The 144,179-nt window shown below is 41.3% G+C and overlaps 1 protein-coding gene and 1 non-coding gene across 3 annotated transcripts; one reads left to right on the forward strand and one right to left on the reverse strand.

Moving 5' to 3' along the window:
* Window positions 1-21,772: 21,772 nt before the first annotated feature.
* Window positions 21,773-21,836, forward strand: LOC113461112 (small nucleolar RNA U49). Its single transcript, XR_003383168.1, has one exon. It is a non-coding gene; the product is annotated as a small nucleolar RNA U49 (small nucleolar RNA).
* Window positions 21,837-44,430: 22,594 nt separating this feature from the next.
* On the reverse strand, window positions 44,431-114,724 carry LOC103697272 (MATE efflux family protein). 2 transcript variants are annotated; one of them, XM_039116389.3, is made up of 14 exons: window positions 113,718-114,724; window positions 113,536-113,630; window positions 108,471-108,579; window positions 97,687-97,742; window positions 96,002-96,057; window positions 91,166-91,304; window positions 63,903-64,040; window positions 63,756-63,824; window positions 63,547-63,657; window positions 62,827-62,955; window positions 61,232-61,309; window positions 54,412-54,483; window positions 44,983-45,045; window positions 44,431-44,899 (listed from the first exon to the last, which is right to left on the reverse strand). In XM_039116389.3, the coding sequence occupies exons 1-14, from the start codon at window positions 114,127-114,129 to the stop codon at window positions 44,798-44,800; spliced, it is 1,629 nt and encodes a 542-aa protein (XP_038972317.1). In that variant the 5' UTR covers window positions 114,130-114,724; the 3' UTR covers window positions 44,431-44,797. The 2 variants fall into 2 exon arrangements, with proteins under 2 accessions (XP_038972317.1, XP_038972318.1); XM_039116390.3 differs by lacking the exon at window positions 61,232-61,309.
* Between the last annotated feature and the right edge of the window lie 29,455 nt (window positions 114,725-144,179).

Genomic DNA, 144,179 nt, shown 5'->3' on the forward strand with positions numbered 1-144,179 from the left:
TCCAAGCCCTTGGCGCTTGCTTCAAACCATATAATGCTTTTTTCAACTTCAACACTTTGTCTTCATGGCTTTTGATCACATAGCCCAAAGGTTGTTCAACATAAACCTCTTCCTCAAGAATGCCATTCAAGAAAGCTGATTTGACATCTATTTGATAAATCTTCCACTTCTTTTGAGCTGCAAATGAGATTATCATTCGGATGGCCTCCAACCATGCAACAGGAGCAAACACTTCATTATAGTCAATCCCGAGACGTTAGCTATATCCCTTGGCTACCAACCTTACCTTGTATCTCTCTACTTTACCTTTAGCATTTTTCTTTCTTTGAAAATCCACTTCATACCAATGGGCTTTTGACCTTCCGGTATTGTTGCTAGCTCCCAAGAGTCATTCTTCTCAATTGACTTGATCTTTTCATCCATGGCAATTCTCCACTTCTCATCTTTGACCGTTTCTTCAAAAACTATGGGCTCACAATCGGCAAAGTGACAAAAAAGAGTTAAAACATCACTTCAATTTTCTATTATCTCATAAAGATTTTGAAGACTCCTCATTCGTTGTTGCCTTTGACTAGAGCTTCCACTAGAAGATGAAGAAGGTGTACTAGGAGTTGTTGGTGATCGAGGAGGTGTTACGGGCTCTTGAACTTCTTTTCTTTGCTCCTCATCATCAAGGAATGGAAAGAAATCATACCTCTCCTTATCTTCATTACTCCAATCCCAAGAATCTTCTTCATCGAACTCCACATCTCTACTAATAGTCGCATTGCCAACACTTGGATTGTAGAGCTTGTAGCCTTTGGAATGTTGATCATACCCGATGAAGATGTGCTTCTTGCTTTTATATCAATCTTGGACCTCTCTTGATCGGGTACATGAACATAGCCAATGCTTCTAAAAACTTTTAAATGGGAAACACTTGGCTTTCTTCCGCTCCATGCTTCTTGAGGAGTTTTGTTCCATAGGCTTTTAGTTGGACATCGGTTGGATAGGTACACTGCACAGTCAACCGCTTCCGCCCAAAATTCTTTTGGCATCTTCTTTGTCTTCAACATGCTTCGAGCCATATTGAGAATGCTCCTATTCTTCCTTTTGACGACACCATTTTGCTGTGGAGATCTTGGAACGGTCAAGAACCGCTGAATGCTATTTGCTTCACAAAACTCATTAAACTTGTTAGAAGTTAACTCTCCCCCTCTATCCGTTCTCAAGGCTTTAATACAATAGCCACTTTGTTTTTCAACAGGTGCTTTAAATTTTCTAAAAGCATCAAATACTTCGGATTTTTCTTTCAAGAAATAAACCCAAGTTTTCCTATTACAATCATCAATAAAGAGAAGAAAATACCGATTGTTACAAAATGAAGAAGGCTTGATTGGTCCACAAACATCGGCATGAACAAGTTCAAGTAGCTCCCTTGCTCTTGAAGTAGTTTCTTTTGGAAAACTCTTTCGAAATTGTTTGCCAACAAGACACCCTTCACATAGTTGATCCGGTTGGTCAATAGTCGGCAAGCCCTTCAACATCTCTTTTTGTCCCAACAACTTCAAGTCTCCAAAATTTACATGCCCAAGCCTCAAATGCCAAAGCCAAGATGAATCTTTCACACAAGTCTTGAGACATTTAGCAATATTAGTTTGGATATCAAGCAAAAATATCCTATTTTTTGTCATGGGCACCTTAGCAATCACATTCTTCCTATCATCTTGAAGTAAGATACTACGATTTTTCATATGAACCTTATAGTTCTTCTCCAAAAGTTATCACAAACTCAAAATATTACTTTTCATACTTGGAATATAATAAACATTACTCATAAATTGATGGCCACCATTTTTCATACGAATTAAAATCGTACCTTTGCCTTCAATTGGAATTTTAGAGTTATCTCCAAAAGTGACAAACCCGATCACCGATTTGTCAATCTCCACAAATTTGCTTTTATCTCCACACATGTGATTGCTTGCGGCATTATCAAGATACCACAAATCTTTCTTGCTGATGAGAGCACAAAAGTGCAATCGTCATACCATCTTAATTAGTATTATAGCTAATCATTAATAATAAAATTAACTAATTAATGTTGTATTTGTGCTTGAGTGCAAGTAATCCAAGAAACCAATTAACATTGGGTTTGAGCCCAATGCCCGACAGCCCGAGCTCAAGTCAAGCCAGCATCTTCACGTGATGGAGCTCAGCCCACGATGCAATCGGATCTCTTCCGTCATCAACGTTCTTCAGCCTTCAATCCCAACGTGCTCCCAGAATTTTCAGCGTCTGAGCCGCATCAAAATCCTAGCTTCCTTCCCTATCGCGTGAGCCCAAGCATTCATGTCCAGCCGATCCGTGCAATCACGGGAGACCCCAGCTCCATTCCAGACCAGCTCCAGCACCCGGATCCACGTTCTCCTCCTCTTCCAAAGCTTCCGGATTTCCTCTGTTTCTTGCCATCAAGGAGCCACCTCACAGCTGCCATTCCGGATTTCACGCAAGTGAATATCCCCAGCATCAATCCGCCCATCTCAGCCTCCCATCTCATCTTCTTCCGTCCGCACGTCAACCTCCCAGAATCCCAGTGGCCACCATCCGGATTCCACGCCCATCCGCCCTCTCCTTCCTCATGTCTGCCCTCTTCACGCTCCCAGCCGTGATCCAAGCCGTGATCCAGCCATTTCCTTCCGTCCGTGTTTCAGCATCCTCCACGATTGGCTGCCCGTGATTCTTCCCCCAGATCCGTGACGTATCCGGATCAATCCCAGCTTCCTGCGATCCAGCCTCCACCATGTCCGTGATCAATTTCCTCCCTGGATCCATGCCAGCCTCCTCCGCATCCAAGCACCCGCAGCGCTCTTCATCTGGATTCACCTCCTGAGATCCCGCGCCCGTTTCTCCTCCTCTCCATGCACAATCAAGGGCTTCAAGGCTCGGGCGATCTATAAGAAGGTGAGGATGAGAGGAGGAGAGGGGGGAGCTCTCGGTTGGGGCCAAGATACAGAGGAGGTGATCGGCTAGTTCAATAGAAAAAAAAATAGGGGAACCTCTGTTTTCCGAGAAGAAGGAAATAAAGAAAAAAAAGAGTATTTTATTTTATTTGTTTTGGGAGTTCCACTGAGGGGGAGCTATGCTCTGTTTTCTTTTCATATTTTTTTGTTATTTGTAGAAGAAAAGAAGAGGGAGTTTCTTATTATTTCTTGCTTTCTTTGCAAAAGAAAAGAAGCATTAGGCTTCCAATCTTCCTTTTTATTTTTGTAATTAGTTTTCTTTTTATGAAATCAAGCAATTTTCTTTCATGCAATCCATATTCTAGGTTCAGTTTAATTTTCGCTTTTTAATTTTTTTTATGCAATTTATGTTCCACGCTTCAATCTTCTTAGTTTCATCCATTTTAATTTATGCTAAAGCTCTTGTTTGATTAATTAAATATATAAATGCTTTTCGAATCTAAGTACCTGTCTTTTAGTTAATTTCAATTAGAAAACATTCTCTGGTAGACCAGAGAATAATTCAACATTCCCGACGTAATGCTTTTCTTTTGTTATTCAAAATCGATTTTGAATCCGAGTGAATGTTTTAATTTTTATGCAACTCCAATCGCCTCCATGTGGATCAACCTCTTACGACCACTATTCTTCGAGTAGAAAAGGTAAGAGTGTAATTAAATTAAACTTTGTTTGTCGGTTCTAACAACGATCTGTTTAGCGTATTTTTAGGTAAACAGGAACCCGACAACACTTGCTTCTTTCTTCTCCTTTGTAGGCTAGCAATAAAGTGGCCTCCGCTTCCTCATTTTCAACATAATGAGCCTTCTCTTCAACATTAAATGGAGAACTCTAACACTCCCGAGCATAGTGCCCGATCTTTTGGCAATTGTAACACCGAACTTTGGACTTATCATTTTGCCTTGTGTAGTTTTCTCTACCACGTCCTCTTGAAAAATGCCTCCTTTCTTCATTGTTGGAGTATTGATTGCCTTGTCCGCCTCTTCCTCTTCCTCTTCCTCCTCTCCCTCGACCTTGTCCGCATACACGTCCTCTTCCTTGTTGACTTTTCTCATACTCCCTTTCCTTCTCCTTCACCGAGAGCTTGGTGGCTAGAACTTGCTCGATCGGCTCCTCCTTCTTCTTGTTGATTCTCTCTTCTTGGGCTTGTAATGAACCCATAAGTTGATCAACCATCATAGTCTCCAAATATTTGGACTCCTCAATGGCTACGACGATGTAATCGAACTTCGAATGCAACGAACGAAGAATTTTCTCAATGACTCGGACATCCTCCAATCTTTCTCCATACCTCTTCATTTGATTTGCTATGGCCAACACCCTTGAAAAGAAATCCGCAATAGACTCGGATTCTTGCATTCGTATGCCTTCAAAATCTCCTCATAGCATTTGAAGGCGTACTTTCTTCACTTTATCAACTCCTTGGTAAGAGTTTTGTAAGATCTCCCATGTTTGCTTAGTGGTGGTCGCATTAGCCACTCTCTTGAACATGGCTTCATCCAAACATTGATGGATGAGAGTGAGAGCTTGTTGGTCCTTCTTCCGCATTCTGGGTAGAGTCTCTCTTTGAGCAGGACTCATCAAAGCTTCTTCACGAGGCTCCTCATAGCCTCTATCCACGATCTCCCACACATCTTGCGATCCAAGCAAAGCCTTCATCCAAATGCACCAATTCTCATAATTCTCTTTTGTAAGGCGAGGGAATTGAAATGGAAAGGTAGAATTGGCCATCTCCAGGATCAAGAAACTGGAGCTCTGATACCAGTTTGTTGGAAATATAGGAAGAGAGATTAGAGAGGAAAGGATGGAGAGGAAGAATACTTCAGATTTTTTCTATTCACTTTGGCTCTTGCCTTGCTTACAAAACTATAAGACTTACATGGTATTTATAGGACTTCTAGGTACATGAATAAACCTACGTACATGAACCACTTAAATGCACATAGAAAATTCAAAAGACATAAACCACTTAAATGCACATAGAAAATCCAAAAGATATGAACTACTTAAATACATATACATGAATCACCACTCTCAAAGTGACCCTTCACATATTCATGAATCCTCCCAAAAGTCATTCATTAAATTAAGTTTATTTTCTCAACATATGGTACAGTCCTTAGTGCATGACTCAATGATAAAGCTTGTTGACTTCTCCATCTTATGGTATACTCGCTTTTATGTGCACATTGCGAGTAGGGGCAAGTTAATGAAGTGGTTACCAACTACCTTACATCCTATGGTGAATACTGATATTGTGAATAACAGGCTTCGACCTTTTGATGATCAGTATCGAGCAAAAGATAAGTAGCATATCATAGGCATGTTTGCGATACACAACATAAAATATTAAAATACGCATCCAATGCATCTCTTGTACAAAAATAAGAAAACATATAGAATATTAAATATTGCATCATAGTGATGGAGCTTTCCACAGACTCTGCAAAGAGCCATCGAACACCTTTGTTGTATTTGTGCGAGCATTAGAAGGCGTTGGTTATGCTCTTCGAGATTTCATAGCGACAAGATATTTGCTTTCTGAAGGAGAGACCTCTCGCAACAGGATCAGTGCCCATTCTCTAGTGCCAATCTGTTGCCACTAAGGACTGAATTGACCTAGGTGGGGAAGATGCTAGAGGTCTCAACAATATGCTACTTGGATCGTGCAAAGCCACAGTTCATTTGAGGATGCTTTGGATTGGGTGGTTGCATCTGGGGTTTTGGTCTGAAACCTATCTCCGACTTGAAATAGCAAAGACGAAAAAGTCTTCTTGCTGAAGTGTGTTCGACGAGGGACCCTCGATGCCTAAGTTAGAACGATACTTAGAAAACAGAGCATGTTCTTAGTGGGCGACAGCATAAGCAATACAATGGAGATGGGTAAAAACACAACAAAATTCCAATGCCGTCCAGTAGGAATAAGAGGCACAGAATTTGCTAACAATATCCTTCTTTGCTGGTACGAAAGTTTGAGTGGGTGGGATGAGCCCTATACATAGCTTTACTCCCTTCCTATCACCTCCACTAGAAATAAATACTTAGTTTACATTTGGAACTTACCAGACCCATCTAACTATAACTTCACTTTAATTAAAATAAACTGCCACTAGAAGAAACTTGGATTGGGACTGAGTACGTTTTGCAGAGCTCCTGTATAAGTTGGCATCTATTAGTAGCTCATTTCCTATTAGTACAGACCACCTATAAAGTTTTTAATGTCATCTTCCCATATCATTGCATCATCACTCCAATTTGGTCACCTGTATTGCTATTGAAGCTGGCTAACCTATTCGACAGCTAGTTGCCTCAGCAAGCCTCCTAATCCTATTGCTAGACTAGCCTCATTAACCGAATTTCTACCCCAAGAATGCCATGATTTTAGATGCTGACTCAACCAAGGCTTCTTATAGTGATGTGACTCCATTTGTGGAAACATTTATCAAGTTTTCTTTTCCCCATTTGTCATTTTCAAGTTTACCACTTTTACTTTCTGTCACTTTTTCTTGGTGCCATCTGAGTATATCTATTTACCTCTTCATCAGTTTGGCACCTTCCTCAGAATTCATGTTATTAGGTACTTTAGCTTATCCTTTGGCTCATATCCCCACCTTTGAGCATCAGCTTATCTTGTAGAATATAGATATTCCACAACCAGTTGTACTAAATACACATGTAATCTTTCTTCTTAACATATCTGCTACTTGTTATAAGCTTTTGTTATCTTTCTCATGGTAAACAATACATGTATGATCCACCTTGAGTCTAAGGGCAGGATGGGTGTGTTTCTGATTGCATAGTACTCTGCTATGGTGAATACACCAAAGCCTGCTTTTACTATGTTTTCCACTAATATACTGACATGAATTTGCAGAATATTCCTAGTCCATGCATGGTCCTTGTATGGTGGCATTCTCATTGCATACAATTTAGTTAAATCCAATTGTTGACTTCGTACCCTCGAAAGAATAGCACTCACTATAACTCTTGCTCCTCACTCAGGTTTCATTTTACTTGAACATTGATATGAAAAGTTGCAAAATATCAAAAAAGAAATCAGATGGTTTATAAGACATTTCCTCATTAACAATATGAGCAAAATGTAGCTTAATAAGAAGAAATTAATTAAAAAAAGCATAAAAATTTGTAGTAATCCAACAAACTTGCACTTCTCATAATGAATTTCCAAGTTCTTTGAAGAATGACCAAATTTGATTCATGGTAGGCCAGACCAACTTATTATAAATTTAAACAAAAATATAAGCATGAAAACATTGTATATAGGCTTCTTGAGCAAATTGTAAACTTGTCAAATTTAGATGTTTCTCAAGGAAAAGGTGTAACTTTATCAAATTTAGCATACCAATAGTATAAGGTCACTGAAACAAAAGCACCCAGTCATTGACAGACTTAAAAAAAATCTATGATCCTTGCCAGCCTGCATAGAGAAAAAAAATGTACACTACTTGGATCAAATGAGGATGAAGAAAGGCCTTATATATAGCAAGCATGTCAAATTCATAGAAAACAGATAACTATGAGTTTGTTTAGCATGTCATCCATCTGGAAGCAAAATGATAGGCTGCAGGTAGCCAAACCTCTTTCAACCAAATGGATCTTGCATATTACTAATTAATTTTTAAGTTCTGATAAATCAAAGTAATGAAAACTATTTTAAAATCACTGAAACATTATAAGTAGTTGACAATTGTCATGGTTGCTATGTAATTGCTATAAAATGCCGAGTCAATAAATGATACAATAAGTCCTTTAATAAGTCAGGTGCTCATTGTATAATAACTTTTATTCATATAAGTACAAATCAGCAAGCACGGAACCAGTTAATCTTAATGGTCCCAATGGCACAAGTACCTGGCAACCCAGATGATTAATAAAATGATTTGCTTGACCTGAAATGAAATAAAGTGTCATATTAAGCCAGAAATGTGAGTAAACATATATAAACAAGCGGCAATATATTTTTATATTGTTGTTAATTGTGATAAATAATTATATATCGAAATTCAACCAAATATGTCACAAAGTGTCAAGGAAAAAATATAGAAAGAAAAACCGTTTTTCTTCTCCCCCAAACCATGTAGATAAAGTTTCCTCGAAGATGCCATTTCCACGGGAACAGACGCTTCTTGGGGTACATTTTCAGGGTTATCCACCATTCAGCTTTGTGGGAAATTTTGCCCCTCCACTCCCAATAAGTGATACTCCCAATAAGCCACCTTCCACCACCACCATTGCTGTTTTCCGCTCCTAGATCCCCTATTCGGCCTAAGATCATATAGTGCTTCAAAAGAGTATGAAGAAATTGGGGCCAATGGTTCTCCAACTCTAGATTACTAATAAATCATTAGAAAGAGACATAAGATATTGGAGCTGGGCCCTAGGGGAAGGGGCGATGGAAGCAGCATGGAAAATATCTTGGAGAACAGGGTAGTGGGTGACAAGGACGTGTGATCGAGTGTCAAAGGATACACTAGACTAGATTGGTGAAAATAGCCGTGGTCCATGGATTCGATGAAGAAAGAAATCTATTACCACTACATGACGTATGAGGTCAAACATATGTACCAAGATCCCCTCGGTCAAGAGCGGAAAAAAGAGGTGGAAGGTGGAGTCATGAAGAATCGATGAGGGTGGGGAGGTTGGTGCTAAGGTAGCATGTTAATCGAGCGCAACCATGTGGTAAGGTAGCATGTTACCACCCGGCTATCTTGATTATGATTGAATACAGCCAAAATGATGGATCCATGATAAACCAAACGACAGCAGGAGGAGGATGCAAGGCACTCAAAGCACGAAGATAGCAAGCACGGTGGTCCACCAGCCCACTTTCTTATCTTGGCCAACGGTAAGAGGATTCTATTTATGAAAGGGATTATGGTGAATGTGCTGTTAAATTAAATTCTATTTAATGTTTACTATAGTTACTTTTGTTAACTAGAGTCGAAGTATGGTTAGAATGTGTGGCTAAGATTGCAAGACTTGGAGAGCAAGTTGTTTTTGGGAAAATAATAAGACCTTGGAGATGTATGAATGTTCTGGTGAAAAGAAGTAGAAAAAAAAACACAGACGAATAGTGACTCTCCCTCTTCCTCTGTTTTTTCTCCAGTTTTTGCTGATTTTACTGCAGATTTTTCAGCAACTACTTGATCCTTTCTTGTGCTAATTTGTTTGAGTTTAATTCTATCTTTACTTTTTTATAATTGCTGGTGTGTTTAGCCAATAGATTTGGTATCAGAGCTTGGTTGAAAAAGGTGTTTAAGGCAGAAATTTGAAGAAGAAAAAGAAGATTTTGGAGGAGAAAAATGGCCAGCACAAGTAACGTAAATTGGAGCAGTGTACAGGTTCCTATTTTCTCAATTGAGAACTATGATTTCTGGAGTATAAAGATGAGAACCTTATTTGTCTCCATAGATTTGTAGGAGATAGTAGAATCTGGTTATGAAATCCCAGTATCTTTCTTAACTCTAACCGAAGCCCAGAAAAAGGAGTTAAAGGAAAACAAGAGCAAAGATGCAGGAGCTCTTGGAATGATACAAAGGGAAGTTTTAGAAGCTATTTTTCCAAGAATCATGGGAGCAAAGACAACAAAAGAAGCATGGGAGATACTGCAAGAAGAGTTCCAAGGAGATAACAAGGTAAGAGCCATCAAACTCCAATCTCTTAGAAGAGATTTTGAAAATATGAGAATAAAAGAAAATGAAAGTGTGAAAGATTACTCAACCATATTTTTGGAGTTAGGAAACCAAATGAAAGTTTTTGGTGAAGAAATGTTTGAACGTAAACTTGTGGAGAAAATACTAATTAATCTACCAAAAAAATTTGACTCTATAGTTGATGTTATTAAAGAAACTAAAACCCTTTTTAAATTGAGTGTTCAAGAGCTACTAGGTTCTTTAAAATCCCATGAGTAAAGGTTGGAATGACACTTCGAGAAGTTAATGGAGAGTGCTTTTCAATCTAAGCTGTTAGATCAAAAACTTTTGAAAAGAAATCAATGAAACATGATCAAAGTAGGGGAGACATAAATTTTAGAGGAAGAGGTAGAGGTAGAAGTAATTTTGACAAAAGATTTGATGGAGAAGGTTCCTCACAAAGATGCAATGTGTGCAACAAAACTGGCTATCTTGAGATAAATTGCTGGTTTAAAGGGAAGCCTCAATGCTATAATTGCAAGAAATTTGGTCATTTGCAAAAAGATTGTCTATTCAAGAATGAGCAGCAAGCAAACTTTACAGAAGAAAAAGAAGAAGAAGGAAAGAGAGCGAATTTATTCTATGCTTGCCAACACGTTTCTGAACAAAAGAATGATGTGTGGTTTCTTGACAGTGGCTGCAGCAATATATAATACCTAAAAAACAAAATTTTCTAGATAATGATGTTTCGTTTAATTCCAAGGTGAAGATGGAAAATGGTGCAATAGTAGAAGTGAAGGGAAAAGACAGCATTGGAGTCCAAACAAAGAAGGACAGGAAGATTATTCGTGATGTGTCATTTGTTCCGAAGTTAGACCAAAATTTGCTGAGTGTTGGATAGCTTTTGGAGCATGGTTATAGTTTGCACTTGGAAGGCAATGGCTGCAGAATTTTTGACCAAAGAAGAGAAAAATCAGTTGTGGCTAAAGTTAAAATGGGTCCTTATAGAAGTTTTCCACTCACTTTCAATTATGCTAGAGGTGTTGCTTTGAAAGCTAATGTGCTTGATGAATCATGGTTGTGGCATAGAAGATTTGGCCACTTGAATTTCCAAAACCTCAAGCTGTTGTACAAGAAAAATATGGCGCAAGGACTGCCTATGATTGAAGAGAAAAGTGAAGTTTGTGAAGGTTGTGCCATGGGGAAGCATCATTGCCAATCTTTTCCAAAAGGAGTGGCATGGAGAGCAAAAGAGGCGCTGGAATTGGTGCAAACAGATGCGTGTACGCCCATGCACACACTTTCTTACTCTCAAAATAGGTATTTCATACTCTTCATTGATGATTATAGTCGTATGACTTGCATTTACTTCATGAGAAAAAAATTTGAAGTGTTTGACATCTGTAAGAAGTTTAAATGCCTTGTTGAGAAGCAAAGTGGCCATCCTATAAAAAATTTGCGAAGTGATAAAGGGAAGGAATACACTTTGAATGAATTTTAAAAATTCTGTGAAGATGAAGGCATGGAAAGATAGCTTACAGTTGGCTACACTCCACAGCAAAATGGGGTGTCCGAGAGGAAGAACCAAACTATAATGGAAATGGCCAAGTCTATGATGCATGAAGCTAGTTTACCAAAGCATTTTTGGGCTGAAGCTGTGTATACAACTTATTTAATAAACAAGTGTCCTACAAAGGCAGTGTGGGATCAAACACCATTTGAAGCTTGGAGTGGCGGAAAACCATCAGTAAAGCACTTGAAAGTGTTTGGTTGCCTCCATTATGCTCAAATTCTAAAAGAGAAAAGATACAAGCTGGATGAGGCTAGTGAGAAATGCATTTTTGTTGGCTACAACTCAATGTCAAAATTCTGTAGGCTGTACAGTTTGAAGACCAACAACATAATCATTAGCAGAGATGTGATATTTGATGAGAAAGCTAGATAGAATTGGAAGCAAGGCAAAGTTGAAGAGCAAGACAAAGTTGAAGAGCAAAGTTGAAGTTATCGATGTGAAGTGGGTTTACTAGATAAAATTAAATACAGATGGTTCTGTCTAGAAAAACAAAGCAAGGCTGGTTGCAAAAGGCTATTCACAGCAGCCCGGTATTGACTTTCAAAAAACATTTGCTCCGGTAACTCGTCTTGACACCGTGAAAGCACTTATATTCATATTGAGCCAATACATATAGTACCTCCTCTACCTCATAGATCTAGTAGGATCTTCTATCCTTCTGAAAGGTACTTAGGTATGCTTATAGAGGAAGTGTTCCTTATGAAAAATAGGGATTAAGGTTAGGATCCCAATACCTACAATGAGGCGATGTTAGACATTGATTCCGAGAAATGGCTAAGAGCGATGAAGTCAAAGATGGGCTCCATGCATTTCAACCAAGTCTGGAACTTAGTAGATCCACCAGAAGGTATAGTACTTATTGGGTGTAAATGGATCTACGAGAGAAAATTAAGTTTGGATGGCAAGGTAGAGACCTATAAGATAAGGCTAGTGGTGAAAGGTTATAGTCACTAATTATCAGGATACCTTTTCACCTGTAGCCATGCTGAAGTCTGTTCGAACATTGCTTGTTATTGCAGCATATCATAATTATGAGATATTGTGATGATGATCACAAGGTCTGTAAGCTGCAAAGGTTCATCTATGGATTAAAGCAAGCATTTTGGAGTTGGAACACTCATTTCAACGATGTAATCAAATCATTTGATTTCATCACAAACGAAGATGAACCATATGTTTATAAGAAGATTAGTGGGAGGGCTATTGTATTCCTCATATTGTACGTGGATAATATCTTTTTAATTGGAAATGATATTCTCATACTAACTCGGTCAAAGTATGGTTGTCTAAGAAATTCTTCATAAAAGATCTTGGAGAAGCATCCTATATTTTGGGGATCAAGGTCTATAGAGATAGATCTAAAAGGATGCTTGGCCTGTCATAGAGAATGTAATATAGAGGACATGGTGAAGAGGTTCAGCATGAAAAACTCTAAAAGGGGATTACTACCCCTTAGGCATGGGATTAATCTCTCCAAGAAGATGTGCCCCAACACATCTAAAGATATTCAGCAGATGAGCAAGATCCCTTATGCTTCGGCTATAAGGAGTCTCATGTATGCCATGCTATGTACACGACCTGATATAGCACATGCTGTGAGTGTCACGAGCATATATCAGTCAAATCCAAACGAGGAGCACTGGATAGCCGTAAAGAACAGTCTTAAGTACTTGAGAAGAACTAAGGACATGTTCTTGATCTTTAAGAAAAGATTAGAGTTAAAAGTAGAAGGATACACACATATTGATGATAGAAAATCTACATCTGAATATGTGCAATGGTAGTTCAGTAAATTGAAAAAGTTTCAAACAACCGATCATTGTAGATTCTACCTTGGAAGCTGAATGTATCGCTGCCTCTAAGGATGCAGTGGAAACCTTCTAGTTCAAAAAGTTTATTGCAGAGTTAGGTGTTATGTCATCGGATGCCATAATACTCTACTATGATAACAAGAGCACCATAGCAGTAGCTAAGGAGCTAAGGTCTCACCAAAAGTTTAAGCACATAGAGCGGCGATTTAACCTGATACGCGACTACCTCGAAAAAAAATAAGTAGAGATACAAAGAGTAGACTCCATAGGCAACGTGGTAGACCCATTCACTAAGCAGCTAAGTCTATAAAAAATTCAAGCGCATCTTGAGAAGATGGGGCTTAAATTTATGGCTGATTGGCTTTAGTGCAAGTGGGAGATTGTTAGAAGTATGCCCTAGAAGCCAATTTGGCTGACACATTATTTTATTCTGGGACATAAATTTATACTTGACCTAATTATGAATTTATTAAGTTGGGCATTCTTTTTATTTATGTTCTTATGTGTTCATGAATCATCCAAGAAATTAATAAGATGATGACGCATATTCTCAAGAGTTGTGAATTTGAGGCATGTGTTATTGGTGATTATTTTCTGAATTACTCCTGATCGATGGATCATCACGAGGACGGTGATCAATCCATTGAGATTAGTGCACATATCACTTTCTTTGATGGACATGGGGACACTGGAGTGATTGTGCAAGTGCTTGTTTGAGAACAAGGGTACTGAGCGTGACCATAGCAAGTAGCCACTTGGATGTCTATCCACTCGTTAGTGACTTACTTGATGCTGCAGTTGTATAACTGATCCTTTGACCTGCGATGTCTTGGCTATTCACAGTGAGGTTGCTGTAGTTTGACAAGCACATAAACATGGGCCCTATCCATTTAGGTCCTTGTGGTGCAGATTGACTGCAGTAGGTTTATTGTACGAGTAGGGGTACATCTAGATGAAATCTATCGATCTTGATAAATTAGGAGAGATCCTTTGTAATTTATGAGACTGAGTTCGTAAATCCTTGGCCAAGGTAGTTTTTTGGAAAAAGAGTTTTCCAATCTCGAACTAGAGTCGATTAAATCTTGACATATGACAAACGATGGAGTTTGATGAGTTATCCATGACCTGAATCCTGTCGGGATCCATGATAGAGGAACTGTATCATACGCTAACTGCACCTAGAAGTTTATCTATTCCATTCTGCTGGGTAGCCACTACATACTGCTAGGTGTCACTGGTAGATTGTGAGACTCAAAGGCATTCACTTGATGATCAGTAAACCCAAATGAGAAGAGTTGGAATTGTTCCAACCTATTGAAAGGAGTTTCAATGATATTATGATAAGGACCACAATAAATCTCACTACTAGATAGAATAGAACCTATGGGGTCACACATAATAAAGGATCTGATCGATCTAATGGTTTGATTGTGATTTGGAATCGTAATAGTTTGTAATTATCAATGTGATTGATAATTGGTTTAACCCACTTAAAGTTAGTGAGTTGAAGAAGGAATTAGTTGCAATTGGATTGCAATTTGATTGAATCAATGGGACTTAATTAGTTGGGCTCGATCTTATTTGATAAGGTTCAAGAGTCCTACTTGGAGTAGGACTCCTAGAGTTCTAATTGGATTAGGACTTCAAATTATTAGAGTCCTACTTGGAGTAGGATCTCTAAAGTCCTAATTGGATAAAGACTAAAATTATATGAGTCCTAATTGGATTAGGATTTCTAGAGTCCTAATTAATTATTGGTATAATAGATGAAGATGACTCCTAATTGGATTAGGATTGAAGAGTTCAATTGAGTTATGATCCAATTGGGTCCTAATTAGATTAGGACTCCAAGAGTCATAATTGATTTAATCTTATGGATAAGGATCTTGAATCAAATAAGGAGACTAATTGGGTCCTAATTAGATTAGGATTCAATGAACCAAGGGCCACCTAAATTCTAATTTGTTTAGGATTAGAAGGGAGGGGCAAGAGCCCCTCCTTTTCTTGGATACTCCCGGGATCTGCGTCTCGGTTGGCCGGGACACGAGACCCATTTTGGGGCGTGGCTCCTCCTAATTTTAAGGAGGAGGCCACGCCTAGGGCTTCATAAAAAGGGGAAATAAAAGGGGGCCGGCCCCCCTTGGGTTTTATGGTTCTTTTCTTGGCATTGGCATCCTCCATCCCTCTCTTCCTTCATCCATCCGCAAGGAAAAAGAAAGGGCAACATGTTGGAGTCTTCTTCGTCCTTTTCATCAGCCGTATGGAAGAAAACATAGAGAGGAATGTGTTCCTCTCTTCCCTCCTTCTTCTTCCTTCCTCCTAGAAAAGGAGAAAGCGTTTCTCCTTCTCCTTCTTTCTCCTCTTGGAAGCAATCAAGAGTTGATTGCTTAGAGAAATTCCAATAATCAAAAGAGATCTCTGCAAGGAAGCTAGCACCCCGGTGAGATCACGATCTTGATCGATCCAAATCTTTGTGTGAATACCTATAGAGGCCAGACACTTGTACGGCTTCAAGTGAATCCGATTTTCACGATCATCAGATAGCGGTGAAGATCTACCCACTCAAAGATAAAGATTTGATCTTTACAATTTTAATTGTAGATCTGAAATTAATCAAGTAATTAATTTTAATCTTTTCTTATATTTCATAATTTTTTGAGTCAGAGAACTCAATTTTTTTAAAAAATCTACGTTCCTTAGGACGTTCATGTGATGAATGACCCCGCGTTTGTATTTCTGCTGCGATTGTCGCAACGCGTGCGGAGGTAACCCGATAATTATCTCTCTAATAGCTTTTGCTATTTTGTTGGTATGATAAGGAAAAAAAATTGAACATATCATGACCAGGGTTAGTTAATTATTGATCAAATATGGTCTAATTGTTAAGTATCTGAATAAATCATGCATCATTCACTCCCGCCTTATGATTTATAAGTTTATGCTAAATTTAAAGCCTTGTGAATATCGAATAACGGTATAAATATTTTGTTTTCTCGGACTTGCTCTTCTGATTTGATGCCAATCTTTTTCGAGATAGACCGATGTTGTCTAATGACCATAATTACATGTTTATTTTGTGAATCCCATTCCTAACGATATGATGAATTGACTCTAATTAAGGTTGGTCATTATCTTTTGTGGATCAACACCCTACCATAATATGTGTATCGAATCCATTTTATTTTAAGTTCTATCCCAAACACAATAAATTTTAATTGATCTTGTTGTGAATTGATCCGAATTTGATATGGGGTGAACTTACATCAAGATGATAATTCAATCATAGACTTTAGTTAGTCACTTCTTTAGTACTAATCATGCTAGTTTATAATTGATCCAAAGTTATCTACCACATTTTGATCGAGCAGAATGAGATCTCGCATTTATGATACTCAATGGGCTAAGCATCTCTAAATTTGGAAGGCCCGAATAGGGCCCGAACAGGCTAAAGTCGGCAAGCCCAGCCGACTCTAACCCTTGGCCCAAAAGAGAAGCGAAATAGGAGATTGCGATCGCGTTCCCCTGCTCCGCCTTCCTCGAGCGAGATGGGAGGGAGGCACCGTGGCGTTCCACGGCAGCCCGGCGGCTGCTAGGAATGTCCGCCGGTCTTGCTCAACTATCACGAGAGTCATGGCGGTGAACGAGCCACAACCCCATTCGATAACTACTATAAAAACTCCCCTCCCTCTCCCATTGATCCACCATCGAACCTTTATCTCCCTCCCCCTCCTATGGTGGTGGGCATCCCACCCCGATCGAGAACCGCCACCCAAAACTTCCTTTTCTCCCTCTATGCCGTCTGAGTGTCCTATTTTCTTTGATTTCTCAACATCGCAGAAGCACCGCCACTGCCGTTGCTGGACTGCCTGATCGAGCCACCCTCGGCCGAGATTCTCCCCTTCGTCAACTCGCCGATGAGCTCCCCTTCTCTTTGTTTTTCTGTTCATAGATAATCTACTCCAGACCAAACTAAGAATGCTCTCGGTCTTCTTCCACCGTCGGCCATTTGCCACTTCCACCGCCACCGCGGTCGCTGACTCCTCCATGCCAGATCTCCGGCCACCTAGGCCCAGCCACCATCGGACCTTCCGGCATCACCTCTCTCTCTCTCTTCCTTCTCTTCCCCTTCCTCCCTATTTCTTATTTCACGGGATGAAGAACATCATTTGGGCCATCATTAGGCCATGTTCATCTAATTCAGGCTTGGTTCACTCATTTTGGGCTTTGTTGGGCCGAGCCCATTGTGGGCCAAACATGTGCCCAATTTAACCATCTTATGCCTTGTTAGGCCGGCCAATTGTGGGACCAATTTATTCACTTTGGGCCCTATTGGGGTCGTGCCCATTGTGAGCCAAATTTGGGCCCAATTTAGTCATTTTGGGCCCTGCTCACCCAGTTGGGCCGTATCCATTGTGGGCCAAGTTCGTGCCATGTTCACCCTGTTGGGGCCGTGTCCATTTTGGGCCATATTCATTTTGGGCACTGTTCACCCATTGTGGGTCGTGTTTATTTTGGATCGTGATCGATCATTTTAGGCCTTGCTCATCTATTGTAGGTCGTATTCCTTTTAGACCCCTTTTTCATCCATTGTGGGCTGAGTCCGTTCATTTTGGACTAGCTACATTGATTGATTCAGGTCAATCCAGGTCGACCTAGGTCAAATATCTCTTTTTTTATTTTGGCGAAAATGGACTGAATAGGTCAAGCCTCTAATTGGACCTAACTAAGTGGATCAAGCCCAAAACCTCAACTAGCCTTAGATTGCGTATCCCTTTCTCTCTAGACCTTTTTCCTAATGGTCGACCCAAACCACTCAAACCAGGCCCAAGGCTAGGATCAAACCAAATCCATATTCGAACTAAGATTCTCTCTCCTCTTTTTTCTCCCTTAAGACAAGCTTGAAGATCCTAGTGTAAGCCCTATTCTTCTTGTAACTCAGATTCAAGTTGATCCAGTTTGGAAAACTCCAAACTGAAACTGCCCCGGTACCCGAATGGTAAACCGTTCCATTATTTTAACCCCAGCTAGATTTGACCACTTTTGATCTTTACCTGACCCATTAAATCCTTCTGGCTTGGACCGACCTGAGCGGTCGAACACTGACACCCGACCAACCAGATATGGAAACATGAGTCCGTAGTGTTTAATTTTGACTTATGAAATTATGTTAAAAATTAATAATATTTTAATGATATTAAACAAGTGCATGTGACCCATTTGTCTGAAGTGGGATTTAAAGTGAAAAGTGGCAAGTAACCTAATGCTTCAAAGTGTGTTTTCAAAGTTATTTGGTAAAATAATTATTAGTTGATTAAATTTTGACATATGTTTTGTACTTAGTTAAATGGGACAAACATGCTAATAATCATTTTAAAATTATGTTATAGGTTATAAAATCTGAAAAATGTGACTTGGCAAATTATGAAAAATTCATTTTGTATGTATGTATTCTCAACATGGCTATGATCTGTTTTAGCTCCGCCAATAAGGATTATTCGTTGGCCCTGTCGATTTGCAATATATGAGAAACTGGTTTCGACACCGTACCATCGGTAATTAGAATAGTGGTTTTGGACATCGTTGCCACCGATGGTTAATAACGGTGGATTTAGCACTTTGTGCAACCCATGTCACTAGGTTACATGGCCATAGCCTATTGATGTTGGAATTCTGGTATTAGAGTTTTTATGAAAATGATAATAAATTTCGAAAAAAAGTATATTTATTGATGTTTTATTTTTCAGTCATTATTTTATGTTTTAATTAAATATCTGTCATGGTTTAACCCCACTATAGGGTACATGTTGTTTACTGGGCCAGTGTAGCCCATTATCATATTTTCTTCGTTTTTTAGATCTAAAGGTATGATCGCACAGAACCGGGGAGTGCGCTAAATTTTCTGAAATTTCTTCAGTTATTGGCATTTTTGTTAGATTAGTTAGATTATTTGATTTATATTAGTGCATGTTACTTTGAAATTATTGTAAGAACTATTTGAATAAATTAATTTTAAAAATTTGTCATTGCTTTGATATGATCCATAGCCTTGCATGCATGTACGGTCCGCCATATAGGTGTGTGGTGTCTGTCTCGCAAGCTCGGGGTCTGATAGGGCCAAAGCTTGAAAAAAGAAATCGGACCAAGTTTAGGTAGGGGCAGGCCCGGCTCGATCCTTAAGCGACTGAGGCGGTCGTCTAAGGTCGCCGGCCCAAAGAAGGCCCCCGCTGCGTCGCTGCCCAGTGCTCACCCCACTATTGAATTGCAGTTTTCACATCCGTAAGCAGTAGCTACCGCCTGGCGCCTACAACAATGGACAGACCAACGGGCGACAACGAGGCCTAGCTACTTTGCTGCAATGCCTTCCGCACTTCCTGAGAGGCTATGGGTTACGGCCTACAAGTGAGGGAGATGGCTACGACAGCTGATAAGCAACGGACAAGTCTTCCCCCTTGTCTCGCCCTTCTCTGCCACTGCCAGTGCCTTTTTTTCTTTTTTTCCGAACCCTTCTCGGCTTCTTCTCGAGTTCTCTCCCCCCTTCGGTCCTTCCCTTCTCGGCTTGAAGGCTAACGGCTTCTCAACTGTCTCTCCGAATCCGAGACTCTGACTTCCTTCTCGGCTTCTCATGTCGAGCGGCAGCGATGGGCCATCAAATCCACCATTCCACCCTTCGCCCCTTCGCCTTCGGACTTCGGAGAGAAGCCGATTGATCAACAAATCCAGTCCTCCTCTCCTCGGCTCCTCCACTCTAATCCTTCTGGCTTCGGGTTCTGCTATTCTGCTGTTCCGATTCTGACCTTGACGGTGGCCACCTCCCGGCTCTCGCCTCCTGGTCGACCGGACCACAGCCGGTAAGCCCTAAGGCGGCGCCCCTTCTCCTTCTAGACCACAGGCCTTCTTCCCCGGTTGGGCCAGTTCCCTCAAAGCCCTAAGGCCCTGGCCCACCACTCCTTCTAGATTTTTGACTTGTGATTGGCCTTAATCCCCAGACTAATTTGTCTTCTCTGGTTTGGAGTGATAGTTGGGAACAGTTTATCGGAGATGAGTCATGGACCTCATGGTTTGGTCTCACTTTGGGTCTAGTTGGAAGGCTTAATTCTTGTCTTTGTGCATATTAGTCTACCGCAGCTGAACTTATGAATTTCTAGTCAGTAAATGTCATCTATGGTACCTGAATTATTGGCTATGTTTGGTGCAAATGTCATCTATGATAGCTTAATCTTCCAGTTGGTTTTCTCTATGAAATTCTCTTTCTTGATGAGCATATAAGGTATAAAAGATGGCCTTTTTTTTTTTTTTGGTAAACCGGCTTCTCACTACACACGACGATGAGAAAGCCCAGAATAATTACAAGACAAGACATGATCTAATGCCTGCGGCACATGATTGGAAGGACCCCAAAATATAAATCTGGAATGGTTGGCTGCATAGGAGGCGACTCAGTCCGCAGCACTGTTCGCCTCTTGAAACACATGCGAAACCCGAAGTAAATCTAACTCCTCCCCCATGCTCCAGATGTCCTGGAGTAGTGGGTGCAAGTCCGACTTAGCTTGTCGGCAACGGATCTAGCCAACCACTATGGTCGAGTCGCCCTCTAGGAATATCCATCGGGCACCCAGGTGTACTCTAGCATATACAAGACCCTTCCTTGCCGTGTGCAACTCCGCCACATGAATGGATCCATCAAATATACGTGGCCTCCGGTCATAATTAATCTGCAGTCGTGGTTTTTGATCACAAAGCCCACTCCACATCTGCTACCGCCCTCCAATACGCTGCCATCGAAATTCACCTTGAGAGAACTAGGGGGTGGGGGCTCCTAGGATACCATTGGTATCAAAAAAAAAGATGGCTTTGGTGGACAAGATTTGGAATTATTTCCTTGTGCCCACATTTTATCATACATATACATACATATATATATATATATATATATATATATATATATATATATATATATATATATATATATATGTAGATATATATATATATATATATGTAGATATATATATGTATATATACATATATGTATATGTATATATATGTATATGTATATATATATATGTATATGTATATATATATATGTATATGTATATATATATATGTATATATATGTATATATATATATATAGATATGTATATATATACACACATATATATATATATATATATATATATATATATATGTATATATATATACATATATATATATATATGTATATATATATACATATATATATATATATGTATATATATATACATATATATATATATGTATATATATATACATATATATATATATGTATATATATATACATATATATATATTTGTATATATATATACATATATATATATATGTATATATATATACATATATATATATTTGTATATATATATACATATGTATATATATATACATATGTATATATATATACATATATATATATATATGTACATATATATATACATATGTATATATATATACATATATATATATATATACATATATATATATATATATATATACATATATATATATATATATACATATATATATATATATATATATATATATATATATATATATATATATACATATATATATATATATTTGGGTTACCACTGTTTATAACACTCAAGTGATGCCATCTTAACATCTTCCTCCTAATTGATTTTTTTCTTTTTTTATGGTTGGTTCATTAGTGTTTTTTTAGGTGTATGTATGCACGGTTAATTGATCCTGATGAGGAGGAATGACCTCATGATAGGAAGTGCCGTATGACACTTAACAGCAGCTGTTTCACCCTATATCGATCTCTTCTATCTGCTGTTCTCAGACCCCTCATCTCAAATAAAAACAAACTATGGGCTTGTTCTTAAAGGGTAGCTGAAACAGAACTCCCACAGCCCTAAGGCCCACAGACCACAAACCAATTGATTTTGAATTTTGATTTACTCAAGCTAGAGTGGGTCTAGCTGATCTAAGCATTATTTTTTCAAAAGGAAAATCTCAACATTGTAGGTTTGTCTTGCATTTTGAACCAACTTTTTTTTTGTTGGTCCAATTGATTTTGATTTAGTCAAGCTAGAGACACTACAATATCACTTTCCTTAATTTAGGACCAATAGCTGATCCTTAGGCCTTTCTTCGCTTTAGATGGATTATTTTTAAATAATTTTTTAAAATATTTTGCACTTATTAAAATTTTATTATTATTATTATTATTATTTTAAAGGTCTCTCTTAGTGAATTCGTCCTAGGCTCCCAAATGCATTGGGCCGCCCCTGGGTAGGGGCATGCCCCTACTCGGCCTGACCCACTTCCATCCCTAGTAAGGTAGCTTGTAAGTGATGAGTATTCAGTATGATAGTGCACCCGCGTGTCAATGTGAGGTCTCACCTTGATGAATGAGAAATTCTATGAAACACTCTGTACACTTAGATAAATCCCTTAGAGTGCTTGTGGAATCATTTCAGGCTCTATGAACAATATGTGGCAAAAATCCTAATTATATATGATCATAGGAAAGGAAACATCCATGCGTTAATCTAAAATTGTTTATAGTTGCGTGCAAATGGCTTATAGGGCGTACGCCACACTAACATTATTTACAACCATGACAGTAAATACTCTCTGCACATAGATACCATTGACTATAACATATCCACCCTGATGTGACCAGCTACCAGCAGTCTAAGCTACAGCTGCTCTTGTTAGAAAATCACCCTAATACGGGAAATCAAGGATCAACATTAGCACATAGACTCAGGAGAAGTGGTCCAAACTTATGATGTGAATGGCAAAAACTTTCCAACTTTCCATAGGCTATGGTAACTAGATCATGACGACAGTTCAACTTCTTATGGCCAGACTTGCCACAATGGAATTATGGAAGCAACCTTTGATCTTTTTCTTGCCCTTCTCAACATTCTTCCTGTTGCTGGAAACTGGACCCGGGGGTGACCACGGACCAATGAGGAGGAGCTCTGGCAGGGGATGCGGCGGCGGGCTGCGTCCTCCGGGAGACCTGCAAGAAGCCAATGGCCGGGGGTTCCAGCGCCGGCCCTCCGATGCTTAAGTCAGAGAGGGGTTTTTTGATGGAGCCAGCAGAGAGGCTACGTAAAAGGAAAAAAGATCTCCCCCTAGAAGGAAGAAGTCCCCCCTTTTATAAGAGGGGTGTATAGGTTACTTGTGACGTGACTGTGCGAATTAATGAGTTACCGTCATGATTGGACGTGATCGTATGAATTAATGAATTGCCGTGGATGGCCCGAGATTTTGGGCTGGTTGGAGGTCCGTGGAGATCGTGCGCATTTAATTGTTGATAGTCGCTGGGGCGGAGATCGCAGGATTGGACCCCGGATGAGGAGGAGAGGGGTTTGATTTCCGGTGGAGTGGAGGGGTCTGCTTTGTCCTTTGACTGGGTCTCCTTTGGGCTTGAGGTCGATCGGTGTCACGACCCCCGCCCCATTCCGACGGGCCGCTGCGACGGTCCTAGGGTGCGGGTAGGCATAAGGCCACCAGCCACCGCGTAGAACCCTACTACCTATCAATCATCAATAAATCTTAAAAAATTTGGCATGATACATGCACAAAATGATCACTTTTCCTATAGTGACCTGTCAGGATTATCTCAATACATATAACAACACTACCTATCAGAGCAGCAATTACATAATCTGTCACATAATGAACCTGGACAATATATATCAATACATCATCTCAGGCATATAACTCATCTGTATAAAAATCTGGTTCCCATTCCATCCATGGTCAAACCCATATCCACAACAGGATCTATGACTGTAACTATACACTATATATAATAGAAGGTTTATAATACACCAAAATGTATAAACCTTTATCTATATTATACTATACTATGGAGCGGCACAGCTAGCAGGCAATCTCTAACCCTGCTCCTCTCTATACAATACTGACCTGCAATCAAAAACACCAAACTGGGGAGTGAGTATATGAATACTCAGTGAGTGGAGTAGAGAGTACTATGCACATGAGACCAGATATAATCATGGCTCGAGGTGAAATCTCAAGAGCATATGAGCAGTCATCAAGAACAGGATACACATAACTCAACATAAGAAATATGGAGTAAATCATCACAATCCCAATCAACTCATCTGGAGCATATATAGAATAATCAAATAAGTATGTATGATAACATGAATATGCTTAACAGGTTATAGTACTAAAATATATAAATCAGGTGTCAATAGGCTGAATCATCAACAAGACAGCTATCGGAAGGTGGGTTTTACGCCCCAGGCGAACCAGCAACAACTCCCTACTATCACATGCATATGTAGGATAAGACACCATATCGATAATATAAATGCTAGATAGCTATCGGGAGGTGGGTTTTACGCCCCAGACGAACCAGCAACAACTCCCCACTATCACATGCATATGCAGGATAAGACACCATACTGATAATATAAATGCTAGACAGCTGTCGGAAGGTGGGTTTTACGCCCCAGGCGAACCAGGAACAACTCCCCACTATCACACGCATATGCAGAATAAGACACCATACTGATAATATAAATGCTGGCCAGTATCCAGAACAGAAATCCATGAAAACATCTCACATCTGTCTACTAAACGGCACCTCGCGGAAATTCTACATCCGCGAAAAGCCATACTGCACCTTGCGGGGTCTTACTATGCCCGGCGGCAAGCAGAATATAAGTCGTAGGATTGGCCGATCCTACGCCTAGGGCCATGTCCCCCCTAGGAAGGGACTGGGTTCCGCCCACTCAGAAGGCTACTATGTGCACACAGGCCGATGTTCAACCCCATCGACTATAGGTATCCTGTAGATACTGCCAAGCCATGCATAAATGCTATAATGCACCCTCCCAATACTCTACTAAAAAGGAGTATGATCAAGACTACTACTCACTCGACTCCGACCCAATCATAAACTAACATCAGGGTTGGGAGTGAGGGGTCAAGGGTGTGCAATGCAACTCAATATACCATGAGAAGGGCTCTACAAGTCTTTGAAATGGAGGAAATGAAATCAATTTACAAAAGAAGTCATTTCACAACTCGGAACCAATTTAACTACTCATAAAGGAGTATAATCAAGGCTACCACTCACAAGTCTTTGAAATAGAGGAAATGAAATCAATTTACAAAAGAAGTCATTTCACAATTCAGATCCAATTTAATTACTCATAAAGGAGTATAATCAAAGCTACCACTCATAAGTCTTTGAAATAGAGGAAATGAAATCAATTTACAAAAGAAGTCATTTCACAATTCAGATCCAATTTAATTACTCATAAAGGAGTATAATCAAAGCTACCACTCACAAGTCTTTGAAATAGAGGAAATGAAATCAATTTACAAAAGAAGTCATTTCATAATTCGGATCTAATTTAACTACTCATAAAGGAGTATAATCAAGGCTACCACTCACAAGTCTTTGAAATAGAGAAAATGAAATCAATTTACAAAAGAAGTCATTTCACTATTTGGAACCAATTTAACTACTCATCTATCCCTTGTAATTCCTCTCAATGTTCCCTCATATGCATGTATAAAATAATCGAGCATGGAGAATCAAGATTATAGAGGAATCTACTATAATATCAATCAATATGCTCAAGTGGAATCAATTCACACTTGGCGACATTCATGAAAATGAATTAAGGATGCTTATGGTGCAAAGTACATGACTCCCACTCACCTGTCAATCTGGCACAGCCCTGATACGCCTCTAGAACTTTATGGTAGGCAGTAGGGGACTTCCTCCTCTTGTTCCCTAGCTTCTTGCCCAACTGATACATGCATTTACAATATATTTAGCATTGTATCAAGGGCCATAATCTACGTGCCAATCATAAATATAGGAAACTTTAATTGATTCAACTCCCTTTTTTTCTAAATCCTTTCCTTTTTCCCTTTATTCTTATTAAATTAATCCTCAATTTACATGAATCATGATGCAAGAGTATCCCACACACACCTTGGACCAATGCTATAGGGTCAAGGTGTGCGAAACGATCGAATCCCTTTTAATCCAAAATTTTACTAAATCTTGGGTTGACCCCAACTTTGAGAGTCGACCCCCGCTTGGATCGACCCCAGCTTATCCTGAGTCGACTCCGGCTTACTTTGAGTCGACCTAACACCACTTTTTCATCCTTTTTTATCTCGGATGAACAGTAACTCGGACCGACAGTGGGTCACTTCATCCCGATTTTGATTCACTTTCTGAACTCCAATTTTTATGACATTTATACCCAATGTTCTACACTCATAGGGGTTTCCAAAATAGTAACATGCATCACCATCGGAGGCCTATTGACCCCCGAAATAATTCACCGAAGTTGGGACTTCGACACGATTTTTCCGTAGTGCCGGAAAAATTTGTCGAAATCCGATTCTTCCTCTTTTAACACCCTTTACAACTATCATCTACCCTTTCTATAGTATAAATTCTTTAGAATACTAGGTAGGGAGAGGTATTTACCTTTTTTTTCTTGTGAAACTTGGGTCCTTGCGTAGAGAAAAAGGAGATCTACACTTTTCCCTTCAGCTGGCAATGCAACCAGAATTTCCTTCCCTTCCTTTTTCTTCTTCTTCTTCCTCTTCTTTTCTTCCTTTCTTTTCCTCTTCTTCTTTTTCTTCTCTCTGTCCGTCTGAGACTCCCCCCTCTATGTTTCAATCCAACGCCTCAGCCAGCTCAAACTCATGAATTAAGTCACATCAAACGGTAAAATTTTTCATTTTATCCCTAACACTTCAACATATCTACTATTATGCCATTATCTTTTGATTCCTTCCCATTTTGCCCCCAACACTTCAACGCATCTACAACTATGCCATTATCTTTTGATTCCTTCCTATTTTACCCATTATATCAATTTTAAAGGACTATTCTATCCCTTTTTATATAATTTTTTTTTTTGGTTATTACAATCGGGCTCAGCTTAACCGAGGTTAAGGCTGCAAGGCTGCGAGCTCTGAGGTTGAGTGCGCTGAGGTCGGGCGTCTCCAGGTCGGACGCCTTGAGGTTGGGCGCCTTGAGGTCGAGCGCCTTGAGGTCGGGCGCCGTTGAGGTCGGGCATCTCGATGTCGGGCGCCTTGAGCTCGGGCGTCTTGAGGTCGAGCGCCTTGAGGTCGGGCGCCGTTGCGCTCGTCATCACGTGCCGGTGATATATTCACGTATTTTGGGCAATCCATTTTTCCCCCAACACTACCCCCCGACTTCCGAGTTCGAGCCGTTTGCGAGCTCGGGCGAAGGAAGTAATTATCTTTATCACGCCAGTTGAATCCAACGATTTTAAGTCGCTCCGCCATTTCGTACGCTTCGAGGGCGTCTTTAACGAGAGCACGAGGCGGCGGCCTTTCGCTTTTCGAGGCAGTTTCGGGCCACGGGTTCATGATGAGGCTCCAGTATCCAACGAGACGCCGCTTTGATTCCGCTTTTAAAGCGTTGATCCAAGTTGATATGCTGCATCGATTTTCGAGGCTGACACGTGGCGCGATCTAGATGGAAGGCACAATTTGGCTCTGTCGATCTGAGCCGTCGGGGGGGGGGGGTCTATATAAATCCTGGCCTAGCCCTAAAAGCTCTCATTTGGCTGCCGCAGCTATTGTCTTCTTCTTTTTCTACCTTCTTCTCTCCTTTTTCTTCAATTGTTGTTTAGTTTTCCCCGATGGCGTTCCGAGGCGTTTTCTAGTGATTGCCTTGATCGCTCACTTTCGGTCGGCGGTATTTTTGGTGAAACCCACAGTAGGTCTCCTACCCATGTTTGCTTGGAGGACTATCATTTTTCTTTGCCTTCTTCCTCTTCCTCTTTCTTCGTTTTCTTCTATTTGGTGAGCACGGCAAGGTCAGGTGGTGCTTCATCTTCCAGTAGAGACCTTCCTCGCCGGAGGGAGGTCGCATCGGAGATGGGCCATGGCCTAGATAGAGTCGGGTCGAACTTGGCCGAGGATGAGTTAGATTTGATCCGCGCCCGATTTTTTCCCCAGCGCAGGTTTCGCCTTGAGCCCGTGAGGCCGGAAGACTGGGTGACGAGACCTCCTCCAGGTCGGATCGGGGTGTACGTGGAGACACTCTGGGTCGGCCTGTGATTCTCCCTATATAGGTTCGTGAACGAGCTCTTGGCAGCGTACCAGCTCGTCCCAGCGCAGCTCGCTCCAAACTCGTGGAGGACCATCATCGGCTTTTTATCTCTTTGCCTCGCGTATGGGATACCGGCCTCGATAAAACGTCTTCCGTTGGTGTTTCATGTTGAAATCCAACCCCGCGGATGGAGAATGGCTTTACCTTGCCCTTCGGGGTGGTAGGCTGTTCTTCCAAGGTGCTCCTTCCTCCATTTGTGGGTGGAAGGAGAAATTTTTCTTCCTCTCCTCCGAGCGCACGTGAAAATTTGACCCGTCGTGGGGGCAGCCTCGGCTCAAGGCCATCAACACGCCCCCTAAGCTTTCGGTGAGCGAGCAGAAGATTCTCAGTGCTCTTCGTAGCCTCGAGGGAGACATTCTTCTAAACAATCTTCGGAGCGAGGAGGCTCTGGTGAACGTTGGCCTGAGCTCGGCGCGTCCCGAGGGTAAGGGCGGTTGCACTGCTCCTCCTCTGTTTCGTCGTCCTTTGTCTTACTCGTTTTCCTTTTTATCATCATTTTTTGATGCTGATCTGACACTTGAGCTCTTTCTCCTCATCAGACGTTGCCGAGATGGTGACTAGCAATGCGACCCTCCTCGCCAGGTACAAGAAGAGGGCAGCCGAGGCCGGCAGGGCTCATCCCGTGCCCAGAAAGAAGGCTAGGCCGGCCTCGACTCCTGCTCCCGCCGAGGTGGGGGATCCTGAGGCCGGGACTTCCGAGTTCATTCGGAAGGAAGTTTTCCCCGCCGAGCGCGCGAGCTCTTCAAGGGGCGCGAGGGATCCTACGGCCCCAGCTTGCCCGACCCCCATTTCTTAGCGACCTCGCCAGATCGTCCGCTTGCGGCACTCGGGTCCCGAGCCGGGCAGCGGTCTCGAGGTCCCGAGCTCTCCTCTGCCGGGCTCAGCAAGGCCCAGCCTCCCGAGCTCTTCAAGGGCTGACGTCCTGAGCTCGTCGAGAGCCGGGGGCTGCTCTGAGAGAAGGCCCTTCTGCCCAGAATGGTCAGTCTGCGAGGGCGATTCGGCCCTCCATGATAGCAACGTCGCTCGCGAAGTAGTCCGCTGTGAGCTGCTCCCTATCGACCGAGCCGAGTTCGAGGCTGCCGAAAACGGCAGCCTTGTCGATCAGACCTACTGCTTTGCCATCCGAGTAAGTCATCTTCTTGCTTTAATTTTTATATTCTTTTGAATTCTTGACTTCTGCTCACCTCCACTTTCTTTCTTTACAGCACCTTCATGAAATCGACATGCTGGTCGCCGTGGCATCCGAGTGTCAAAACAAGGCTCAGAGGAGCCAAAGGGGGCAGGAGGATGCCGAGAGGAAACTCGGCGAAGCTGAGGCTACGCGGAGGGAGGCCACCGCAAGGATGGAAGTTGCCAAGGCCGAGCTACGATCCACGGTTGAGCGCCTCGATGAAGAGAAGGCCTCGTATGCTCTGGCCAGATCGGAGCTCCGCGCCTCTAAGGCGCATCTGGTCGATGCCCGCTCCGAGATCGCCGGCCACAAGTATGAGGCGGGTGTCCTTCGGCTGAAGATCGAGCAACTCGAAGCTCAAGAGAGAAGGACACTGGAGCAAGCCCAAAATGCGGTGCAGATCTTCTGCGAGTCGGACGAGTTCCGCGAGCTAATGGAGGAAGAGGCGGTTGATAGGCTATTTTACGGCTTCGAGGATTTTCGGAGGCAGATGCTGAGGATTTGCCCTAAGCTCGACCTCCATGGACTTCAGCCTCGTTTGGGGGTCATTGAAGATGATGACGAGCCCGAAAGTTCTGAAGACCGAGGTCAAGATCGAGGCAGCTGAGCGGATCGCTCAGGAGGCCCCGTCCGAAGGAGCTGCAGAAGACGCCCCAGGAGAGACTTCTGAAGCTGCCACCGAGACCGCTCCCGAGATGGAGGATCCCGAGGCTGCCCGCGCAGAGGCTCTCAAAGTGGTTCTCATGGATGATTCCGGGGTCCATGCCGAGCCTACCGCTGCTTTAGAAATGCTTTAGGACTTCCTTTTTTCTTCTTTCTTTTTTGTAAATGAGGTCGGCCATTGCAGCCATTGTACGGCCAGGCGGGTCGGCCTCAAGATCGAGTTTTGTACTCAGCCTTGGGGCTTCTTATCAATGAAATACATACTTTCTTACACTTCTTTGTGTCTTCAAATTCGCTCTCACTCATGCATGCAATGAACCCTTGTCTTTGGCTGCCTGAGTTAAACTTTACGCGTCATTCATTTTCACAGGCAATTTAGATATTTCTTGGCGAATTCCACTAAGTCCCTGGGCTCAGCTTTTGGGAAGAAGTATGCTAAGTCTTCGTGCTCGGCTTTTGGAGAAAATCCCGCTAAGTCTTTAGGCTTAGCTTTCGGGAAAAGATCCTGCTAAGTCTTTGGGCTTAGCTTTTGGCAAAAATCCTGCTAAGTCCTTGAGCTCAGACTTAATGGCGGTGTAGACCGAGGCCGAGCTGCCGTTCGACCGTGAGAACTTGCATTTCTCCTGATCTCGAACTCGGTCGAGGCGTTGTTAGGCGGGACCAGAGGCTGAGGGAGACCGAACTCGAAGTTGGCACAGCGGAGCATCCCGAGCTTGGTCGAGGCATTCCGAGCTTGGTCGGGGCATCCGAACTTGGCCGAGCATCTCGAACTTGGCCGAGGCATCCCGACTTGGTCGGGCCTTCATTTGGAGAGACCTGAGGTTGAGGGAGAACGAACTTGAGGTTGACGCTGCGGAGCATCCCGAACTTGGTCAAGGCATCTCGAGCTTGGTCGAGGCATCCCAAACTTGGTCGGGGCATCCGAACTTTGCCGGGGCATCCGAACTTGGCCGGACATCTTGAACTTGGCCGAGGCATCCCGACTTGGTCGGGCCTTCATTTGGAGAGACTTGAGGTTGAGGGAGAATGAGCTTGAGGTTGGCGCTGCGGAGCATCCCGAGCTTGGTCGGGGCATCCCGAGCTTGGGCGGGGCATCCGAACTTGGCCGAGGCATCCCGAGCTTGGCCGGGGCATCCGAACTTGGCCGGACATCTCGAGCTTGGCCGAGGCATCCCAAGCTTGGTCGGGGCATCCGAACTTGGTCAAGAATCCCGAACTTGGTCAGGCATCCCGAATTTGGTCGGGGCATCCGAACTTGGTCGGCCCTTCATTTGAAGAGACTTGAGCCATCTTGGGGGCATCCTGGGGTTCGCAAGTAGAGTAACATTAAAAGAAGTATTGAATAATTAAGAGAAAATCTTGAGTCTCTATTGGTTGTGTTCTCAAATACGGGAGACCCCTGGGGGGGGCTTTACTGATAATATATTCGAAGGTTCTCGAAGTGTCAGCTTCGGGGAATGGGGGTCCCTTCAAGAGACTCCAACTTGTACGCTTCGGACCGCTGGACTCGAGCGACTCGATATGGTCCTTCCCAGTTTGGGACGAGTTTCCCTTGCTCGGTAGGTTAAGAAGCTTCAGCTTTCCTTAGGACGAGATGTGGAGTGATTGATTATAACCCTATTTGATTTTGATGAGTTCAAAGCATCTGAGTATATCTTATGTTATACTAATGAATTCAATCTAGTGTTTCAATCAAATACTTGTAAATTTATGGTTAAGTGTCTCAAGATTTGGTTCAATACATTTTGGATAAGTAAAGAATTCAATTTGAACCAAAGTCTGAGTCTCGAGTCGACTCCGGAAGATTACGAGTCGACTCCAAGCGTATCAGAAGCACTGGCACAGGCTCGAGTCGACTCCTGTAAATTACGAGTCGACTCCAACTAAGAACATTTAGCCGGACAGAAAGATTCATCTCAGAACCTGTCAACGAGTCGACTCCTGAAGAGCGCGAGTCGACTCCGATGCTTGCCGAGTCAACTCCAGCATAGTCCGAGTCGACTCCAGGGAGTAACAGACAGAAACACAGAGAAGCTATTTTGGACTCTGAGAGCCGAGTCAACTCCCGAAGAACTCGAGTCGACTCCGATGGTTGGCAGGTCGACTCCTAAGAAAGCGAGAGTCAACTCCCAGAGTAATACAAGGCAAAAGTCAGAGAGCAAATTTCGGACACTGGGAGCCGAGTCGACTCCCGCAAAGTCCGAGTCGACTCCAAGACAGCGCAACCCCAAAGACAGAAGACGGTATTTTCGTCTCTGAGAGGCGAGTCGACTCCAAGACAGTTCGAGTCGACTCCAAGGCAGCGCGACCCCAAGACAGAAGACTAAATTTTCTTCTCTGAGAGCCGAGTCGACTCCGAGACAGTTCGAGTCGACTCTGAGACGGCACAAGTCAACAGACAGAAGATCGGGAGTTCGGACTCTGAGTGCCGAGTGGACTCCCAGAATATCCGAGTCGACTCGAGTGAGCAAACTTGAAAAATACATCTCTGGATTCCTTGGAACGAGTCGACTCCAAAAGTGCGAGGTCAGCTCCAGACATTGGGGAGTCGACTCCAGGTTCAGGCGAGTCGACTCCAAGTCGAGACAGCACTTTAATTCAAATCCAGAACAGTTGCCGAGCCGTCTCCTGAAAAGCATGAGTCGACTCCTGCAACAGGCGAGTCGACTCCAGATCGCGCGAGTCGACTCTGATCCCAACGGAAATATTGTCAGGAGTTGCAGAATGTGCAGAACGGCTAGAATATTGGGTCTAACGGCTAGTTTTCTTGGGGAATGGCTTAAATAGCCACAGAGAACTGTAGCAAGGCAGAGAAGTGACATTCCATTCAAAGAAAACAAGTAATCTCCACCTACCAAAGGATTTCAAGCAAATACAAGTGAAAGAAGGAAGAGGGGCATTAAACTCCAACCAACCAACTCTTCCCAGCATTCAAGAAGTCTCTATCAGTCATCAAGTCTTCGAGACATTCAAGAGGAGACCCCGAGTTTGAGAAGCCCTCCTCGACATCTTCATAAATTTGTTTGAGGGCTCTTAACTTCTTCCTTATTAATATCGCTGAATATCTGCTTGTTAAGAAGCTTCTTCCTTTTTCTGTTTGTTTTCAAACCTCTTGTTCCTTACTTGATTCAATCAGGAGATTGAATCAAGGGTGTTAAGGTTTGTTGGTGAGCCTAGGTTGAAACCAACGGTGTAAGGGTTTGATTGGGATCCCGGGAAAAACAATAGGGTGGTTCTAGTTGGTGAGCCTGGGACCGACCGAGTTCGTTGTGATCTCGTAAAACAACAAGTTGGGTTGTGAACTTGTAAAACAACCGGCTGTAATCCGTGGAGTTATAGTGAATTCCCAAGTGAGGCTTGGGGAGTGGACGTAGGAGCAAGGGTTAGCTCCGAACCACTATAAATTTGCTTGTGTTCGTGATCGCTTTATTGTCTCTTACTTTCCCTTCATCCACTGCATATAGCATCTAATTAATCTACTCGAAAAAAGATTTAATTAGTTACTCACAAAGCGTTTAATTGCAATAATTATTTAAAAACCCAATTCACCTCCCCTCTTGGGTTGTCTATCTGGGCAACACGAGATCTCCCACCTTGAAGAGCTTGACCTTTACCCCGGACTTGTAGTACTGCACCACTTTCTGTTGATATCTTGCCATGCAGACTCGAGCAATCTCCCTTGTTTCCTCGAGGAGATCCAAGTTACTTCTGAGATGGGATGAATTGGAGGCTGCATCATATTTCTCCACCCTTAATGATGGGAGCCCAATTTCCAAGGAGATGACCGCCTCTGTTCCGCAATCTAGATTGAAGGGGGTTTCGCCTGTGGGGACTCGGAATATAGTTCTATAGGCCTAAAGGACATTGTAAAGATCTTCGACCCATTGTCCTTTAGATAGGTCAAGTCTTGCTTTGAGTCCCTGAAGGATGGTGCGATTTGTCACCTCGGTTTCTCCATTCGTCCGTGGATGAGCGATTGAGATGAAACGATGGTCGATGCCAAGCTCGGAGCAGAACTCCCTGAAGCGGATGTTGTCGAACTGGCAGCCGTTGTTAGATATGAGGACACGGGGGAACCCAAACCTACAGATTATTAATTTCCAGACGAAACCTCGCATTTTTGGCTCGGAGATTTGGGCCACCAGTTCAGCTTTAACCCACTTAGTGAAGTAGTCGATGGAAACAATTAGAAACTTTCTCTATCCCGTGGCCTAGGAAAATGGACCCAAGATGTCGATCCTCCATTGGGCAAATGGTCAGGGGGTGCTGATCGAGGTCAATGGGACTGAGGGTCGGTGCTAAATGTTGGCGTTTCGCTGATATCGATCGTATTTTTGGACGAAGTCCATAGCATCTTTTTGGAGCGTGGGCCAATAATATCCTTGGCGCAAAATCTTGTGGGCTAGGGCTTGGCCCCCTAGGTGGTTTCCACAGATCCCTTCATGAACCTCTCACATGGCATAATCCGCCTCTGAAGGACGGAGGCATCTGAGAAGGGGAGAGGTGAATGACCTGCGGTAGAGCTTACCTTCGTACAAGAGGTATCGCAATGCCTGACGCTAGATCCGGTGGGCGTCGAGCTCATCATCGGGGAGGACTTCGCTTTGCAGGTAGTTGACGAATGCGTCCATCCAGCTTGGTTCAATTTCGACGCAGAGAACTGGTTCAGGCTCCTCGGTGTTGGGTGTTTGGAGATATTCGAGCATTGTGGTTTTCGGGAGCTCACTCATGCGGAAAGTTGCTAGTTTTGACAGCTGGTCAGCCCTCGCATTCTTCGCTCTAAGAATGTGCTGGATGTTGAAGGAGCTCAGTGTGGAAGTAATATCTCGCACCTTTTGGAGATACTATTGCATCGACGGTTTCCTCGCTTCGAAGTCTCCCAAGATCTGGCTCACGACTAATTGGAAGTTATTGAAGACCTTCAGGCTTCCAACCTTGAGCTCCTTTGCCAACCTCAGCCCGGCAATGAGCGCCTCGTACTCCGCTTCATTGTTTGAGGCAGGTAACTCGAAACATAGGGCCTGCTCTGCGATCACCCCATCTGGGCTAGTGAGGATGAGGCCTGTGCCACTACCCCCCGAGGTTGAGGAGCCGTCCACATGTAGAACCCATGGTTCCCCCGGGGTCTCCTCTCTTGGCGTGAGCTCGGGCTTGAGATTGTCCGGTAAGGTGCACTCCACTACAAAGTCAACGAGCACTTGGGCCTTGACTGCTGGCCTCGAGCGGTACTCGAGATCGAATTCCCCAAGCACGACCGCCCACTTTGCAATTCTTTCCGCACGATCCGACCATTGCAGGACTTGCTTTATAGGCTGGTCGTTCAGTATAGCCACAGTATGGGCATGGAAGTAAAGTCGGAGCCTTCGGGCTGAGGTGAGCTGTGCATAAATTGTCTTCTCCAGCTTGGAGTATCGGGTTTCGGCGTCCCTCAAGACTTGGCTGGTGTAGTATACCGATCTTTGAGATCTTCCTTCTTCTCGGACCAGGACCAAGCTTACTGCTACCGGGGAGACAGTCAGGTATAGATAAAGGAGCTCGCCTTGCTGAGGCTTTCTGAGCAGTGGAGGGGAGGCAAGGTAGCTTCTTAGCTCTTCAAAGGCTTGCTAACACTCTTCTATCCATAGAAAGTCCTTCGGCCTCTTGAGGATCTTGAAGAATGGAAGATACCGTTTGGCCGACTTGGAAACGAACCTTTCCAAGGCCGCAACTCGTCCGGTGAGCCGTTGTACCTCCTTGATCATTTTTGGTGGTACCATTTCTTGCAGTGCTCGGATCTTCTCGGGGTTTGCTTCGATCCCACGCTGGGTTACCACAAAACCGGGAAACTTGTCCGAGGTAACCCCAAAGGCGCATTTGGTGGGGTTAAGCTTCATCTGGTACTTTCTAAGGGTGGAGAATGCTTCATCGAGATCGGTGATGTGATGCTCTACCGTTTGGCTCTTCACTAGTATGTCGTCTACATAGACCTCCATATTTTAGCCTATCTGATCTTTAAAGATCTGGCTGACCAGCCTTTGATATGTCGCTCCAGCATTTTTTAGCCCGAATGACATTACTTTGTAGCAGTAGAGGCCCTTGTCTGTGATGAAGGCTGTCTTCTCCTCGTTCTCGGGAGCCATCCGAATTTGATTGTACCCCGAGAAGGCGTCCATGAAGGTCAGCAGCTGGTGTTTCGAGGTGGAGTCGACAAGCTAGTCGATCCTGGGAAGAAAAAAAACTGTCCTTTGGACAAGCCTTGTTCAGATCGGTGTAGTCCACGCACATGCGCCATTTTTCATTAGCTTTCTTCACGAGGACTACGTTGACGAGCCAATCTGGGTAGGAGACTTCTCGGATGAAGACGGCCTCGAGGAGCTTGTCGACCTCCTCAGCTGCTACTCACTGTCGTTCTGGTGCGGAACTCTGTTTCTTCTGCCTTACGGGCTTGTAGGTTGGTCTTACCTGGAGTCGGTGGACCATGACCTCGGGATCTATTCCCGACATATCCGTGGGTGACCAGGCGAAGACATCCATGTTGGACTGGAGGAACTCAATCAGACGATCTCGCTCGCGAGGGCTCAGGCCGGAGCTAATTTGCACGGTTAGCTCTAGACAGTCTCTTCTCAAGGGGATTTGGATGAGGAGCTCACTAGGTTCTGCCTGTTCCCTACTAGGCTCGTCCCGTACCTCTAGGGTTTTAATGGGCAGCGCCTGGTCCGAAGCTTGGGCTGACACATCAATTGATTGTTCTGCTCGGCCCGGTATTTTAGCCGGTTGCTTTGCTTTGAGGGTTGCTATGTAGCATTGTTTGGCTGTCGCCTGGTCCCTACGAACCTCGCCTACTCCTCGTTCGGTAGGGAACCGCACGAGCAGATGGCATGGAGGGCATTGAGTCCCGGTCGCCCAAGAATGACGTTGTAGAACCAAGGCAGGCAGACCACGAGGAAGTCCGTCCTCACGGTGCTCTCTTGAGGGGGGAGCCCGACCGTAATAAGTAGGCTGATTACACCTTCAACCGGGACTGAGTCTCCGGTGACCCGACCAATGGAGCATTCATTCTCCGGAGCTGGCCCTCTATCATTCCCATTCTTTGGAAAGCATTGTAATATAAAATGTTTGCCGAGCTTCCATTATCAACTAAAATAGGCTTTACATCAAATTTATTTATGACCATGGAGATGACCACAGCGTCATCATGAGGAGTTTCAACTCCTTTTAGGTCCTCGTCCGAAAACGAGATGGCTTCAGAGGTGCGTTGACGCTTTGGAGGGACTCTCCTCCCAGTCAGTTCTTCAGTTGAGCTCTCTTCAGTCAGGCCTCTCCCTATGGTGTTGATGGTAACAGCAATGGGCCTGTTGTCATTTTGATCTTCAGGCGATGCAGCATCCTCTACTGGCCTCCTTTCATCACGCCGGTTCTGCACGAACCGGTTGAACACCCCACGACGAATGAGTGCCTCGATCTCGTCTCGGAGTTGGAAGCACTCTGTGTCGTGGCCGTGGTCTTGGTGGAAGTGGCAATACTTTCTGGAGTGCCGCCGGGTTTCTGACTCCCGCATCGGGGGTGGAGGTCAGAAATAGTCTCGACCTTCGATCTCCATGAGGATCTCCGCCCGGGGTGCATTGAGAGGAGTGTAGTTTCCGTACCTTTCCGGAGGCATTCATGGCCGAGGCAGGGATCTTGGTCGAGGCTGCGCCCGCTGTCGAGGTGGACTCCTCAAACGAGGTAGATTCTTCTCTCGACGGGGAGACCGACTTCTCGGGCGGACGCGCTCCTCGCGGAGCCTTTTTTGCCTTTTTAAGGCCTACTCGGCCTCGCCCCGCCTGGAGGTGATGGCCTCCTCAGCCTTTGCATATTTCCGAGCTCGGGCAGCATCTTGGTGAAGTTGGCAGGAAATTCTTCTCGATGGAGAAGAGGAACCTGTAGGACCGAGCTCCTATCTTCAGCGCGGACATGGCGATCGACTGATCGAGCTCGTGGATCTCCCAAGTTGCAGCGGTGAAACGGTCGATGTAGTCTTTAAGGGACTCTCCTTCCTTTTGCTTGATGTCGAGGAGAGAATCTGACGTTCGCCACCGGCGTCGGCTGGCAGCGAAGTTGGCAGCGAACTGCCTGCCGAGCTGCTCGAAGGAGGATACAGTGCTTGGCTTCAGACCGGAGAACCAAAGCCGAGCTGTCCTTCGGAGAGTTGCAGGTAAGGCCTTGCAGAGCACGGCCTCCGAGGACCCTTGCAATGCCATAAGAGCTCGATAGCTCTCCAAGTGGTCAAGGGGGTCGGTAATCCCGTTGTAGGGCTCTACTTGGGGCATTTTGAACCTCGGCAGGACCGGTTCATCCTCGATCTGGCAGGAGAAAGGTGACTTGGTGGTGAACTCAAAGTCACCCTCATGCCTTGCCTTCTGGTTGTGGAGCGCATCAATCTGCCGTTCGAGTTTCTCGACCTTCTTGTCGAGTTCCCCACCTTGGGGGATTGCCACGGTGGTCTATTCCGGTACTGATTGACCCGGGGCCGACTCAGCCTCCGAAAGCTGTAGCCTTTTGTTCTGGTTCTTCCCTAGCGGCTCTCTCCGGGGAGATGCTCGGGTTGAACCCTGGTAACAACGCTGCTCTCCATTGTTGACCCTCGAGGAGTCATGGGGATCTCGGCCTTGGGGAACCGATCCATCTGGAGGGAGCACCGATTGGATCTGAGCCTGTGAAGGCGGCATAGGAGGGGTATCGACACGTTGCAGGCCTTGGACTGCTGCTGCCAGGGCTTGAACTTGCTGCACCAGTGTGTTGAATTGTTCTGGTTGGACCTGGGGGACTTGATTTGCCAGAGGCCTTAGTGGTGGGTTCTGGACTGAGTGTCCAAGACTTAGTGCACGATACCGGGAGGCGTTAGAGGCTCCTTTACTCCTTAGCCTCATGATTATGACTCGGGCCCTTTCTCTAGCGCCAACTGTTGCTGAAAACTGGACCCGGAGGTGACCGCGGACCAAGGAGGAGGAGCTCCGGCAGGGGATGCGGCGGCGGGTTGCATCCTCCGGGAGACCTGCAAGAAGCCGATGGCCGGGGGTTCCGGTGCCGGCCCTCCGATGCTTAAGTCAGAGGGCTTTTTTTTGGTGGATCTAGCAGAGAGACTACATAAAAGGAAAAAAGATCTCCCCCTAGAAGGAAGAAGTCCCCCCTTTTTATAAGAGGGGTGTATAGGTTACCTGTAAAGTGACTGTGCGAATTAATGAGTTACCGTCATGATTGGACGTGATCGTGTGAATTAATGAGTTACCGTTGACGGCCCGAGATTTTGGGCTGGCTGGAGGTCCGTTGAGATCGTGCGCATTTAATTGTTGATAGTCGCTGGGGCGGAGATCGCAGGATTGGACCTCGGATGAGGAGGAGAGGGGCTTGATTTCCGGTGGAGTGGAGGGGTCTGCTTTGTCCTTTGACTGGGTCTCCTTTGGGTTTGAGGTCGATCGGGCTCAGCTTAACCGAGATTAAGGCTGCAAAGCTGCGAGCGCTGAGGTCGAGCGCGCTGAGGTCGGGTGCCTCGAGGTCGGGCGCCTTGAGGTCGGGCGTCGTTGCGCTCGTCATCACGTGCCGGCGATATATTCACGTGTTTTGGACAATCCATTTTTCTCCCAACACTTCCTAATCTGATCCTGCTTTAGTTCTTGCTGTATTTGCAGCTGCTGCTCAGATCCTTGATTTGCTTGGCTCTTCCTTTGTTCTCATCCCTTGATCTAACTTTTCTGTTACGATGCAGTGCCTGTGCATAATGGACTTCTGGTGCTTTCTGGTGCTTTAACTTGTTTAATGAGTTCCTTAGCCACTTGGAGTAGTTAGAGCAGCCTGTGAGGGTCAAGATATTGCCATTCAGTGTGTAGTTCTATACAAAGTTGTGCAAGACTAGAAGCATTTGTATCTAGATGTCCAAATCCACTGATCTAAGAAGCTCCAACTCCTGGATGTAGCTAATTGCCTTGCCCACATGATTAGTGACTGACTTGCCCTCCGGTACCTTGGGGTTTATCAAGATCCTGAGGGTCTTAAGGCATGCAATTGTTGTCTACCATATTTTTCCTGAACATTAAATTTGATATTGGAGGAAATTGTGATCTTCCCATTTTGAGATCTGACAATATTTGATATGCTAGCCAGAATAAAACCCTTACCTTTTTATTGGCTGGTCCCAATTTTCAAGTGCTTCCTTCTACAAATTTATAAGGACGGCACTATTAGAATATGTTAGCCTGTCCTCTATCAACAACTAGTTAAATTATTGTAGCTAAGGCCAACTCTCACTTATGCCTCCAAGTGATGTAGTTAGGACCAACCAACTTATCTTCTCTCAGAATTTCCATTAGGGGTTAGAACTTCCTGAACTAATGCATATAACATATAAACATGGTTATAGAAAAAGATTTGCATTATCAATGATTTTTTTAAACCATATAGTGCCACTACACTAGAATCTAGTATAATCCCTCAATTTATTGACTCAATGATAAAACTAGTTGAGTTCTCCATCCCATGATATGTCCACTCTCTTGACCCCACTGTAAACAAGGCCAACCAGATGAAATGGATGGCTTATCCTTCAACCCTTATTATGGATAGCATCATCAACATCTACATTCCCTAGGTAGGATACTCAACTTTTATCTTGCCACCCATGGAATACTTGCTTGATACCTAAGGGTCGCCATGGTACCCATTAGTTATAACCTGGACCCATCATCTCTGTGAAGTGAGCTCTGGTGGAACATGTACCACCATTTGATATGCTCCTTTTAGATTCACATACCAATACAAGCACATTGTAACAAAATTGGTTTTGGCCTTTACTAGGGCATTGCCGTTTTCCACTATACGCTAACACCTCATAAGGCAGATAACGGAGAGCTATGATGGCTGGTAGTGTACCTGCACTTATATATGCTTAATATATAAGATCTCATTGAGGTATTAGTGAGATTCAGTGATATGATCACCAGGACACCAACATAGAATATGATAATATATATACAAATTCATGTGGCACAAAGTATGCATGCACAAATTATATTATATATGCACGTATTAGCTATTTCAAATCTGGTATGAAATGCATCAAAGCCAGTGCGAAAAATTGTAGGCAATCAAACAAGCCCTGTTAAAATTGTAAATTAAAACCCTATATGGTAATGGCAGTGCTACAGATACAACCACAAAATCATATTCTTGTTGTACTTGATCTATTCCATTATGACACGCTAATGCATCCTAATCAGATACTTGCAGATTTTTGATATAAGAAGTACAGAAAAATAGGTGGCCTATAGATGAAAAAGCAAGTACCTAATCCCTTTACAATAGCCTTCTTGAGCATCCTAACAGTTGATATGTAGGAATTGAAGCCGTCAAATAAAATTTTTTTGGCAGTGACATCACATCTTCCCTATATTACATGGGTACTTATCAGTAAAATATTCACTTACAAGCGTTAGTACATCTCATGTACAAAATCATACAATTATACTTTGATGTCAAAATTGATATATATGATTTTATCAAAAAAATATTCCAAAAGAGATCAAGACCTCCCATTGAACAGAAAAAATTCCATGTTGTGATCATTCTCGGATTATTTCCACTGATCTAGTAAAACCATTACCACTTAATGTAGACTTGTTACTTAAACATCATCTCATGATGCAAGCGAAAAATGTTCAGTTCATCATTTACTTCAGTTGATACTTGATATTAAAATAATTTGTCATCCTTTGTTATGATGCCTATTGTGTTTGTTATCGTTAAGATACTGGCTCTAATTGTTGTCGCAGCGATTCTTGCATGATGAATTACCAGTGTTGGACTCCTGGTCCCAGTCAATCTGGGTTACTAGTGCTGCATGTTCTAAGACTAGAAGTGCTTGCAATCAAGCCAAAACATCTTGCTGAGGAGCCTGAAACTACCTCATGGTTTTGGTGCTCTTGGCTACCTATGTGTCAAACCATTCAACCCTAGAGTTGGTGCTTTTATTCAGTTCCTATATTGTTTGAGCTCGATGTCGCTATTGGGTAAGGTGCTGCGGTCACCCTTCGGCCGTTCAGCCAGGCAGAGCCTAGCGTAGACACCAAAGGGGGGCCAAACTAGGCGAGAAGGAAATCAGTGGTCCAAAAGTCATTAGTAGAATGGACCTCCTAGAAAAGCTGCAGATAAAGCAACCAAGTTTGAGCCTAACTCCTTTAGAGCCGACAGTGCACTGCTTGTCATTTGAATTGTCCAAAGAGCCAGGAACCAAGTTTGGGTCAATGACCTAGACTAACGGAATTGATGGTGAATCTGTCACCAATAGATGTGGTATAATGGTAGCACAACTTCTATCCGGAGCATTCTAATTAGGGGTGGCAAAATATGACCCGACTCGCCAACCCGACCCGTGTTCGACCCGCCATAAACAGGTTTGGATTTGGCCTAAACAGGTTCGGGTCGTAAACAGGTCGACCCGTTTAACCTGTTTATTAATTGGGTCGGATACGGGTTTTAGATGTCTGACCCGTTTAAACCGTTTAATCCGTTTAACTGTTGGGCAAGTTAAACAGGTCTAAACAAGTTAAACAAGTTAAACAGGTCTAAACAGGTTAAACGGGTCTAAACATGTCTAAACAGGTCGGGTTGGGCAGGTTAAACAGGTTGGGTTGGACAAGTTAAACATGTCTAAACAGGTTAAACGAGTCAGGTTGGGCAAACAGATTAAACAGGTCGGGTCGGGTTGGGTAAACAGGTTACCTGTTTATTAAACAGGTTAAACGGATCGGGTCGAGTTACCTGTTTAATAAACAGGTCAGGTTCAGGTTGTAATTTCTGACCTGTTTAATAAATAGGTCGGGTTCAGGTTTATGATTTTCTAACCCGACCTGCATGTGACCCGACCCATTTATGATCCGACCCGATCCGATTGCCACCTCTAATTCTAATGGTAGCCATGATGACGTGAGAACACTTATTCTTTTAGGAATGTCCTTTCAACAAGAATTGCTTAGTTGTGATTAGAGCTTATCACGGGCCTTTTGACTCGCCCAGCCCAGCCCGGCCCGAAATTTTTCGGGCCTGGGTATTAAAAAAAAGGCCCATGGGTAGGGCTTGGGCAGGAAAAGCGGCCCGATCAAAAAATCGTGCCGAGCTGGGAACTTTTAAAAATGGCCCAGCCCAGCTTGTGTTTTATATATAAAACACCATGTAAAGGTAGAAAAATACATCCAGTTTTAGAGAGCCCATTAAGCTATTGGGCCAATTTTCAAATTCGAAACAAAGAAAAAATCGGGCCTGTCGGATCGGGCTTGGGACCAGATTTATAAAGTCGGGTCGGGCTTGGATAAAAATTTAAGCCCGACAATCGGGCCGGGCCGGGCCTGGGCATAACCATCGGGCCTAATTTCTGCTGTAGAGCCCGACCCGCCCCGAGTTTTGATTAGCTCTAGTTGTGATGTTGAGGACTTTTATTGAGTATTCTTGTAATCTAAGGACAATTGGTGGACCTTATCACTTGTAAAGTTGTTGGAATTTTTCCAAAGCCCCCCCTTATGGGTTCGCTGCCATATGTGGCTTATGGGAGCCACATGGTGGCATCGGTGCTTGACAGCCCAGCCTGCTGATGCGCTTATAGGGGCGCATTGCGAAGCCCCTCCTGCCCACCTGTCGCTTAGTACGGAGCTCTGCTCTGCCATTGATAGCCGTGGGAAGTGCCCTGCGGTGGTCAGCCTCGACTTAAGAAAATAAAGTTGCACCTCTACTAACAGCAATTGCTTTTAGTATAGTGGTAAGCACTTGATCCAACAAGTGGTATCAGAGCGAGATTGCAGGTTCGAACCCCTAGGATGTCGCTTGGGAGGGGGGATTGTTGGGATTTTTCCAAACCCCCCCACCTTAAGGATTTGCTACCATGTGTGGCTTATGGAAACCATATGGTGGCATCGATGCTTAACAGCCCAGCCTGCCGATACGCTTATGGAAGGACGTATTACGAAGCCCCTCCAGCCCACCTGTCACTTAGTACGGAACTCTGCTCTGCCATTGATAGCCGTAGGAGGTATCCCGCGGTGGTCAGCCTTAGCTTAAGGAAATAAAATTGTGCCTCTACTAATAGCAATTACTTTTGGTATGGTGGTAAACACTTGATCCAACAAAAGTGATCCTAGAGCCTATAAATAAATAACACCAATATAGCTCATATTTTTATCACTGAATGATTTCTTGATTTTTTTGATGTGTGGCACTTCTATTTTATTTGGTGGATTCTGTAGTAGTCTTGGCGGGTTCTAGGGACATTAGTGTGGGGATAGGGTGTTCTTGACATTCCTAGAAGAGTGTACATTCCTAGTATAGATTACCGATACGAATTTGGAAATAGGATTTTACTCTTAATGTTTGGATCAACTCAGAAGGCACCAGAAACTTTGTTCTTGACAGTAAGAAACTCTTCTGAAATCTTGATATAGTAACTCAATCTGGAAGAAGTTACAAAAATCAAGAACTCACAAGTACCAAAAATTATTACATAAAATTGGATGATTTACATAAATTGCCTCACTTGTACCTTGCTCTCAGAGCTTGTTGAAAAAATAATATTTTATGAGGAGGTCATCAGCAAGAAGCTTCTCCGTGATAACTTTTTTTGATAAATGCCAGTGGATACGTCCTATCAAATAGAGGAACGCTTCCATTGGTAGTGCCAGATATCACAAAATCTCGGGCCAGGAACAGATGTTTAAGGCTTTCAGGAGTATCTCCATCTCTAAACTATATGAATAGAGAAGAAATCACTACGTGGTTTTCACCTTCACCAATTCATGCTGATAAAAATCATCGCCGTATAGCATGCCATGAGGAGAAATAAGCCGCTGAAAAGCAAGTGAAAATCGAGCCTGGACATGCAGGTTCAATCAATATCAGATAGAATAACTTATCAGAAATATCATACTATCTTGTCACTTCAGAAATACATTACCCATTGAAACCCTGCTAGGGCCCACCAGCATCCTGGCAAACCAAAACCCCTACTGCAAACAAGCTGATTTGATGGGGGGAAAAAGAAAAGAAGTTAGTGATATATGGAAGTCATTTCATATATACATGCAAAACAAATGAAGAAAAGAAAGAGAACTGCAGTGTTGTTGAAAAGAGACACTTCAATTACTCATACTAACAAGTAATATCATAACAAAATACATAAACAATCAGAGTAGAAACTGCACCAGTAAGTATAAATCTAGATGTACATTAAATTATTGTCAGTAAACTTCTGTGGACTTGTAATAAAACCATGAAGCGACTTTAAGTAACCCAATCCTGTAGAATTCCTTGTTACATAGTAGAGAGGTGGGACACGAGAGGTTTAGGACTTCTAATGGGAGGGTTCATAACAATTACAGAGCCCCTGGTCCCTCTCCATTCAATGAAAAGAAAAGGAGGCAGATCCTATCAATCTCCTCATGACAGTTGAAAAGTGAGTAAAGAGGAGACCAGATAACCGGTCTTCAGTATATTGTGCATCTGTTCACTTATAGAGATTAGTAGAATGAGGAGTGTGATAGGAGCTACCTGTTATGGATCAATGATGCAGGTGGTGGGTTGTGACTTCGCATGATTTCATGAGCACTGATTATGCACATAAAATGGCTTTAATGGTTGCATTGTTTCAAAATTGGATACGTTTGTTGCATAAATTCACAAATTTTAGTAGAAAATTCCGAGTTCATGATTGTCTCCTCCCTATCACTTATAATTTCCTATTCAGATCTTTCTCATTTGGATAGCAAAATATAGAAAATCTCAACTTTCAAAATATGAAAAATTTCAATCAATAAAAGATAAAATTATGCTTTTAAATTTTGAAAGCTCCAGAAGCAGCATAAGACATGCATCTAATGGTTGATTATGTGCATCAAGGACATAATGCGGTGATGATAAAAGAGGTATTGACAACAATCATTATTAGATGGCCTTTTTCTTTAGTTGGCAGCATCAATATTCTTTGTAACACTATGCAATATATCTCGCTCATGTAGATAACATCAACTGAAAACAACATTAAATTTATTACACAAATAAATTGCTGAGCTTATTTTCTATTCCAATGATTCTTCAGTCCAAGGTGCCAACATACCAAGCTGGTAGTTGTACCAGACAACTGGTTTAGGTCCTGCCTTCACAGGGTCCGACGATTCATAGGGTTTGAGGAGTTGCGAGTTTTTATGGAATGGCCACACCCTATGATGTAGCCCATTGCCTATAAGATCTTTCTGACAATGATGTCGCCATTCACACTTTTTATGATTAAACAAGAACAAAGAACTAAAGAGTTGGAACTATAGTTTCATAACTTTGCACTATATAAATTGCTCAACGTTTATGAAAACAATGTCAGTATAAGATAGTTGAAAACAAGTCATAAGGGCAATTGAATATGCAATGTAGTGAGAAATTGACTTGGTTGAACTGGTCAATCTTGCATTAAAGGAATCTTCAGGGAATAGTCTGGGAGTTAATTATAAGTTGATTGAATAAGATGATTCTTTTCATTTTTAGACTTGACCTTTTTTTTTCGTAGTTCATCCTTTACAAGTTCTTCCAGTGTTGTATGTTATTGTATCATCAACACTCATATTTACTTAAAACTTATGACACCTTTATTGAGTAAAATTTATTAAAACTTTTTCATATTTCACCTCCATTATTCCAACTTGGTCTCCAAAATCGTGGAGGTACTTAATTGATTTTTACAGAAAGCCTTCTTCTGAAACTTCTTATGACCTATATTAAAGCACTCCTATCGTGTCTCATAGCTTATGATGGAAAGTTCTTCCAGAGCACACATCACTGATCATGCTAGATTTAGTTTTTTTTTTTAATTTCCACCAAGGCCATCTTAGTTTTTACATGTCGCATCATATGGGCGCCTTGCTTTTAGTAACGTTTCCTTTCGAAAAATTGTACTTCTGGGCTCGAAGCATGCACTTGGTTGTCCTTGTTTGTAATCTTTCTTAAATAATGCATCTCTATGTGCTTGTTCAAACACTTGGAAGGTTATGCTTTCAGGTATAAGATTAAAAATAGAAAATCATTACATAATTTCAAATAATTCCTATGATTGCCTTAATGAATGCTTCTTTCTTAGTTTATTTACTTCCATCCACTAACTTGCTCCTTTGTTTCTTCTCATCTCATGATAGTCATGTTCATTAACATCAAGGTTTGAATCCCAATCCCAGGCTTGGAATTGGTCAAGGATCATGTTCGTAAAATACCAGGATGGCACTTACTAACACTTCGGATGACCTAGCATCACAAAAGTTAACTGGGAATGCCAAACTTTTTTATTTTGTATTTGTCTTTTCTTTTGCTTGTTGCTTTTAGAAAGGTGCAATTCATCAAAATTTAGTGGTTATTTAATTCACACTTTTAGCGGTTGTTTAGATACTTTCTAAAATTTGCTTATGTCAAAATTTAGAAAGGTGTATTATTTTTCTATAATCCAAAATTTATTTTTTACATTAATCAATTATTGAATTAAAAACTATGAAATAAAAGGAATTATTCAGATAATCATTGAATACATGCCAATCCCCTCCAAAAGTAGCACTAAGTTATATAAATTGTCTCCAAATTTTATAGTGCTTATTTACTTTCTGTTAATTTTAAAAATTTTATTATAGAAATAGTTTAAATTGATAGAAATTCTGAAAAATTAAAATTAGTTAAGGGCTTCAGTAGACAACCCTAGGTACTGCATACATTTTCCCAAACCAAACAAAGGCATTTCATCAAGCTACTTTACTATGCCAATTTCAGGTGCAATTCGAGCATTTTGAAACGCACCAAAAATTAATGCAATTTTTGCAATAATATGATTGCATGTGCCTATCTATACTGTAAATTGCTAGCATTTTTTCATAAACATTTTGGGATTTTTAATGTTCACAAATAATATGATTCCTCCTAAAGAATAAGGATTTTCAGCAGATTAGTTCCTTGTCTTTTCTATATTCGTATTATAATCACTGATAACTTGTAACTTAACTAGATGACAATAGAACATTCTACTTATATTCTTCTAATGGTGTTAATTTCATAATTTTTGACATTTCCCCCTATCACTCGCACTTAACCAACTTGCTAACTTGCCCCCCTCCACTGTGGGTCCCATAGTGACCAAGTCTTGTGCGACAACAGGGCAAAATAAGTGAGAGAAGGCCAAGTCTCGAGCCTTCTTTTGCAATCATGGTTAATCTTAACCATGCTTTTCAATAAAAACTAATTGAAGGACTAATTTGTACAAATAGAGAACTTTATAAGAATTTCATATGAATATAACAAAGATAGACTAATATGAAAATACAAAAAAATTGCAAAAAATCAAAAAATCATATGATTACATAGAAATAAAATACATCCAATAAATAAAATAAAGAGCATTGCAAGTTGAGACTTAACCTACAACATATTGAATATGTCAACAAGAAAAATCAAAGTCCGCAAAATAAGTACTGAGAACCATACCAGCACATTACTAGTTTGATATGGTATGGTCAATACGGTATGGTCTGCACACCATACCGTGATAGGCTTCCACCATTTTTTTTATCACTTTTAGCCATAGTACCGTCCAAAACAAAACAATACGGGTTTATACCAGGCTGCACCAAGCGATTCCACTTAGTTTGGATCAGTACAGATCAAGATATGACATACCATACTGAACCGGTGGTATGAAGCATACTGCACCATAGTAGTTCGATATCGGTACATGCTATAGGGGCGTACCAACACTCAGTAAGCTGAACCAAACCCGTACCGGGCATTACCGACACAATGACGGTGGCACTGGTACATGTCCTAGTATCGAGATGACGTACTTTGGTACAGATTAGTTTAAACTACATACTGAACCACACCTTGATACCCAAATGGTACCTTAGCGGTGCAGTATGGTATGGTCAGTCTGGAAAACCTTGGGACAAATGGTATTTTTTTCTATGTTTTTTGGACCAAAAAAACAACAAAAAAAAATAAACATAAGGTGGGAGAGTAGTGCACATGGTAATATTTTCCCTTAAGACGAACTACCAAAACAATAGAATAAAAAGATAGGAGGAAGGAGCAACAAGAAAGAACTCTCAGAAAAATAGAGACTAGAACTAGAAATCAATCAATTCAAGATGCTCTTTACAATGGCTAGGCATCCTCATTTATAATTGTAGGACCCCTTGAATTTTCCTAAAAATGTGTCCACATTCGTTTCTTGTAAATAAAAAAAAATTCTTAATAATATACCTCTAGATAAGATTTGTCACTCTTCTTGATGTCACCTAATTGGATAAGATCTCTCACTCATCTTAATATCACTTGATTGGATAAGATCTCTAGGATTATTTCCTAATTAGTAGCAGCATTGTAGAACTGACTTAGGCTCGAACACAATGTTAAAACCCATTGTTCCTTTGGTCAGACTTTGACATATATTAGTTCATGTACATGTCAGCCAAGTCCATGACGTGCATCAGAGAGGAGATTACCAAGCTTTATAGTAGATATGGGCATCGAGGAGGCTAAATTTAAGCAGTACTTGCTAGATCTAAGCTCCTAGTCTCCCCTTCCTCTCTTTCTCCCTTGTATCATTCCTCTAGCATGCAAAAAACCAACCAAAAGAAAGCCACTTAGGCCTCTTCTATCTCACTTGTCTAATATTGGTGGATGTCGGCTGACCTCGTCACTAACTTCTTCATATTGGCTGGTATCGACCAAGGCAACTAAAGTTTACATATAGTACAAACCTAGACCTATCCCAGCACTTGCTATCTTACTGGTCTGATCCAGGACAATCAAGATGGACCAATACCAACCAAGGTGGACCAATACCAACCGAAATATTAACCCATGGTTAGCATTGATGCCTTTAATGAATATGAAAATATATTTATGCTTCGTTGGAGATATTAGTCATCCTACTTCCTCTAGACAATTCAATTTGAAGATATTTTCTTCCTTGAGATGATGGTATTTTGTCTAACAAGGATCTGAATATTGTGTGGGAGTGGCATGCAAGCTTTGCATTGGGCATAATACACCTCTATCTCTACCATGCTATGGTAGTGTTTGATATCCTTGGCATGCATCAACGTTGTGGTAGGACAAGTACTAGCACACAGCAGAAATTGTGATAGTGCCATGTGCCATAAAGCATAGGCACGATATATATCGTGCATTCTCAGTGTTCCAACTAGCATGTAAATCCCAATGTCTATGGCATCCATTCAACTAATAAGCCCATCAGAAAATACCAAAATTGTGACTCTTCCTGATGGCATTATTTAATCAGCTACAAGTTGTTAATTGAGGTCAATATTTTCTAGTAGCTTGACAACAAACTTGAGGTTCAAATGACTCGAAAAACTGCTCATGATTACAAGCAACATTAGGGTAATGGGCACTAGAATCTCCCCATTGCATCCCTAACCAGTGTTAATGTACGGTTATTGGAAAAAGGACCAGACAAGGTAACTCCCTTTTTCATTAATTGCAGTTCTCACTATTCCATTCAAATTTGAAGCATGGGCATCCAGCATCCAACATCAGGTTGAATTCATTCGTACTTTCAGAATCGCTCAACGAAATACTAAGAGAGATCCATACATAATGCTAGAAAAAAAAATCAGAATGATCAAGTAATGAAGAAACAACATCAGAAGAAGCTCCGGATGCTCAAGTAATCTTTTAAGTCAAGTTATACATGCGAAGAGCAACCGAAGATGGGCATTTTAGAAAACAATAGTTAAGATTTAAGAAGCTGCCATCTTTGGTGCAATAGTAATTGTCTTATGTAAATATTTATCATCTATAGATGCAAGCAAGCAATCACTGCATGAGATATTGACAGAAATAACTCTTAGGGAACTGCCTGAATCAAACTCTGGCAAACCTCTGGTTTAGCTATAAACTCGACATATGCACCCTAGATGACAAGTGAAACTTTTAACAAAATAGGAACAATCAAGTGACCAATAAATGGGGGAGTCTAAGTGCAATGTACGAGAATCCATGAAAACCTTAAAAACTACAGTAAGTGTAAATTCTTAACTAGATGTTGTTTCTGACAGAAACTTACTCAGCATAAGAAGAGTTTATTCTTTGGGATGGCTTCTATGCCCCAGTCACAAGGTAATTTTTCTCTCTGAGATGTGGACCAGGCCTCTCTGCCTAGGAAGCAAAAACATGTGATTCCCTACAGCCTAGTTGTTCTCCTCCATCAGAATTTTTTTTTTTTTTCTGTTAGTGCTGAAACCTCCACTCTCAGAGTTCCATTTTGTCCCCAATCTTTCTTAGCAGGATAAATAGCATCAACAAAACCAGTATCCTTTGTCTGTAATGTCTGCAGCTTCCGGATCAGTTATTTCACTATATGCAGTAACTTCCTATTGCCATGGCATTTTTCAAACCCATCACATTTTCTCAATTTGTTGGGTCACAGAAGCAGCTTTCTTCATCACCATATTTGGCATTTAGTAGTCTTGTCTCACCTCAATAGTGCATGCTTTTAAATTTAGTTATCTTTCTGTCATGCTTTGGTTATTGATATAGTGTTGAGGATGAAACAGAAGAAACTATAGCTAGAAGGATTGTTTAAAAGAAATGGATTACACAAGAAATACAGTATAGATTGATGAAATTGCAGAAAAATTTTGCTGCTGCCAAACAGATGGAAAAGGTTCAAAATCCTCTAATAATATTCTTCCTTGCTGGTAGAAAAGTAATAAATGTAACTATGAGGCAGGTCCAGCCCTTTTTGTTGCTTTTTTCCTTCCCTAGCTCCCACAAACCAACCCTATTCCCTAAACAAGTTAAAACCTGAAACCAATTATATGAAACACCTGATATCAGTTTTGAAGCTGAGTTACAGCAAAACTAAGCCTGAGACCATGTTTGCCCCTTTCTCAGCAAGGATTTAAGACCCGGTCTCATCCTGTACCAGATCACATTGGCAGAGAATCAACTCTCCAAGAGTCCCCAATACCCCACGTCCTATGGAACTAGGTGATATGCAGTCTATGCTGCTTGGTACCGACCAGTATCAAGTGACAAAAGCCAAGTTATGCCCAGCATTAACAGGCGTCAAGGCAAAAGAGCAGATTCCTTGCTGTTTTTTCTTTGCTTTGTGGCTGCTGGGTGATTTGAATTGGAGGAGAATTCCTATAACATACTAGAAGCTTTACCTAATACATATTTTTATTTTTATTTAATTATCTTAACTTTCAGATCAAATAATTATTCAAATAAAATAAAGATAATTAATGGTGGATTTTCTGTGCTATAGACATGCACATGCTATTGCTGGAACTGCATTATTCTTGCCTTCTTGGGTTCCATAGCAACCCAACCTATGTTTGAAAAAGGTGTACTTTTTGTGGGAGCTATCTATCAAATATGTAGTACCCATGAGAGACATCTATTAAATATGTAGCACCCATGTATGGAATTTTTGTGAAATTTCAATTAATTTTGAATAAAAATCTATAAAATAGTGAACAGTGTTATTTAATCAAAGAATTAGGAATAGCTACAGATAATTTATTAGAACTGTTCCTCGCACATAGTTGGCATGCACTTCATGAAATTATCCAAATTACCCTGTTATTTATATATATATTAAATACAATATTAACCATACAGGAATTCCAGTCGCCTGCCTTATTCATCAACCTTGCTCGCTGGCCTAGTTCTTTGACAGCCTCACATGTGTCACATGAGCGGGCCATGATCCTTAATTGTTTGACTACCGGTCAAAAGGTCAATGAAAAGGATCATAAGAAATACAGCAGAGATGGGTGGAAACACAACAAAATTCCAATATTGTCCAGTAGGAATAAAAGGCTGAACATTTGCTAACAATACGCTTCTTTGCTGGTAGGGAAGTTTGACATGCCATGGTGAGGTGGGATGAGCCCTATATATATATAGCTTTTCTCCTTTCCTAGCTCCCACATTACAAATAAATATTTAGTTAAGAATTGGAACTTGCCAGACCCATCTAACTATAACTTCTTTTTAATAAATAACAGCCTAGTTAAAAAAAAAAGCAAAATAAGGTTACACTTATTAACTACTAAAATTAATAAAAAGAAACTCCCACTAATAGAAACTTGGTTTGGGACGGAGTTCATTTTGCTGAGCTCCTGTACAACTTGGCAGCTGTTAGTAGCTCATTTCCTATCAGCAGAACCCACCTATAAAGGTTTTAATATCATCTTCCTATGTCATTCCATCATCACTCCAAGCTGGTCAACTGTATTGCTATATAAGCTAGCTAACCTGTTCGACAGCTAGTTGACTCAGCAAGCCTCCTAATCCTTTCGCTAGATTTCCTCGCTAGCCTCATTAACTGAGTTTCTAGCCCATGAATGCCATGATTTCAGATGCTCACTCAACCAAGGCTTCTTGTAGTGATGTGACTTCATTTGTGGTAACATTTATCAAGTTTTCTTCACCCCATTTGTCATTTTCAAGTTTATCACTTCCACTTTCCGTCACTTTTTCTTGGTGCCATCTGAGTATATATCTATTTACCTCTTCATCAGTTTGGCACCTTCCTCAGAATTCATGTTATTAGGTACTTTAGCTTATCCTTTTGCTCATATCCCCACGTTTTTAGCATCAGTTTATCTTGTAGAATATAGATATTCCACAACCAGTTGTACTTAATACCCATGTAATCTTGCTTGTTAACATATCTGCTACCTGTTATACGCTTTGTTATCTTTCTCATGGTAAACAGTACATGCATGATCCACCTTGAGTCTAAGGGCAGGATGGGTGTGTTTTTGATTGCATAGTACTCTACTAAGGTGCATACACCAAAGCCTGCTTTTACTATGTTTTCCACTAATATACTTACATGAATTTGAAGAAGATTCCTAGTCCATGCGTGGTCCTTGTATGGTGGCATTCTCATTGCATACAATTTTGTTAAATCCAATTGTTGACTTCATACCCTCGAACGAATAGCACTCACTATAACTTTTGCTCCTCACTCAGGTTTCATTTTACTAGAACATTGATATGCAAAGTTGCAAACTATCAAAAAAGAAATTCGATGGTTTGTAAGACATTTCCTAATTAACAATATGAGCAAAATGTAGCTTAACAATACAAAATTAATTTAAAAGGCATAAAAAAAAACTTGCACTTCTCATAACAAATTTTCAGGTTCATTGAACAACGACCAAATTTGACTCATGGTAGTTCAGACCAACTTATTATAAACTTAAACAAAAAAATAAGCATGAAAACATAGTATATACTATATAGGCTTCTAAAGCAAATTGTAAACTTGTCAAATTTACATGCTTCTCAAGGAAAAGGTGTAACTTTATCAAAAGCATACCAATAGTGTAAGGCCACCGAAACAAAAGCATCCAGTCATTGACAAACTTAAAAATCTAAGATCCCTACCAGCCTGCATAGAGACAAGTATTAAATGTAAATATAAGCAAACTACTTGGATTAAATGAGGATGAAGAAAGGCCTGATATATAGCAAGCACATCAAATTCATAAAAAACAGATAACTATGAGTTTGTTTATCATGTCATCCATCTGGAAACAAAATGATAGGTTGCCAAAGTAGCTAAACCTCTTTCAACCAAATGAATCTTGCATATTACTAATTAATTTTTAAGTTCTGATCGGTAAAAGTAATTAAAACTATTTTAGAATCACTGAAATATTATAAGTACGTGACACCTATCATGGTTGCTATGTAATTGCTATAAAATCCTGAGTCACTAAATGATACAATAAGTCCTCTAATAAGCCATGTGTTCACTATATAATAACTTTTAATCACATAAATACAAATCAGCAAGCATGGAACCAGTTAATCTTAATGGTCCCAATGGGACAAGTATATGGCAACCCAGATGATTAATAAAATGATTTGCTTGACCTGAAATGAAAGAAACTCTCATATTAAGCCAGAAATGTGAGTAATCATCTATACAGGCAGCAATATATTTTTATATTCTTGTGAATTGTGATAAATAAGTACAGATCAAAGTTCAAGCAAATATGTCACAAAGTGTTAAGGAAAAAATATAAAAAGAAAACATAAAAGTTTCTCGAAGCTGTCATTTCCACAGGATCAGGCAATTCTTGGGGTATCTTTTCAGGGTTATCCGCTATTCAGCTTTGCAGACAATTTTGCCCCTCAACTCCTTAGCAATATTCAGTTGTGTTTCTCAATTCTTGTGCCTCCTTGAAAGAATTGGATGGCGAAGAAGTGACATGAGTCTTCCCGAAATAATCATAACACTATAGGGCTCCCAAAATTAAAAAGAAAAACTGCATTCCCCAACCCTTCTTGATTCCTAATACCTCGACTTCCACATTTGTTTCTCTCTCTTGGCCAAGAAGATGCGTATGAGAGACTGCAACCACCCGTACTCCCCGGACCATTGCAACCATGCTCACTCTTGCACCTGCTTCCTTGATGCCCATTACGATCCACAATCTCGATCTCGCTCTCACTTCATCAACTGCTCAATCGCCATCAGGGCCACCACTACCACTTCACCTCGCTCAACATGTATCAAGATCAAAACAGGTATCAGCGATAAGGTGCATGATTTTCTTGAGAAGGACGCCCTTATTGTGGTGAATGAGCCTTCCAATGAGAGGCCAAGGAGAGTGGCAGCCACAGCAAGTAGAGCGACCATCACTGCCCCAAGCCACCTTCCACCAACACCATTGATTGTTTTTTGCTCCTCGATCCCCAATTCGAACTAAGATCAGATAATGCCTCAAAAGAAAATGAAGAAATTGGGACCATGGTTCTCCAAATCTAGATTACAAATAAATGGTTAGAAAGAGAGAGAAGAGATTGCAATTGGGACCTAGGGGAAGGACTGATGGAAGCAGCAAGGAAAATGTCTTGGAGAATAGGGCATTGGGTGACAGGGACATGTGATCGGGTGTCAAAGGACGCACTAGACTACATTGGTGAAAATAGCCATGGTCCATGGATTCAATGAAGAAAGAGTTCTATTACTACTATTTGACATACGAAGTGGAAAACATGTACCAAGATCCCCTCGGCGAAGAGTGGAAAAAAGAGGTGGAAAGTGGAGTCATCAAGAATCAGGAAGGGTGGAGAGGTTGGTGCTAAGGTAGCATGCTAATCGAGCACAACCATGTAGTAAGGTGGTGTGTTGCCACGTGGCCATCTTGACTATATTGAATGTAGCCAAAATAATGGATACACGAGAACCAGACAACAGGAGGATGCAAGGCACTCAAAGCACGTGTCAGCCCAATGGAGATGACAACACATGGCAATGCTTGCTTAGCATGCTGTCTCAAAGTACCAGACATGTAGTGGCAAACAAGGGAGCACAAAGATAGCAAGCATAGTGGTCCACCAGCCCACCTTGTTATCTTAGCCAATGATGTCAGGATTGTCTTCATGAAAGGAGTACGAGATCCAGACAGAGATATGCTGTCAACACAGACAACCCAACAACACTTACGTATCAGATTTTCAATCCTCTTTATGTTAGTTTAATATTTGTAACCTCACACTTTATGTTAGGTGACGAAAGAGACCTACCCTAAACTAGGTGAACAACCGCTGTATTAACTTGATTTTGAAGATAATAAACGTACTTTTCTTTATCTCTTTGTTGTTACCTTGGTTATAACTTTATCCCCATCTCGACTGCAAGGCAATTTAAGAAATTCTACAGTCGCCTGCCCTTATCAATTGACCTTGCTCGCTAGCATTAGCCTTTGATTGCATCACATAAGCAAGCCATGATCCTTCATCAACATTCTCTTGCCCCACAGTAGGCCGAACGGCCAGCATTGTGCACCTTGTTGGAAGCAACAATAGACTTCTAGAAGAATGTCTTCTTGTCACAATATGTCAGAAATTTGATGATATTTTGTCTTCTAGGCCCGTCCAGCCATCACACATAAGTGTTAACCTACATATAGGCCATTTACTCTTTACAGGAAGCTATCTATTTCTGCAGTTCCTCCTTGTTATTATCTAGTAAGTCAGCATATATTTCCCTCGATGCAAGAGGATCGACACCCGAACCAACTTTTTGGATGGAGCTGATCACAATATAGTGGTAGGCATTGTTAGCGGCATTTGCAACCTTGTAGGATATGTCTGTAACCAAACCACTTTGAAATTGCCCTCAACATGTCCCTCACCCTATACTTGATGGGCATGGAATCAATTTTTTTGTTGTTTTGAGTCCCTGCTAGGAGAGGCATGTATATCTAAGTCATGAATGGTGGCTCTTACTAGTATATCTCTGACTTTCTTTTCCTTCTTGCTCGTAAAAATCCCTAGCATGGACACTATCAGACTACCACCTTTGCTAACTGCCTCTTTAATCGATTGGCTCCTATAGCTTAGATCTGCCCTAGCAACTCCAGAATCAAAACTCCTATCATACATTGAGGGTCCAAACAATGCCCTGTGCCTCACAACTTCATCCATCACTGATTATTTAGGCAAGGACCGCAATCTTGGTCTCGGGTACAACACTGGTACGTTACCAATTTGGGACGGTATGGATTGGTACGATACGGTACTCATCTGTACCGAGACAGCTCTCGAGCTATCTTTTCTCACCTTTTATCTCAGTATGCCTTAGTATGGGTTGGCATACATCCCAGTTCACCTCGTTATGCGTCAATATGCCTCGGTACAAGTTGATATGGGGTGGTAGAGGCTTGTACTGACCCAAATATGATTTTTGTACATGTTCCGACCCAATACAGTATGGTACGCCCCAAACTGGATGGTTCAAGGCAGTGTGACCGTCCATGATTTAGATAATCCCACATGGCAGCATGAATCTAGCTTCCTCCATATCATCAACATCAATACCTCATAGTCCTAATTCCTAGAGTGATAGGAGGGCAATGATAACTGTTAATCTGTTTCTCAATGCTTTTTTCTTGTTCTCCTTGAAATCATGAAAGTATAGTTAACGAACCTATTATGGACACTTCTTACTAGCAAATACATCAAGGTAACTACCAGCCACATGCTACTTCAATGTAATCACTCCATTCTCGCTCTAATCAGCCTCACACCAATTACACATTTCAATCAATATTAGCACAGTGCCATAGTGCCACTGTTTATAGAGGGAGTAGAGGACAGGAAACCACTGTTTATGAGATAGCCGCAGGACGGTCTTCGATTCACCGATGAGTCCCAGTTTACTGTTTACATATGTTACACAGGATAGGGACCACGGTGGATGATCTATTAGAGCCTGCGAGGATATGATTGCATATAGAAGACGGACTCCTTGAGGTCAGTCAGGAGAACACGATGCAGCTATACATGAGCTCGCACGTGAACTAGAATCCATAGACGTATCAGGTTTCGAGTCGTATATTGGATCCTATTATCCACAGTCATAGACAGCCTACGACCTATACAAATACGGATACGGATATGGTGCGTCGAGGCATCTTTTGGTGGGTGGCTACTACCCTACGCAGTCTAGAGCATCTCAAGAGTCGAATTTTGCTGCTGGCATATTCGGATGGCCCCTCCATAACCATATGATCAGCCAGAGGACATCTCTCATAGCCAGAGCTTCAGCAAGAGATCTTAGAGTGCTTATAACACAGCGCGCATTTCTTACGGGATGAACATATGAGGCTACAGCGCCGCTTGGTTAAAGGGGTGGGTTGATGTGCCTCTCGACTATGCTGATGATCCGTATATCTACGAAAGTCATCGCCACTCGACCCGATTTTAGATATCGATATGTTTTTTGTACTTTAAATGTATATAAGTAATTGTAGTATTTTATAATTTTAATATTACTACTTGATTTGAGGATATTTTATGTTGTTCCTTATAGTATACATCTCACTAATCATTTTATGATTTGTATCATTTTAAAATAATAAAATGAATATAAACCGAAATTATAGAAACACCAAAAAATATCAAAAACAACACCAAAAAAACATCAAATTAGACAAAATCATTGAAAAACTTCAAAAAGAGTGATTACCATTAAATATTCTTGAAAAGTTAAAAAAAATGGGTATGTCGGTATAGAACCGATATGCCCTACATGTACCGGTTCCAGTTCGGTACCGGTTCGGTACCGAACCATATTGGTCGCCGACCGGTACCGTGACCCAGTACCGGTTCAGCGGTCCTTGATCCTAATCATACTTCTACTCTTGACAATGCTTTATAAGGTGGTTTGTCAGCACTGACTATTAAGTATGATGGCATGCCCAAGAGTCGATGCACAGTCTAACCTCAGTAAAGAAGGAAGGTGCCACTATCCACCTTGGCAGCCTTATAAGTGCGATGCCTAATCTCACACATAACTATGAACATATTTCAAGTACTTAAAAATATCTAATCCTCCCTATAGAAACTCCATCTACTTGGATAAACCCCCTGAAGTACTTATTGACTCCCTTTTGGCCTTATAGTCAATGTGTGATGCATGCCTTACACTGTATATGGCTATGAAAATAGGAGATGGTCATGATTTCCCAACTATTCTTTGTGTTAGACAAGGCAAATGGCTTTTAGGGCACAACCGCACTTCCAACACCACACCATTGTGTCTTCCCCTCTACCACTGACCATCATGTGCTCTCCTCTACAACTCACTGCAATTGTATAGTCTGTGCTGTGGACACAGCGTACTCTCGACCACCCATTGGTGCCAAGTACTACCCTCAGCCACATTCTCCTCCCTACCATAACCACTAGTACATGCTCCTCTCCACCACCATATGCTAGCCTCTACCTCTGAATGTCAACACATGCTCCTCCGGCATTGCATGATCCTCTCTGCTGCATGTCGTCATGGCATCCTCACCAATGCTTGCCACCACTGCATCCTCACCAATGCTTGCCACCACTGGGTACTCCTCTCTGCCCTTCACCATGCATGACAACCATATCTGCCATGGAAAGAAATGATGGCAATGGCATCTATATGTGATCATGAGAGCAGAACAAAGAGAAATCAATGGGACTGGGATTTGGAGTCTATTATAGCTATGGGTTGAAAGTTAGGTCTGGCCTGCCCAAATTAGGCCTAAAAGCAACATGGGCCTAAAATCTATGACCTAAGCCTATGGCCCACTTTAAATAGCTGATCCAACCCTAAGTTAGCCCAGCCCGGCAGGCTCAAGCCTAGCCCGGGCCCATTTTCAGCCCTACCCCTCTCCAATGGAGAGAGGTTTTGCATTCAATTTTGGATAGTGCCATTTTCCATGTATATCTCTAGAAAAAAGAACCAATTTATAGGTTGCATGATCACTTGCAACCCATACAATCCTATGCATCTTTTTTAGCCTAATTGAAAAATTCTACTGCCACGAAAGAAAAAACAATTCAGACCAATCCAAACCAACTAGTGCTAACTAGAGTTGATATTATGAATCATAAAATAGGGAAGAGTATTGGATCAATCTGATGTTGGTTTGGTCTTGCATTGCATTTGAAAATTTTCCAGCTTTCCAAATTCAGATCTAAGTCAGAGTACGGAGGCAACCTCACATAGGGATAGGGTAGTAATGCATTGATGAATCTGATGTGGAAATAGAATGTTTAATTCCAAGCCTACCTCGAAAAAAATTCTGGTGTACTAGGAGTCTAGTTGCTCCATCAAGTGGTTGTCTAGAGTAATGACTGCCACCTAATGCCCAACATGTCTTATGATGTGAGCAACTTCTGGTACCACATCTTTCTACCAGAATCAAGTGTATCTTTCATATCAACATTCAAGAAAATAATATTAACCCCAAAATAAATTACAAAGAAGTTAATCCGATATCTCAATTTATAGGGAGAATGAAATCAGTACTTCACTCACCAATGTACAAATAAACTTAATTTCCATATAAAAATCAGTAATATAACATAAGAAGCAGTCTGTTGCACAAAGTAATTACATGTGTGCATGTGTGTGCCCATTGAACCATCCTATTTGATCCAAGATCTGAATATTAACATGATTAATCAATAAAAGCTGTTAGATTCACACTCGAAGTATAATAGTTATCTTAGAATGTATTTTTCATGAATAATATGATATGTAATTTAGTCTACTTATCTTCAGAAATTTTATATAGATATGAAAAAGTAATGCCAAAAATTATTAAATTGCATATGTAATGAGATTTTAGTTAGCATACCAGCAATGTTCCTTCAAGGCTATGTGTCGATGGTGTCACTATCAATGCAATAAAATATGGAAGCAATACTTTGTGCATCTGTTTGCATAAACATTCGTTGAGAGGGGATAATTCCAGCGAACAAAGTTTTGACAAATAAAGTTTAAAAATTGAAAAAACTAAATCATGGTGACATAAATTGGAATATAAAACATGAATAAAGAGTACATATATTTGACCACTTCTGACTACATAAATAAATACTCTATGGAATTAAAAAAAACTAAATGAAACCAAAATTAACAAAGAAACATCAAAGGCAATAATAACTCGAATATATGCAATGTTGATATGAAAAATTTGCCTCAGCCAGGGACCAAAAATTTCACAAATACATATGAACCATTACCTGCAAATGTTTCTTCCAGCTGAAAGTATCAGTTCATTTTGCTTACAAGTAGAGCACTTGTAATATATAAGACTTTGAAATGCTATACATTTTGCAACTTTCAAAACATTAAGAACTATGATGAAAAATGAAAAGACATCTAGTGTCACTCACAAAAGGACGCAATTTCTCAATTTACATGGGATTTACATCTGTTTACAGGTCTAACAACATGAACTATTATGGCGAGTGTTCTGATTGGTAAGGAGAGACAAACTATCAACCATGTTGTACCGGTTGGTACAGGGCGTACCATACCAGTATCAGTGGGTACCGGTACTTGATGCAAGGATAAGACTGCTATATCAGCATCAGATGCCAAAATTGTTTGTTTCTTGACAGGTTAATCTGATTTCTCTATTCTCCCATATCTAATGGAAGAGCGATTAGGAATTAGTCAGATTTCACCAATGAAGCTTCCCTTATGAAAACATGTTTCTGATAAATGACTGTAACCAATTCAAGTCAAGCATTTTAGAAAATTGTACACCCATTAAGCTAGTCTATAATTCCACTGTCATAGTTAGAGATTGAGTCAAACTTAACAAATAAAAAGAAAGCAAAACCACTATTAATCAATCAAATGATAAAATATCATTGTTGGAAGATAAAACATCATAGATCTTTTTGGGAAAAAATTGCATAAATTATTAATATCCACTAGGTCAAAAGAATGGTTACAACTCCACTCTTACACAATAACATGGAAAATTTTCTATAGAGTTGATCAAAAAATAAGTGTCCAGCCAATACCATCCATGTCCTTTGCTTTTGAGAAAGGGGTTGGGAAACCCAAATTCATCAAAGGGAAAAAAGAATTGCTTTCCTTGAAAAGATAGATGGAACCTAGGAAAAGAATATCATTTTGCATAACTAAAAGAGAAAAATTAGATGCAAGAAGTTCCTTTGTGCACCTTTTTATTTTCAAGAGAAAGTTAATCAAGTATGCAGAAAAATGAGTAAAAAAGCTGCAGTTAATCATAAGTCATAACTGTTCATAATGGATTCCATGAGTAAAAAGTTTGATCGCTCTCTTTTCCCTAATCATAGTTACTGACTTGAATAGAAGTCTTTCCAAACCACAAATGCCCATGAAAGAGAATGCTAATGAAATATTTCAAAGAGAAGCTTGATAAACCCAAATTTAATGACTTAATGTACTGCAAACCTCTCCAATGACCGTGTGATCAGTTGTAAACAGATAAGGGAAGAGCCATGGGAAAGATGTCCCAACAACTCCCAAAGTCAATCCAGTCATAGCTCCAATTATAATTAGTGACCTCAACAGCATTCGTGCCTGAAATAAAGGTAACATTTCAGTATATCATAGACAATATGGATCACAATTAGAACATAAATGTGCTATAGAACATTTTAAAATGGTTGCAAAAAATGTTGAACTCCAAAACAGCAATTGACTTGTAAAAGAAAAGATCAGTAATACAAAAGAAGCACAACAAATAGCAACACAGATAGAAATCTCCTAGAAGGCATAACAAGCATAAAGCCACTTTTCCTTAGTTATCACAGTATGGTTCTAATATTATTCCTAAGGCAGCTCAGTTTGTTTCAGGTAGCAATGAAAAAAATGTTTAGCAGAACATCATGTGCTGTGGAAGCTCAGTTTGATGAAGCAGGCTGTGAGAGTATGAGTCCTATCAACGTAATCCATTTGGCTGATATATTTATTGCAAAAAGAACTGGCCGACTTTGACAAAGGACCGCATTTACATATTTGTTATTGCCTACACTCAGTGAGAGATTAAGCAGCATGCTAACAAAAACTGAAATCTGGCCCCTTAATGTAATAGTTAAATATTTAGGAGGAGACTGCATTAAGCCATTAACCATGATGCATAACATTCTACAAGCAATAGAAGTTTCAAACCTTCACCAAACTGCGGTTAACTCCATGTATCAATTCTGGCATAAATGACTGAGCAGTTTGAGAGAGTGGTTCACCCCAGACAGTGCACATGCAGAAGACATTAATCATAACCTAAATTTACCAAAGAAAGAAATGCCCATGATGTTTTTTATAAATTATACAAGATAAAAAAAGGTGCACTTGAATAATCAGAAACGATCATGAAAAACCTGATGCGCCGCAATAGTCATTGTTCCCATTGATGTGGCAAAATAAGTGAGTAGGGAATAGAAGGCCACCTGAAGCTTACATGTCTCAGCTACAAAGCAAACAAGAATAAACATCAATGATGAACAAACTTGAATTGAGCACAAAACCTTTGATGTCATTGTTATAAACACTGGAGCAGCAATCTCAAATATCTGGAGAAGCTCTCCAGGTGATGGGACAGATAATGAGAAAGCCCCAAAACTTGTCTTGTTTAGAGTATTCATCATCATGAAAGCTGCAACTACCTGGTAAGTACCATAATGAAGGAGACAAATATAAAACAGCTAGTTAGAAAATATGCCCAAGAAACTGAAAGAACAAGTAGCACATATTTACAGTATTTTTAATCACAAAATTTTTTTTTTTGAAAAGAGATTTTAAAACAGGTGTTTAGGTGATTCCTCATGTTTTAGAGCTTTGAAATTTTTTGCACTCGAATTATCTGCTTCAAAAGAGAAACTCTGTTCAAACTTTCTTGCTCCTTATTATCTCACATTCTCACTTTATACATCTTCTCATCAGCCAAGAAGGTGATAGAATCATTATTTTGGAATTAAAGGATTTTCAAAGGTGCCATTGGTCTAAAGTTGGGCTAGAACAAATTGCAAGAGCTAGGGGATTCTTATCCACCTAACTGCATATGAAATGGATCTAATTGTTATTAATTTGAAGCCTAAAGCATAGTCATATGCACTGAAGAGCTATTCACTTATTCTTCATACTTATTGACTCTGCAATCCATGGAATGCCCATGATCAAACAAATTAGCATGGATGTTGCTGCCAACATACCCAAGTCAGGTTGTATACTCTAATATGCAACATTCACCAAACATAATTCAACACTTCCCATCATAGCTTTTCATGTCACCCTTTTTCAACCCTACATCCAAAATTTTTGCTCCTATATTGAGCAAGACCATCCTGTAGATTCAATAGACCTTGCTTCATACCACAGCCATACCTGAAACCAACCATAAATATTCCATGTGAACATGCATTGCTATAAATTACTAACCAGGTTGAAATCCATTCAATGCAAGATTGTCAATTTCTCTCACACACTTCCAGGGTTTGTCTGAACATTAATCAGCATTCTAAGTTTCTAACCCTTAGACTCAATCCAAAGCCCAAGCAACACCATCATTCACCTTCATCATGTGATATAACCTCTCAAATCTTTTTTTGCATAACATGATACAATCATGTTGACATAACATCCATTCAAGTTGCTCCAAAATCATTTGGTACAGACATTTTCAATACCCTCAATTTCACCTCTACCATTTTATCACATTAGCCCTTGTGATAACCCAATCATATAAGACAAATTTATATAAGCACAAAAGATTGGAATATGAACACTTCTATTGGTGCTTTAAGCTCTAAATAGCATTATAATAGTTGATATGCCTTGGAGACTAACGTATGAGACTTTTCTTACCTAATTTTTGAGTTACCAATTTTTGGGTTTTTTAAAAGAATTTATGGACCTTCAAAATTTGATAAATGTTTTAGTATTTAAAAGTTAAAACATAATTATGCCACCAAATTTATTTTTCATTGAAGCTTTCTAGCAAATGTTCCATCTAGTTTTATGATAATAGATGATATGCCTTGGAGACTAATGTATGAGACTTTTCTTACTTGAGTTACCAATTTTTGGGTTTTTTAAAAGAATTTATGAACCTTCAAAAATTGATAAATGTTTTAGTATTTAAAAATTAAAACATAATTACGCCGCCTTATTTAATTTTCGTTGAAGCTTTCTAGCAAATGTTCCATCTAGCATTTTTGAAATTCTTTCAAATGTAAAACTAACATCACACTTGAAAAAATATATCGAACTCTACCTAGGTGGTATTTTGGCCTAATTGGAATTTTTGATAAGGATATTTGGGGACCCCTAGCTAGGTGCTATATGCAGCCTCAATCAAATTGTTGATAAGAACTTTCAGACCCTTTGCCAAGTGGGATATGTGAACCTCAAGGATGTAAGTAGTAGTTTACTTATGAAGGTATATGTCCCCATATTTGCATCAACAAAGAAGATTTACGTAGCCTCAAGGGTAATAATTAACTCTTTTTTTAAGAAATATGAATTGTGTGAGTCAATTAAGAACTTCTTACTATGTGCTTTGTTCTTTTCGTAGTACTTCAATCTTCAATTAGGAAATTTTAGTTTCGATTTTTTCTACATCATTTCACTGAACCTTCATTTGGACATTCCTATGAATTTGATTTGTACAATGATTTGAACATGTCATAAACACCATTTATTTTCAATTGAAACTTAATTCCAAATTCCAGGGTAAAATTGTTTATAAATCTACATAGGCCACTACCATCATCATGAAACCTTTTGGAGTAATTGGTGAGAGTTGAACTAAATTTCTGGAGGTGCATCCTCAGGATCTGGGGATCATTGAGGTACCACTAACAATAGTTCTTTTTATGACTTTGAAAGTACAATATTATGTACAATAATTCTGTTGAATAGTTGTCGAAGAATTATAGGTTGTAGTATGATTTTTGTTGCTGTTGAGCGCGAGCCAATCCCAGTAGAAAGATGAAGAGATGGCTAGAGAAATTTGAGTCTCCGTTGTTCCAGTTGGGGAGGGTCAGCGAGCATCCCTTGCAGGTTTGCGAAAGTAGGCTAATCGACACTGTGTCCAACCTGAAACAAGAAAAAGTCCACTTGCCATAAAGTATCCGGCGAGAGACTCTCTGATGCTTAAGTCAAGCAAAGATCTTAAGGAAACAGGAGAGTTTTGGGAGAGAGAAAAAGAGAGAGAGAGAGAGAGAAAGAGAGAGAAAGGAGATAGATCAAGCGTCTCCTCTTCCTCCTCAGCTTACCCTCGGGTCCTTTAGGGTAGACATATTTATAGAGGGAGCCTAGTAGAATCTGTTAGAGATTTGTTCCAAGTGTACCAGTTTTCTGTTAGGCTGGTTACAAAATATCAGTCTTCTGTTGAGTTGGTTAAGATGTACTGACCCCTCATTGGGTCAATTGGGAGGTATCAACCTTCTATTAGGCCAATTAAGACTGTTGGCGTGCAACGACTTTCTGTTGGATCAGTTGAGATCGTTATGCCGTTGAACGTTTCGGAAGAGGTGGACCATGTGGCAAGCCTTGAATGATTAGTTCCAGTTTGGGTCGGTTGGAGCTCGCTTGGTGGACAGGGGATAGTCTTTCATTGGTCGGCTCTTGCCCTAGTGTAACAGTTGCCCCCCACTGATTCACCATTTTGAATTGAACTGTTGGTTCTGATAACATAAGCCATGAGATCTAATCTATTAGGGACAAGCTACTGAGCTGATGACCTAAGCTGTTAAGTTGCTAAGACTTTGAATTGAGTTGTTGAGCTGATGAGTTTATAGATTGAGCTATTGAGCTGGCTTGATGAGCTAAGCAGACCTTTAAGTTTTGAGTTATTACTAGAGCATTCTAGAAAGCTCTAGTCTATAGTTCGCCGTCTCGATGCTTGACCCTGTACCAATACCATCCTATTACAATATCGGTACACCGAGTATCGGTACGGTACGAGATGGCGTACCGGTTTGGTACCGATATGGTACAGTACGTCCAGTATGATATGGTACCGACCGATACGACAAACTTTGCTCTAGTTGTTTTATTTATTATTTGGCATTCGATGAGCTTCCCCAAACATTATCGTTGCTAGCGGGAGATTTGAAGTAATGATTAAATGTTTGGAAGCAATGATCCAAGGGATTGCCCAAGGTTGTTGTAGGGGATATTGACACATGGCATAAGATCTATCGAGCATATGAATAATCGGATTAATTTGATCCCTCCAGGTTCCTATATAAGTCAATGCGCCTGCTGGTGGAATTATTTTTAAACTTAAAATCATTGAAAAAATTTAAAAAATATTTATCATTAATTTAAACTTAAAAAATATTAAAAAAAGAGCATGCTGCTTCGGAAAGGGCGCACCATTGCGTATTGTGTCGGTACGGTACTGTAACACTACCACACCAAATCGGCTACCTACCAGTATGGATCTTGGTATTGCTTCAGCAGACCTTGATTCCCACTCTTTCAACCAACCTTTCTTTTTTCCTTCACAGAGAATATAACAAGTTTTTATTTGGCAAGTGGTGGAAAACACTACCATCTAACTATTTTTGCGTGTTTTTGTTCTAGCTTTTTCCATTTGGATTGGTGTCATTGTCCTCACTAGATGCATGAGTGTTTGGATATTAAAGATCTTTTGTTTTAGTGTTCTAAAACAATAAGTTAATCCTATTTGAGTAGATCATTCAGCTGCACTTTCTTCCATGATCAATACACTCAAAATGATGATCTCCAACCTTGCTATGACTGGTAGTTGTCTACAGGCAATGTTGTATGAAAGGCTTTTGAGATCACAAGGATAGAAAGTGAAAAAATGGCAATGAAAGAAAAGGTTCCATGTGCAGAAACCCTTATATCTGAAATGAAGAAATCAAAGGCAGTGAGATCCCACGAAGCAAAATAAATTAAGAATTAGACCACTGTACCTTCAACCAGGTCCAAATAGCCTGGTTCCCATGGTCAAGACCCATAAATGGAATATGACAGAAATGTCGGGTTACCCCCGCATGCGTTGCGACGATCACAGCGGAAAGACACACGCAGGGTTCGTTCATCTCATGAATGTTCTAGGGAACGTAGATTTCAAAAATTTTCTAGAGTTCTCTAACTCAGATTTATGAAATCTAAAAGGAAGATTAAAATTAAAGACTAGATTAATTTCAGATCTACCACAATTTCTAATTGTATAGAATTTATAAAGATTTAATCTTTACCTTTGAGCGGGTAGAACTTTACCGTTATCTGATTATCATAGAATTTTTGGTTTGCTCGAAGCCGCACAAGCGTCCGGCCTCTACAGGTATTCACACGAGGTACAGATCGCTCCAAGATCTCACCGAGGTGCTAGCTCCCTTGCAGAGATCACCTTTGATGCCTGAATTCCTCTCCCTTTAATCAACTCCTTAATTACTTTGAGAGGAAGGAGGAGGAAGAAGATGAAGAAGACACCTCTTCTTCTATCTTTGCTCACGCCAGGGATGGAGGAGGGAGGGTGGCCGGCTACAAGGAGGCTTCAATGCTTCATGCCAGGGCCCTTTAAATAGGCAGCTCATGCCTATACAAACAAGGAATAATTTCAAGAATCAAGCACTCCTTAATTCATCCCTCTAAAATCAGCTACACCCCTTACTTAATTCTATCACAACACTTACTTAAAAGTGATTGGAAAGAATCCAAGGGACATGCTCATGCCATGTGGCAATCCGCATGAACAAGGAGGAGGAGGGGCGGATCCTCCTCTTGGCATGTGGACCATGAAAGGAAAGGAGGGGCGGACGCCCCTCCTTTCTTTGTGCGTGTGAGAAAGAGGAGGGGCGTCCACCCCTCCCTCTTTCCTTCTTTGCTCCACACGCATAGAGGAAGGGATCTTTCCCTTCCTTCCGTGAATGAGTCTCCTAATCCAATTAGAAATTACATGGTCCCACTTGATCAATTGAATTCTAATCCAATTAGAACCCAATGTGTCCTCCAAATTGATTTATGTGAATCCTAATCCAATTAGGATCCAAATTGGACTTCATGAATTAAGTTCCTTATCTAATAAAGAGTTCTAATTAATTAGGCCTTCCCATCCTTATCCAATAAGGTTAAGCCTAATTTAATTAGGTCCAATTAAATTGCAATCCAATTGCAAATCCTTCTTCTTTGATTCACTAACTCTAATTGTTAATTAAATTGAAAATCAAGATCAATTGCGATCCTAAATCGCTCTCCAACCATCGAAACGATCAAAACCTCTAATGTGTGTGACCCCGTAGGCTCTATTCTGACTGATAGTGAGATATATTATGATCTCTATCATAATATCATCGAAACTCCTTTCAATGGGTTGAAATGATTTCAACTCTACTCTTAGAATTCACTGATCACCAAGTGCATGCCTTCGAGTCTCACAATCCACTAATGACACCTAGCAGCATATAGTGACAACCCAGCAGAACAGAATGGATGAACCTCTAGATGCAGTTAGCGTATGATACAGTACCTCTATCATGGATCCCGACATGTCGGAGGTTATGGATAACTCGTCAAACCCTATCGTCTGTCTTATGTCAAATTTATTTGACTCAAGTTCGAAATTGGAAAACTCTTTTTCTTAAACTGCCCTGGCCAAGGTCTTTCAAACTTAGTCTCATAAATCACATAGGATCATTCCTAATCTATCAAGGTCGATAGATCCCATCTTGATGCAACCCTAATCCGATAGTAAACCTACTGTAGCCAATCTGCACCACAAGAATCCTTAGGGCCCATGTTTATGTGCTCGTCAAACTACAGCAACCTCACCGTGATTAGCTGAGGCATCGCAGATCTAAGTACTAGTCATACTACTGCAACATCAAGTAAGTCACTGACGAGTGGATAGACATCCAGATGACTTTTTGCTTTGGTCACGCTCAGTACCCTTATTCTCTAACAAGCACTTGCACAATCACCCCAGTGTCCCCACACTGTGGACTTAAGACTCGTCCATCAAGAAAAGTGATCTGTGCACTAATCTCATCGGATCGATCACCGTCCTTCGTGATGATCCATCGATCAGGAGTTATTCAGGAATTAACTATTAATTACACATGCTTTAAATTTTCAACTCTTGAGAATATGTATTATCATCTTATTAATTTCTAGGACAATTCATGCACACATAATAACATGAATGAACAAAATGCCTGATTTTATTAATTAATAAAATATCAAGTACAAATTTCATGCTTCCAGAACAATTACAATGCGTCTGCCAAATTGGCTTCTAGGGCATACTCCTAACAATCTCTTACTTGCACTAAAGTCAATCAAACATACATCTAAGCCCCATCTTCTCAAGATGTACTTCTGTCTTTTGCTGACTCAACTGTAGTAAATGGGTATGCCACGTTATTTGTGGACTCTACTCTCTACACCTCTACATACTTCTTTTCTAGGTAGTCGCGTATCAAATGATATCGCCGCTCTATATGCTTAGACTTCTGGTGAGACCTCGGCTCCTTAGCCAATGCTATGGTGCCATTATTATCGCAGTAGAGTGTGATGGCATATGATGACATCACGCCTAACTCTTCAACAAACTTTTTGTACCAGAATGCTTCTTTTGCAGCTTCAAAGGTGGCAATGTACTCAGCTTCTATGGTAGAATCTGCAATAATTAGTTGTTTGGAACTCTTCCAATTTACCGAACCAGCATTGCACAAGAACACATACCCTGATGTAGACTTTCTATCATCAATGTCAGTCATAAAGTCTGAATCTGTGTATCCTTCTACCTTTAATTCTGATCCTCCTCCAAAGAACAAGAACATATTCTTAGTTCTTCTCAAGTACTTAAGAATGTTCTTCACAGCTGTCCAGCGCTTTTCGCCTGGATTCGACTGATATCTGCTCGTAACACTCACAGCATGTGCTATATCAAGTCATGTACATAGCACGGCATACATGAGGCTCCCTATAGCCGAAACATAAGGGATCTTGCTCATGCGTTGAATCTCTTCAGATGTGCTGGAGGCAAGGTTCGCCATACCGGTACCGAATCTCGTACCGGTGCCGCACTAGTATAGGCGTACCGAGTGTCGGTACGGTACGGTATGCGGTACGCCAGGCGTACCGATATTGGTGTACCGATACCGGTACCCATCGGTACGGGTACGGTACGCTCGGTACCGACCGGTACCGATCGGTACAGCGAACCTTGGTTGGAGCACATCTTCTTGGAAAGATGAATCCAGAGGCAACAATCCTCTTTTAGAATTTTCCATGCTAAACCTCTTCAGCACTTCCTTTATGTACATTTTCTATAACAGGTCAAGCATCCTTTTAGATCTATCTCTATAGACCTTAATTCCCAAAATGTAGGATGCTTCCCCAAGGTATTTCATTGAGAATTCCTTAGACAACCATACCTTGACCGAAATAAGCATGAGAATATCATTCCCAATTAGGAGGATATCATCTACGTACAATACGAGGAATACAATAACCCTCCCACTAAATTTCTTATAAACACATGGTTCCTTTTCGTTCTTGATGAAATCAAACGATTTGATTACATCGTTGAAACGAGTGTTCCAACTCCGAGATGCTTGCTTTAGTCCATAAATGGACCTTTGCAGTTTGCAGACCTTGTGATCACTATCACTGAAAGTGAAACCTAAAGGCTGGTCCATATAGATATCTTCTTGAAGATATCTATTTAGAAAAGCAGTTTTCACATCCATCTGCCATATCTCATAATCATGATATGCTGCAATGGCAAGCAATGTTCAAATGGACTTCAGCATGGCTACAGGTGAAAAGATTTTCCGATAGTCAATGCCTTCGCGCTAACCATAACCTTTCGCCACTAGCCTTGCCTTATAGGTCTCTACCTGGCCATCCGAACTTAATTTCCTCTTGTAGATCCATTTACATCCAATAGGTACTATACCTTCTGGTGGATCTACTAAGGTCCAAACTTGGTTGGTATGTATAGAGTCCATCTCTGACTTCATCGCTTCCAACCATTTCTCGGAATCGATATCTAACATCGCCTCGTTGTAGGTATTGGGACCCTTAGAATGATCCCTATTTCCCATAAGGAACACTTTCCCTACTTCCCCTGTAAGCATACCTAAGTATCTTTCAGGAGGATAGAAAATCCTACTAGATCTACGAGGTGGAGGAGGTTCTACGTGTATTGGCTCAATATGAATAGGTTCTATAGGCACAGTGGCTCGTTGCTCTTTAGAGACTTTCTCTTCGAGCTCAATTTTTCTCTCAATGCCTTTATCAAGGATAAATTGTTTTTCCAAAAAGACAGCATATCGGCTCACAAACACTTTGTGATCCTCTAGGACGTAAAAATTGTATCCTAACAACTCCTTAGGATATCCTATAAAACGAGCACTAACTGTCCTAACCTCTAACTTGTCCGCCTGTTGCCGCTTGACGTGGGCCGGACATCCCCAAATCTTGAGATGACCAAGACTTGATTTCTTACCATGCTATATCTCATACGGTGTGGTAGGAACAGACTTAGAGCGAACTCTATTCAATATATAAATTGTTGAAAGTAGGACATCTTCCCAAAGGAATAAGGGTAAGTCAGTGAAGCTTATCATGGATCTGACCATATCCAATAGGGTCTGATTCCTCTTCTCTGACACTCCGTTGAGCTGAGATGTACCAGGAGGAGTCCATTGTGAAACTATACCATTTTTTTTAAGATAATCACGTAAGGATGATAGTGGTATTTTGATGATTAACTCAACCATTGAAGGAATATCTAATTAAATTTTACAAGGTAATATGATACATCATTACTAAGTTCGTCACTCTCGGTACATAAGTAGAATGAGATCAAGATGTATTTCAATGATTAATAATAAGATAAAATTTGCTTGAAGAATGATAGTGAATTCTAAATTCTAATTCGGCAAAGTTTCAAGTAAAACGTACTCTCAAGGAGATGATAGTAATTTTCGTTGTTAAGAGTATATAGCACCACCATGACATATATTCAAAATTGCTTGAAGAATATTTCATTGATTATATGGATAAATCTAACACTAAGTTGCAGCAAAGTGTGGAATAAGTCGACCCCAAGATTGGTGGAGTCGACCCCGGCACATCAAGGAACCATCTGGCATACTTCTGCAAAAATGGCACGGATGAACAGTACTTGGGTCGACCCAAGTAAAGACTGAGTCGACCCCATCTTCAAGCCTCAAGAAAACAGTTCTCTGGAATCCCTGAGAGGGTCGACCCAAATGGAATTTGAGTCGACCCAACCTTGAGTCGACCCCAACTGAACATGAGTCGACCCAAAGGCTATGTCATTCAAAAATCGGTTCTCTGGAATCCCTGAGAGGGTCGACCCAAGTGGAAATTGAGTCGACCCAACTGATCCTTGAGTCGACCCAAATGAAGGAAGGCTGAAATACAAGGTTCTGTGTTTCCTGAGAGGGTCGACCCCAATGTTGCATGAGTCGACCCAAGTGAAAGTTGGATCGACCCCAGTGAAAGTTAAGTCAACCCCAAGTCTGATGAACAGTGGGTTGAGTCGACCCCAGAAAAGTTTGGGTCGACCCAAGCACGGGCAGAAGCATAACAGCTAGTTCTGCAGAAGTACTTTTTGTCCTCCCAACAGCAAGTAATGGCTAGTTTTTCAAATCTGACCAATGGGAGGTGTCCAAAGAAATGCTAGAGAGTCTTCTACAGTGCCTCCACAAGGTGAGACACGTGTAGAGCCTCCTCCTCCCTCCCCTTCCGTCCAACTTGCAAAATATGCGGAAAGACCGGTTACCACGGGAAGAAGGATCCACTCCGAGTTCTTGGATCAGGAAGGATTCCGGTTGGGTGATTGGATCCGAAGGCAAGGATGGGAGTATCTTTGCTCCCTAGATGTGGTGATCTACCCTGGATTGGTTCGTGAGTTCTATGCCTTCCTGAAAGTTGGAATGGGAGGGCTTATATCTGAAGTCTGAGGAGTAAGGGTTAGGGTTTCAGAAGAAAGCTTGAGTGAGTTGCTTCATCTCCCCTGGGGGAAGGAGCTACGCCAGAAAAACATGAAAACAAGTTGAGAGCTCTACAATTGATCCTTGAGAACGATGATTTCGACTATTCCGAAAATGTAATAGCAAGCTCTCTTTCAGCTGAGATGAGGTTGTTGCACAACTTCATAGGTCGGATTTTATTTCCGAAGAGTGAAAGATTTGATCTCATTTCTGAGCGAGACTTAGTCATTATGAAGCACATTATTCAGGACATTCCCCTGAACCTCCCAGGTATGATGATCAGACAGATGAAAAAGGTTATATGCAATTCGAAAGTCTCCTTGCCCTATGGTATGATACTCACCCTGGTCTTCTGACAGCATGACATATCAGTAGAGGGAGAGATCTCCAGGCATCTACTATTTACTGACACGTACACTGCACGATCCCTTATTCGCATGGGTTATGAGAAGGTGAACGGGCAGTGGGTGCGTGCAGGAGCTAGGATACATGCACCAGAGGGTGATGCACCAGAGATTGGAGACCCCATCCCTGAGGATGAGGAGCCTGCGGATCATCCTACAGCACCTTCAGAGGCTGGACCTTCGTCATCCACACCTACGGGATGTACAGAGGAGTTTTGGAGTAGGATGACTGAGCTTGTATCAGCTCACGTGAGGACTCTCTGATGGGATATGGAGCAGGATGGATAGCATGACTGCTGAGATTAGCGATCTCAGAGAGCAGGTAGAAGCATTACGGAGAGAGAGAGGCTCATGGTCCATCTGTGCCCCGAGCAGCTGAGTTAGAGGTATCGGCACAGAGTCATCCAGCTCAGCGAGGTCCACGCTAGACTCAGTCCTATCAGGCTCGACCTCCCCTCGCTACTTATACTAGGAGGATGAGGACTAGATCACAGCCATTAGATACCCCCTAGGCTGATGTTAGCACCTTGATTAGTGCCTAGGATTTATCTAGTTCTCATATGTATTTTGTGTTGATCATGTACTTTGCACTTTGATTGAAAAACATTGTATTTTTGGTGTTAATATACTACAATGTTCCATGTTTGATCAGTAAAATCTGAATGTTTATTATTTACTATGTCTACTTATCTATTGCCATGCACCTATTTGATGATAACAAAAAGGGGGAGAAGTAAGGAAAGAAATAAGTTGATAAACAAGATTGAAAATGATAATAGGAAAGATTATACACTTAAGGGGGAGTAATATGTAACAATGAAAAGGTTAAAGTCTCAAATTGAAATCAAATTTCAGAATTTGGCACGTACTTCTCATACCTCGATACATAATCTGAAACTCTTGTTTTATCTCAAATTTTTGAAGTTTCATCTTTAACCAAATATAAAAGAAAGGGGGAGTAAATCAAAAAGATTAAATTGGCAATATTTGGATGAAAAAGGGGGAGACTTCACTCTCAAATTTGAAAAGCTGAAATTCAGCAACTTGAGCTCTTCTAAAACCGGATTTTAACTTAAGTAACAATCTGCTCATACTCAATATTTTGTAATCATCAAAAAGGGAGAGATTGAGGATGATAGTGGTATTTTGATGATTAACTCAACCATTGAAGGAATATCTAATTAAATTTTACAAGGTAATATGATACATCATTACTAAGTTCGTCACTCTCGGTACATAAGTAGAATGAGATCAAGATGTATTTCAATGATTAATAATAAGATAAAATTTGCTTGAAGAATGATAGTGAATTCTAAATTTTAATTCGGCAAAGTTTCAAGTAAAACGTACTCTCAAGAAAATGATAGTAATTTTCATTGTTAAAAGTATATAGCACCACCATGACATATATTCAAAATTGCTTGAAGAATATTTCATTGATTATATGGATGAATCTAACCCTAAGTTGCAGCAAAGTGTGGAATGAGTCGACCCCAAAATTGGTGGAGTCGACCCCGGCACATCAAGGAACCATCTGGCACACTTCTGCAAAAATGGCACGGATGAACAGTACTTGGGTCGACCCAAGTAAAGGCTGAGTCGACCCCATCTTCAAGCCTCAAGAAAACAGTTCTCTGGAATCCCTGAGAGGGTCGACCCAAATGGAATTTGAGTCGACCCAACCTTGAGTCGACCCCAACTGAACATGAGTCGACCCAAAGGCTATGTCATTCAAAAATCGATTCTCTGGAATCCCTGAGAGGGTCGACCCAAGTGGAAATTGAGTCGACCCAACTGATCCTTGAGTCGACTCAAAAAGAGTTGAGTCGACCCAAGTGAAGGAAGGTTGAAACACAAGGTTCTGTGTTTCCTGAGAGGGTTGACCCCAATGTTGCATGAGTCGACCCAAGTGAAAGTTGGGTCGACCCTAGTGAAAGTTGAATCGACCCCAAGTCTGATGAACAGTGGGTTGAGTCGACCCCAGGAAAGTTTGGGTCGACCCAAGCATGGGCAGAAGCATAACGGCTAATTCTGCAGAAGTACTTTTTGTCCTCCCAACAGCAAGTAACGGCTAGTTTTTGAAATCTGACCAATGAGGGGTGTCCAATGGATGAGGAAAACAATTTAAAGGAACACTATTCATCAGAGAAAACATCCTTTTGCAAAATATCAAAAAGCTTACACAAGAAAGACAAGAGCCCTAACTTTCTTCATCCAAGTGCTTCACTCAAGAGTCAAAAGAAAGTGGTTGAGCAGATTCCAAGGGACATTAAGAGCTCCATCCACCCTTGAAGAGTGAAGCATTCTTGACAAATAAGAGAGAAGTCTCATCAAGCGATAACTATATTCTAAACTCTTCTTTGTAGCTTATAATTGTTATATTTGCTCATCTAGGAGTTTCAATCTTCTTCTCTTTTAATCACCTTGTAAAGGTTTGTTGGTGAGCCCGTAAAACTAACGGTGTAGGTTTATTGGTGAACCCGTAAAACCAATTGTGAAGGTTCGTTGGTGAGCCCGTAAAACCAACATAGGTTTATTAGTGAACCTATAAAACCAATTGTGAAGGTTCGTTGGTGAGCCCGTAAAACCAACATAGGTTTTTGGTGATCCCGGAAAACCAAAGTGTAAAGGTTTTTGGATTGTGAGCCCGAAAAACAATCCAACTGTAATCTGCGGGATTATAGTGAATTTCCAAGGGATCGCTTGGGGAGTGGACGTAGGTGCTTAGGAGAGCACCGAACCACTATACTTCTTGTGTGTTTGCATTGTGTATTGGTTTTAACTTCACTCACTTATCGATTGACTAAATTAAGATAGTAAAAATTTAGAGAAACCAATTCACCCCCCTCTCTTGGCTTGTCACCTTGGGCAACAAGTGGTATCAGAGCAAGGTGCTCACATAGTATTGTTGATCTCACAATCAAGAGACAAAGATCATGACAACCCAAGTAGGATGTTCTATGAGTGAGGGGCAATCCACAAATAGACCTCTATTTAATGGCTCAAATTACACATACTGAAAAGCTAGGATAAGGATATTCATTCAAGCTCTAAACTATGAATTGTGGAATATCATAACTAGAGGACCACACACACCCACAATTAGTATAGAGGGCACACTCATTCCCAAACCAAAAATGGATTGGAATGAGAAGAACTTCATGGCTGAATGGAGTGAAAGTGAAGAGTCAAGTTCGGAAGAGGAAGATCCACAAGAGACGGCCCAAATCTGTCATATGGCCAATGACGATGAGGTAGATTCTGAACTTGAATGTGATTTTACTGTTGAAGAATTACATGATGCATTTTTAGAACTCATGGAAGAATACAAAAAATTAATCAATAAAAATAAAGTTTTAAAAGATGAAAATCAATCTCTTATCAAAAATAAGCTGAAAATATCTAATGACTATGAAACATTAAGTAGGAGATTCATAAATGAAACTAAGAATTTAATTGCTGAAAATATCAAGCTAAAAGAAGATGCAGAAAAATACAAATCCTTAGTGGACAAGTTTACACTTAGTTTAACTAAACTAAATATGATTCTTGATAGTCAAAAGGCAGTATATGATAAGGCTGGTTTGGAATATAAAACAAATAGGAAACAAAAATACTTAAAGAACATATTTGTGAAAGCCAAAAATGAAAATATAATTTGTCATTGCTGCAATAAATTAGGACATAAAGCATATGAATGTAACTATAGAAAGTCTAGCTACAACAAATTGAGTAATAATTACAAGCGTAAATATAAGAAAGTTTGGGTTCCAAAAGGAACATCAAGTACTAACCCTAAAGGACCCAACTTAGTTTGGGTACCTAAAGCATACTCTTGATCTTGATTGCAGGGGTGTCTTGCAGCTAATAAGATGGATAAACGATGGTATCTAGATAGCAGCTGTTCAAGAAACATGATAGGTGACGTAGAACAATTTGTCACCTTGGAATCTAAGAAGAGTGGAGTAGTAACCTATGGAGACAATGGAAAAGAATTTATCATTGGAAAGGGTAAAATTTTTATTACTCCATCTACCTTTATAGAAAATGTCTTATTAGTTAATGATTTGAAACATAACCTACTTAGCATAAGTCAATTTTGTAATAAAGGTAAAGATAACAGCATCGTACTTGTAGGGCAAAGGCAAAGAAATATTTACATGGTAGATCTTCATTAATTAGGCAAGAAAAATGGATTATGTTTAATTACTAATGAAGAAAAAAAAAAAGAAACAAGTTGGCTTTGGCATCGTAGACTAGGACATACTAGTATGGACTTAATATCAAAACTAGTCAAGAAGGAATTAATAAAAGATATGCCAAAATTGATCTTTGAAAAGGACAAAATCTGTGGACCATGCTCATTAGGTAAGAAAACAAAATCATCCTTCAAATCAAAGAATGTAGTATCAACCACTAGGCCTTTTGAACTCATACACATGGATCTATTTGGACCCACTAGAACCGCAAGTCTAGAAGGGAAGAAGTATGGACTAGTTATAGTAGATAATTTTTCAAAATATACATGGGTTTCATTTCTTGCATATAAGAATGAAGCATTTTCAGCATTCTTAAAATATTATAAGAATATCATAACTGAAAAGAAGCTCGCCTTAATAGCAATTCGAAGTGATCATGGAACTGAATTTGAAAATCAACACTTTGAAGAATTTTGTAATGAAAATTATATCTCACATCAATTTTCAGCACCTAGAACGCCTCAACAAAATGGGGTTGTTGAAAGAAAAAATAGGACCTTGGCAGAAATGGCACGCACAATGTTGTGCGAGTCAAGTCTTCCAAAGTACTTTTGGGCTGAAGCTATAAGTACTGCTTGCCATATTCTAAATCGGATTTTAATACGACCTATAACCAAGAAAACTCCTTATGAACTTTGGAAGAATAAGAAACCAACTGCTAAATATCTTAAAGTATTTGGATGTAGATGTTTCATTTTAAATAATGGCAAGGAGGATCTAAGTAAATTTGATGCCAAGTCAGATGAAGGTATCTTCTTAGGATACTCTACATCTAGCAGGGCATATAGAGTATTCAACAAAAGAACTCTTGTAGTTGAAGAGTCAGTTAATATCATTTTTGATGAGTCTGATAGTGAGTCTCCTAGGAGAGAAAATATTCTTGATGATGATGCAGGAATTATTGACTTTGAAAAATTGAATCTTGATGACGTGCTAAATCAAGAGATGGAAAATGATTGTGTGCCACCACAATCTCAAGACTTGGCAAAGGAATGGAGGTATGCATATGGACACCCTAAAGACTTAATCATTGGTGATCCATCTCAAGGGGTAAGAACTCGATCCTCTCTTAGAAATTTAAATGATTATCTTGCTTTTGTTTCACAATTGGAACCTAAGACTTATGAAGAATTTTAAATCAATTCAAAAGAAGTAATGTATGGACATTAACTGAAAGACCAAAGCATAACTCTGTAATTGGAACAAAATGGATCTTCAGAAATAAATTAGATGAAAATGGAGTAGTCATAAGAAATAAAGCTAGACTTGTAGCTAAGGGATACAATCAAGAAGAAAAGATAGATTTTGAGAAAACATTTGCTCCCGTGGCTAGATTAGAAGTAATTAGATTACTTCTAGCTTTTGCATGTTTCATGGATTTCAAATTGTATCAAATGGATGTAAAAAGTGCCTTCTTAAACGGTTTTATAGAGGAAGAAGTATATGTAGAGCAACCTCCTAGTTTTGAGAATCATGAATTGCCAAATCATGTGTTTAGATTACATAAGGCATTATATGGATTAAAACAAGCACCTAGGGCTTGGTATGATCGACTAAGCAAATTTCTACTGAATAATGATTTCAGTAAAGAAAATGTAGATAAAACATTTTTTCTGAAAAGAAAAGACAAAAATCTGCTAGTGGTACAAATATATGTAGATGACATAATCTTTGGTGCCACAGATGATAATCTTTGCAAAGAGTTTGCTAATTTAATGCAAGGAGAATTCGAGATGAGTTTGATGGGAGAACTAAACTTCTTTCTCGGATTACAAATCAAGCAAACTAAGGAAGGTATCTTCATTCATCAAACTAAATACACAAAGAAAATATTAAAGAAGTTTGGGAATGAAAATCACAATGGAAATAGGCACCCCAATGAATCCCACTAATAAACTAGACAAAGATGAAAAAATGGAAAAGTATAGATATGAAGCTTTATAGAGGCTTAATTGAATCCTTGCTTTACCTTACTGCTAGTAGGCCAGACATAGTGTTTAGTGTGGAAATTTGTGCCAGATACCAATCAGATCCTAAGGAGTCACATCTAAGTGCTGTTAAAAAATCCTTAGACATTTGAGAGGAACTGCAAACATAGGATTATGGTACTCGAGAGACTCATGTCTAGATTTGCTTGCATATTCTGATGCAGATTTTGCTGGTTGCAAATTAGATAGGAAGAGCACTAGTGAAACATGTCAATTTTTAGGAAATAACTTAGTATCTTGGTTTAGCAAAAAGCAGAATTCAGTAGCATTGTCAACAGCTGAAGCAAGGTTCGCTGTACCGGTCGGTACTAGCCGGTACCGAGCGTACCGTACCCGTACCGATGGGTACCGGTATCGGTATACCAATGTCGGTACGGTCGGTACCGAGCGTACGGTACCGTACCGACACTCGGTACGCCTATACTAGTGCGGCACCGGTACGGGGTTCGGTACCGGTACGGCGAACCTAGGCTGAAGCCGAATATATAGCTGCCGGCAGTTGCTGTGCTCAAGTACTTTGGCTCAAGCAACAACTAGAGGACTATGGAATTAAACTAGATAACATTCCTATAAAGTGTGATAACACTAGTGCCATTAACCTTACCAAGAATCCAGTTCAGCACTCTAAAGCCAAACATATTAAAATAAGGTATCATTTTATTAGAGATCATGTTCAAAATGGAAATATATGTATTGAGCATGTGTGTACCGAGAAACAATTGACTGACATATTCACAAAACCTTTGAGTGAAGACAGGTTTTGCATGCTTAGGAGGGAATTAGGTATATGTGATCCCTTTGATTCAGGAGATATAAGAAGGAGCAAGTAGTCTCATGATACTCTCCTCCCATTTCGAAAAACCCATGAAACATTAGTCAAACTAGTCATCTATAGATTCCTTACTCATGTATCATTGTCCCAGTAAGAATTTGTAAGGATTGGAGGAAAGAAAGAATTTTAAAAAGAAAAGGAAGAGAAAGAAAATTTTCTGAACTAGGGTCGACCCAAACCAGAATGAGGTCGACCCAACGATGGGATCCCACTTTTAAAAGGGGGACCCGTGAGCGACATTAGGGCACTGTTTCATCTTGTCCTCTTCCTAAAATCCTATTTCCCACTCTCCAATCTCTTCCAATCATCTCCAAACAGTAGAAGGAAGTTTCCCCAAGCCGTTAGATCAAGATCTTGAAGGAATGGGACCCAAGCGAGCCATAGCCAAGCGATCCAGGAGAGTTTCACGGACCACCCGTGTTGAAAGAAATGCTAGAGAGTCTTCTACAGTGCCTCCACAAGGTGAGACATGTGTAGAGCCTCCTCCTCCCTCCCCTTCCGTCCAACTTGCAAAATATGCGGGGAGACCGGTTACCACGGGAAGAAGGATCCACTCCGAGTTCTTGGATCAAGAAGGATTCCGGTTGGATGATTGGATCCGAAGGCAAGGATGGGAGTATCTTTGCTCCCTAGATGTGGTGATCTACCCTGGATTGGTTCGTGAGTTCTATGCCTTCCTGAAAGTTGGAATGGGAGGGCTTATATCTGAAGTCTGAGGAGTAAGGGTTAGGGTTTCAGAAGAAAACTTGAGTGAGTTGCTTCATCTCCCCTGCGAAGAAGCTACACCGAAAAAACCTGAAAACAAGTTGAGAGCTCTACAATTGATCCTTGAGAACGATGATTTCGACTATTCCGAAAATGTGATAGCAAGCTCTCTTTCAGCTGAGATGAGGTTGTTGCACAACTTCATAGGTCGGATTTTATTTCCGAAGAGTGGGAGATTTGATCTCATTTCTGAGCGAGACTTGGTCATTATGGAGCACATTATTCAGGACATTTCCCTGAACCTCCCAGGTATGATGATCAGACAGATGAAAAAGGTTATATGCAATTCGAGAGTCTCCTTGCCCTATGGTATGATACTCACCCTGGTCTTTCGACAGCATGACATATCAGTAGAGGGAGAGATCTCCAGGCATCTACTATTTACTGACATGTACACTACACGATCCCTTATTCGCATGGGTTATGAGAAGGTGAACGGGCAGTGGGTGCGTGCAGGAGCTGGGATACATGCACCAGAGGGTGATGCACCAGAGATTGGAGACCCCATCCCTGAGGATGAGGAGCCTGCGGATCATCCTACAGCACCTTCAGAGGCTGGACCTTCGTCATCCACACCTACGGGATGTACAGAGGAGTTTTAGAGTAGGATGACTGAGCTTGTATCAGCTCAGGTGAGGACTCTCTCTGATGGGATATGGAGCAGGATGGATAGCATGACTGCTGAGATTAGCGATCTCAGAGAGCAGGTAGAAGCATTACGGAGAGAGAGGCTCATGGTCCATCTGTGCCCCGAGCAGCTGAGTCAGAGGTATCGGCACAGAGTCATCCAGCTCAGCGAGGTCCACGCCAAACTCAGTCCTATCAGGCTCGACCTCCCCTCGCTACTTATGCTAGGAGGATGAGGACTAGATCACAGCCATTAGATACCCCCTAGGCTGATGTTAGCACCTTGATTAGTGCCTAGGATTTATCTAGTTCTCATATGTATTTTGTGTTGATCATGTACATTGCACTTTGTTGAAAAACATTGTATTTTTGGTGTTAATATACTACAATGTTCCATGTTTGATCAGTAAAATCTGAATGTTTATTATTTACTATGTCTACTTATCTATTGCCATGCACCTATTTGATGATAACAAAAAGAGGAAGAAGTAAGGAAAGAAATAAGTTGATAAACAAAATTGAAAATGATAATAGGAAAGATTATACACTTAAGGCGGAGTAATATGTAACAATGAAAAAGTTAAAGTCTCAAATTGAAATCAAATTTCAGAATTTGGCACGTACTTCTCATACCTCGATACATAATCTGAGACTTTTGTTTTATCTCAAATTTTTGAAGTTTCATCTTTAACCAAATATAAAAGAAGGGGGAGTAAATCAAAAAGATTAAATTGGCAATATTTGGATGAAAAAGGAGGAGACTTCACTCTCAAATTTGAAAAGCTGAAATTCAGCAACTTGAGCTCTTCTAAAAACGGATTTTAACTTAAGTAACAATCTGCTCATACTCAATATTTTGTAATCATCAAAAAGGAGGAGATTGAGGATAATAGTTGTATTTTTATAATTAACTCAACCATTGAAGGAATATCTAATTAAATTTTACAAGGTAATATGATACATCATTACTAAGTTCGTCACTCTCGGTACATAAGTAGAATGAGATCAAGATGTATTTCAATGATTAATAATAAGATAAAATTTGCTTGAAGAATGATAGTGAATTCTAAATTTTAATTCGGCAAAGTTTCAAGTAAAACGTACTCTCAAGAAAATGATAGTAATTTTCATTGTTAAGAGTATATAGCACCACCATGACATATATTCAAAATTGCTTGAAGAATATTTCATTGATTATATGGATGAATCTAACCCTAAGTTACAGCAAAGTGTGGAATGAGTCGACCCTAAGATTGGTGGAGTCGACCCCGGCACATCAAGGAACCATCTGGCACACTTCTGCAAAAATGGCACGGATGAACAGTACTTGGGTCGACCCAAGTAAAGGCTGAGTCGACCCCATCTTCAAGCCTCAAGAAAACAGTTCTCTGGAATCCCTGAGAGGGTCGACCCAAATGAAATTTGAGTCGACCCAACCTTGAGTCGACCCCAACTGAACATGAGTCGACCCAAAGGCTATGTCATTCAAAAATCGGTTCTCTGGAATCCCTGAAAGGGTCGACCCAAGTGAAAATTGAGTCGACCCAACTGATCCTTGAGTCGACCCAAAAAGAGTTGAGTCGACCCAAGTGAAGGAAGGCTGAAACACAAGGTTCTGTGTTTTCTGAGAGGGTTGACCCCAATGTTGCATGAGTCGACCCAAGTGAAAGTTGGGTCGACCCCAGTGAAAGTTGAATCGACCCCAAGTCTGATGAACAGTGGGTTGAGTCGACCCCAGGAAAGTTTGGGTCGACCCAAGCACGGGCAGAAGCATAACGGCTAGTTCTGCAGAAGTACTTTTTGTCCTTCCAACAGCAAGTAACGGCTAGTTTTTGAAATCTGACCAATGAGGGGTGTCCAATGGATGAGGAAAACAATTTAAAGGGACACTATTCATCAGAGAAAACATCCTTTTGCAAAATATCAAAGCTTACACAAGAAAGACAAGAGCCCTAACTTTCTTCATCCAAGTGCTTCACTCAAGAGTCAAAAGAAAGTGGTTGAGCAGATTCCAAGAGACATTAAGAGCTCCATCCACCCTTGAAGAGTGAAGCATTCTTGACAAAGAAGAGAAAAGTCTCATCAAGCGATAACTATATTCTAAACTCTTCTTTGTAGCTTATAATTGTTATATTTGCTCATCTAGGAGTTTCAATCTTCTTCTCTTTTAATCACCTCGTAAAGGTTTGTTGGTGAGCCCGTAAAACCAACGGTGTAGGTTTATTGGTGAACCCGTAAAACCAATTGTGAAGGTTCGTTGGTGAGCCCGTAAAACCAACATAAGTTTATTAGTGAACCTGTAAAACCAATTGTGAAGGTTCGTTGGTGAGCCCGTAAAACCAACATAGGTTTTTGGTGATCCCGGAAAACCAAAGTGTAAAGGTTTTTGGATTGTGAGCCCGAAAAACAATCCAACTGTAATCTGCGGGATTATAGTGAATTTCCAAGAGATCGCTTGGGGAGTGGACGTAGGTGCTTAGGAGAGCACCGAACCACTATACTTCTTGTGTGTTTGCATTGTGTATTGGTTTTAACTTCACTCACTTATTGATTGACTAAATTAAGATAGTAAAAATTTAGAGAAACCAATTCACCCCCCCTCTTGGCTTGTCACCTTGGGCAACATCACGGAATTCTCCACTAAGGTATTCGCCTCCTCGATCTGATCGAGAAACCTTAATAAGTTTTTCTGTTTGTTTTTCTACATCATATCTGAACTCTTTGAACTTTTCAAAAGCTTCAGACTTGTATCTCATAAGATACACATACCCATACCGAGAACAATCATCGGTAAATGTTATGAAGAATAACCACTCCTAGCTTGCACATCGAATGGGCCACACACATCAGTGTGTACTAGGGTAAGTATTTCAGTGGACCTCTCCCCGTGTCCTACAAAGGGTAATTTGGCCATTTTTTCTTGAAGGCAGAATTCACAAATCGGATATGACTCGAAAGTCAATGAGCCTAGAAGCCCATGTTTCTCCAATTTGTTTATTCTGTCTTCTCCTATATGACCAAGCCTGAGGTGCCACAAATACTTTTGATTTATCTCATTATCTCATCTCTAGATCTTTTTGATCCTATGGTACTCACTGTTTGCTCAGATACATACACAGACACATCCAAATGTAAGTGATAGAGCCTGTCAATCATAAAACTACATGCAACCATTTTATTTCTCAAATAACCGGAATAGTAGTATTTATTGAAATTGAATTCAAAATCTTCTTGTGCTAGACAAGATACAGAAATCAAGTTTCTGCTAGCAGCAGGTATATAATAACAGTCCCTAAGTATCAAACTAAATTCAGATGGCAATCACAGAGGGTACGTGCCCACAGCAATAGCAGCAACTCTTGCTCCATTGCCAACCCGGAGGGTTACCGCACCTTCCGTAAGCCTTCTACTTTCCTTTAGACCCTGCATAGTAGTGCACAAGTGAGCACTAGAACCAGAATTTATAACCCAATTGAAAATAGAAGAAACTGTTAGATTAGTTTCAATAATGAGCATATCTGACATCCCTTCAGAAGGCGCGTCACATTTCTTGCTCTTTATACTCCCCATGTAGATTGGACAGTTCCTCTTCCAATGGTCGTCTTCGTTGCAATGAAAACACTTTCCCTTGTCTGCGGCCTTTTTCTTTGGAACTTCCTTTTTTGGCTTCTTCTCGGTTTTCTGCTTCTTTGCAAACTTCTTCTTCTTCTAGGTAGACTTTCTCTTGGAAGTAGAAGTCAACTCGGCAGCGAGAACTGTGCCCCTTGAACTCTTCAAGGCTCCCTCAGTTATTACGAACGTCTTTAACAATTCAAATTTGGTGCATTCAATCTTGTTCATGTGGTAGTTTACTATAAACCGTCCATATGAAGAAGGGATTGCAGGATCAAATCGGTTTGCAATTTCCTGTGCATGTTCATGCTTAGCTTCTCAAGCTCCTCCAAGTCCTTTATCATGGTCAGACCATGATCATGGACAAAGCGCATCTTGGCCTTGAAGAGCCTCTTAGACACTTCAAACCGAGCTGTGCGGCTCTGTTCACCATACAACTCTTGCAGATGATTCAATATGTCCCTGGCAGTTCTCATGCTCTCATGCTGGCATTGTAGTTCATCGGACATGGATGCCAAAATATAGCACCTAACTTTATTGTCATCATCCATCCACCTAGCATGCGTCTCATGCTGCTCAGCATTCGAACGATTTGGTAATACTGGGGCGTCATGGTCCAGTACATACCCTAAGTTCTCACAACTTAAGACAATTTTCAAGTTGCGGAGCCAATCCTTATTATTGGGTCCGGTCAATCAGTTGTTCTCAAGGATGCGGGTCAAGGGATTAAATGCTGACATTTTTATCTGCAGAGAGTAAAGATTCTAGTTAGAGTTTTGTATTTGAATTTGAATTTGAATTTCTATTTGTTTTAGAAACTTTTAAAACAAAATATCTCCTACTATTTTCTCGAATCTCCTACACTCCTTTAGTAGAGAAACGAAAATCTGCGACTCTAGGTTTCAAGTAGGGTGCTACGGTCCCACCAATTTACATGCCACCTCACCTAACAGTTATTGGTGACACATAAACGATGAGTGTACAACTCTTTGTACAATGATTTATAAGCAAGTTATAGCCTACTTGGTCTCCAAGTCATAAGGGCCTCACCTAACAGTTATTGGTCATGTTCCTTAGTTAAGTCAGACCCACCATAATTCCTGCAGAAGTAAAGTCGTCATTGGGTCCTCACCTAACAGTTATTTGTTTCCAACCCCATCTTTACCCCTACAACATCTCATGTTAATAGAGAGGTCCAGCCCCTCGATGCAATTTGCCCACTGTGTCCAGCCGAGACAAATTAACACCAAAAAGATCTTAGCAACTCTACTATGGTGGAAGACCTATAGACTTAATATTAGGTAATCTGGTCTTAGTGATTCCAACTTTGAGCTATTCATAGGAGGTAATCGATCAATTGGCTAGGTAAGCAGGTGGGAGGCTCTCCTTACTCAGAGAGTAAGGTCCTAATTAAGTAACCACCTTTAATGTTTTTCTAGACATCAATTAGATCAATTAATCAAATATGGCTAGCTCAATATATCGTTCACTCTTGACTAATTCAGGAGGTTTCAAGTCTCGAATAGAATTTACATCTTATGTAAATATAAAACTGCTTTCATATGTTTATGCGTTTACATCTTATGTAAATGTCATATTGTTCAAGTTTACATCCTATGTGAATATGAAACCCTTTGCATATGTGTTTACATCTTATGTAAATTGCATATTAGTTTAGGTTTACATCTTATGTAAATGTCCTAAGCTATTTGGGTTTTTATTCACATCTAATGTAAAGATTGCTTAACATATATATATCTCATACCTATATCAATTTCCTTTTAAGCATTAGCCTAAACAAAATCTTTCTTTAATTATCATGAATCCATGATTTGATCATATCTTATGCATATCATGCATATATCAATTTCCTTTTAAGCATAGGCATAAATAGAAATTTATCTTTTTGATCATGAATCTTTGATTGAATCTTATCACAGGCTTCTTATGTAATTTCAGATCTGAAAATTTTAATTAAATATGATATCAACAGAAATTCTGATCATGCAAGATATGATTTTAATTATTGCAATCTGATTGTAATTAAAATTAATCGTGCAAGATCTAGATTTTTAAACAAAAAATCTGCATGCTGAAATCTGAAATTTCAGCACGCAGAAATTTCAGCAAGCATATGAAATTTTCAGATCTTAATTAAATTTTAATCAACCTATCAATTTTAATCTAAATCCCATAAACGCGGCTCTAATACCACTGTCGGGTTACCCCCGCACGCGTTGCAATGATTGCAGCGGAAAGACGTGCGGGGTTCGTTCATCTCATGAACGTTCTAGGAAACATAAATTTCAAAAATTTTCTAAAGTTCTCTAACTTAGATTTATGAAATCTAAAAGAAAGATTAAAATTAAAGACTAGATTAATTTCAGATCTACTACAATTCCTAATCGTATAGAATTTATAAAGATTTAATCTTTACCTTTTAGCGGGTAGAACTTCACCACTATCTGATGATCGTGAGATTTTTGGTTCGCTCGAAGCTGCACAAGCGTCCGGCCATTACAGGTATCCACACGAGGTACAGATCGCTCCAAGATCTCACCGAGGTGCTAGCTCCCTTGTAGAGATCATCTATGATGGCTGAATTCCTCTTCCTTTAATTAACTCCTTGATTACTTTAAGAGGAAGGAGGAAGAAGATGAAGAAGACGCCTCTTCTTCTTTCTTTGCTCACGTCAGTGATGGAGGGAGGGTGGCCGGCTGCAAGGAGGCTTCAATGCTTCACGCCAGGGCCCTTTAAATAGGCATATCATGCCCATACAAACAAGAAATAATTTCAAGAATCAATCACTCCTTGATTCATTCCTCGAAAATCAGCTACATCCCTTACTTAATTCTATCACAACCCTTACTTAAAACAATGGCTTGAAACGATTTCAACTCTACTCTTAGGGTTCAATGATCACAAAGTGAATGCCTTCGAGTGTCACAATCAACTAGTGATACCTAGCAGCATATAGTGATAACCCAGCAGAATAGAATGGATGAACCTCTAGGTGTAGTTAGCGTATGATACAGTACCTCTATCATGCATCCCGACATGACGGAGGTTATGGATAACTCGTCAAACCCCATCGTCTGTCTTATGTCAAATTTATTTGACTCAAGTTCGAAATTGAAAAACTCTTTTTCCTAAACTGTCCTGGCCAAGGTCTTTCGAACTTAGTCTCATAAATCACATAGGATCACTCCTAATCTATCAAGATCGATAGATCCCATCTTGATGCAACCCTAATCCGACAGTGAACCTACTGCAGCCAATCTGCACCACAAGAACCCTTAGGGCCCATGTTTATGTCTTCGTCAAACTACAGCAACCTCACGGTGATTAGCTGAGGCATCGCAGGTCTAAGTACTAGTCATACAACTGCAGCATCAAGTAAGTCACTGACGAATGGATAAACATCCAAGTGACTTCTTCCTTTGGTCACGCTCAGTACCCTTGTTCTCCAATAAGCACTTGCACAATCACCCCAGTGTCCCCATACTGTGGACTTAAGACTCGTACATTAAGGAAAATGATCTATGCACTAATCTCATCGGATCGATCACCATCATTAGTGATGATCCATCGATCAGGAGCTATTCAGGAATTAACTATTAATTACACATGCCTTAAATTCTCAACTCTTGAGAATATATGCTATCATCTTATTAATTCCTAGGACGATTCATGGACACATAATAACATGAATGAACAAAATGCCTGATTTTATTAAGTAATAAAAGATCAAGTACAAATTTCATGCCTCCAGAATAATTACAATGCGTCTGTCAAATTGGCTTTTAGGGCATACTCCTAACAAGAAATACTCAAAAGATTGCAAAAAAAGGATGCAAAAAGACATCATGAGACTAGTTAATCAAAATAATCTAGTTTTTCAGAATATAAATATCACATTGAAGATTGAACAGATACCTTCTATTTTTGCTACTACATTTCCTTTATCCTAAGTTCCTAACTTTCCCATGAAGCACCTACATATGCCTCCTCAAATGTGCAAGCCTTCTAAACTAAACTATCAAACACTCATGGTATGTATCCTCCACCATTTGCACAAGCAATTCGAAAACTATATACTTTATTTTCATTAATCTCGAAATCCTTTTAGAAGGACATTGTTACCCATATTCTTAATAAGTTAATCATGTCAGGATCTCATATTATATCAAATTAAAGTATAATGAATAATCTTTGTTTGAAAATGTTATTTGTCCAATAATGTACATAGACATATAAATAAACTTGCACGTTATTAAAGAAACTATAATATGCATACTTGTGATAACATTGTCGCCCAAGCAGCACCAGCAATACCAAAGCCGAAAACAAAACAGAGGAGAATATCACCAAAACCATTTATGGCACTAGCAGCTGCCAAAGCCTTCAATGGTCCCCATGAATCTTTCATACCTAAACTGTAGGCACAGCAATATGACAACAGACTTAGTTTGGTGAAGCAATTAATGCATGGGGAAAAACTAATGACATAAATATCAAAATGCAATTCTAAACATAGCCAAATTATACAAAATTAATGGATATTAAAAGGAGCAAAAAATGTCAATATCATCATGAACCATCAAATGTTGAAATGAATATTTTACCTAGGAAGAATAAATTTATAACTACACAGAATCAAGGCATCATTTTCTCAATAATATAATACAACCAATGATATAAATTCATCATCTTGAGCAATGTATAGTCACTAATGCAACGTCCAAAATTTGAATATCCTATGCACATCTACAAGAATGCAAACAATTTTTTTATGGCTTAAAAATATATATAATATTTTTTCCAACCTAACAAACACCATGATTCTGTCATAACTGGTGCACATGCAATTTCATGAAAACAGATGTTAGATCGACCCATAGACATGACATTGAACATTCAAGTCAAGGGCTACATGATATGTGAGGCTACATGATGTGTGAAGCCACACATGACATACTATTTGCAAGGAAATATTTACTTGCAGCGTAAGCAATACATGCGACCAATTGTGAATACAAGCAAATGACCATAGGTTGCATTATTTGCATGAGCAAAAACTTGCATTTCTAGAGATGACCACATGATGAGCTAGTTCTTTTGGTTGTTTACTGGATCATTGTGGTTTTCAGGCATGGTCGGCGAAACCATCCCGAACCTCCCGATTCAGGGCGTACCACGCTGTACCGGCAACGGACCGGGACGGTTCCGACAACCAAAACGAGAAACTGGCAACAAAGGGGGAGGAGAAGGAAAGAGAGGAAAAGAGAGAGAGAGAGAGGAGAGGGAGGGAGAGGGAGAGAAAGGAATAGAGAGGGAGGTGGAGACCGACAGGCGGAAGGCTGCGGAGCCGTGCGGAGCAGGCAAAGGGGCACCGCCTTCGGTTCCTCTATTTCATTCGAAGCAGGGGTTCCAGATGGGGCCCCTTTTTATTTACGCAATTTTTAAGTGACAGGGGAACCGAAGGCAAAGCCCCTCCTTCGCCTCCTCTGGCTTGTTGGCCCTCCGCCGGCCTCTGCCGCCCTCCTTTCTCTCCCCCTTCTCTCTTTCTCTTTTCCTCTCTCCCGTTCTCTTTCCCCCACCCCCTCTACTGTGTTGGTACAGGGTCGCACAAAATAGCACGGGGCCATACCGACCCATGCCGCCAGGCAACCGGTCCGGGCCCCGATTCCGGCATAGCACTCGTTGTTTTCAGGTCTACACAAGACAATCATGGAAACATCCCAGCTTATGGATCAAAATCAATGACCTTGTGCGATGACTAAGAGAATGGTGGAACACTAGAAATTTGAATAGCATCATTAAAGTACAACTAAAATCAAGATCAGCATATCAAGTCCTTGGTGTTTAATTTTAGTATACTTCTATGCATTTTGCTGCTTCAGTGTAATTTAATGCACATAGAGACAATTTTAAAATGGTTTAATTAGTTACATCCTAAATTCAAGAAGAAAAGGGCACTATTCTCAAAAGGAATGGACAAACCATAAACATGTATCAATAGGCTTCCTAAGGTTTTAATTTCATACATGAATGCTTCTTAATAAACAGAAAAAGTCATAATCTTCTTCCTCTAATGTCCCATGTATGGACTTGTGATCCAAGAGGGTCACCAAACTCGGTGTTGACCACTTTAAGCAATATAGAAAGGACTAAATAGGGTCCAAAAGCGAGATCTACCACATCGAGAAGCCAAAATACCTGCCAACTTCCAAAGGCCATAATTTGGCCGTACACCACCTGATTAAGATGTCTTTTTTAAAAAAATTGGGTAACTTTTTCAGCTCTAAGATATGATGCTTTTGCTACCAACTTCCATCGTTCGAGCCCCAAAATATGCCGGTCAAAGAAAAACTTATCTTTTCGGAAAAGCCTTTCACCAAGCAGCTAAAGGCAAAGGCAATGTAGAAGTCGAGATCTACCTCGTGTAGGATTTTAGCTTTTCATGTCATGCCTATTTTAGAAAAGTTGTGTTCTCTTTTAACTAGAAGAGGAATCCAACCCAATTGTGCAAGAGATAGAAGCTATGTATCTCAATTTGTTATTCATTAATGAAAGAAAAAAGGACCTAGAAACTACTTTCGTTAATTTTTCTAAGAGATTTGAGTTAAGCAGGTTGAGGGAATTACTTCCTTCCCCCTAATGAAATCAACTTTATTGTGGAGGCCTTGGTAATTCCAAGCCTTTATGGTGTGAGATCATTAAGACCTCAACCCTTCTTTCTTTTACTTGCTTTCCTTCTAAATATATTTTGGCCATCCTCACCCTGATCTCCTTTTATATTGACTCCTTTTAGCCATAACTGCACCTATCGCAGCTTCTTCCCCTCTTTTATTACCCTCCAATGCAACAAAAGCAGTAGACCATCGAATTGGCCCTCAAAATGAACCAACCTCGCTGCTATCAGACCTCATGAGCCTAGCCAAATAGCAGCATGTGGTGGACTTCTTGAGAGTCCAACCAGCCCCAACAGCCTCTAATATTAATTCCCACAGCCGCACTACAGCATGAATTCCTAAAGCCTAATTCTTCTTTGAATTTTCCATCAAAAACTTTCCTTTTTTCCATGAACTTCAAATTTTTGAGTGACTTTCAGATCTGGGAATTTACTTGGACCCCCACATCTAAACAAACCATAATTAGAGTTCTATGGCTTTTGGAGAGTGTTTAACTCCTCTAATATAAATGAAGCGAGATTTTCAATTTACTAGGAATGGTTCTTGATCCAAAAGCAAGAAGCAAGACATGACATAATCGAACAGTTGGCTGCACTTGATTTATCCTGACCAAAATAAGATCTGCTATCCTGAATCCTTTTATGGCCATTTGGTAACTACCAATGCTTCTGCTTGCTGAATTTATGCTTTATTTGTGTATGCCATATAATTTATTGCCCAACACTAAGTTTCAGCAACTTGCATTGGTAGAATAATATTTATGTATCATCCTTGCATCTAGATGAGCTTTTAAAAAAATCCATGCAAAGTATTTCAGATTTTAAGTTTAAGATTATTATACTGATTCACATTAGCAATAAGATTGCATCATATAAAGTTACAATTTTAGCACATGTTCGACAAGTCCCTTACGGTTATTCGTTAGCAGTTTGTCCCTTGTAATCAAATGTCCATGCTATGTGCAAGCCCAAGCCACAAAATGAATTGTTTTGGCAGCAAAGTTTCATTGGAAGCAAATCGGCATGGGCGCTTTATGCACTAATAGAAAAGACCAACAAAGCCACATGATAAACAAGAATAGCATGTACTGAAAACATGTAGGAGACATTTTTCTTATCCAACAAATACATAAATAGAAAGAATTTCACTCAACATCTTTTGAACTTAGGTTCGCCGAACCAGTACCTGAAGGCATACCGGTTGGCGACTAGTTCAGTATGGTACGGGACTATACCGTGCCATTATGGGGCATGTGGAAAATAGAGAGAGGCAAGGGAGAGGGAGAAAACGAGAGAAGAAGAGAGAGGGAGGGAGGAAGTGGGAGGGTCAAGGAAAACCCTAGCCCTTGCAGAGCAAGAGAGAGAGAGAGGAGGGAGAGGGAAGGAGGAAGGGGGAGGGCTAAGAGAAACTCGAACCCTAATCCTAGCGAAGCGAGAGAGAGAGGGGGGGAGAAGGAGAGGGAGAGAGGAAGTCGTCGTGTTGCACCCCTTTTAATTTTTGTGCTTCTTTCTTTTTTCTTTCCAAGGATATTTTCTTTTTAACTCTCATGCTTTTTTCTTTTTTTCTTTTCTAGGGACGTTTTCCTTCTGAAAAAATATGAATCGAGAGACAGACGGTGCCATGCGCCAACCCTTACAGAAGGGATCAGCTGAGTGGACATATTAATTTAAAAGCATCGGAATGGCCATAGTAGTTGGTACTTGACCCATTGAATGGTATAGAAACAAAAGGAAAGGATGCCTTTTTCCATTCAAAATATTTAAACTTCGGGAAAAAAGTCAAATAACATATGCTAAATTTACACAATCATGTCATGTACCATTTACAAATTATGTGATGACACAATGGAAGATGATCATGGCTTATTGCCAATTTGCCATCTAACTGTGCAAAATATCTTAAGTGCAAACCGGGGGGGGGTGGAGGATGGGCAGAACTCATCAGGAGGGGTTTAACAAGCATGAATGCGGGGGGAGGGGGGGACGCTCGAACTTGCCGATTCGGCATAGTTCGGTCATCTTTGTTTTGAACCAAGTGCTAGTGAAAAGATAAAGGCATAATTTAAATAGGTAATATACAAGAGGAGAGATGAAATTTTACAAACTGGCTCAAAATTTTATATTGAAACCAGATATGAACTCTATAAGAAAAACAATATAATGCATCTATTATGTCTTTTGAATGGCATAATGCTCTTTTGCAATCTCAAGGGAAAAGTTCCATATAAAGATACTAGCATAGTGTATAAAAGAAAAATGAATCAGCACTATAAATGCATCCAAAGAGACATATTGATTATTCAATATTTGGACCCATATTTAAATTGCTAGGCAAGCAATAGTTAGCATATTTTATGGATAAAAGAACAGAATTAACATGTTTCTAAGATTATATTGTTTTTTAAGAACAAAAAGGAAATTGATGTTCAAAAATAATACCTAGCACTTTGAGCAACCATTCCAACAAGGACTGCAGGCCATGCAAAGCCTCTAATCTGAGGGAAAACAACAGATAAAAACATCAAGAAAAGTTTAACAGATTATGACAAAAAAAAAACTACAGATTATAGAATTAAAGTAATTCAGAGAACACTAGATATTATTTCATTCGGTTGTATTTATAAATATCAATGCAAAAGAATGATATATGCAGGATGTATGCTTTTAGAACTAATCGTGTGGTATGATTTAAGCACAATCTAAACAAAGTAACAAACATTCTCATAGATAATTTACAATATTTTAATTCTTCAGTCTATTCAACATTTTGAAAATATAATGACAACGTGAGAACCATTCCCAGATTAGCATGTCAACACCAGCTGTCATATGTCACAATCTATTCACTTGAGAAGCATTCCCAGATTAGCATATCAACAACAGCTGTCATACGTCACAATCTATTCACTGAGTAAGAGTTCAAACTTAAAAGTTGTGCAACTTGTTTCACACATGCCAGCACATACCTTCATTACATTTATTTCTATAGAAGCATAACAATAAGTAGGATGCATACCAACCCATAAAATAAATGTTTTATTTTCATTGCATCACATGTCACTATGAGACCTTTCAATAGAGTTCGGGACAAAAAATAAGCCAAGAGCTATCGTATGACCATACAGTTAGAAGTCTGAATGACAATAAACAAATGAAAATTAAAACCCTTGGAGATTTTCTTCTAGTTGTTTTTCTTTTCCATTTTCTAGCAATCAGAATCTCTCATTGGCATCTAACGGTTGTGGCATCAAATTTCATGGATTATGCATTGATTTTCAAATCTGGAAATTAGAGTTTTGTTTAAAGATTTTGGAAACAAGCTCATATATTGGAAAAGAACTGGGAAGTTTTCCTTGTTTCAGTATTGACACTATCGTTTAAAGCTTTTATGGGGTTAAAAATATCATAAGACTCAATAATTTTTGAGAGAATCTTTCTTTTTATTTTTCACATAAAGAATACAAGTAGTTATATTGTGATTTTCCCAAGTGAAAAGGAATATGATAGTTGTTATGGCTCAACAATGGATGATAACTAAATAAAAGATCCAGATGACATTTGCAATAACTTATTATTATTCTAATCTTTGTTAAATTTGATTATAGAAAGGTGATATCAGAGGATCATAAGATCCACATTTAATAATGTATATCATACAAATGCCCAAAAATTTATGTAACATGATATTTTAAACCAACAAGTCATTTTCATATCAACAAACTACTTCAATGTTTGTCAGTTTGACAATCCCAAGGAACCAGATATCAGGAGAGAGAATAAATTAAAATAAAGTACTTAACTCCTATCAGTTAAATATTAGAGAATCAGCAATCCTTTAAGCACAATTGGGGGTCGTTTTTTAAAATTAAATGGTGCATTCCTCAATTTGAAGGAAAGAAAAAGTCAATACGAAGTTCAAGAAGAGAACAATGGAATGAACTAAATTAAAGATAACAAACTAATATATAAACTGCTATGATTCAGAGACAGCAAAAAATTGAATCAAAATTAAGCAAGGAAAATTGTATTTTGTGTTTTTAGATAAATAAATTCAAGTTAGTTAAACTGTAAGCTATACTTTCTCAATACATCAAATATAAAAGTGCATTTTGAAGTATATGCACCTGAATGTATGTATTGGCAGAAGGAACAATGTGCATATTCTCTGACCCAGTAAAAGCTGAACATGGATGAGAAACATGTGAAATCAAATTTCAGATGTATAATCAATGTTCTGATCAATTAATGATGCAAAGCGTAAAGCATAAAAAAATAGAGTAATTATGCTGAAGCTGGACTAAAGCTGTACAACCAATATATGTTCAAAGCATACAAAAGAGACCAAACGTTAAGTGAAAACAATTTGGAAAAACAAGAAAAAAACAAGAAGAAGAAGAAGCATTCACGCAATCAATGTTGCATTAGAAATGAATCTCTCTTGCCCCCCCCCTCTGGTACAAGAAATTGTACTTATCAATAAACCAGTTAGATCTCCTTAATGTTATAACATGCATTAACATGCTTCATCTGTAACGGGACAATGTGGAATACACTGTCTATCACAATGGCATGGTTGACTTCTTGGAAACAATACAACCAACCAATTTCCTCAAGCATGATACTTCCTTTACCATTTCTCTAGCTGCCAAGTATCTGTCACTGAAATAGGCAAAGTTAAATCAATTCATACTGCAAAAGTACCATAGAAAAGACCAAGGTTAGACGAACCGACCGAACCGACGTACCGGTGAAGACCGGTACCGATTCGACACCGGTTCGGAACCGATCCCGAACCGGTTTTGAAAAAAAATGCGCGGACGCGCGCGGACGCGTTATGCTGCATAGTGGCATTAAATGCCACTCTGCCGCATTAAAGCCGGCCACGTAGGGCAGTGCGTGGGCTTGCTGCCCCGCATGGCGAGCCCGCGCAGGGAATCACGCGCACGGTTCCCCACGCGTCGACCGCGATTCCCACTGAGTGGAACGCGCGCGGGCACGAGTCGGGGACGCGTTTCCCCACTCACGCTCGCATCCCCGCATGCGAGCGCGCTTCCCGCAGCCTCTCTCTTTGTTTTTTTTCCTTTTCTTCTTCTTCCCGAGCTCCTCTCTTCTTCCCTCTCTCCTCCTATCTTCTCCTCTCTTTCCCCCTTCTCCTGCGAGCAAAGGAGCTCTTCTTCCCCGTGAGGTGCTCGGAAGGAAGAAAGAGGCCCGATAGCACGAGAGGTCTTCTTTTCCTCTTTCCTCCTCTCTTCTCCTCTCTTCCCCCCTTCTTCCCCGCGAGTACCGGTGCGGTTCGCACTGGTACGAGCAAGGAACCGTTCGGTTCCGACCCCTCCGGTGCAAACCGGTGCAATTCGCACCGATACGGGCTTTGGGGTCGGAACCGAATTCCACCGCTATACCGTACTGGTGGAGGCCGGTACCGGTACGGTACAGGCTGAACCCGTCGGTTCCGACCGATTCAACAGACCTTGGAAAAGACCCTTGAGATGAGTAAGCACAAAACTTGTAGGTTCTCTACCATCGTCCGTACCAGTGACAAGAAAAGTTGGCCTCAAAAAGATCTATCACAGTGCCCTTGATAACACATTCTATAAAAAAACAAACCACCAGCTCTCTCCATTTATTTTCGGAACAAAGCATCCTAATGCTCCTTTTCTGAATTTTTCATCTATCTAGTAACAAAATTGGCATAATACTAATGCATTTAATGAATCTAATTAGAGTCTTCGTATACATTAGGTCACGCCAACAACATGTAATGTGCTAGAAATTCCCTGCAATTTTGTTCTTCTGTCCATATGCTGGAACTTTCTGAACATATTTCGCTTGTGGTATCACAGTCTGTCATTTGATGAGTCCTTCAAAATTTCCATGCTTCCGAAATGTCTCAGTTAAAGCCTCAAACTTGAAGATCCTAGGCATGCCCCTTATTACAATAAACATGTCATCAACACAAAAAAGAAGATAAACCAATGACCCAGCAGATAACCTAGATGGCTAACTATTGAACTTTCAGCCAAAAAATTTTGGAATGTCATTGGGAGGATCAATATAACAAGCATAGTTTTGCATTAAGTATGAGACAGCTGAAGCTATAAAGCCTTGTTCTTTTGGCTCTAACCATGATAGTCTTTTGGTTCTAACCGTTAAATTATTCAAGCAAAATGCAGCCCATTTCATATGAATAAATGAAACCACAAGCCTATAAGTGTTCGGAGATCAGATCAAAGATGTTTGTTTCACCTAACTTAACCTAAGAGAACCTAGCAAGGTACGCCATCACAGTACTGCCCCGTACGAGTGCCACCCTGTCACTATATCGGTACACCTGGTACAACGGCCGATTCAACTACCGAGTGTCGGTGTACCGATACCGAACTGGTACAGAACAGTACGCCCCATACCTCCGGTTTGGTACGGTATGGCGTACCATAGAACCTAGTACAAGTTTCTAAAGTATAATGAATCGATTCCAATTGGAAACAATCCAAAAATACCCAATTCTAGGACACAAATTATGATCTTTAATAGGATTCTCTTGCATTCATTTTAAGCGATCTATGGTTTTCTGCCTTTGCAATACATCAGAAATTAAAAAAAGAAAATCAGAATTTTTCTTTAAATTGTGCATAATCATTATTTCTATATTTGGTTTATTATTTATAAAATCTAATATTTCTTGATTTTGGATTTCCAAGCTGAGAGAGAAATTAGGCATCAAAAAATATTAGCAGTTGTCAGTGCAATTGCCATTTAATATATCCTTATATAGGGATAAGAATTATAGATCTGGTTCGTTGAACTTTTGATTGGATACTGAGGCTTCTTAGCCACTCTTTATAATATTTGTTATGCTTTTTAGTCTAGCAAATATATTGAATAACATGATTAGAAAAATTGGTGAAAAACAGAATCGACTTTTAGTAAATAATTGGGGTTATTACCAACAATGTCAGTCTCAAGCCCAAATGAAAAAGGTGGCGGGCTAACGTTAAGTTGATAACTAATTGTAAAAGTCATATCAAATTATGAAATGAACCCTAATTCAATACTCATAAATGCCAGGATGTTAATATTGCAATAACATCAAAGTAACAATAAACAGGATAAATTGGTGGATCAGGATTCATACAAGAGAGGCCAATGGTTGATAGTTATGATTCATATAGGTTAGGACTATAATGAACATATTTAACAGGAAATTATCCAATGATATGAAGACATGTTTATCTTCAATTTGCATTTGAATTAGACTAAGCAATGGGTTAGATCAAGTCAGGCAAAGTATGGGTAAATATTGCTTCCTAAAGATTAGAAGGATGACTTCATTGTTTATTGTGCTGGTACCAAAACCCATACTAGTTGCCGAACGGTACGGTATGATACAGTACGCAACCATGCCATTCTGTTCCGAGCCCATATCAAGACAACATAGCCGGCGAGGGAGGGGGAGGGGGAGAGGGAGAAGGAAAGAGAGGAAAAGAGAGAGAGGGAAGTAGGGGTGAGGGAGGAAGGGAGCCAGAGGGGCAGAGAGAGATGGAGGGAGGCAGCAGGAGGGAGAGATAGAGAATGAAAGAGAGCAAAAAGAGAGAGGAGCAAGGGAAGAGGGAGAAGGAGAGAGAGAGAGGTCGAGAGAAGGAGAGAGAGGGGGCTTTTGAGGCCCCATCCCCTCCGGCGCGCAAGAACAGGGACTTTGGACCTTTTTTTGAAACTTCTTAAAGTGAAGTCAGCACCGACTTCACTTTACAAAATTCAAGAAAAAAAAGGCTAAAGCTCCTCTTTTGTTTCGAAATAGGGGCGGAGCCCCTCTTTTCGCACGGTGGAGCAAATAGGGGCTCGAAAGCCCCTTCTCTCTCCTCTCGGCCTCTCTCCCCCTCACTCTCTCTCCCTCATCTCTCCCTCCCTCCCTCTGTATCTCTCTTTTTCTCTCTTTCCTTCTCCCTCTCCCTCCCCCTCCCTCCCTCGTCAGTTTATCAAACTCAAGGGCAAAACCATGCCAGTCCACCCCCGATACGGCTTGATACGCCCCAAACAGGATAGTTCTAGGTAGTACAACATTCCTTCGATGACCTAGTAATTGTTCTTTTAACTTCCTCCAGTGAACTAAAGAGGAACAAGAATAATGCACAAGTGTTATCTGTGCGCACTTGCTTGTGTATGTATGTGTTTTTGTGTGTGGGAGAAAGAAAGAGAGAGAAAGAGAAACTTAAATAATTGAAGCTATCACAGACCAAGTTAAAACTCTATGCAATTGCTGGCAAGAGGTTTGAGCCTTCAGATGCTAACATCTCTATGTCTCGTGAGATAGAGAAAGCCAGCTGACACTAGATCACCGTAAGGCTACAAGAATGAAAACCATCAAGAGAACAGGAAGTAGATATCTCAGAATGACCATTATATAATTGCAGGGAAGGGGAGCAATATACCTCAAATAAGGAAGAATGAATTAGAACTCACAAAAAATAGTAGTCTTTAATTTGTGTCTCTCTATAAAAAATGTGTAGGTCGAGAGACGAGGTAAGTGTTTCTATAAGGAGTAATATAGATAGGTTTTGATCTCTCATGTGATGGTATTTACATGTTTCCTAACTTGCTAGGTCCATGCGGACCAGCATAAGCCATAGTCACATGACTAGCTAAGCCAGATAGACCAAAAGAATTATAATTTAGAGGTATATTATATATGTGTGTGTATGTATGGATGACACTTGAGATATATAATATGTCCAATAAGAGATTTGCTACTCAATTCAAGTGAACAACTAGTTTGATGATGAGGATTGATCAAACAATTAAAATAGGTTAGTGAATGGTCAAAAAAGTGTACAAATTATTTGTGTAAAAATAAAAAGTTATATTTGTCGTTTTTGCAAATTATTTTCTTGGATGAAGAGTTTCTTTAATGTAAAAACTATAAAGTCTAAACAAAGCCTTAAGCTCGATAGATGGGTGTATCAATTATGGGTTTGACGGTTATTATCCTAGAGACAGTTGTTATCTTAAAGATAGTTGAACCATCAAATGGCCGGACACATACCTCATGATATTTCATTTCTCTAGAAGATCTTTAAGATATATCTTACCAAGACATTTAAAACCAAGGTTCCCAATATTTGTGCACACCACCCTATATAAAGAGTATTGTACAGTACTACCAAACCAATACTCGATATGGGAGCATACCAAGTGTCAGTACACTAAACCAACCATCATACCAGGCATTGTACCAACATGGTACCGGCACGAGGTCCAACACCGAGATTGCATACCTTGTTTAAAAATCAAACAAAAATAGAAAAATGAGAGAATCATGCCAAAATTTTGGATTTCAGTATGATTCATGATATGCTATAGATCTACGAATAATATGAGCAATGCAGCCAAAATCATAATTTTTTTAAGCCTATGAATTTTTAAATTAACAAATATACTTTGCATTAAAAAATATTAAAAATAAAATAATGACCAAAAAAATTCTGTGAAATTGATAGCTTGTTTGGGAGTATACATGCTACTTTATATCTAAATTTCATAGCAATTTTTGTAAGTTTAGGCATGATCATGCATGTAAAAACCTAGGCCAAAATTTAAATAAATGGTCTTTTGTGCATATCTATGGGCTCAAAAAAATACATATAGCACCCCTGGTAGAGTCCTACACTGATCCAAATTAAAATGATTTTTTTAGATATTTTATATTTAAATATTTTTATTTAAAAAATAATTACAAATATACATACAATATAAAAAATTATAAAAAAATTGGTATTATATGTTGGATAATTCAGAGGTATTTTTTGGACTAAAATATAATTTTTTGTTACAATGAAAATTCACTATTTTTAAATAATTAATTAAATAACGATCAATTGAGATATGTATGATCTCTAGTTGGGTTCTACATTAATCTGAATTAAAATTAACGTTATAGATATCTCCTAATTAAATATCAATTTATTATAAAAAATTAATTACAAAATATTTAAGTAACTCTAAAAATTATTAAAAAATTGTGTTAGATATAAACAATGTAGAAGTATTTTCTGGACTAGTTTGATGATTTTTTATCACAATGCAATTTTACTAATTTTTAAATAATTAATTAAGTAATTATCAACTGGTGTAAAAACTTTTGAATGTGTTCGATAAACTTGCAGGAATAGATTCAAAAAGTAAGGAGCTAGAGGGTGACATTAGTTGCTAGAGCGTAAAATAACTCGTGTCTTCAATGATTAACATATTACAACACGGTTCTTTTTCATTAGTTGATGATTTTTTATTATAATATAATTTTACGATTTTTAAATAATTAATTAAGTAATTATCAACTGGTGTAAAAATTTTTGAATGTGTTCGGTAAACTTGCAAGAATAGATTCAAAAAGTAAGAAGCTAGAGCGTGACATTAGTTGCTAGAGCATAAATTAACTCGTGTCTTCAATGATTAACATATTATAACACAGTTCTTTTTCACAAACGAAAATATTTAGAGAGGACACTGATAGTTTTGGAATCTCGGCAGCTGTCGTAACTAAAAAAAGTTTGAATCCAAGTATATTACATATCAATGATCATTTTTACCTGATGTTAAATGGTTACTAATATGATACTATCTTATATGTAATTTTCTTCAATATTTTTGCAGTTGAATGGTGGATTCATTTTGGTTTGTCCACAAAAAATCTTAAGTGGCTAGCTATCCGAATCCTCTCCTAGACAATCTCGTCGAGTGGTTGTGAGCGTAACTAGTCCACCTTCGCCCTCATCCACAGCAAGCAAAAGAGCCGTCTGAATAGAAACACCTCAACGACCTTATATATGTTCACTACAATCTAAGGTTAAGGCTGAAATGCATTCAGAAGGAAGTGGAGCTCAACTATACGAATCCAATTCACTATGCTTTCGTTGGCAATGAGGATGATCCTATTATCAGATGGCTTGTGGGCCAACAGCAGGAGCTAGAGCTTGATGAACTAGGATCGCCTCCACGACTGGCTAGTTTCATAATAGCGAAACTAGGGTGGATGCATGGCAATGGGCAGATCCTAACATTCCACACGTCCTTCCAGCCAAGGAATATGGAGTCATTCCCAAATCGCTCAATTCGGGGCGGACTAGGACGGATTCAGCATTCAAAAAAAGAAACAGGCAGGAGGAGAAAGGGAGAAGGAAAGAGAGAAAAAGAGAGGGGGAAGGGAGAGGGAGGGAGGGCCGCTAGAGGCCTCCGAAGGGCGTTGGAGGGGTGCTAAAAGGTGTTGGAGGGCTGAAGCAAAGGGCTGGCACGGGCCCCTCCGGCGCCCCTCTGGCGCCCAACGGAGGCCTTTGATGGCCCTCCCTCCCCCTCTCTCTTCCTCTCTTATTCTCCCTCTCTCTCCCTCTCTACTGTGTCAGTATAGGCCCGGCACAGAAGGCACGGGAGTGTACCGAACCATAACGTCGGTCGACTAGTATGGGCTCCGGTACCGGCACGGCGAACCTTACTTCCAGCTAATCAACCACAGCCACAAGGGTCATTAGGGAGCCAGTCGTCATATGACTCCTGGTTCGAGACATTCTCCCAGAGATATGATCAAGAGTTGCTTAGACGAGGCCACTATGCTACCTAGTCGACTCAGTCAGGAAGGCTACATCCATCCTCCCAACATAGCCAGGCAAAGAAGGGCACGAAGGAAAAGCAGGCAGCTCCTCAACGCAGCAAAAAAGAAAAAGAAAAAGCAATTGCAACCCTGATAGAAAAAGCAAAGAACCACCATTTATGACGCAGCAATAGAGTGGTCTTCGATATACCGGTAGGTTCTAATTTACACATGCTACACAAGATAGGAACTGTGGTGCACGATTTGGTAGAGCCCACGAGAATATAATTGTATACAGGAGACGAGCTTCTTGAGATCATTCAGGAAGACACAATGCAGCTGCAGACATGGTTCGTCATCTCGGTACCGAACTCCAACTAGCACAGTGTCGATATGGTACAATACAGTATCGATACCGAACTGGTACGATACGGTATGTCCTGTACCGCCCATTTTAGGCCAGCATGACATACAATGGTTGCAGATGATCCCTACATAGAATAGGATCCATAGACGTATCAAGTTCCGAGTCGTATGCTGGACCCTATTACCCACAGCCATAGGCAGCCTATGACCTATATGGATACGGATATGGATATGGTGTGTCTGAATCATCGTTTTTCGGTGGATGCTACCCTACGCAGCCCGAAGCATCTTACGGATCAGATGTTTCCGGCATATTCGAATGGACCCCTCCACAGTTGTATTATCAGCCAGAGAATACTTCTTAGAGCTAGAGCTTCAGTGAGAATCAAGATTGGTTATAACCTAGAACGCGTTTCTTATGGAAAGAGCGTATAGAACTACAACACCACTTGGTTAAAGGAGTGGACTAATGTGCTTCCTGATTATGCTAATGATCCAGATATCTATGAGAGAATCACCACTTGACGAGATTTTAGATATCGGTATATATATTGTACTTTAGATATATGTAATTAATTACTTCATTTTATATTTTGTATCTTACTAATTGATTTTAGAATATTTCATGTTGCTTCTTTTAGCATGCAAAATATTCTAGAAATAAAAATTGCACTTAAAATTATTTTATGTTTTGCATCACTCTAAAACATCAAAAGGCATCATTTAGGATATATTTGGACATAGAAACATCAGAAAAAAATCTAGAAACATCAAATAACACTTAAAATTATTAAAAAATTAAAAAAATTAATTTCTTTAATTCAAACTTAAAAACATATTAAAAAAAATTGGCCTGTCGATTCAGAACCGACATGCCATTGCGTATAATATGTCGGTACGATACCAATATGGTACTGTACTGAACCAGCCGCCGACCGGTATAGGTTCCAGTACTGGTTCGGCAAACCTTGATCATACAACTTGAGAGATCCAGAGAATTATGAGGCAGTCATCCTCAATGATAAGCAGGCACAGATTCAAGCTGCCATCCAAAAAAGCATCAATGACTAGTGTCAGAGGAAGGAGATTGTCAAGCAAAAGATTTAGTTTGGGCCCTTATAGTATGAGTCAACCAAGGAATCCTAAACCGGCCCGTACCGGCCGTTTCAGCTCGTACCGAACCAGTCCAATATCTGATCGGGTCAGTTCAGGCATAGAAAACGGTTCCGGACCCGTAGGGGCCAGAACCGCCCGTCCAGTTCAGCCAGGACTCGGTGCAGCTTTGCACCGAGTCCGGTTCAATCTGCCACAGCGTGCGTTGTGGCATTTAAGACCATAGCGCGTTGCGCGCGCGCTATGACCTTTTTGTACTAGTTCAGCCGATCCAATGGCCGACCGGTACGCCTACCAATACCAGTTCGGCGATCCTTGAGTCAAACTCTAGCTCTGAGTCCTCCAGCGCAGATCTAGGCTACAAAAGGATTTCGTCAGTCAGAGAGGTTGTTGGCAGAGGCAGCAACCAGATAGTCTCTATATTTGGGGCCTTTGGTAGTAAGAAAGGGAAGAAGTCCAGAGAAATTCCTGCATGAACCACCATTCACGATATAGATCTGCATGCCTTTCTCAGCAAAGATTCCAAGCAGCTGAGCATTAACACCATGCTAGCGAAGATAAGAAAAGGGACATGAGGAGAGCTACTACACCCTAGTTCCACTTCAACCACATCCTTACAAATACGGTAGATGACATACTATTAATCTGCTAACACCTCCATCTAGGGAGTCAATCAGAGTGTATATCCTCCTGGATCGAAGGACATATACAGCAAGCTATTAGACAATAGTAAAGAGGAGTTAGAGAAGTGGATAGCCTCCTACCAAAGCAAGTAAGGCACCAACAGTTTGACTCTAATTTGTGATGGTTGGACGAGTCGCAGCAGGGGGAGCACCATTAATTTTTTGATATATTGGAACATGAAGATATTTTTCCACAAGTCATTTAATAGTTCGAATCAGGTGCACGACGTCCATTAGATCCTCAAATTAATGGAGACCATGTAAAGGAGCGGAATGTCGTGCAGGTGGTCACAGATAATGGACCATAATATAAGGCCACCAAGAGATTCTGATGGACAGGCAGCCATATATTTTCTAGATTCCATATGCTACACACACCATAGATATGATGTTGATGAATATTGAGAAGATTCGTAAAGTGATGCAGGTTGTCGAGATAGCGCAGTGCATTACCAGATTAGGAGAGAAGAAAGGGGGCTAGCCCCTTATGAACACCCTATACACTAAGAAAGAAGGGGGCTAGGTGCCCAGCCTTCAAGTTCATTTTCTTCCTCACGTGCCCCATATAGCTCCCTCCTCTCCTGTGTTTTCTCTCCCAGGTTCTCTCTCAAGCTCTAGGGCTTAGCAAACTACTAGATAACTGCTACAGGGGCTAAGTGAATCCAAGCAAGGATCTATAGTTGTTACAAGAATTTGAAGTTGCGACTCATCTCCAGCAGTCGTCAGTAGTGATATTATCTTTGACACTTGTTGAAAACCTCAATGTATACAAGGACAAAATCCCTCATTTTTCCACTGAATTTTATACAACCAAACTTTCATGACAGAAGGAGGATACTGAAGGCAATCATCATTTCACTCGTCATAAATTTCTCCGCAGAATGATCTCCCTATCTCTTTCCCAGCAACTTATAGACTTCTTTGGAACCCATATCTTATAAATAATTCTTTTCATTTTTAATGTTTGATCAGCCTTGAGATCAAGGACAGAGCTTGTTCTTTTCATTTTTAATCCTCAGAAAATAGAATTTAAAGGCTATTTCACTATTTTATAAATCCACATGTTTTCTCATTAAAAAATGACTGAAATAAAAATGAAGTCATAGCATAAAACTGATGCAATATCATCTCAGCAACTGCCATAATTTCTATAAGGTTTCTCATATACCTGCTAGTACTTGAGGACCCAACAATCGTGTAAACAGAAACATTCCTAAGCCACAAGCAAAAGCAGCAAAGAGTAACATGGATATCTGATGTTGTGCTAACCCTTTATCCTGCATTTACAATATCACATTTGCCTACGTCATCATATGATAGAAAGCATGGCAAGCAAAACAGCATAAATTAGAAAATAATTGTTTGACACCTAGAGTTTCTTTGAGGTGCATCTGGGTAAAAAAATACTGTTGCAGATCAATAAAGCAATAAAATAGTTACTAAAGAATTCAAGAAATGCTAAGCTGCATCTATCACAGGCATTCACTGATCTAGAATCTAAAACAATTTTCTTTTAATATCCATTAGAGTACACTGACTCATTTTTATGCATTTAACATATCTGAGCCTTTTTCTAGAAAATGAATTCTTGTGTTTTTCACATCATGAATGCCAAATCATAAGCTAGTTAGGAAGCAAATATTGCTGAATGGTAGCACAGGACTCTTTGGAATGTTTTATGGGGATTTCTATAATTTAACCTAGACAACACAAGTTTTCAATGACTTCCATGAAAGAAGCACACTTTAGAATTTGCCACCTACCTTTAAAAGCTTAACTTATATGTTTGAGTAAAGATTAGTGGTAAAATGGATAACAAAAGCCCTTATTGAACAGAACTGATGTATTCCTATTCAAAATACACTAAAAAAAAGCAGTTAATGAATAGACATCGGTAAGCATAAAGTCCCTTGCAGCTCTCGAGCCCCCATGTTCATAAGAATATCTTACCTTCTCTCTCTTTAGTTCTATTTTTGTCCAGGGAAAGGCAAGGATATTTGTAGGCACGCCCTGTCAATGTAACCTTCCACCTAACAATTGTGCCACCAAGGAAGTGCCTAAATCTATTTACTTCTTCTAAGCCACAACTTTTCAGGTTAGTTACAGGGTGTTCTTTCAAATTCCACTTAAAACACTAGCAAACAAACAAACCCAGAGCTATATAAATTCAAATTTTGAAGAAGCAACTTTTCTGTAAGAAGCCTTTCCACAATTATAGAGGCAAATTTAATTCTGCATACACAATCGAGGCGAATTTAAGGCCAATAATAAGAATTTGTACAACCACATAGTAGATATTTTTCTTTGTATACCATTGTTGACATAGAGATTGAAAAGTATACTGCTATATGGGCCAGTTATTTCATGGAAAAATACTTAGACGATACAAATACTAAGGCACTTATTTTGGTCAATTGGAGCTATATACAACTTCTTGAATTTCATTAATCTTACTAACAAGATTAACAGATTGATGAAGAATAAATATCCACGGCACTAATGCATGCAAAAAAGTGCATTTAAAATTATATTAAGAAAAAATCAACATCATGTGATTTGCCATTTACCTAAAGTTACTTTAGTAAGTTTCTCATTATTTCTCTTGGCAGTGCAGCAACAAATGGATATAATTATGGTGATAAATCTAGCTAATGGGACTGGTGTACAAAGAATTTAGGGTTGGATAATGCAACAGCTAGTGCTCACTTCAACTCCAATGTTGGAATCAGAGCAACCTACTAGAGCGATATATATATCAAGGTAATTGATGCGCAGTTTTTATCTGTGGTACTTCATCATGTTTTGTGTCTTACAGCTCATCCCGGTCGAATTTCTACAGAAGACATATGACATACCAGTTCTAATCTGCATGTGTGATGTTTGATTGGCTCATAGTCATTGACCAATCAGAGGGATTTCTATATTCTCAAAAATGAGGTTATGAGAAAAAAAATCATTATTTTTTCACAATCAATGTTCCTTGAGAGGCATCAATATTACATTCATAATATCCTCACACTCATTTCAAAATAGTAATATATGAAACTTTCAAATTCTATAGCACCTCCTTTAACAAGATCTATGAAATTTCAATTGTTGGCCAAAATGCAAAGTTTGCTTGTCAACCAATGTTCTTAGTATCACATGCAGAGGGGCATGCCGGCCGAGCACTAGCACAGTACATACAAGACCGTGCCATTCTGTGCAAATGTTGCGCACTAGCATGAAAACATGCCAACTAATGCATTTAGCCAATATCATGCCCTTGCCACAAGCCAGCAAGGAAATCATGCAAGATGTATTGTGCCATGCCGTGCCAGCACCTAAGTCGATGTTGATAACCTTGTGTTTAAAAATCAGTGTTTTTTCTTCACTAAAAGAATATTCTTTGAAAAGGATTTCATGAGGCATTTTAATGTAACATTTTCATAAATACAATGATGATGTGGGTTATGTAGAAACTGGAAATCAAATCCTATAAACAATGCGAATGTAGTCATAGCTACTAAAATTAGTTCTGAGGGGAGATTCACTAAATGGATGAATGTGTCAAGACTAGCAATATTCTGACTCATTGTTAATTGTTCAACTGGAGAATTCCACAAGTCTAGTGAAGTTCTCCATTTAGAGGATTCCACCTCCCCACTTCTAATCGTTCTGGTGGTACGATGGGATTCATGATGCTTTCAGAGTCGAATCGTCATAAAAGCAGTCCAAAACTTATGGATCGAATTGGATAATTTTGCACCATAATTCAAAGGTTTTTGGATGGCTAAACCAAAGTTTAGTCAGTTTAATTATTCTTTAATGATTAGAGGCTGTTTTCCATGAATTTCATTGACTATGAAGTATGAATTTATATGTAAAGAGTTTCTATTTACCATGGGATTATTGCACAACGTCATTTAGAAAGGCCATTAAAAAGTGGCCACTCCCCATCCCAATAAAAATATATAGATGCATGCTTTCAGACTATATCAAGAGATATTTTCCCTCTCTTTATCTTGTGTGGGAGGCATGAAATGGGTACAAGGCCCTAGAAATATTTAATCTTATGGGCACAAGATTGCTAGCTATTCCTTCAACTTTCTTTTTTTCTTTTCCTTCATCTCCATTTCTAATTCTTTCTCTCCATTCCTTCTCCTCCTTTCCTTTTGCTTCTTTTCATTTCTGTATTTATTACTTTTCATCCATCTCAACTATTAGAAATCAGGATTTACCCAGACCCCAAAGTGAAAACTCAACAGCCAAGGCCTGGCCAACTATCAAGGAGACTAAGGAATAGGAGGGACAAGATCTAGAATATGTAAATATAGAATGAAAACATAGGGAAAGGCAGTTTTTTTTCTTTGTCTCTCTTGGGAGAGGAAAGTTTGATTGAATGGGGAGGGATGTTGTTTTACGATATAGGTTTAATGGAGATATAAAAATAAATTATGCCTTAATTTGTGGTGTGGAAAGAAACTCTCCTTTTTGTTTAGAAATCAACAATGAGAGAATAATGAGGAAATCAAGAAAGTATGCTTTTTATATTTCCTTTCTTTTTTCAAAGCAAAGGTAGATTAGAATGGTAAAATTGCTAGATTTGGTAATGCAATTCCAAAAGATTATTTTTTTATAAACCCTATTAGACATATCATGCTTCCAAGATTGCTACCAAATTTAAGAATTGGAAAATCCAACAGTCCAAACAACACTGCATTTGTTAAGGAAAGCATCCTAGTTTAGATCCTCATTATATTGACATGAAATGGTCTCTTGGCTTGGTGGAAGATGAAAAAATAACTCTTTCTTTTACTTTACTTTTAATTCACTTGGCCAAAATCTCATTAAAAAGTCTAGGTTTTTTTATTAGTAGGTAAATTGAAGCCACAGCTTCCACAACCACTCACCCCAACGATATTTGATAGAAAGAAATATAGAGTTCTCTAAAGCAAAACCTAGTGTTCGTCAGAAAGTCATTAAATATTTGCTGGTGATTTGATAAGGCCGCCTGTTTGTTTTGAGAATGACCCTAAGCATGCTCCATATCTATTTCTTTTTAGTTTCAATTTGTTTCATTTTCACAGATTACAATCATATCTTATGTCTTGCTAAGGATCAAAAATGCAACCTCTATAAGTTCTTTTATATTTTTGTTGTAAGTCAAATAAAAAAGAAATGTAAAGATGGTAAGAAGAAAAAGGAGGTAAGAGGATGAGAAGTCAGCATTACAACTCATGCATCTCTGCATATATGTGCCTACATCAAAATTACCATATTTTTATTCCATAAGAGCATATGGCTAACTTCAATTGCTCTCCTCTTTTTCCAATACATTTGACACTAACAACTCTACCAAGCACCAGTCATCTTCTACCCTATGAGTACATGGACTAATGACTCCCTCCCAAGATCCTAGGATCCAAAGTCTTTCTTGATGATGACTGTCTTACAACCATCAGTGGATGTGGTTCCAATTCTGTCCAAAGAGTGAAAGTTCAATTTGCTCCCACATGGATGATGAGTGACCCAAAGACCGAAGGTTCAACCTACTTCCACATGGATGTCCTCCAAAAATTGGAGGTTCAACTTGCTCGCATATGGAGGTCGATGTATCCATAGAATTGAGGGTCAACCTGCTTGCACATGGAGTTTTAGTGCCTAGTGGAGTTAGTGGCAACCATCTTTCTATCATCAAGGAAGTGGCTCAAGTCTCGCCTGCAAGCAAAAGAATCAACTTACTTCTCCTTCTTCTATATGCAGTTTGAGTAACAGAATTGGTCACAATTAAAGCAACAGAAATGAGTTATTCCTTCCCCTTTTTCCACGTTTAATTCTTTTATCATGTTGTATCACAATCTTTATTTTCTTTCTATCAACCGCTCAGCAAATTTAGAGTCCTCTTACTCGAGGCATAAAAAGAACCTAGCCACCTCCAATCGATCTAAGCCATGATCGATCACAAAGATGAATCTTAAAAATCTGAAAATGATATGTGTTTGCAAAAACATTAATTAGAATAACAATTTAAAATCTCTAAGAAGCAATAAAGTAATTATGCATGTTTTCCGTCATTTGAAATAATGTAACTTTTGGCTTGCATTTTGCGTGCTTATGAATTTATCATAGCCATCATGAAGAAAATCAGCAAGAAGAAATATAGTCCAAAAACATACAATTGACTACGGTAAGCATTAAAAGAATTTGGTCCCTAACATTCATTTCAAGCACAGAAATTCAACAATGCCGACCTTTTTAGCAAGCGAAGTGGCGACCATATTGGAAGTGGCAATGGAGAGGAACATGAACACATAGCACAGGTAATCACAGAACACCGTCCCCGGTCCTATTACAACCCCAACCACAAAAATCACCAAAACTGAAAAGGATAAAGACAAGAAACAACATTAACTGCAGCACAAAGGGGTATTACCCAAGGCGGCGAGCTCCAAGGAGCTCCCCTGGCCAATAACCATAGTGTCAATGAGGCTCATGAGAGGCCCACATATCCACAGCCCAGTCGCAGGAGCCGCGAACAAGACAATCTCCTTCATCTGCGCCCAAATGCTCGGTGGGCCAGAATCCAGCTCCTCCCCGGAAAGCGTGGAGGACCCGGCGATGCCGCCGCTGTCGGGCAGCTGGGATTCTTCGGCATGGGACGAGCAAGCGGGATTGAGCCGTACACGGCCGGAAGCACTGGGCGGGAATCGAATTCTTGGGATAGAAGGGCGGAGAGGGAAGGGGGAAGAGATAGAGCGGGAGGGGAAGGCGAAGAGGCGAGAAGGAAGGCGGGTGATGGAAGGAGGGAGGGGGAGAAGGCGGGAGGAGAGGAGGCGGAGGTCCATGGGAGCGGGAGGCGCGGGTAGAAGGGAGGAAACGAGAGGAGGCGTGGTAGGTGTGGGACTATTTGATTTCTTGACGGAGGGGCGGAAGGGATTTGGCGATTGGTAGTGGGACGCTTAAGACGAACATGAGAGGAGAGATTTGTTGGTATTGAGGCGTATTTAGCAACGTGGGGTTTTGGCGACCGCTGGCGAGTGCGCGTGGATGCGAGATTGAACGAGTCCTGGACGGAATGTAAGTAGACGGGATCGGGCAAAGAAAATGCCGCCTGGAAGACATTGAAAGAGGGGCACGGCATATGGTTGTAAATTGATCGTTATACCACTAGCTCTCCAGCTTGGATCAAATCAAGATCGCAAATGTTTAGATTTAAATTTAAATGAATTCTTAAGTTCAAGAAAAGCTCTTCTAGATATTGATGGCAATGCTTGATTCTTTTAGTCCGTTTAACATCATTCAACCCATTGTACATCAAATCAAATTATCTATTTAATAAAATGATGATATTTTTGATTTAAATTTTTAACCTGCTTAATAAAAATATCAGGTTTAGATTGATCTATTTTTGACCTATCTAGCATATATTTTATCCGATCCTGACCGATCGCCACCTCTACTCTAACTATATGCTACTCTTCTCTCATCACAACTTGCAGTCTATTTATCAGCCCCATCTCTAAGCAGCTGCTGAAAGGAGGATAGAGTGGATATGGTCACCATCGGACATCATGAGACTAGGAGTTGCTTGGGCTTGACAATTGCCAATGCTTGGATATGGATGGCCTTTATATTGGTAACGTCTTAAACTACTCTCAAAGTTCCAATTCTTTAGGGCTCATTTGGTTCGCAGGAAAAGAAGGGAGAAATGTGTGGTCAACGAAAAAGTAATGAAATACCTTTTGTTTGGTTGGAGTTTTCAAAGGAGAGAGACGGGAAAGTTGTATTCGCATGGGAATATGATTCCCACAATTCATGAGAAAGTCTTTCCGATGAGAAACATGGAAAAGTTAGTTTTCCATGAGGCGGGAATCACTTCATTTTTATTTTTTTTCCAAAAAGTCTCTTCAGCATTAAAGAAACATTAAAGAGGTATTAAAAACCTAATTTTTATTAAGAGTATAATAGAAATTATACATAACTTTTCCAAGAGAGTGGATGGTCAACCAAACATAAGTACTTTAGAAATTTGTCACTTTTTCATGATGAACCAAACATGCCAAAAATAATTTTCTAGGCATCCTCTTCCTAGGAATATGCTTCCCAGGAATCATATTCCCGGAAGGAAAATGGTTCTCGCGAACCAAACGAGCCCTTAAATCACAAGGGAGATTGCGGCGACCTCATGAAACCTGTTCTCCCAATTTGACAAAACACCCAATGTTTTGGAATCTCTACCAAACTTATGCTTTCAATTCTCCTTTTTCTAAAAACCTAGGCAATTTTAGGGCCCAAAAAACCTTAATTTGACTTGAACCAAATGAATTTCGAACCACTCAAACCCAATTTCCAAGCCAAGAAATAGTTTCTTTTTATCATTTCCATTAATGGACCAAAAAGGTTCAAAACCTTAAACATATCGAAAGCATATTGGTTCATTATTCTTCTATTCTTTGCTGCCGCGCTTTAAATCTCCAAAATGCATATAATGAGGTAAAGAACTCTCTCATCATGAATTTCAAAGCATAAAAATATTGCATGTCATAATTCTCAAGAAAAGTCACATGAATCTTTTGACTTTTATTATATTTTTACTCATCTACGCTTGATTTATTGTAGGATTACGCTCCACATCAATGATCAATGCAGCTTGAGCCTATGCCCAATGTCATTGACATAGGCAGGATTGTTGGGACTAGTGATTAACTATGTATAGTCAGCATGTGCATGTGAAAGCAAAAGGTTAATCCAATTGGTTATTGCATAAGCAAAGGCCAAGCATGATTGTAAGTTGAAAACAACCTAAGAAACAAATATGATTATGATAAACAAATATGACTATGATAAACCCATCAAGTTCTGAACAAGGCATCAACTATGCCAAATAGGAATTAGGATTTCTAGAATTGTAAAAAAAAAAAAACAATATATATTCTTTTGATTTTTATATTAATTTTTGGAAGCAAGAATATAAAGAAAAGAACTACAAAATAAATTTAACTAGGAGGCTTTGAATCTAAACCAGAAATAGAAGGTAGATAATAATGAACTAGAAGGCTAAATAGAAACAAGATGGCTAATCTAGAAGTAGAAAGCAAAAAAGAAAAGCTAAAACTAGGACAACCGGTTGGGTGCCTCACCAGCCAATCCCCTTGATTCAGCTGAAGTCGCATCAGTTTTCTCTTGAGCTTCCCACGTATCTACGGACACTGCACCAACTTCTTGCAAGACCTTCTAGATTCAGACTTGAAGAAAAGGGATCCTTTGGGCTACACAAAAACTGCAACAAAGTTGCATCATAGCAAGATAAAGTTAGATGCGCAAGAAAACACTCAAAGAGATCTTCAAAATTCAATAATATTAACTAAGATCAAAAAGAGGGGAAGAGAGGAGTATTTATAATGATCCAAAGTTTTTATATTATAAAAACTCATGGAATCCCTTAGAACTCGACTAGAAGTCAAAAAATTGCAAAAGAAGGCTTCTAAAAACAATTTATATGCCTTAAGAACAATTTGGGCACTAAAACAAGACCTATTTACTGTTGATATCAATTGGATGCATACTAATTGTTGTTCGACGACTTGTAGATTGACTGGGACTAAAAAACCAACTAAAGATAGGTTTTCTATCATAGAACTGTACTAGCTATGGCCTTGTCGCTATTAACATCTTTTGATAGAAGGTTCTAGTCGTCAGTTCACAACTTCAAATTAACTATACTAACATATCTTTCGATGTCTCACTATAGTTTTATTATTCGACCTCTGATTGACATGATAAAACTTATGCTAGAAAGCTTACTTGACAAAAAACACTTTTGGAAGTAGTTTCATGATAAAATTTTATCTATAACAAAGTTACTACTAGTTATGTCACCTCATAAGACTAAACATTTGAGCTCCTTAGGCACCCGTAGGTCAAGTTCCGGCCATATTCGTGCCTAGAAGTCAATTTAGTCTCTACTAGGGTCACTCTTAATGCTAGGTGTTGTTTCTTTGGCATTTTCATGAATCTCAAGGTAGAAATGTTTCTAGTCTATATCAAATACATCCTACACCAATAGTTAAAGGAGACCATATTTGAGATCACACTCAACATTGATGGTTAAAGTGGTTCATGAAGGATATGGAATCCATCCATAGGGTGTTATATAGTAAAATTATATAAATAGAATAAAATAGTATCTCTCTTTTCTAATAAATTACCATAAATACATAGGCAGTATGCATATTGAGATAGATTACCTGCAAAGATGAGAAAAATATAGAGAGAGATGATGAAAAAGATGAATAAATAGATCTTAGGCACCACATAGAGTACTCGTACCCATGGGTCCTCCAAGAAATATTATAAAGTCTCCTCCTCATCTCATTCTCTCTCTTCTTCCTTCACTCTTATTTGTCTCCCTAGAAATGGCACTCTCCGCTTAGGATCATTCAAACCCTGCGCCTCTCCCCCCTTTATAGGAAAGAGTCTATGCCCATTTAAGAAATTCTAGGCCTCTTAAGCTACCACCCAAGGATTGAAATCCTAGGGGTATTTTGTTGTATCCTAAGAGTCCCTAGGTGTTTAGTAGCCACTAGGATGGAATCCTAGTTCTAGTTGGCTAGCTAGGAAGAAACCCTAGTAGTAGGCAACCACTTAGGATATCCAAGGTCTGGACGGCCATCCCTAGAGATTCTAGAAGCAATCGGCCACCTAGAGCTAGCCCCTAAGAGCTCGCTACTCTAGCAAAACCATTGTATAGGCCAATCCAATCTACTTATTAATATGCCAACTCATATGAACCAATCCCTATATAAGGGATTGATTCACCTACTCAACAAATAGACCCTAAGCTTTGTGAGAACTCAAAAAAGATCCTAGAAGGTCGAGGTTGACAGACAAATGTGGGTTACTAAAGTCAACTCAGGTATCTAATATATCATGTCCCATCTTATTGGATGGGCTATGCCATAGACACAATAAATCAAAGTGGAGCAGCATTTCTATACATAATGATTTATGCCCGTGCTAATCCTAGGTAGATAGAGTAGATAGAGAAAGCCTCGTTCATGCACAATAGTTGTTCTTGTATTTCAGTCTTTTCACCTTCCTTTCTCCTTAATAGTATGGTGGGGAAAATCATTGCATTATCAAATCCATAGCTAACTAATCTTATGGCCCATTAGAACCTTAGGTCAAATGCATAAATTATAGTTAATCAACGCACACATAGAACCAATTTTGAATAACCTTTGGTTATATTCAGAGCAATTAGTAATATATTATGGAAAATATATTTGAATAAAATGCTGCCTAAATCTAAGACTTCCATGTGTGGCATGTCTCTGTTCTTATATGTATAGATTCTTGTAGATGGATTCTTTGTTGGAACAATCAGTACTTCCACTTGTGATATGGAGCAAAAAACTATTGTGCTCCCCATCAAGAAAATAATCTAGATTATGATTGTTGATATATGGGTTTGGCCATAAATTTAACGAACCAACATGTAGTAAGTAGTCATATCCTTAAGTTTAGGGACCACTTGCATATTGTGTGTACAAAAAACATCACCAAATTTGATAGTGATTTTTCAAGAGATGGTCTTATGTAATTGACTGTTCAATACCCACTATACTAGTGCAAAGTCAACTACTCTGATGACTGTGAGAAAAAAGTAACTCTAATTTGACATTGAATACTGTACATAGTGATAACCATATACGTTTGACACCCAACCTCATTTTTAGCTATAAAAAATTTTCAAGTGTCTATAGTGATTCAATTCTTTCTACGGAAAACACTCCATCCACTTGGTCATTCCACCCAATAGTGACACATATAAACTCGTTTCTAGCACTAAAATCGACACATGATACAGCCTAATATTGTTTATGACTGTGTATATAAAGGAGATAACCATATTTCTTAACTTGTTCTTTCGTTAATTATGTAAATAGCTTTTAAGGCATACACTACTTGTAACAATCTCTCACTTGCATTTGAAGCTATTTGGGTCTTTAATTCATAGAGCTAACATATGGTGCATGCTTACATTCTTATGTCCTCTCAGGTTACAAAACCTTCTTGTAGCATAAGCTATCCTCGCAAATTCCATTGCCCAATGTAAGCAATTGTCTTATGGGGTATAGAAAATAAGAAAATCTTATGATTATATCATGATGCACCCAATGAATAAAAACAGTTCATAAATATCCATAATCGATTATCTAAAAAGGAAGGGCTAATATGTTGGGAATTGTGTCCCAAAGCCATTTTTTTTTTTAATTGTAAGAAATTGGATTATGTATATGTTTTATTAAAATGAATAAAAAATTATTCTGGCAATTTTCTATTCATCACAAGTGTTACATTTTCAAATTGAACTCCTGTGTATTGTGATGAAGTCCTTAGGACTAATTTAGTGGATAAAAGAGGTTTTATCATTTAGTCCTTAAATCAGTTCGCGACCAAATGATGAGCTGTCAATTGGACGATAGCTATATCAAGTATAGGTCGTTGTGTGTCATTTAGTTGGTTGTCCTCTTAAACCAAGGAGTGTGGAGACAATGTATGGCATACAGGTGAGATGTAGGAGTACATCATCACTGAACAGTGACTCACCTGCGTAGCACTCCACTGTCGGGAGTTAGCTCGCAAAGCATGTGGACATAAGTACCCCTTAGACCTGAGACTGTCACGGTGACTTGCGAGCAACTCACTGTACTTAGGCACTGGATGACCTGAATTTCTAATTCAGGGATCGGAAGGATGCTGGGTGCAGTCAAGTACTCGCGAAGTCTGTGTATGAGTCAAGATGGGATTGACCGCTCCAGATTTTAGGAGTTGATGTCTCACTGTATTTCAATTTAGTAAAACCTTGGCCAGGGTAAACCAAGTGATAGGTCACTTGATTTGATTATTTGAAATACACTATGGATGACCGGACCCAGAGGTCGACAATCCACTCTGAGGTCATTTTGAGCATCGATGGTCATAGGGATGAATTATGCAACAACCATACGTCTAGGTTCTTGAATGTTGCTCTGCATATTCGACCTATCCGGACGTCGGGTATCATTGCTAGATGGTCACCTCGATTAGTGCATGGAGTAGTCCATGTACTACCGGCTTAGTGTTCGAACCTATCGGAGTCACGCACATAAGTCAAGTTAAGTAGGAAGGACTTGATCCAATTTAATTGAGAATTAAATTGTGGGTCATTTGAGATTTGGTTTTGTCTATGTTCAGCTAGCACTGAACATGAGGTACATACTGAATTTCATGGATGTGTATTTAATTATGTCTGTATTCTGGCTTAATCAAGTTTCAATTAATGTAATTGAAATTGATTTAGACTCATTTGTTGAGTTTGGTTTTGAATTGGATGAATTGGGCTTAATGATGATTTTATTAGAATTTATTCCATATTTATTCTAGTCCAAGTGTGACTTGGATTGATCTGAAAATTGAACTAATTGGAGTTCACATGAATCAGATTCATGTGGAATTTTTTCGGATCCAAAATCTTTCAAATTGGTCTTCAATTTGGTTTAGAACCAATGATGGACCCAAGCCCATTTGATTCAGCCCATTTGAATTAACCCATTTAAGAAAAGTCAAATTTGATGGAAATTTACTTGTTTGCCCCTCTAATTGAATGACACGTTCTGGTTTCTTCCTCGGTCCAGTGACCAATTTTTCTGCAAACCTTCTCCCGTGGACCGCGTTCTTCTTCTTCTTCCGAACACATCGAAGGCCGCTTGATCTTCCCTCTTTCGGCTACCATTTGAAGATCCGAAGAGACGTGTCTCTTCGGTTTTGAAACCTCTTTAATATAGGACTGATTTAATTGAAATCAAACGGTTCAAAAAATTTAATAAAATCATGAAACGTTTGGCGTTCACTCTTCCCTTTTGGCGTTTTCTCTTCCCTGGTTCAGCCTTGTCTTTGCCTATAAATAGGCTAGCTTTCTCTTCATTCTGAGCTAGAGATTTTATCCGGGGAGAGGGGAGATTCATGATCTTTTGAGTAGCCTGTAAAAGAGAGAAAAAGGAAACGGGAAGAAAGAGGAAAAGAAAGAAAAAGAAAAAGGGAAGAAGGAATTTTTGAAATTCTTTTCTTCCAGGGTTTTATTTGCAAAAGGGTTTTTGCACTATACAGACATCATCCTACCTTCCTGCATTTCTTGGCATGCGTGTGAAGTAGAGGGTCCGTACATCCGGGCCTCGCATAGCACCAGATCCATCAGTACCAGATCCGGCACCAGATCCAGTTCCAGATCCAGTTCCCGATCCAGTACCAGATCTAGCATCTGATCCAGTATCTGATCCAGCACTTGGCCCTGTACCAGATTCTGTTCCTGAGTACCTTGACCATCTTCCGCTGCGGGATCGAGGTATGGTAAACATAATATAGTTATGTTATTTATTTATACCTGTTATAAATAAATAGATAAAATTTTAAAACTGATTTTCTGACCTGGCATCCGATTTTATCGGATTGTGCGGGATATTTTTCCTTCATAATAACCATCTCAAATTCTCTCATACTTTATAAATATGAATACTAATTACTCTATGAGGAATATACTATCAATCCAATATGAATTATACTTGAGGGACTCCCATTTAATATGTGAACTATCATATCAAACAATAAAGTCAACTCTCATTTTAGAATTTTCTTACGAACCAATTACACCTATTAAGGCTCAATAAGATCAAACAATTTTATGCAACTAGAAATGTCAATTGATAACCAAAATAATCACCGCCTATGAAGATGAAATAACTTAGGTGGGTGCTATCATATGACAATTTATGCTATATGCTGGGAGAAAAGGTAGGTAAAAATTTTGTCTCTCTTACTCCAATCAAAACTCTTTTGAAAAGAACCTCTTGGCTTAACTAATTCAATATATTCCTTGAGCATACCATGTGTTCTTACTTGTGCTAACAATTCTCATTTCATGAGATAAGATAAAAAAAACTAGTCATCTCCTTCACTTTCAAATGATATGTGAAGCTTGAAAGCTCCCACTAAACATATTAAAGAAAGTATATTGATAGGAAGTATATGCATCCAAATTGACTCATACCAAAGTCATAACATCAATCGAACATTTTGACATCACCAATAGCAGTATAATCATAGAAAATTGATAATTACTAATTAAGCCACTATTAAAATTCATCATTCCTAGATCAAACATCAAAACCATAAAAAGAATTAAATATTGTTTGTAAGAATATCTATGGCTTAAAAATATATCCACCTTGATGTGATACTAACTACAATCAATCTATGTTATTTTGCTTCAATTAGAAGATCTCATCTTCTTCAACTTGCCCTGGCTTCGAAGCCTTCCCTGCAAAAAAGAAAATCATGGACCAATGTTATTAGTCTATAGCCCAAGATTATTAAGTATAACATCAAATAGTCATATTTGAATGGAAAAATACCTTCAACTATTCCTTGGGCTTTGGAAGCTAGATACAAATGGCAATTTCTCTTCCAATATCCTGACTTGCCACAATTGGAGCACCCTTCAACTTTTTCTTACCCTTTTTTTCGTACTTGACTTGGTAATTACTACACCTTCTATTGCTACTAAATAGACCCTTGGTTAACTCCTTTCTTATCTTTCGTTCCACTCCTCAACCTAAATTGTATTTTAGGATATGATGCCTGTGCAGAAAGCACTTATAGAGTTATGTTCCTTTTAACAAGTTCCTTAGCTGCATAGAGTTGTTGGAGCAACTAAGCAAGGGTCAAGGTTTTACTTTTGGGAGTATAGTTTAAGGTGAAATTACTAACTCTAGTAGCATTTGTAGTACAACATCAATCTAGAAGTTTGCATCCATCTCTAAACTTGGAGCTCCAACTATCGAATATAGCCAATTATCTTGACCATATGATTAGTGATGGACCTGCACTTTGGTAGCTTGGTGTTTATCAATGCCCTCAAAATCTTAAGATGTGCAAGCCTTTGTATCCACCAAACATTTTCTGAATATTAAATATCTATTTTTATTTTCTTATTTTGTGATATGAGAATATCCAACATACTAGCTAGAATAATAACCCTTGATTTTATATTGGTACAATCCTAATTCTTAGGTGCTGCTTTTTGTTGATCCATAAGGTCAGCACCATGAGGATATATTAGCCAAACCTCTATTAACACCCAGTTAAGATTATTAGCAAACAATACCAAATCCAACTTGCAGCTCTAGATAGTATAGTTATTTATGTCTATCAGAGACTATGTGATGCATATGAAACTTCAATTCAAAGTTTGGGTTTATAAATCGGTCTAGGGTCTTTTGCCAATATTGTTGAGGTTGCTGATGAAATCTAGATTTGTATAAAGAATTTGAATTTTAGAGGATTACATGATTATCATGAAAGATTTTTGATAAATGCTAAAGATCTCGATGAAGAAAACTCTAAGAGAGATAATTGAGTCAGTTTTACTTATTTGTGTTGATTTATATCCTTCTAATTTGGGGGTGCATTGAGAAAATTCATCTAGTTGCTTTTACTTGTAGGAGTTTAACTTGGAATCCTTTAGTTGAATTGATAAGAGAATTAAGATTTAATTCATATTTGAATTATAATAACTAACCTATATGATGGTTTTGAACGAATCAATTGACTTGAGGGTTAATCTAGATGGATATGTTCGAGGTAAATTAAGGGACGAGAATCAAAAGTTCCTTTTTAGGCTTTATCTAAAAATTAAAATGTTGGATCTCTTTGGTTTATAATACAAAGTAGTATTTTGATCAAAAGTTATTAGTGATTCCAATGGATTTTGGTAGTTTGAATCAGGGTGCGCAGCAGAAGTATGGTGGTTCAAGTTATTTTGGAACTGGTTAGTAATATTGATTCTTTGATCCGAAAGGTATTATGGTAAGAAGACCTGAGTTAGGAAAAGAGAAATATTCAGGCCTTTTTGCAAATTAAGGTATGTCAAATTTTGATGACAAAATTCATTTTTAAGATGGGAGAATATTAGGCCCAGCCTCGTTAGGTCGGCCTGTTGGCCTGGTGATGAAGACATGAAGAAAGCCATGAAGAATGCAACAAGAAAAGCAAGGAGAGCATAAGCAAAGAAAGCCAAGCAAATGTATTGCTTGGATGGTGGCTTGCAAGGACCCGATACAATTGGGTTTGAGCCTACTTTGAAAGGAGGCGTACAAGGCACAAAGAACCAGCAAGAAGGCATGGCACATGGGGAGGAGCATGGCATGTGGCTTCCTAAATCTTAGGGGGAGCAATCAACTATTAAGGCATGTGGATGAGCCATTTGAATTTAAAGACATGTGCATGGGCTTGGAGGTTAACTTGGTCATCCCTCGAAAGAAAAAGGATCTTTAGGCTTTAGAGTTGCTGTTTTGAATTTGAAATTTGAGTTTGAATTGTCTTTCATTTGAAGAGATGGCTGAGATCTTTAGGGGGTCCTGTAAATAAGCCTCTCTTGTAATTTGAAAGGGATCTTTTGAATGAATAAAAAATATTTGGGCATTAGCTCTAAACTGACCCATAGAAATAGGGGCTAGCTTGAGCTAGTTCTATCTCCAAATCCCACTGCCATCCTTTGATTTTTAGGGCAACCCCAAGGTGGTCCATTAATCCCATCCATCCATCACGCCATCAAGCCCCAACCATCTATCCTACTATGGGCATTCATCCAACACTTTGGTGAATCCTAGCCACCCAACACACCATCAATACATCACCCACCATCCATCATTTGAGGGCTTCCATCATTGGTGCTTTCGTTAAGAGAGCATTCAACCCAAGAAAGTGGAAGCCATTGACGCCAAGAAGAAGAAGAAGATCATGGCCGAAAGACAACCAACTCATAGAGAGCTGATTGAAGCCTTGGAAGCAACCTTAGAGGCTCAAAATGCTGCTGCCAATGAAAGACTAGGCTATGTCGAAGAGGTGCTCCATCAGCTCGTGGTGTCCATAAACAAACAAGGAGGAAGAAGAACCAATGAGGACCAAAGCGAGGATCCGAGAGATCTAGGGGCAAGAGGTACAATGAAAGGTTAGAAAGTTCAAGTTCATCTAGTGAAGCATCTTCAAGCCAAGCGGAGGAGTCTTCCGAAGGGAGTGAAGAAGATGCAGAGGACTGAAGGGAGAGAAGAGGAGGATATGAGAGAAGACCGAGGGTAGGGGCAGCTATGCCTAAGATGGATTTTCTCAAGTTCAATGGGAACGATCCTAGCACATGGGTTAGCCGAGCCGAGCAATACTTTGAGCACCATCCCATGGAAGGTCAAACAAAGGTGTCCTATGCTGCCTACTTCCTAGAAGGTGAAGCTAATCAGGAGTGGCAATGGATGAGGAAGATCTACAAAGCCCATAAAAAGGAATTGAGATAGAAGAGGTTTGTCAAAGAGCTCTTGAAGAGGTTCAGACCCACTGATTATGTTGACTACCATGAAGCTCTTTCGAAGATCAAGCAAACGGGTTCCTTGAAGGATTATCAAAAGGAGTTCGAGTACCTATCTACTAGAGTGCATGGCTGGTCCGAGAAGGCTCTTATTGGATCTTTTGTAGGCGGATTGAAGGAAAAATTGGCTGTCGAAGTGAAGCTTCGAAAGCTAAGGTCACTAATGCAAGCTTTGGAGATTGCAAGTATGAAGGATGATCAACTTCAGGACTTAAGGAGGAACAACCGGTTTGAGGTGAAGAAGACAATCCCTATAGCTGCACCATTTGGGGTCAATAAGGGATTCAGCAAGGGCTTCATCCTGGGAGGTCCTAGTGGCAGTACATCTGGAGGCAAGCCCCCTATCAAAGGCATAAAGAAGTTATCTTGGGAGAAAATGCAACAAAGAAAGGAGAAGGGTCTTTGCTTTAATTGTGATGAGAGGTTCACACTGGGTCACAAATGCAAGGCAAAGCATGTCTACCTCATTGAGCCAGTTCTTGAGGGGGAGAAAACCCAAGAGGAGGAGGGCCATAGTGGAGCTTGCAAGGAGGAGGAGCTCGATGAAGCCGAGGATGGGGAGCCACACATTTCCATCCATGCCTTGGCCTGGGTTGTGGGTCCTCGAACTATGAAGACTCAAGCACACATTGGCAAGCTTGAGGTAACCATTTTCATTGATAATGGCTCTTCTTTAAACTTCATAAACTCTAAAGTAGCTGAATGTTCGAAGTTACCTTTAACTGAAATTGGACCTTTCGAGGTGAAGGTAGCTAGTGGTGATAAGCTGGAGTGTAGAGAGATGTTTAAGGGAGTGTGTGTAAAAATGCAAGGGATTGAGGTTGAGGCGGACCTATATTCTTTGCCAATTATAGGGTTGGATGTAGTGTTGGGTGTACAATGGTTAGGGAGCTAGGAAAGGTAGTGTCGGATTATAAAAAAATGAGTACGAAATTCATGTGGGGAGGAAAATGGGTCACTTTGAGAATGAATAAAAAAGTTGGAGGTAGAACTATTGGGCTGAATGAGATAGAAAAAATTTCTGAGGCATGAGGGGCAATGCTTTGCTAACACCATTGCCTCTCAATCGAGGACCTTGAGTGAGGGTGAGGAAGATGAGAGTGGAGTTAAGGGCTAAAATGCCAGGAGATTTGAGAGAGATGTTGCTGAAATATTCTAAAGTGATGGAGAAGTTAGAAGTGGGTGGACAAGGAGTGGAAAATTATGAAGTGCAAAATAGGCTCTTGAAATATAAAGGAAGGGTGGTAGTGCCAAATGTAGGAGAGCTTAGAAAAAAGGTTATGAGCTACTTTCATGATTCCAATGAGAGAGGACATTCAGGGGTGTATAGAACTTGGGCAAGGATAGCTAACTTATTCTTTTGGGAAGGCATGAAAGGTGACATAAGGAAGTATGTGGGGGAGTGTGATACTTGTCAAAAGGTGAAGAGTGAGAGCTGCAAGCCAAAGGATTTGATGCAACCCTTACCAATCCCTTCCAATACATAGAAAGATGCCACTATGGATTTCATCGAAGGGCTCCCCCTTTCCAATGGATTTGATGGGGTACTTGTGGTGGTATATCAGCTATCCAAATATGCTCACTTTGTCGCCATGATGCATCCTTACATCGCCAAGTCCATAGCCAAGCTCTATGTGGACAATGTGATGAAATTGCATGGCATGCCGAGGAGTGTCGTGATGGATAGAGACCGGAATTTCATGAGCAATTTTTGGAGGGAGTTCTTCAAGATGCATGGCACAGAGTTGGCAATAAATTCCACTTACCACACCCAAATCGATGGCCAAAGTGAGGTAACTAATTGGACTCTTAAGCAATATCTTAGATGTTATGTGCACCAATATCCAAAATAGTTGGAAGAGTATTTATCTTGGGCAGAATTTTGGTATAACACTTCATACCACCGATCCATCAAAGAATCACCATTTGAGGTTCTTTATGGGAGGCTGGCCCCTACACTTGTATCCTATGAAGCTGGAAGTTCACCTAATTATCTAATGGACATGGAGCTTAGGAAAAGAGATGAAGTCTTGATAGAGCTCAAGAAGAATTTGGCAAAAGCTCAAGAGCAAATGAAGAAGCACTTTGACAAAGAAAGGAGCATGGAGTCCTTTGATTCGGATGAGTGAGTGTACCTCAAATACCTATCAAGAAAGTACAAGGCTCTATCAAAGGCAACACTCAGCAAATTAAGGGGTAAGTATTTTGGTTCTTATCAAGTCTTGGAGAAGTGTGGGCAGCTTGCTTATAAGTTAGATTTGCCAACCGAGGTTCTCATCCATCCGGTTTTTCATGTCTCATGGCTTAAAAGAAGAACTGAGGATCCAAGCAAGGTGGTCAATGATTGGCCAATGGTAGATGAAGAAGGAAGGGTGAATGTTCAGCCAAGTGAGGTATTGGAATACCGACAAGTGGAGAAAGAAAGTCAAATCCAAACCGAAGCTTTGGTGCAATGGAAGGGACTTACAGTAAAGATGCCACATGGGAAAACATCCAAGTTCTCAAGGAAAAATTTTCAAAGCTAGACCTTGAGGACAAGGTCAGTCTTGAAGGGGGGAGGAATGATGAAGACATGAAGAAAGCCATGAGAAATGCAGCAAGAAAGGCAAGGAGAGCCGAAGCAAAGAAAGCCAAGCAAATGTATTGCTTGGATGGCAGCTTGCAAGGACCCAATGCAATTGGCTTTTAGCCCACTTTGAAAAAAGGCGTATAAGGCACAAAGGACCAGCAAGGAGGCATGGCACATGGAGAGGAGCATGGCATGTGGCTTCTTAAATCTTAGGGAGAGCAATCAACTATTTGAATTTAAATTAAAAGGCATGCGGATGAGCCATTTGAATTTAAAGACATGTGCATGGGCTTAGAGGTTAACTTGGTCATCCCTTGAAAGAAGGAGGATCTTTAGGCTTTAGAGTTGCTATTTTGAATTTGAAATTTGAGTTTGAATTATCTTTCGTTTGAAGAGATGGCTGAGATCCTTAGGGGGTCCTATAAATAAGCCTCTTATGTAATTTGAAAGGGATCTTTTGAATGAATAAAAAAATTCTAGGCATTAGCTCTAAATCGACCCATGAAAATAGGTGCTAGCTTGAGCTAGTCGTACTTCCAAATCCCACTACTATCTTTTGATTTTTGGTGCTGCCCTGAGGTGGTCCATTAATCCAATCCATCCATCACGCCATCAAGCCCCAACCATCCATCCTACCGTGGGCATTCATCCAACACTTTGGTGAATCCTAGCCACCCAACACACTATCAATATATCATCCGCCATCCATCATTTGAGGGCTTCCATCACCCGGCCTGACGCCAACTAAGGGCCCGAAGGCCCTTTTTCCATTCAGAACAGGTCAGAGCCTTAGTGAACCATGGAGGAGGAGGAGAAGGAGTCCTCCTCTACTGCAACCTCTGTCAGAGGCTAGGATAAGCCTAGCCTCCACTCCTATTTAAGCCATCGACACCCCTAGGTCTTCTTCACCGATAAATCTCACGGCCGCCATTGTTTTTCTCTGTTTCCTTCCCTTGGTTGCCAATGGCTTGGATGCATCATGCCCACCAGGAATCAAGGTCGAAGAGCTCACCAAAGCAAGGTAAGGCCTTGGTCTTTTTTTTTCTTTTTTCTTCCTCTTCTCTCCACAACCTCAAACCACCACCATCAGTGTCGATTTTTCTAGAAATCAATTGAGAAGAAGAACCCTTGTCTTCGCCCCTATTTGTTTTCTCTTTTTTTTTTGTTCTGGCTACCTCTGCCGCTAGTGTTCATCGTCGAGACCTTCACCTCATCTCTATGTTGGCCCCTAATAGCCATGGCCGGAGTCCCAGCCACTAAGATATCTTGGTTTCATGGGTTAAAGGGGCTCGAAACCCTATTTTAGGAGAATTTTTTTTCTCGCCAACGGCCACCGGTTGCCATCGGCCGCCTTCCATAGTGGGCATCCGTGGATCTCCTGACCCCAGGCATCACCGCAGCCACCTTTCCTCTCTTTCTCTTCCCTAGCTAGAGAGAGACTTTGTTTCTCTCTTCTCTCTCCTTTTCTCTCTTTATTTTCTTTTCCTCTTTTCTCTCTCCTCTCTCGTTTTGTTTTGTTTTCCTCTCTTTCTCTCTCTTTGCTTGGATCTATGGACCCTAGAGGAGGGTCCTAGCCTTCTCAATGGATCTTTAGGTGACCCTCTGAAGAGAGAATCTTGAACCTCGCTTGTGGCCATGCAGCTCATCAGCTTTAGCCCAACCATTGTTGAGTACTGTTGGACTCTATTATCCTACATTCCTATTGTATTATCTGTGTCATGGTATGATTCTTATTTTATGATTTGACTAGTTGGATTGGCTAGAGCAGACCAACCCAAATTGTCGAGCATTGCTATTTAATCGATCCTGTCCTTCCTTCACCCCGACTATTATCAGCTACCATTGAATCCATAATTGATAACTCTTGATCTATTATTCTTTTCTTGATTCGATATATATTTCTTGATCAGATGGATTGAGTTTCGTTATGCTGACCAATTTGAATAGTCGGACGTTGCCATCTCGCCGACCTCATATATCATTCTATACGAATCCATTTTTATAGTCAACTCTGGTTTTGCATGGAAGTACAGTCATTCGGATATTGTTAGAATTGGTTACTTCTGATCTCTATCAAAACTCTTGTTTTGATCTATTTTGGGGCTACCAGCCGCCAGTCGTCGTCGATCGCTTGTTGTCCAACCATAGGTCCTTGACCTCGGAAACCACCCCTCTTCCTTGGTTAGAGAGAGAAACTTCCTTACTCTCTCTTATTTCTCTCTCCTTCCCATCCTTTCTCTCTCTATTTATCTCTCTCTACATGATCTGGGGCTTAATAGAGGGTCCCAGGTCTTTACTTTGTGGACTTTAGATTGGCCCAAATAGGAGGTCTGGAACTGGCTTAGTTGTGAGCATTCAACATGTTGAATTTTACCCAATCTTTGTTGGCGTCTTGATCATTATTGGACTCCACTAGATATGGCCTTCCTCGATCGCTATAAGTTACCTATACTTTGATTTGATCTTTGATTGGATAGAATGAACTTGACCGAATCGGTCGGATTGTTGGGCTTTATCGCTTGATCAGCCCTATCCTTCTTCATCCTTATAAAGCATGAAGTTCTATCTCTCTTCGTTCAGTTTCCAATTGACTCCAATGTGAAGGTCCTGAACTACCTCAGTGCCCGAGCGATAGGCCGGCCCATTACCTCAGCACTTATCAAGTCTCTTGAAAATTCGGTCATCATTGACCTTTATTGAGTTACTTAAATAATGTCTGATCTTGACTAGTTTAATTTACCTTGTTCGGACTGACCTATGCAGTCGGGTACCATCGTCTTATTGACATTTCCTTTTCTCCACCCTTATTTGGGCATAAGGTTGTATCCATAATAGTATCTTATTATTAATTTTGCTTGGCCTTTATGATAATAAAAAAATAATGGTATCTTAATGATATTAAAATAGGTAAATCTAATTCGTCCAACTGAAGTAAAGTTTTTAAAGCGAGAAGAGGTAAATAACCTCATGCTTCAAAATATATTTTTCAAATTTTGGTAAAATAATAATTAGTTTATCGAATATGATTGTTATATTGTTTTATACTTGGTCAAATGGGCCGGACATGTTATAGTTACGATAGCAATTATTTTAAAATATGATATGAGTTATGTTATAAAATTTAGAAAATATGACTGGAAAAATTATAAAATTTATTTTATATGTATGTATTCTCAGCACAACTATAATCATCCCCGCCAATGAAGATTATTTTTGGCCCCATCAACTTGTAATATGAGAAACTAGTTTTGACACCAAACCACCAGTGATTAGAATATTGGTATTTGATACTTCGTGCATTCTGTATCTGACCCATGTCCCTGAGTAACGTGTCCATAGCCTGATATTGAATTTCTAGTATCAGTTTTTAAAAAATAATAATAAATTTTAAAACGGATATATGTATTTTTCAAAAATTAATTTATTCCCTATCAGTTTAGAACAATTTATTTGGTTGGAATTAGTTAGCATATTTTAACTTATATCACTTTGGAATAATTGATTGTGAGAATGATTTTGTTTAGATGTCGATTAAATTAGTTTTTGAGGATCGAAGAATTATTATTATTATTGCTTTGAGATTATTATGACTTGATTTGTAGCCTTACATGCTTGCATGGTCCACATCTGTTACCCTCTAGGTTCGGGCGTGACAGTGAAATTACTAACTCTAGTAGCATTTATAGTACAGTATCAATCTAGATGTTTACATCCATCTCTAGACTTGGAGCTCCAACTCTTGAATATAGCCAATTATCTTGACCATATAGACACACTCTAGTAGCTTAGTGTTTATCAACGCCCTCGAAATCTTAAGGTGTGCAAGCCTTTGTATCCACCAAATATTTTATGAACATTAAATATCTATTTTTATTTTCTCATTTCGTGATATGAGAATATCCGACATACTAGCGAGAATAATAATCTTTGGTTTTTTATTGGTACAATCCCAATTCTTAGGTGCTTCTTTTTGTTGATCCATAAGGTCAGCACCTCAAGGATATATTGGCCAAACCTCTGTTAACACCTAATTAAGATTATTACCGAACAACACTAAATCCAACATACAACTGTAGACAGTATAGTTAGGACCATCCGACTTGTCTTCTCTAGAAATTTTTATTAAAGGATTAAAAATGCTAATACTCATTTCTACACCAAAAAATAGTAATAATGAGCCAAATGCATATAAAATATAAACATAATCTGTAGAAAATATGTTGCATAATCTAAGTTCTCAAACATACAGTGTTGCTCACATGTCACATCATACTTAGTACACCTCTACCTCTAAGGTGACTGATCATGAAAGCAGCCGACCTTTGAGATAGATTGAACTATCCCTTCAATTCCGATTATCATCACCTTGCATACTAGTATTGATGGTGATAACTATTGGCTTTGGACTCTTGACTTTCTATCCTAGCCCTTATGGAATATAACTTGGGGTCATCATTCTACCAATCAATCAAACATGGCCCACCGTCTCAATCAAGAGTCAAAAATTTATGGTGAGCTCTTCTTGGCCATGTATCGCCATTCGATATGCTCCCTCCATATTCACATACAACTAAAAGCATACTGTTGCTGGGGGTCCAAACCGAGAACGATTGGCACAGCGGTGTGAACGGGGTTCCCTTTGAATTGCTTTGGTTGCGCTCCACCTTCCGCCGGGAAACCTGCAAGCAAGCCTCGCACCACCACTGGGGTAGTGGGGGCCCTCCGACGATCAAGTTAGAGGGAATCGAAGGAGAAGGAGAGGTAGCAGGTAAGATGATGCTATGGAGAATCTTGCTTCCCCTCCCCCTTCCCCCCCAGCCCCATATATATCAGGCTGGGGGGTTTTTCTGGGGATTGGTCATCGTGTGGCACGATGGGGTTGCCACTGACATGGCCGTTACAGGGCGTCGTGGGGCAGCGCCGGGTACGGCCATGGCAGGGCGTAGTGGAGCTCCGCTTCGTACGGTTGTTACAGGGGATCGTGGGGCAGCGCCGGATTCGGCCGTTGCAGGGAGTAGTGGAGCAGGGGGCCGCGGCGTGCCTCAGGAGAACAGTCTGTTGTTGTCAAGAGATTGCCGACCCGAGGTCGGATTGCTGGATCAAGGGGCAGCCGACTCGGGGTCGGACTGCGGAGCCGAAGATATCCGACCCGAGGTCGGATTGCTGGATCAAGGGGCAGCCGACTCGAGGTCGGGCTGCGAAGCCGAAGATATCCGACCCGAGGTCGGATTGCTGGATCAAGGGGCAGCCGACTCGGGGTCGGACTGCAGAGCCGAAGATATCCGACCCGAGGTCGGATTGCTGGATCAAGGGGCAGCCGTAGTCTTCCTGGGCGCGCGTGCCGGTCACGTGGGGCATGGTGGCTAAGTTCCCCCGTAACAGTAGCCCCCCACTTCCGAGCCTGGAACCAGGAGGGGAACGGGTGAAGGGAGTGATGCTTCGAGATTGCCGCCATCCCTCGGAAAGGCGCACGCGCTCCGAGCTCCCCGCTCTTTTTTTATGGCGTATGGAGGTTGTCGCTGATCTGGCGGTCTGCGGATTTCGGCGGACATCCTTCCTCTTTTTAACTCTTGGTAGCATCTCGCCGACTCCTGACTCTTGAAGTTCCTCCGGCACTAGGCCAGGCATCCGAGGGTTAGGCCTCAGGAAATCCTTCCGGCGCTAGGCCAGGCATCCGAGGGTTAGGCCTCAGGAAATTCTTCCGGCGCTAGGCCAGGCATCCGAGGGTTAGGCCTCAGGAAATTCTTCCGGCGCTAGGCCAGGCATCCGAGGGTTAGGCCTCAGGAAATTCTTCCGGCGCTAGGCCAGGCATCCGAGGGTTAGGCCTCAGGAAATTCTTCCGGCGCTAGGCCAGGCATCCGAGGGTTAGGCCTCAGGAAATTCTTCCGGCGCTAGGCCAGGCATCCGAGGGTTAGGCCTCAGGAAATTCTTCCGGCGCTAGGCCGGGCATCCGAGGGTTAGGCCTCAGGAAATTCTTCCGGCGTTAGGCCGGGCATCCGAGGGTTAGGCCTCAGGAAATTCCGCTCGTTGGTCGGCCAAGGCTGGCGCAAGCCGAGGCGACCGGTCGGGGCTTCAGGCTAGTCTGCTCCCGGGATGATCATCGGGTTAGCCTGGCATCCGAGGGCCGAGCCTCGGGGAATTCCGCTCGTTGGTCGGCCAAGGCTGGCGCAAGCCGAGGCGACCGGTCGGGGCTTCAGGCTAGTCTGCTCCCGGGATGATCATCGGGTTAGCCTGGCATCCGAGGGCCGAGCCTCGGGGAATTCCGCTCGTTGGTCGGCCAAGGCTGGCGCAAGCCGAGGCGACCGGTCGGGGCTTCAGGCTAGTCTGCTCCCTGGATGATCATCGGGTTAGCCTGGCATCCGAGGGCCGAGCCTCGGGGAATTCCGCTCGTTGGTCGGCCAAGGCTGGCGCAAGCCGAGGCGACTGGTCGGGGCTTCAGGCTAGTCTGCTCCCGGGATGATCATCGGGTTAGCCTGGCATCCGAGGGCCGAGCCTCGGGGAATTCCGCTCGTTGGTCGGCCAAGGCTGGCGCAAGCCGAGGCGACCGGTCGGGGCTTCAGGCTAGTCTGCTCTCGGGATGATCATCGGGTTTGCCTGGCATCCGAGGGCCGAGCCTCGGGGAATTCCGCTCGTTGGTCGCGCGCCTATCACTTGCCGCTCGACGGGGTTTCTCCGTGGCCAGCTGCGATCGAATTTCTCCTCCTCTCGACGTGTCGCCTGGGGAACACCAGAAGGCTATTAAATGCTAATTGAGGCGTTACCTGGGAAATCGGATCGGCCAGTTGCTGCTTGCGAGGAGTGCCAGTTAAGCGGCCGCGATACGCGCGTTCTTCGAGGCGGATGCGGCCTGGGCGCGTGCGGAGATACGTGTGCCGTGGGATACACGCCGCCAGGAGTGTCCTGCATGAAGAATGCAATTAAGGAGAATGATGCTTAGGAGGTCGTGGGAGGATACGCCTCGAGAGCCGGAACGGCTCCGGATTCGATGCGCCCGCATTTATTGGAGCCACCCCATCGGAACGACCGGGGGGCCACAGTTTGGCTATAAATATAAGGGCAGGTGCGGTGGAGCCTGCCAAGCCGGAGCTGTTCAGGTTGCCATGGATCGTGGACCTCCTCTCCGGTGCGTGGCTGGGAAGCCCCTGCCGGAAGAACGGGAGGTGCGCCCCTCGCGACTTCCGCCAACTAGCCGTTTCATCTGGGATCAACGGGGAGATTCTCCCCGGTGGAACTCCGCTCTAGGCGTTTCATCCGGGATCACATCCCCCCTCTTTTCCGTCCCACCTCCCGATTGAGCTCTGCGCCAGACGCTTCATCCGGGATCGCGCCTCCTCGCGCTCTTCTCCCTTGTATTCCTTCCCTCCCCTTCTCTTGGGGAGGGCCGGAATATCCTTTGGAGGTGGCGTTCCTCTAGGAGCAGTGTGAACCCCTTCTTCGTCCACTTCTTCTTCGTCCGCGCCGGCTCTTCGTCTTTTGCGTGAGGCGTCGATGGCGCCTCCGGGGAGAAGCACCCACGCCCGGTGGGATTGCAGCTGCTTCGGGTGGAGGGTTCGGGATCCCGGATCTTCAACTCTACGGAGTCCCCACCTCTTCCTTACTTTCTTTACTCTCCAATCCCCCTCTGGAAATTCTTTGTAATCACACGAACACGCCATTGCGACCAGGAATTATTGAAATGAAAAGGACTATACATTTTTTGAACTGTCTTTCTGGCTTTGTCTTTCTACTGGTAATACACCCGTAGGTTAGCGGAATTCCAGCTCCTTGGAATTTCTCGACCATCTAGGGCCTCCAACTGGTAGGAGCCAGGTCGGTTTACCCAGCGAACCCTATACGGGCCTTCCCAATTTGGCGCCAGCTTCCCACCTTCCGCGGGTTGAGATGCTTTGGCTCGTCTTAGCACCAGATCTCCGATTCTGAAAAGTTTTGGTCGGACCTTGGAGTTATAATATCGGGCCACCCTCCGCTGATACATCGCCATCCGAACCTGCGCCATTTCCCTCGCTTCTTCCAAGAGGTCTAAGTTTCCTTGGAGTTGCTCCGAATTGGCCTCGGGTCGGTGCGTAGCCACCCGGGGCGAGGAGAGTCCGAGCTCCACGGGGACAACCGCTTCCGTGCCATAGGTTAGGCTGAAAGGCGTCTCCCCGGTAGGGGTCCGATGCGTGGTCCGATACGCCCAAAGGACGTTCTCGAGTTCTTCGACCCAAGCTTGCCCCGTCCGACCGATTCGCGCCTTAATTCCTTGGAGGATTGTCCGGTTTGTCACCTCGGCCTCACCGTTGGTTTGGGGATGCGACACAGATGTGAACCGATGCTCGATCCCGAATTCCTCGCAGAAGTCACGGAAATGCTTGTTGTCGAACTGTCGACCATTATCCGAGATGAGGACCCGGGGTACCCCAAATCGGACAATGATGTTTTTCTTCACGAACTTCCGGACTTGCGCCTCCGTGATAGTGGCCAGCGGCTCTGCCTCCACCCACTTGGTGAAGTAGTCGATTGCAACAATCAAGAATTTCCGCTGGGCGGAAGCGACGGGGAATGGTCCGAGGATATCCATTCCCCACTGTGCGAAGGGCCAGGGTGCAGTGATTGGTGCCAAGGGGACAGAAGGGACTCTCTGGACGTTGGCGTGGCGCTGGCAGGCGTCGCATTTCCGTACGTGATCCTTTGAGTCCTCCAACAGGGTAGGCCAATAATAGCCTTGCCTCATGATCTTGTGCGCCAAGGACCTAGCCCCCGAGTGCGATCCGCAGACGCCCTCATGGACTTCGCCGAGGACGTAGGCCGCCTCCGAGGGGCGGAGGCACCTTAAGAGGGGGGCGGTAAACGAGGTCCGATACAGCCTCCCTTCATAGAGTACGTAGTGGGCGGACTTCTTGACGAGTCGCCGAGCTTGATCTTCGTCTTCAGGGAGGATCCCTTCGGCGAGGTAGGCGACGAGCGGGTCCATCCAAGACGGCTCCAGATCAATCGCCATCACCGCTCCAGCCTCGCCGATGCTCGGGGCATCCAGGGTCTCCAGGTAGATTGCCCTCGACAAGTTGTGCGCCTCTGCGCCCACCAAGCGGGACAACCTGTCGGCCCTGGCATTTTCACTTCTGGGGACTTGCTGGATGTCGACACTGCCGAGGTCGGGAATGAGTGCTTGCACCTTCCGGACGTAGTTCTGCATGGTCGGGCTCCGGGCCTCGAACTCCCCACGGACCTGCCCGACCACCAGCTGGGAGTCGGTGAAGACCTTCAAACGCCGGATGCCGAGCTTCCCGGTGAGTTTGAGTCCTGCGACTAGGGCCTCGTATTCCGCCTCGTTGTTGGTAACTGGAAATCCAAACCTCAAGGCATACTCGGCTATCACTCCATCAGGACTGGTAAGGACCAGCCCGGCCCCTCCACCCTCGGGGTTCGACGACCCATCGATGTGAGGCGTCCAGGTCGGGAGGTCGAGGCTGGGCGTTTCCGGCGGTCTAGGTTCTGCCTCCTGCACCGTGCACTCAGCGAGGAAGTCCGCGAGCACCTGGGCCTTGATGGCGGGTCGAGGCTGGTAGCGGATGTCGAACTCACCGAGTTCTACTGCCCACTTCACCAGCCGTCCCGCATTCTCGGGGTTGCTGAGGATCTGTCGTAACGGTTGATCAGTTAAGAGGGTGACAGAATGGGCCTGGAAATAGGGGCGGAGCCTCCTGGTCGCGGTCAGCAGCGCGAAGGCGATCTTTTCGGCCTTCGTATACCGCGTCTCGGCGTCCCGTAGGACCCGGCTGATGTAGTACACAGGCTTCTGGAGCTTTGCCTCTTTCCGAACCAGCACCGCACTGACCGCGGTTGGGGAGACCGCCAGATAGAGGTAGAGCATCTCCCCTTCTTGCGGCTTGGACAGTAGGGGAGGAGACGCCAGGTATTCCTTGAGCTGGTCGAATGCTGCTTGACATTCGGCCGTCCAGAGGAAGTCTTTTGGGCGTTTTAACACCTTGAAGAATGGTTGGCAGCGTTCGGCCGATTTTGCCACAAATCGTCCGAGCGCGGCGACCCTTCCAGCGAGCTCCTGAACTTCTTTTACTTTGGTCGAAGGGGACATACCTTGGATGGCCTTGATTTTGTCCGGGTTGGCTTCGATACCCCGTTGGTTGACAATGAAACCAAGGAACCTCCCGGCCGAAGCGCCAAAGGCGCACTTCGCTGGGTTCAGCTTCATGCGAAACTTCCGTAAGGTGGTGAAAGTCTCCTCCAGATCCACGATGTGCTGGTCTGCCTGGTGGCTCTTCACCAGCATATCGTCCACGTATACCTCCATGTTCCGGCCGATTTGCTCTTTGAAGATTTTGTTGACGAGGCGCTGGTAAGTGGCGCCAGCGTTCTTCAGACCGAAGGGCATTACCTTGTAGCAGTACAGCCCCCGGTCCGTTATAAAGGCAGTTTTCTCCTCGTCCTGTGGGGCCATCATTATCTGGTTGTAACCGGAGAAGGCGTCCATGAAAGACAGCAGCTGATATCCGGAAGTCGCGTCGACCAGTTGGTCTATCCGCGGAAGCGGAAAGCTATCCTTAGGGCACGCCTTGTTCAGGTCGGTATAGTCGACGCACATCCTCCACTTCCCGCTCGCCTTCCGGACAAGTACAACATTTGCCAGCCACTCGGGGTAACTCACCTCCCTTATGAATCCTGCCTCCAAGAGTTTGTCTACCTCCTGGTCGACCACCCGGATCCGATCCGGGGCACAGTGTCTCTTCTTCTGCTTCACTGGCCGGTGGGTCGGGTCGACGTTGAGGGCGTGAGAAATGACCTCCGGGTCGATCCCAGGTACATCGGCCGCCGATCAGGCAAATACATCGGCATTGGCTCGGAGGAATTCCACCAACCGGGCCCGAGCTCCCAGGTCGAGATTGGCGCCGACCCGGACCACCCGGTCCCGGCGGCCTTCCTCGAGGGGAACTTCGACCACACCCTCGGCCGGCTCCCCCTGCCGCAAGGCCACCTCGTCTCTGGCATCAAGGGACTCGACGCTTAGGGCTTCTGCGGGCTTCTTCCCTTTGAGGGTCGCTAGGAAACATTGCCGTGCGGTTGGTTGGTCGCCTCGGACCTCCCCGATCCCGACCGCCGTGGGGAACCGCATGAGCAAGTGGTACGTAGAGACCACCGCGCGAAGGGCGTTCAGTCCGGGTCGTCCGAGGATAGCGTTGTAGGCCGAGGGAACACGGACGACCAAGAACCCGAGTCGCACCGTGGCTTCTGCGGGTGCGACGCCCGCAGTCACAGGCAGCTCAACGACACCTTCCGCCGGGACAGCGTCACCGGTGAATCCTATGAGGGGGGTGGATATTTTGTGCAACAATTGTCTGGACAAGCCCATCTTTTGGAAGGTCTCGTAAAACAAGATATCAGCTGAGCTTCCACTATCCACAAGAACACGCCTTACATCATAGTTTGCCATAGTGAGGGAGATCACCATGGCGTCATCGTGGGGGGTCTGAACCCCCTTTACATCCTCATCACAAAAGGTGATTACATTGCCGACCCTCTGCCTCTTTGCGACGGCCGCCCCTGACGCTTCCGTCGAGCCCCCTGAGTTCCTCACGGGCCGGGGGCAGCCCCCAGTGATAGTGTGGATCACGCCCGCAACGGGTCGATTCTGCTCCCGAGGCTCCGGAGGGGCCGGGTCGGCTGGACGCGGGTCTGCGGGGGGACGTCGGTCGCTCACATATCGACCGAGACGCCCCCGGCGGATGAGAGCCTCGATCTCGTCCCGAAGCTGGAAGCAGTCCTCCGTGTTGTGGCCGTGGTCTCGGTGGTACTCACAGTACGCCCGGGAGGGTCTCTTCCCAGGGATCTTCCGCATCTGTCTCGGGGCCGGGAGGTCCTCCCGCCCCTTGATCTCCATAAGGATCTGGGCCCGGGGGGTTAGGAGAGGGGTGTACCGGTGAAAACGTCGGGGCGGAGAACGAGGGCGTGGGGCGCCGTGGTTCTTCGCCGGCGACGGGCTTCTGCGCCGACGCTGAGGCGTCGGGCTCCTCCTCTGGCGTGCCTCTTTCCGCCTTTTCTTCCCAAGCTTTTGAGGGATCTCGGCGGCCTCCTTGCTCCGGTGGGCGGCCACCTCCTCGGCGTCCGCATACTGGTTCGCCCGGGACAACAGCTCTGGGAAGCTCCGCGGCAGGCGTTTGTCCAGGGAGAAGGTGAGTCTGCCCTTCCGGAAGCCACGCTTCAGGGCTGAAAGAGCTACCTCCTGACTCAGGTTCCGGACCTCCAGCGTAGCCCTGTTGAAGCGGGTAAGATAATCCCGCAAGCTTTCTCCCTCGTTTTGCCGGACATCAAAGAGGGAGTCGGAGACCAGTCGCCGCCGGCTACTGACGGCGAAATGAGTGATGAAGAGGCGAGTGAACTGGTCGAAGGACCGGATTGAGTCAGCCTCCAGCCCGGCGAACCATGCCCTCGCCGGGCCACGGAGGGTTGCCGGGAAAGCCTTGCAGAGAAGGGGATCTGATGCTCCGTGGAGGAGCATAAGGGTCCTGAAACTCTCGACGTGATCCCGTGGATCCGCCGCCCCGTCATAGGGCTCGATCGCCGGCATTTTGAACCCCAGCGGATTCGGGGTCCGCAGGATCCTCGAGGCGAGCGCCGGCTGGGAGGAGATCTCTAAGTCAGCGAAGGGATCTTTGGAATGGCCCTTCAGGACCTGGAGTTGTCGGTGGAGATCGTCCACCCGCCGGTCCAGGGAGCGCGACCGATGGGTGGGAGACAAGGAGCGGCGAGAGGGGGACCGACTGGAGCGCGGGTTCCTCGAGGACTGGGGGGTCTGGGAACGCGCCCGGGCCCGCCTCTCGTACCCCGCGCAGCTCCAGTGGGAAGGTCCCGGCAGAATGGAGCGTGCTCGAGAATCCTCCTCGCGCCGGCGCTCCTCCCCATGGGAGAGGAAGGAGCGCGGGTTGAGGAGGACAGGCGAACGCTCAGGCAGCAGCGGCTCCTGAGCCCGCTGCGGCGCCCGGGACATCGCACCCTGCAGATTCTGCACCGCCTCCGCGAGGGTGCGAACCTGCTGGGTTAGCTGGTCGAACTGGGCGGCTTCGACCATCTGAATGGGCGGTGGGGCGGTGGAGTGTTGCTGAGAGCGTGTTGGAGATGTAGCGGCCTCCCGGCCAGTGGCGCGAGAGGCCCCGCGACCGGAAGCATTGGAAGCTCCACGACCACCTCGCCGTGCCATTACGATCGCTCTGAGATCCGTGCCCTCCTTCTAGCGCCAACTGTTGCTGGGGGTCCAAACCGAGAACGATTGGCACAGCGGTGTGAACGGGGTTCCCTTTGAATTGCTTTGGTTGCGCTCCACCTTCCGCCGGAAAACCTGCAAGCAAGCCTCGCACCACCACTGGGGTAGTGGGGGCCCTCCGACGATCAAGTTAGAGGGAATCGAAGGAGAAGGAGAGGTAGCAGGTAAGATGATGCTATGGAGAATCTTGCTTCCCCTCCCCCTTCCCCCCCAGCCCCATATATATCAGGCTGGGGGGTTTTTCTGGGGATTGGTCATCGTGTGGCACGATGGGGTTGCCACTGACATGGCCGTTACAGGGCGTCGTGGGGCAGCGCCGGGTACGGCCATGGCAGGGCGTAGTGGAGCTCCGCTTCGTACGGTTGTTACAGGGGATCGTGGGGCAGCGCCGGATTCGGCCGTTGCAGGGAGTAGTGGAGCAGGGGGCCGCGGCGTGCCTCAGGAGAACAGTCTGTTGTTGTCAAGAGATTGCCGACCCGAGGTCGGATTGCTGGATCAAGGGGCAGCCAACTCGGGGTCGGACTGCGGAGCCGAAGATATCCGACCCGAGGTCGGATTACTGGATCAAGGGGCAGCCGACTCGAGGTCGAGCTGCGGAGCCGAAGATATCCGACCCGAGGTCGGATTGCTGGATCAAGGGGCAGCCGACTCGGGGTCGGACTGCGGAGCCGAAGATATCCGACCCGAGGTCGGATTGCTGGATCAAGGGGCAGCCGTAGTCTTCCTGGGCGCGCGTGCCGGTCACGTGGGGCATGGTGGCTAAGTTCCCCCGTAACACATACTAACCAAAATGAGGTTGGCCTCTACTTGGGTATGTGGTTACCGACCATATGCTAGCATTTTATATAGTAGATAATGGAGGGCTATGATGGCCAGTAGTGTACTTTGCCTTATATATGCTTAGTATAAAATCTCACTAGGAAAAAGTAAGCTTCAATGATCTAATCATTAGGAAACCACCAATGCTGATCCAAGAGGATCATCAGATTTGACATGGATCACTTTGGCCACTATAGTAGGAATGGATAAGGTCCAAAAATAAGATTTGCTATATCGAGAAGCCGAATTGTATGCCAAACTTTGAGGGCTATAACTTAATCATACTATGTCCGATTGAGATAATCTTTTTTTTCAAAAATTAAGTATTTTTTTGCGATCTACAATGTGGTGCCACTCCCTAAAGAAGGTTGTGCATCTAGTGATCAAGCCCAAATTCCATCATTTTGGCCCCAAAATAAATCTGTCAGATCAAAAATTTCTTTTTTAGTAAAGATTTTGATCAGACATATCTTTCAGTTTAGAAAGAATTAGGCACCATATCTGAGATAAAGTTGATGTTAGAGTCGAGATCTACCTTCTAAAAGATTTTAGCTTTTTGTATTTATTTCTACTAATTATATCTATTTTTGAAAAGCAATTCCTATTCAAACTAGGAGAGGAGTCAGGTTGAAATTATAAAAGGATGGATCTTCCTGTTATAAATAGAGGTTGTATACTTCAATTTTTGAGTCATCATCAATCAAAAAGGGGGAACATAAACTCTACTTACATCATTAATAAAAAAAGGGAACATAAACTCTACTTATGCCATATATTTTATAAATGTGGCATACATATTCATGTTAGAATCATGTGATGTTCGCATGCTAGTTATAGTAAATTTATATCATACATAAAATGCGTGACATATAGATGTGCAAAATCATAGGAAATCATGTAAATTATAAGTATTAAGTTGTAGTTAGAGCCACTATAATGATGGTATCTCCCCTATAATGATGGTGGTGCCACAAATACAACCACATATGTAAATTTATGCAGCAATTGATCATGCCACCATGCCCCTCTAATGCATCCTATTCTAGTCCACAAAGTCTTCTAATATGAAAAATATAAAAAATCGGTGGCCTACAAGTGAAAAGCCAAGTGTGTAATCCCTTTAGAATGGTCTTATAAAGCATCCTAACAATTGATTTCTAGAAATTTAGAGTTAAACCACCAAGTCAAATAAAGTTGTAGATATTCACGCCATCATACCACAATGACACATCTGGCAGTTATATTCATCCTCAAAGTTTAGTGCATCTCTTATACAAAAACATACAATCACAATGCATCTTGGATGCAAAACGTATAAGCATGGCATTTTATCAAAAAGAAAATGCAAATGAGATCAGGACCACCCATTGAACAGGCTCCTCTATTATGATGGTTTATGGATTTGTCCCACCAATCCAATAAAATTAGACCATCATCTCATGATGCTAATCATGATAGAGTTCTTAATTACTTAACATCGTCTCATGATACAAGTGGAAACAATGTAGTTTATCAAAAAATTCAGCAAACACCAATTTTAAAGTAAAGTGCATCTCTTTCCTCAAATCTGGAATAATTAAACAATGATTGATGATAAGCGACAAATCTTAAACAATTTTTCAATAGGCAAAAGTACCCTAGAACCAATCTAGGTTATCTTCTGGTTTCCAATCATTACAATTATCCGATGTAAAATAAATTAAGAGAAAGTGTCAAAATTGATTTATTTTTTAAAAAAGATTAATTCAATTCTCAACTGCATTTTGAAATATCTTATGTAATCATCTCTAATCTT

Source organism: Phoenix dactylifera, chromosome 16 (assembly GCF_051530095.1).
Source record: "Phoenix dactylifera cultivar Ajwa chromosome 16, Ajwa_hap1_PhDact_Kaust_v1.1, whole genome shotgun sequence".
In the NCBI taxonomy this organism is placed as follows: domain Eukaryota; kingdom Viridiplantae; phylum Streptophyta; class Magnoliopsida; order Arecales; family Arecaceae; genus Phoenix; species Phoenix dactylifera.

Coding starts and splice junctions, on each gene's coding strand:
- LOC103697272 (XM_039116389.3), bottom strand. CDS start 114,129: ATGGACCTCCGCCTCCTCTCCTCCCGCCTTCTCCCCCTCCCTCCTTCC. Junction 63,825..63,902: donor TTATAACAATGACATCAAAG/GTTTTGTGCTCA, acceptor TGTAAGCTTCAG/GTGGCCTTCTATTCCCTACT. Junction 63,658..63,755: donor TGACTATTGCGGCGCATCAG/GTTTTTCATGAT, acceptor TGGTAAATTTAG/GTTATGATTAATGTCTTCTG.